General features: G+C 39.3%; 4 protein-coding genes across 4 annotated transcripts; 2 read left to right on the top strand and 2 right to left on the bottom strand.

Annotated features, from left to right (window-relative positions):
• Nucleotides 1–2,126: 2,126 nt before the first annotated feature.
• Nucleotides 2,127–9,735, top strand: CFAP161 (cilia and flagella associated protein 161). The gene is made up of 7 exons (XM_083870859.1): nucleotides 2,127–2,212; nucleotides 2,319–2,408; nucleotides 2,603–2,844; nucleotides 3,595–3,679; nucleotides 4,548–4,706; nucleotides 5,368–5,441; nucleotides 6,389–9,735. Exons 1-7 carry the CDS (start codon nucleotides 2,150–2,152, stop codon nucleotides 6,555–6,557), a joined length of 882 nt encoding a protein of 293 aa, XP_083726985.1. The 5' UTR covers nucleotides 2,127–2,149; the 3' UTR covers nucleotides 6,558–9,735.
• Nucleotides 9,736–28,337: 18,602 nt separating this feature from the next.
• On the top strand, nucleotides 28,338–60,031 carry IL16 (interleukin 16; the record flags this gene model as incomplete). The annotated part of the gene is made up of 21 exons (XM_083870657.1): nucleotides 28,338–28,387; nucleotides 32,405–32,810; nucleotides 40,465–40,601; nucleotides 41,279–41,387; nucleotides 42,390–42,483; nucleotides 43,136–43,269; nucleotides 45,655–45,765; nucleotides 46,048–46,162; nucleotides 46,352–46,425; nucleotides 46,516–46,729; nucleotides 47,775–47,892; nucleotides 49,061–49,193; nucleotides 49,919–50,006; nucleotides 50,771–51,246; nucleotides 52,741–52,876; nucleotides 54,126–55,212; nucleotides 55,734–55,917; nucleotides 56,134–56,235; nucleotides 56,926–57,178; nucleotides 58,068–58,193; nucleotides 58,441–60,031. The coding sequence occupies 21 exons, from the start codon at nucleotides 28,338–28,340 to the stop codon at nucleotides 58,632–58,634; spliced, it is 4,341 nt and encodes a 1,446-aa protein (XP_083726783.1). The 3' UTR covers nucleotides 58,635–60,031.
• A 757-nt stretch (nucleotides 60,032–60,788) lies between these two features.
• Nucleotides 60,789–66,086, bottom strand: STARD5 (StAR related lipid transfer domain containing 5; the record flags this gene model as incomplete). Its single annotated transcript, XM_083871223.1, has 6 exons — nucleotides 60,789–62,267; nucleotides 62,792–62,885; nucleotides 63,891–64,008; nucleotides 65,407–65,539; nucleotides 65,631–65,680; nucleotides 65,997–66,086. 6 exons carry the CDS (start codon nucleotides 66,084–66,086, stop codon nucleotides 62,120–62,122), a joined length of 633 nt encoding a protein of 210 aa, XP_083727349.1. The 3' UTR covers nucleotides 60,789–62,119.
• A 1,108-nt stretch (nucleotides 66,087–67,194) lies between these two features.
• TMC3 (transmembrane channel like 3) lies at nucleotides 67,195–87,830 on the bottom strand (the record flags this gene model as incomplete). Its single annotated transcript, XM_083871201.1, has 22 exons — nucleotides 67,195–68,035; nucleotides 68,748–69,045; nucleotides 69,651–69,693; nucleotides 69,891–69,969; nucleotides 71,249–71,374; nucleotides 71,741–71,851; nucleotides 72,711–72,839; nucleotides 73,086–73,153; nucleotides 73,812–73,940; nucleotides 75,498–75,731; nucleotides 76,233–76,311; nucleotides 76,464–76,573; nucleotides 77,341–77,488; nucleotides 77,644–77,687; nucleotides 78,965–79,112; nucleotides 80,557–80,699; nucleotides 80,792–80,890; nucleotides 81,830–81,936; nucleotides 82,334–82,415; nucleotides 84,978–85,053; nucleotides 86,265–86,408; nucleotides 87,721–87,830. The coding sequence occupies 22 exons, from the start codon at nucleotides 87,828–87,830 to the stop codon at nucleotides 67,195–67,197; spliced, it is 3,348 nt and encodes a 1,115-aa protein (XP_083727327.1).
• Nucleotides 87,831–144,179: the final 56,349 nt, after the last annotated feature.

Raw genomic sequence — 144,179 nt, 5'->3', positions numbered from 1 at the left:
AAACTAATGGCCTAGACAGCTCTGTGTGCTATTTGGAGTCTTCTCAACCACCTAGTTTTCTTCTATTAAAAAAAGACAAAAAAGAGAAGATAAAAAGGGTAAAAGATCTGTAACTCTAGACAGTAGGAGAAGAGTCTCTGAAAGTAGCTGGCTATAATTTTACTTAATAATGACTTAAAAAAAAAAAAGGTAATACTGTTGTTTTCAGTAAATATCACAGATCTTTAATTGTGGTCAATTTCTATTCTGGCATAACTTGACACACAAAACATAGATCAATTTTTTCACAAGCACAGCTTTTCTTCACATCATTTAATAAAGCAAACAACAGTTAGGAGTAAACACAGATTTTATCTGCACAAAAGGAAACTGAGCTAAGTTAAATAGGCTTGTAACCTTTCCTGCAGGGAAGAGGCTCAATTTTCAAACATCTTTATAAGGAGCTTTATTGTTTGTTTGTTTAAAGGAAATACTCTGTATTCAGAAATTAAATCCTTGCAGGTGACAAGGATACTCACAGCATAATCCTGATATGAGATGTTTGGAGATATTTCTGTACACAGTTACATTTTAATACAAATCCTTCTCTCCGCATCAGAATGAATAAGTAATAAGTAACTAAGTATAGACACTGTATAAGGCTACAAAACCATGGAAGCTTGTTGTGAATTCTATATATTAGCTACATGGTGCAAGATAGTGCACATGTTCTTAATGACACAGCTAAGTATAACAGATGATTTTATAACAACGATTCATCACTGAATATTGATTTAGTGGATTAACTCTGAAACAAGAAAGAGGTGTTCGGGTTTTGACATTCGGCTAAGATGAACAAAGTTTCTTCCTTATTTTAATTACACAGTTTAAGCACCGATGACAGCAGAGTTAGGTGCAGGCAAGTGTCACTTACCACAACTGAACACTGAGTGGTGCTATTTGAACAAAAATGGATTGTGTTTGGTCCTTAAAAGTTTTGGGATGTGCTAAATAACTTTTTGAGTAATAACGTTTGGATTAAATAACAAACAGAAAAGAGCCAAGTTTCACGTGAATTACTGTCAAAACTTCCTGATGATGACATGGAGCTCAGCTGTCCATGCAGAAAAATATTTTATTTTAATCTTTGTAAGTTGTCCAGCATTCAAACCTTACGAAAGCAAGCTTGCAAGAGAGCAGTGACAGTTGTAAAGGGATTAAATGTGTTGTGCAAGGATCTACAGCATCTCTGAAGATCATTGGCTCAGCCTGTCTGGAAAATAAACACACGGCAGAGTCACTTAGCTAAACTTGCCATGTCGATTTCAAACGAAGATAATAACAAAGCAAAACATTTACAATCAAAACATTCACCTGATGCATTCACTCACACTAAACATGAGGAAGTTTCTCACAGTGAGGGCGATAAAACACTGGCACAGGTTGGTCAGAGAGGTGGTGGCTGCCCCGTCCCCAGAAATGTCCAAGGCCACCTTGGATGGGGCTTGGAGCAACCTGGTCGGGTGAAGGTGTCCCTGTACAAGGCAGGGGAGGGCTGCAACGAGATTATTTATAAGGGTCTCTTTCAACCCAGACTATTCTATGGTTGGCAGTGTTCACTAATAGTGACAATGGAGTGAACTCATTTGTTCTGTTAAACTGATGCACCTCTTTGTCCAACATGGAGTGTAAAAAGCAAGTGGCCGAGGAGGGGCACTCGATTGACCTGAGCTGTTCTTACTGCTCTGGAGAAGAGACTGAAATGTTAAGCGATAGAACAAGAGCGAACAGCCTCAGACTGCTCTGTGAAGTTCAGACAGGATCCACCGAAAGGACGGCCAAGCACTGGAACAAGATACCCAGGGCGGTGTAGTCACCACCCTGGAGATGCTTAAAAAATGTGTGGACATGGGGACAAGGTTTCGCGCTGGATTTACAGTGGGACGAGATGATCTAAACCCGCTTTTCCCCCCTCCACCACCCCACGACTGCCGGCCCCTCACAGCCCCTCACAGCCCCTCCCCGCCCCGCCCTCAGCGCCGCTCAGGCCCCGCCCCCAGCCCCGCCCTCTCCGCCTCGGGCTGGCCAATCGCGGTCCCGCCCACCCCGCACGGCCAATCGCGGCGCGGCGCGGTCGCTATGGCGACGCAGGACGCGGTGCGGCCCAGCCATGGCCTCCTACAGGGTGGGAGTGCGGATCGGAAACTGGCTGGAGGAGGAGTACGCACAGCAGGTACCTCCACCCCCGCTCCGGCCTGCCCCCGCCGCCCTAAATCCGCTCTAAAGGCCAGATTGTGAGTCTTGGATAACACATCTGCTCCTCTCTCCTTTGCCAACAGGAGCTCCTGAGGGATTTTATCCGGAAGAGAGATCAAGGACAACTTTTAGTACAGAGATTAGCCAGACTTCAAGAGAATATTTTCAAGACGGTAATTTTTAAAGAGGGTTGTGTCCACCTCCCATAATAAGAGTGGCATAACTCTTATTCTTGTTCTGCATGTGCTAAGAATGACACGGAACTTATATACTAAATAAACTATTTATAGTATACTATATGCACTATATATACTTCTGATGTTAGGTTCAGACAATTCCGTAAAATACTATGTAAATTCTAATTTAGGTAGAGCTGTCAATATCTTCTGATGGATTTGTTCACTTTGGAGACACCGTGTTGCTTATGAACCCAGAGAGCAAATCCCCGGGTGTGGAGGAGAGGGACCTCGAGCTGTGCGGGGATGTCACCCTGGCTGTGGACATGGAGGAGGTGTCCCTGTACTCGGACGAGCCCCTGCAGCTCTCACATGGACTCAGTGCAGTCAAGAGGGTGGACCCCATCGGCCGGAATGCTTTCTGTATTGTAAGGTCTGCTGCTTTATTCTCAGTTGTTTTTCAATTATTGTTTTAGTTTTGGGTATCTTGTTTTCAGAAATATGCAACAAAGTTTGCTAATATACATAAGAATATGAGTAAATTTAATTTATTTAAGAAATTTCTTAAATTTAAATTATTTATTTAAATTTAAATAAATAAATGTATTTAAATTTTTAAAATAAAATTATTTATTAAATTTATTTATTTATTTATTTATTTATTTATTTATTTAATCTTCAGTCATGCATTAAGCTTGATTCTATGCTCCATATTACTCTGATTAATTCCAAGGACCTCTAAATCAGCTTAGGTGTGAAGACAGACTCAAGTTCACTGTAGCATTTGGTAAATTCTGCAGCTGTTTTTATTCTAGTTGCAGACAAAAATGTCCAAATATTACTACTATTAATATTCACTCTCCTGTAAGCAGAAATATGTGTCATTGCTTTTGCTTTCCATGAAGTGGACATGGTTCTGTTCTAAAAAAACCAGCATAATCTCTCTTTCAAATATATATTTAATTGCTGCTGTTTGTTGGAGAAAAAATGGAAGAACAGGGTCCTGCTCAATGGTCAAAGTCTCTGCCTTAGGTTAAGATATTTTACACATTTTAAAAGATAAACAATACAAATGGTTGCCACAAAGCAACATCTAACTGTAGACCAAAACAGACAAAACCCCTAAACAATAATAAAATTGATGATTTGAATGTACCTTTTTTCCTTTTTACAATTTTAACAGTGTTGATGGAAGTGCAGTGGGTGAACCACTTCGATATGGGCAAAACTTTGTTCTTGGGACAAAAGGAGGGGTTTCTGACAAACTGGTAAGGCAATAAAGTTGGAAATGGCAGTGGTGGCATATACTGATAATGTCATTGAATCCCTCTCCAAGAATAGACATATAAAGCTGTACACTGGTGCAACATCTTAGTTTTACAGAACAGGCTCAGAATCATGCATAGATCAAGATAAATAATACTTAATTAGAAAGTTTATGCTACTTCCCAAGGTCAGGTGTGCAGACCAAGGGGGGGCTGTTAGCCAGAATGACTGAATAAAAGAAATCTAAAAAAGGAAAGAAAAAGAAATCACAATTAGATTGTGAATCATGAAAGAATTCTTCAAGGAGATTTTAGGGGTTTTTCACTTTGAACAACTCACTTAAGAGTTGGACTTCATGATCCTCATGGGTCCCTTCCAACTCAGAATATTCTGTGAAACTCCAAAATGAGAAGATTTCCTTTCTTATGAAGATAATCCATAGCAGGAATATAAAGTCACGGATTATTCTATCATTCTGAGGAAGCAGATTTCCATTAAATAGTAACATTCTTTCCCTCTGCAAATGAAAAGCAAATAAGGCATTGCACACACATATGCACTCAAAATAAATCACCGCGACTTTGAAAAAGTTTTCCTTCTCAACAATCACTTTGGTGAGATAAAAATATTTGGAAAGTAAATCCAATTTTAAATCAGTATTCACAAATCTGCATACAGAGTAACTACTTAATGAGTTTATCAACAGTATAGAATCTATCCTATGGGGTTTGCCTGCAGAGTTTTAGCTGGGAAGACTGATCTGCCAGGAGCCAAAAGACAAAGTTTTTTTTCTTCAAAAACATATTTTAAAACTACATATCTTGCTTCTTTTACATCAATACTGTCCTTAATATATATTTTCATTTACAGTTTTATCTAGCAAGTGACCACAAGACATTTAAAAATTTTGCTACAAAATCTCGCCTTCAGAAAGTATTTTTGACAGCTGAGCTTTCCTATTTGACCTTCTGGCAAGCCAAGTCCTTGGATCCACAGCTGCGTCTTGAACACGAAGGATTTCCAGTTCCTGTAAGGAATTGAAACTGTAGGACATGTTATCAAAATTTAATTGAAACAGCTGGACTAGTGAGAAAAAAATATTATGTTGATTTTATTTACATATTTCCCTTATGGCAGTTCTGACCTCTACTTTTAGGAAGGGGAAGAGGGAAGGAACAATCCCTTTAATTAGGGAATCTGCTTATACAAGTATTTGTTTCTGTTGTTCATTTTGAGGTTGACTTGTTCAGCTTTTCTCATCAGAAATTTTCAAAGGCCGACATTATCATGTTGTGAGGGTGCATTTACTTACCTGTTTTTCAGGCCTTTGGAGACAGTAAATTCGATTTCCAATATTTGGAGATGTTATTAAATAAGAGGTCCTGTACATTAAATGTCTAGTAAAATTCTCAAGGGATCTGAATGAGTGGGATGATTTTCCAAATGTTTTCAGCCTTTTGTAAACAAGGTATTTTCCTGTAGCAGATAACTGCTAGGCTTCCTGAGGTGCTGGTGTACAACAGAGTATCCCAAATACAACTGTTCCTTTACAGCCTTGAACTAAGACTCATTTACATGAATAAGCTCACTAATAAGCACTGTCAAAATTAAATTGTTAAAGACAATCTTTATTCACAGTATTGATTTAAAAACGTTTGTCAAGTGTCTTCCCTTGTTCTTTTTTTTCCAGTCAGAAACTAAAATTATTATCACACATTGCTACACCAATCGCAACTTAGCCGTTCCCAGGACCTTCTGTGTGTGGTAAGAATAACTTAAACTGGCAGGGTGGTGCAAAGGGATGTGCCAACATCAAGAATTACTGTGAGAAGCAAGAGAGGAGCTTTAGGAATGTACTGAGGAAACGGAAAATAATGCAGAATGAGATTATTTCTCTTTTCCCTTATTTTAATTCTTGGCTGTAATGTGTGCTACTGTAGACAGCTGTATCAGTCTTAGTTGTTTGGATTTTTTTTTTTCATTTTTCATTATCATATAATTCTTTTAGTGTTCTCTAGTTTCTTGGTAGTTCTCCCTTTGAATATTTTGAGTAATGTCAGTTACTTTTGAAGGAAAAGAATTATATACTAGGAAGTGTAAGCAACAAAGGACTAAAACCACGCTGCATAAAACTCTATGCTTATGTCCATCTGAATCAATGTCTCAACAAACTGAACTTAATCCCTCAATTCAGTTAATATACATACATTAAATTAATATTGATTAGGCCCTGCTAAGGAGTATACCAATGTTTCCCATTGACTTCTTAGCAAGACCTGTCTGAGGATTTGTGTAAGGTTTTTGAGGATGAAAGATCTGAAAGTTTGAGGCTGAAGATGTTCTTGAGTAGCCAGAAAGCTCCTCAGTCAGAGAGAAGTGGGGATGAGGGCCTAACCAGCATTTGCAAATCAGGTTGGTATATCAGAGCCTTATTCTGCTGAGGCTGCTTTTAGCTCTGAGGCTAGAAAGGTGGCATTTATTTTGGATTTCAATTTCCTAAACTGTTCATAGGAGACAGAGTGGGTTATGGATTTTTTTGTAACGGTCTGGTATTTGAAAGTGCATGGTGATATTTCTGAGTAAACCAAGAGAAAAATGAGGAAATCTCAAACAATTCACAAGTAATGAAGATTTTGTATTTGTATATATGTTATTTGTATTTGTATATATGTTACTTCTCCCTGCCTATCCCATCTCTTTTGACTTCGCAGGACTCATTTTGGAAGAGAATTTGAAGTCATTTGTCACAATTATCTGAATTCCCGCAGAGTTGAAGAAGATAAGAATTACTGGGAGATAATTACAAGAAATCCTGGTCCCGAAGATGGTACAATGCTTGAAAGACATGAAGCTTTGCCAGAAGGGTATAAGAGTAAATGAGTTTCATGCAAAGACAGAGAATATAAAAGCCCAAGACTCCAGCCAGGAGAGGTTGATGAGACACTGATTTTTGTTTCTTTCTGTTTACATTTTAGAGGTGTTTATTTTTAAAATAGAAATGAAAATTTGCCATTAGTAATATTGCATAATCTCATTAACTCATCAAGGTTATAATGAGCAAAAAAATCTTAAAATTTGATGAACAACACATCAAAAATTGTAAATCAGGAAAGGCTCCTTTTTCCATTTTCATCTTCACCGATGACAAAAGTTATCATACACCAGGAAACATAATAGATTTTCATTAAATTACTGGCTCTCAAAGTGTATTTAACCAATTCTTCCAAAGCCAAACCAGTGTCACAATTTTTAAAAGGGTGAGTGGACAGTTTCCAAAACACTGAAAACCAAACACACGCAAAGTTATCATGGGATGCTTTGACATTTAAAGTTCATCTGAAAGAAAGTTGGTTGTTGAGCTTGTTCCACCCTCCATCTAGCACAACATTGCCAATTATTAAATCACAAGTGAGGGTTTTTATCTTGAAATTATCTTCTAATTCATGGATATAAATTGATTTTTTTATGTTTGTCGGTGTATTCAGAACACTTTAATATCAAGTAATCAAGAGCTTGAGCTCAGTGATACAGACTAGAGACTTAAAAGAGCCTTTTCCATGCATCACCATGTTCCATTTATCTCTCACCCACAGCATTTTCCTATCTTTGTTAGTAATTTCTAACAAGTTTGAGAGTAGAGGTAAAATTGTCAAAGAAAATTGGGTACCCACAAGTTTCATGAAAGTAAATGCCAAAGCAGAAAACAGATGTGACATGCTATAAGTTTATCCAGTAAGAAAAAGATTGTAGTCTATGTTCCTACCTAATTAGACAACAGAGTATCCATATGAAAAAAAAATAAGGCCAGTTTCAGCTGAAACTCACATTTTCTTAAAAACAAATTCAACGAAGTATAAAATGCAAAGACTTAGAAAACAGATGTCATTACTGCATACATTTATCTGTCTTTATATAGAAGCTGAAACAGCATCACAGAAAATCTTCTAGTGCATGGCATTACATTATATCCGTTTTGTTAAATATATATTTATTTCATCTCCTACTCTACCACAAGAATAGGTTCTTTCTGCACAAAGGAAGTGACTACTGAGTAAAATACCACACCAATCTTGACTCATAAGATCTTCAGTGATTATAAAGGTCAATTAAAACTTTCTAAATTCTCCAGAACAAACCCACTGAACTTTCACAAAAGAAGGGATTGGTCCAAACTTATCTTTAAGCTCTATTTCCAAATAACCTGAAGCCCACAGGCAAGGCTTGCAAAATTTTACCTTTATTCAATATAAATTAAGTCAGCAGATTGCAGCATCAGCTAACTAGCATTTGGCATACAGGATCTCAGAGCAGCAGGCAGATCATGCTGCTGTGACATGCAGGTTTGCTTTGGGGGACTGCACTGCAGAGGACAGCTTTAGAATCACACTCCTTATGTGAAAACCTTTACAGACCTATTATAGGTGCGCTATTATAGAGGAAATTATCTTTAGGGACTTCTTTCACATTTTCCTTTCATTTTCTATGTAAGGATAATTAACATGATTGATGTTTTTCTAGAGGGTCTGTTAATAGCCCAACATTCAGAGGTTAAAATTTGCCCATTATAACAACGGATTGACATAAATCTCCTTATATTTTGTAGATATTAAAATTTAGTAGACAAATTTTTGTAGATATTTAATTTTAGTAAGACTTAAACTGCATGAATGCACTGTAGCATTTCTAACTTGGCCATTGTGGACATTTACTGGTATTAGATGCAGCTATTTCAACTCTTAAGTCTCTTAACTCTGGGTCAAATGTAGGAAACAAGAAGAGGCTTTAAATCAAAACCATTTCTAAAACAAAGCTTCGTGTGAACTCATGCAGGAATGAGGACTGTGTGGGCAGGGTGCCTGGGCTGGCTGATGTTTTGGGTAGGAGTGTTTGTGTGTGCGTTTGAGGGGAAGGAAAGCAACACACGCTGTACGAAAACAACTTTTGCAAAGACTTAGAGGAAAAACAATGAGATAAACAGATACAGAGATGAATACAAAAGCAGGTAGTGTTGGAATTGGGTGCTGATTAAAAGTAGCTAGCAGACTTATGTGTTTTGATCACTCTGTGCTCACTGGAACAGGATTTCTTGAGCTGAAAATAAATGGGATTAAATCAATATTTAGTATTGATTAGTAGTGTTAAACCTGCAGATTAGTAGTGTTAAACCTGCAGATTTGTGCACGGCTCTTATATCATGCATATTTATAATTCATCAATTTCACGATAACAAATACAAATATTTAACTGTATTTGCAAATTTTTTAACCTTTTTTTGCACTTCCTAATATTGTCCACACGATGGAAGCACATCTTTCTAAACAGCACAATTCCTGCCATGTCTCTAAAACAGCCTGAGATCTTTAAATCCAAATGAGTCCCAGATACAAAGCCACAGAAGGAAACCAAGTTAAAACAGACATGAATTCTAGGCTAAGTTATGTCATTAATGTTACTTCGTGGTTTTGGAAAATAAAGTTAAGCACAAAGGTAGACAGAGCAACACAGGACATTGTGTATTGCATACAATGAACTTCTTTGTATTAATAAGAACATTAAGTAACTGGTAACCAAAGCATAATTAGAGGAAATTTGGAGCTTTTTCTTTCACTTTCTATGTAAAGATATGAAACTTGATGTGTGACAAGCAATGCTTATTTTTATAGAAGTACTGTTCTTGCTTTTGCCAATTTACAGAAATTAAAATTATGTCCATTTTCACAACAGATTGACATAATTCTGCTTTGGTTCTGCAGGTATCAAACTAGGAAAAAATCAGGCTGTGTAGAGTGCACTGTAGGGTTTGTAATTAATCCATCTATTGATAAACATAGGATTTAATATAAAGAATTATGGGATTGATTATTAATGGATTATTATATGAACAATCCTGCTATTGACACTTAGAGTCACAACATTTCTGATGGATTAGGCAATGGAGACCTGAACCACACCCTAGATCTGGCCATTGTATTGCTTTTTCTTGTCCTAATACTGTGTATCACGAAATATGGGCAGTGATGCTTCCCTCCTTTGCAATGCACTTTGCTTTTTGTTGGTGTATGGCACAGTAATGTATTAAAAAAGCTTTCAATGCTTCTTCCAAATTAGACCCAATATGGATAGCTCCACAAAGTACATTGTGGGAAGATAAAATTCACTTTGCCTCCATTCCAGACAGCTCAAAAGCTGTTAGCATGAGGCTGATCCTGAGCTAGTAGTCCTTGCTGAGGAGCAGGGTGCATTAGTCCAAATTTAGTGCTGTGTTACAATAGCTTTTCCCAGGCCTGAGGCACAGAGAGTGCTCATATCTGCACGTTTTGCTGTGCAGTTGTGTGTTAGCAGCACAATATTGAAGTAAGGAAGAGAATTCAGAGTCAGCAAAGAAAAACTGACTGGTTAACACACCCTTTGGTAACACTGGAAAATGAAAATCCAGTTTAAATATGCATTTTCACTTCCCTCTCTTTCACATTCTTCCCCAACTCATATTTCACATCACTTGACTTCTCTTCTGCCATGTTGCCTAGCGCAGACTTACTGATTTACTGTGGTTATAAAGTGCTCTTCTAGCACTCAGCACAACTTCTTGGCCTCACACCTAATCACATCAGTATCTTCAGAGCTGCTTTTCTGTTCAGTGATTGCCATGAAGTATTGTTTTAGCTCAGAGAGCTGATAGAGGAGGCAGCCATATGAAGGTTTAGTAACTGAATAAAACATCTGAGGGGAAAAAAAGGCAAAAAGAACATTACAATAAAATTCCACACATCAGTGGAAGAAAATATCCAAGCACTGGAAAATTTGGTGGAGTTGGCAGGTAAGAGAGTGATTTTGATAACATCTGTGCCCACTCACCCTAAATTAACATTGCACATCTGTTGTAATTTGAGTGGGGTGGGTATGAAATGATCTTCTAAAACTGTTGCTGTTGTTTTAGAAGCATTTAAGAAGCATTTAGAAGCACTTAAGTCTTCAATGTATGAAAATTAAACTAAGGAGGGCACAAAAAAAATACAGATGTGATATGCAAAATACATTAAACATAGGTGGAAATTATGAAATATCTGTTCCATTTTGTCAGCTATGCTTCTCTTCTAATTTCATTTTCTTTTAGGCTTTGTCCCAGGTCTTGTTTCCATTCTCTGCCTGACCTGCCTCGTTTTTTTGCCCATACACAGCACAGAGGGGCAAGCCTTGCTTTGTCAGCTCCCTGCCCCATCCTGGTTTGACTTAGCCCTCAAAGCTGTGAAAGGGATTCTAATCCTCGACAGTCAATTCTCCTGGCAAAGAGGAGGAGTGGGAAAACCTTGCTGGATGTGTGCTTTTTCAGCAGGGACATGAGCAGCCATAAGGATATCAGCTACAGGATTTGCATAAAAAATTAGCATTACTTATAATAAGAGGGATATCTTGGCATAAAGATACAGGGAGATCCTTCCACTCTGGGGTTTTTTGGGATTTTTTTGGTCAAAACCGTGTTTAGAGGGTCTGTAATGGAACAATTGACACTTCTCTTTTTTTCCCCCACTGCTGGGCTTGTACAAGGCAACATCTTTCACTCAACAGAAGAGAATCATCAGTATTGTGCTAGAAAGTATTGCTACTGCTGAGGCACTTTCTCTTGAGAAGTTTCTGTATTTTCTGCCAAGGAGGACTCAAAGTACAGCAGAATAGGCACAAACATTTTAAAATGCCTGATGACACTAATACCCACATTCAGTGATGAAATTAATTCATACACATGAATCTCTGCTCTAAGTTTATACGAGGAGCTGAGAGAGCTAATTTCCCAACATCTGTTAAATGCTGCTTCATACAATACGTCAAAACAAAACTAAACAGACCATCCAGTTAGAGGCCAGCTAGAATATATGTTTCTATAAGTCTGGTCTTGTTTTAATTATAGCCTCCTTGGGGCAGGGACCATATCTTCATCTTCATAGTTTTTTTCACAAATACAAAGAACTACAGCAGAGAAGCTCAGTAAGTAATAGCATAAAGCTGTTATTAAAAGTGTTGGTAAGATGACAGGAAACTGATTTAAACCTGGTGAAAATAACCAGAGATATGGACATACGAAATCTGCACATAAAGCAATGCCAAGTAGCAAACTCTCAGTGTGGAGTATGAACATTCAACAAGTAATTCTGATGTTAGTAGGAGTTGCTAGGAGAAGACTCCACTAACCACAGTGGGTCTGACAAACCCACAGAGGGGAATAAGAATTATCCATGGTAGTCTTTATTTTTATGCATATATTTAGTTTTTTTAATTATATGGCATACTAGTTAAAAATACCTAACCAACTCTTAGCGCAAGTCCCATTTGGAAAAGAGACACTAGTCCTGGGAAACTGCAGAGCTGTTTCTTCAGTTTGTTCATGTTAAAATTGTCAGGAATTATATTGTACATACCTTTGGAGAGCTTAGTCTAAAAAAAAAAAAAAAAAAAAAAAAAATTCAAAAATCGTGTTTAGATGTTCCTGAAAATATTACAGGTGCAATTTATAAACATATTAAATTCTTCAGCAAAATGAAAGCAAGAAACTAGTGAAAAAGCAGGGCACTCAACTGAAGTTTGAACTACCTTTCCCTTATATTCAAATCTCTTATAACTCCTAAAATGCTAATAACTGTAGATAAATGTTTTAGAGTCTCTAAAAGATCAAACACAGAGGTTTGTGAAATCCATGTCAGACAGAAATTTCTACCCTTCCTCCCTGGTTTCCTACTGCTCCTCCTGCTTGGACTTTCTGCCTCTTCCATATCCTGAAGAACTGAGCAGTTGTTTGGGGAAAAGTTTAATGTTCATCAGCTTTTCCGGTCTTTTTGCTGACAATTTTGGCAGCATCAGTTTAGCCAGAACACCCAAGATGTATTATAGTCTCAAAAATAACCAGTGAATATAACTGTGCCATGAAAATAAACACATATAGAGAAATATAAATGAATCGCTGCTATATACACATACACACTCTGGGAGCAGTATTTAACTTTGTCATCTGTTTTATGCCAACACTGGAACTCAGTTATCATGGTAGAGGTAAAAAACAAAGACCAACCAAACCAAAAATCCCCTCTGCTTGAGCTTTGTATCTCCAGTCACTGTTTCAGAGGAAGACAAACCTCTTTCCATTTCCCTGTCTATCACAGGTAATGGTGCTCTGCTCTGCATTTCCTCATGTGTGTATCATGTATCATGTGCCCTCTCTTCCCTCATCAACTGTATCTGTGCATCACTACCCCTACTGGGCATAGCTCTTTCATGAAGGTAGTGAGAAGTAGATTGTGGATGTTTATTCGGTGCTAATAAGAAAAACAAAAAAATATTGCAAAGAAAAATTTTTCATTGTATGTTGGCGTTCCAAAGTTTTCCACAAAATATGTCTGCATATACTTGCTCTCAACTAGCACCAAATTCCACAGGTTGAATTAATCAAATTGATAATTTTGACTAAGTTATCAATTTATCCAGACATAGATTCCCTGGATCTTGTACATTTTCTTCACATTCCTTCTTCAGAAACAAATTACAATTTGTTAAAAGGAATGCATGTAGCTATCTCAATAATTACATGACCCCTGTATGGCATGACATGCATGACCTTTGATACAACATAGCTTATTGTTCTCATTGCTTGTTGAAAATTTTGGTACTTCCAGAAGTACTTGAAAGTCAACATTTTTATCTGCCCCTTGCTAATTAATATCTAACCATATATTGACTGATGGTGCCGTGTTGGGCGGTGGTGGAATTTTGCCTGTAAGTGCTGACTGATTTTAAACAGTGCCACACTTTGGGGCTATTGAATGGTTCCTTCTGAACACTGGGCTTTATACAGCATTCAGAAACACCAACACAAATTCCTGCTTCCTATGAAATTAGCTTAACAAGGATTTGGGGAGTAACCATTTGCACTCCACGGTTGATGTGTGCAACCTTTTCATCCAAGCAATTATTTCTGAGAACAGAATGTTCATTCATCACAGAAAGAATTGAGGCAAAGTCAATTTATACCACACATTTGGCCTGTTACATGAACACAACCATTTGCTGTTTGGTTTTAGAAGTTAAGCACTACATATAATCCAACAAGTGGTGAAAGTTTTTTGGTGAGCCCATGTAAGCTATTTCAATATTAGGTTTTCTGTAATAATATCAGGTTATTATAACAAAGTATGTCAGAATTAGTATAAATGCCCAATTATAATTTTTCAAATATGTTTGAAAGTATTTTACAAAGGAGAACTTTTTATCATGCCAGGGTAAGTCAGCAATTTTTGCAAATGAGCAGCATAATTAAGTGAGAACAATTCTCCTGTGTAACTGTCATGAAGAGAATATTCATCACCTGGAATTCTATGTGCTTCAACATAACAGCAAGTTTCCTGAGGGTGGGACAATGAAGTTGAAACTGAAATGATTAGCAAAAAAAGAGTTCTTAAAGTGTTCAGAAAACACATCCATGAAACCAAATTTACAGAGAAAGAGAGGAACAGAAATTAAGCTCTTCAAAATATATTTAAACTTGCAGAATTATGTCTCCCTGGGGAGAATCCAATATGATATTAAGCTTCTGAAGGTGAACTCAGGTTATTTTCCCCACAGAAATAAAAAAAAGATCATTACAATTTAGCAGACAAATATAGCCATAGTTATGTTCTTCAATAACAGTCTGCAAAGTTTTGTGTTGATTCTTTTCTGCCTTGTTCATTGAAGCTAAAAGTTTGCTTGAAAAAGGATTTTAGAGATCAGAGGATTCACCTTTGCCACAGCTAAAAACAGTTTGTCTCATACAGTTCATGTTACTCCAAAAAATATACTAGTATGATAAAGCTACTGGTTATGGAATAAAAGTGTATTGGGTTTAAGTCTCACATTTCATTAAGCTATGTAACATTTGCATGTTGAGTACAATCAGGACAACACATAGTAAGTTACAATTAATAGCTTCACTTAAGTAAACAAACCATTAGTGAGGTGAATTCATTTCACCTGATCTTGCCCATTGCTACATTGCATTCTTCCAGTCCAGAACATTAACGCAGAAATATGAATGACTGAGTAGGCTTTTGAGAAAATAGCTAAACAGAAACATAGTTCCCAAAATCGATCATGAGGGTATTAAATGTGGAGATGAGATCGGCCACTTTGCCAAAAACAGCATATCACTGCTGTGATAAATTGCATATAGCAGAATAAACATTCCAGGAAGTTCTAATTACCTTAAAGATAAACTTTTAGGTAACCATATTTCTGATTCAAATGCATTTGCCTTCATATTCCAGCTCTGTGAATTCTGCCTCATGACAATATGTACACAGACTGCAAAGAAATCACATTGCAACAATCTGCTGGAAGAAAATGAAACAAATTCTTTAGTCTCTTACTGCATAACACACTCCTCAGACCTCTTATAATGGTTTTCTGAACTCTTCCCACCTTGTTGCCATCTGTGCTGAAATGAATGGATGCCAGAATTGGACATGGAGTGCTCATTTAATGCTTTATTCAGTAGTAAGGATCCTGTTCTTCCTTGATGCTTTTTGGCACATGTATCCATTTTCAAGGCTGCATTCAAGACCTCAGTGAGGGTGGGTGGCCTGGGAATAGCTGGAGAAATGAGTTACATCCTCAAACCCCACTCCTGTTCTATTTCTCTTTGCTTGAGCAGATCAAGCTGTTCCATGAGGCCAAGGAGTCAGGGAGGGGAAGATGGAGAAGTGACATTTGGTGCAGAGAAGAACAGGCCTGGGCTCAGAAGTTAGACTGAGAACACCTGGGAGCTGCTTTTCTGAATTCAGCTGTGAGAGGATTATTCCACACTGCCCTGGAGGGATTGAAAGAGATTCTTCTTGCAAATTGAGATTTTGATTTCCTATGTCCTGACATTCTGCTCCTCTAGGTAAACTCTAGCTTTGACTTTAGCTACTCTGGCTGTACTTGGCCCTGTAGAGTTTAACAACCAATTGCCATTAAATTCTTTAATAAAGACATTAGAATAATGGATAAAAGTATAATTTTAGGGGTATAATCTAGGTGTTTATTTTATGTCAAAGGGAAAAAATTAGCAGAGGACTAAAAAACATATTAGGACTCAGAAAGTTGTGAAGACTAAATAAAAAATACAAGTCAATGATTATTTAGAGCTGGGAAGGATATTAACAAGAGAAGATCATAAGACCTACACCAAAACTGGGGTTAATTTAATCTATTTGCTCCTCATCTGGAAAGCAAGCATGCTCTAGCAGAGACAACATAACTGGGAATTATGTGATCTTTTAGAAAAGCCACAACTTAAAAAAAACTCAACAGCAAACAAAACAAAATAAAAGCCTAAAAAAGGGACACAAAAAAAGATGGAAGCTGAAATTTAGCGTAGGCAAGCATGAGGTAATGTGCACTAAAAGGAACAATTTGAACTACTCATATACACTTGATGGTTTGCAAAATCACTCAAGAAAAAGATCTAGGCGTTACTGCAGACAGCTTAATGGAAACTTCTACTCAGGGCACAGTAATGGTCAGAAAAAGCAAACAAAATGTCAGGGTATATTAAAGATGGATTGAAGAATAATACTGGAAAGAACAACAAAGCCACCAAATACATCAACAAAATATTCTTCATCTTAAGATCAAGGTATTTTGCTTTTTTAATATGAAAATAAATGAGAATCACCAGAAAAAGGTAATTAAATAACATTTAGGGGCATTGATACACTATAAAGATATTTAAAGGGTGTCAGAATGATGACATCCTTCAAACTAAGGGCTTTTTTCCTGAAACAACTTCTCTGTTTCTCAGTTCTTGAGTTAGCACAAAAGGTTAGCAGGAGCTAACCAAAGGGTATCCATCCCTTTTTTGTATCTACTGAGATGAGTGACATACAGACTGTGGATGAGCTTCTTTGAAGCACGAGGCCTGATTGCAATTTCCGTGTTGCTCTAGAGAAAAATGGAAAGGCTCAGTTCCTCACAGAACCTCTGCTCTTCCAAGCCCAGTCTGCAGAGCCCAGTCCAGTGCTGGGTCTTATCCAGCTTAGGCTCAGCTGATGCCTGTACCCAGAACCCTGTGTTCAGTCTTCACTCACTTGCTCAAATCCAGCCCAACACCCTAACCTGAATTTTTTCCTCCTTTAATCCCCTCAATCCCTGCACTTACATCCCCAAACTACCCTCTGCTGTTTCCACAGTCTCACACCAGTTACCCCCTGCACCCCCTGTGGCTTTTTACCCCACTTTCCCCCTCTGCAGGCACATTCCTTAGTTCCCTCAGTGTGTGCTGTCAGGATTATCAGCACTGTCAGACCCCCGGAATTCTCTCTCCTGCAGGACCAGCAGGAACTTCCCAGGCTTTGCAGATCCCCAACAGAAGCCCATGGTAGAGTTAACATTATGAATTTACTATTCACAGTGAACATGAAAAACTAAAATCAGAGGTTAATTGACAGCAGATGAACACCCCCTTCCACCCCTACACACACCACCCACCTTGGGGCTTTATCATGCTTCAGTGCATGAATTGCTTAGATATTAATTAAGGCAGGAAATTTGTCTCCTAATTACGTGGCATGCCAGGTTGAAAGCTGGGCTGTGAATTAAGGACAATGATATACACCAGCCTCTCTGGTTCTTAGGCTAGAGTGCCTGCTATAAATAGATGTTAGAACTGTAAATTTAACATTGTTTAGTCTGAGGGTAAGTGAGGAAAATGGGAAAGTCGTTTGCTCAGCAGTAGCAGGGTGTGGAGTGTTGTTTTCTGCTGAGGATTATTTTTATTTTTATTACTAAACTCTTGAGAGCCTAGAGATGTCACAAGGTCCTTTTGCTCTTCTGGGATGTGAAACCAGGAGAGGAAAATATGAACTTATGCAGTTTTATATAACTTACAAATGTGTTTAGCATTTTCTGTGACAGTGAAGGCAGTCAGAAAATTTAACTGTTTCCTATGTGAACTTTATTTTGTTTGTCTGGAAGGCTGATCTGTTTCAGAGCAGGGGCAGGACATTTTTCTACATAAGCAAAATAATGTCTAATTACCACAAAAAGGGGAGGAAGAAAGAAAACCTGAAGTTGTGCTGTGAAATGGCATTATTACCTCTCTAACAGGAAGCATATGGAATAGTAGCATGCACACAGGTCTGAGAGCCAGGAATAAATCAGTGCTAGTCTAGTCATGCTGCTTCCAGCTGTGGTCCTGAAACAGGCTGTTGGGGCTAGAACCTGAACAAGTCTAATGTCCATCTGGAGAGGATGATAAATGAAGGCAGAATAACTGATCTATCAGAGCTGTTGGGAGAACAAGGGTTACCCAGTGTAATTCCTTCTGTGACAGTGACTGGATCCACAGGCAGCACCAGAAATTAGGGTGGTGCATCCTATGGAGTAGGATAAGGGTTCCTTATCACAGAGCCCCATTCTTTGCATTATAGAAAAAGAAGCAGAGGAAATGTCTTCATTTAATCCTGTTTTCCACCCCTTAGTATGGCCCTCCTTTATTGTTCTGCTTGTGCTTTCCCCATTGTGGTTATAATTAATGTGGTTAACTAACATTTATAAGCACCCAGAAGATGGAAAGCCTATGTATTATCTATTTAGGATAATTACCTCACTAAGTAAATATTGATACAATTTCAGAGAGCAAGGCACTGCCCTCACAAAAATTACCTCCTCTCTCGTCCTGCCTCCACTCAAGTGACTCTATCTCTATTGATCACATATGAATAAATAACATTTGCACCTCCTTTATTATTATCTTATTTTCTCACAGCAAAAGGATCCTAGTTTGTCTGTTTGCTGTAGCCTGAATTCTGCCATCCTCACACAAAACTCTTCCCTCCACTACACAGACTTTATTCACCAAAGAAAAACCTCCCAAAGCCCTTACAGACCTTATGAAAGACGTTTTCACTCACTTGGGTTAAATGAGCACTGTGTGTTTTCTTTCTTCCTTCTTTTTTTTTTTTCCTGGGGGTGGCGTAAAAAGTAATAAATGAATCATTTCAACTTTGGGCAAGAAGTTTAGGTGTTGTATTTGTACCATGCAACTACATAAACACAGAAGGAGCCAGTTAACCAATGAATTGCAGGAATGAGAAGCAATGAGATGATCTAAAACGTTTTAACACATTTTCCATATATTAGCGCTTGGACTAGTTGTGTTTTGCTTTCTTACAACAGACACAAGTCAGTAAAAGTCCAAAAGGAAAGTCTGAGGTTTTATATTTCTGTTTGTGGTACAGGAAAAGGGTTACGATCTCAGTGGTTGATTCAGTGAAATAACATCTCCTTTATACACATCTGCCTAGCAAGTAGGGCGGTAGTTGGAAATACCCAATCTAAAGCATTAAAGATTTGCTGGCAAATAGCAAGGCATTTTCTGCAGAGGAAAAGTTGTTATACTGAGTAGTCACTTTGAATGCTTAGGAGTTACAGTCAAATATCCAAACACTGTGGACTTACACTGCATTTATTATTTTCTCAAGTATTTACACACTGGGAATGGACTCTGCTGCATATTTCATATCAAGAAGGCATGATAATAGCAGATTTAAATAAGAAGATACTTGGCAATGTCAATGGTAAGTGATATTTTTATAGCAAATTATTTAGGCATCATGCAGCCAGCTCTTTTTACATGTCAGTATGTATTATCTTCAACTGCTTTAATTTCAGAATTTGAAAGAGAAGAGTAAGCAGATAAGAGGTATGTCACAAATTACATTTTGTCTGTCTATTCACTATCATCACTGCTTTGTCTTTAAATTGTCTGAGAAATTTGAAGCAATTTATTATTGTTCAATGATCAGGATTATGAATTAAACAGAGATCCTATTCATGGAAATACCTTAATTTAGGACACTGGTTTGCTGTAAAATATTTCTCCTCTTTGTCTTGAGGTGTATAAAAGCCTGCACAGTGGATCAGAGACTTCTGTGAGTTCACAGCTTCCTTCAGTTCTGTTCTTTATATACCTGCAATATTATAAGAGGCAGAAAAAAACCCAAATCACAGATCTAATGATTCATTACCCAGAAATATTTTAAAACTACAAAATATCTCATTGGCAATTAAATTTCATAAATAAGATTAATTAATTTCAATACCAGACAGAATAGAGAGGATATGGGGGGTTAATTTTTTTTCTTTTTTTAGCTTCTGCTAAGTCCATTTTTTCACAGAATTTTCTCTAACCTTTTTACCAATTTCAACTGTGCTGTGTAACTGAAGGCTATATTCTTTGATTTCATTTTTCTTTAAAGAAGCAATACAGAAAAATGCATTCCTCCATGAGAACTAGATAGGGCCAGTATCTAATAATCTGAAAACAAATTTTCAAACTATTTTCAAATTAAACACTAATATGATTGTCTACTACAGTTCCAGAGCATAGATCCAAGCAAGACACTCAAACACAGTATTTACCCAAATCTCTGTATGAACTAGCCTATACAGGAAATCAGTAAATTGCTCCTGAGTCTGAGTCTCAAAGGGGATACGTATTTGTTTAGTCATGTGTTATAAATAACATCTGTAGACTTGAAACCTTGCCAGCATTATTAATGCAGGGTTCACTTTAATAGCATCCTTTATTTTGTGCCTCATTAGTAACGGATTCAAACAGTGTGAGCCCAGGGAAGGAGGTGCAGGCTGCTGCAGCACACAGGTATTGGTGCTGTGCTGTCCATGCTGCCAGTGCAGCCTGGATGGCTGGAGCTGGGGTGCCCTGATTTGGGCATTCAGCAGAGCCTTGGGACATGCAGTGGCTGCCCCTGTTGCTCCTCTGCAGGGGAATGCTCCCGGGGTGGAGGTGGGGACAAAACATTCCCCTCTCCCCCCAGTGTCCCTGGGAACAGATGACATAAAGCTATGGGGCTGTCAAATTGCCTCCATTTATGCTGAAGGACTGACCTGACAGGCAGTGGCCTCTTTGTCATTTTTACAGTTCCTTGCTTTTAGAGAGCACCAGGGATGTGATCTGCTGCTTTATTTGCCTCCTGCTGTTATAATATTTCTGCTCTCTGTGTTACAGCATGGCACTACTGCACCCTGTGAGACAGCTTGCATGCCTTATCATGTGGAACAAGCTTTGTATGCAATAGATTCTGCTTAATAGGAGATGGGCTGCAGGGATATCATTACTTGAGGATAGCAAATTCTTGTTGTTTTCTAAGAGTAGTCGTTAATTATTTTGTCTGTTGTCTCATTAAAAAAACCCAAACAAACAACAAACATTTAATTGTCTTCCAGTACTTTTCATCAGAGAAATTCTCACCCCACACACCCAGGAGAGAAGGTGACCACAAGGCCATAACCTTCTTTCTTTGATGAGGACAAGGATTCAGAAGTGAGGGAGAGCAAACCTTGGGTCAAACCAGCAGGTCACCATCAGAGCTGGAAGGAGATCTCCAGACTCAATTAGAGCGTTCAGTCAAAAATGAGCCAGGGCAGATTTTTACAGTGCTTTATAGTGCATTAGATGTAGTTGGTAAGAGTCAGTTATGGGTAGTTTATATCTTTGTCCAAGATTAATGCTGAGCCTAAACCGATATTGTCAAAGTCTTAACATTTTTCTGTCTGATACCAATTTTATGTATTTAGGGTCCTTTCTTTAAATCAGAAATAAATAAAAAATGCCTCAACAAAAAATGCAACCCTCAAAAGTCTGGGTATTCTTGAGTTTATTTGAGTCGAGTCTTTAAAAATTCAGTCGATGGATAAAAAACCAAAATTTATAATCAGTTTAAAAGATGTTGAAATAAAAAAGAAAAATCCAGAGAAAGAAAATCTTGGGTAATATTGGAGGTCATATTTTTGTCTTGGAGCACAATTTTGGACAATTACTTGGGAGTTAAATCCCAGAAGAGGCGGCTTCTTTTGTGAAATCCAACTGAGACAAAGAAATACACCATTAGTTCTTATAGAAATCATTAGTAGGTATTCTCTAGATCAAAAAAGAGCATACTTAAAAAAGGACACCAAAATTTGACTTCCCTGAGCACATCTGTTCTGCAAGGTTGGGGTCATTCAGTGGCCAGGTACACCAAGCCTGCTCTAGTGGATGGCACTGTGAGGCAGAAATCCAGTTTCTGGATTGTGTCCCACAATCCAGTTTATAGCTGCTCTCCCATGACACCTCTCACTCCATGGTCCTCCCACTGATATTCATAAAAAATGCTGGGGAAGTGATCACAGGCATTTACTGTGCCATAACAGAAATAGTGAAGCTCTTGGGCCAACACAGAGTAAAGGCAAATGAGGACACAGTGGTGTTTAAAAGAAATGGTAACTAAGCAGCATAACAATCTGTCTGAGTGTATAGCAAGTTCTCATGACTGGTGTAATAATGTCTTTACATTCAGATTTGGTGCTTATTTTAAAAGATAAGCTTTAGCTGGAGTAGGAATTATTTTTATCAGTACAGGAATTGCAGGTTAACATTTTCTCTTCAACAGGTTATACTAGCTAATTAAAACAACTTCTGGGCTTGAAAACTGATTCTGTAGAAAAATCCAAACCCAAGATCAGGAATCCTCAGCTGAATCTCTCAACCACTAGCTCTAAATTACTTAACATCAGATACTGCTCTGGTGGTGCAGGCTGATTTCAAAATGTGGAAGAAAAGTAATCTCCCACAAAGACTAAATCCTAGACTGGCTGGGATGCTGCAGCTGATCCCAGCACCATTTATCACACCTAAGACCAAAGGTATCATCAGATCTCATGAAACACCAGAAGCATTATTTTTGTGCCTTACCAGGGACCTATTTCTGTGTCAGATTATACTGTTTCCCTCATGGGAAACCTGTAAAATAACCTCATTTTTCTGTCAACAGTAATGCTGGTGAGTGACTTACGTGGTGTGCACTGTGACTAAAGCCAGTGTTAAAATCTAGAGTATTGCCAAAACACAAGAGAGCTGCTGTTGAAACTTTATGCTGTTATCTTCAACACCACAAACAAAATCTGTCTGCTCAGCTTCATTCTGATTGTCACAGCCTTAGAGATAAGGTGCAGCAGCAGAAATGTGAAGGGTCCTCCTCAAGACTTTTCCAATCCAGACTTAAGAAGCAGCCTGTGTTAAGTAGCTTTGCCTCTGCCAAGCTCCAGGGATGACAAATACTCAGAAATAGCTACTGCTTAAACCTTGTGCTTGAAATGACTTTACAAATGTGGTAAAATCATTTTATTCAGACACAAATATCCAAAAGAAGAGGTTGAGAAATTCAATCCCTGACAAAGTTAACAGAGAAATGAAGAAACAAACAAACAAAAAAGCCCAAACCAAACCATAACAACACCCCTAAACACTCTGCAATACCTTCTCCCCCTCAAAAAACTCCCACAAGCAACCTAACCCAACCCAACCCAACAAGCCCAGCCACCCAGAGAGGACCATGCATGTTATCTGTGAAATGCTAAAGGATAACAATCCCCTGACTCTGGTGAGCCCGAGATCAGGCTGCTGGAGCAAGTGGTGCCTGGACCAGAGTGTGAAATATGGAGCAAATTCTGCCACGAGGTCTCAAGTATTCACCTAAGAGCACAGTCACCCTTTCAGTACTCCCATTCATTCATGTCTGGCTGTTCAAGGAGTAAAGGAAGCAGCAGCAACAAATATGACAAAATCCATCATGGATTCACAATAACAGGTTAAAATAAAAGGGCAGGTACAAATACACCTTTTAACTGAACTCATGAAAAAATCCAGAGAAAATTTTAGTATCATTTTTGTAGTTAGAGTCAACTCAGTTTTCTTTTGACATTTATGGTTTTTTGCCTTATAAATCATAGTTTGGCTATTGATAATTCTCTTTTCATTCAGCCTAAAAGGCCCTTTATGTCTGCCTACAGTTTAGGGAACTATAAATTAAAGGAAGTACTAAGTCAAATGAAAAAGGAGCATTATGTGGAAAGAAGAGGCAAAGTCATAACTTTTTAAAACATTTGTTTAAATTTGAATGAAACCATACAGGACACCTCACATAATGCTTTTACTACTCTGCTGCTGCATTAAGTTATAAACAGTGTATTGGTAAATGGTTAAAAAAACCCCAGATGGACCTTTCCTTCAGTACCAGATATTTAGCAACTTCATAGCTGACATAAATATTTACTGTTTCTCAAAGCCCAACATAATGTCACATATAGTCTATGTACACACCATAAAAACATTAAAATAACAATACAGCCCACAACACTTGGCTGAAAGGGTACCATTCTTGCCTCATGCACCCCTCCAAGGCTGCAGCAAACAAATTTTACACTCATAGTGCTGTACTTTTTCAACCACACACTCTTAACACAATCACTTATGTAAATCACATGGGCTACTTTGTCTGTAAACAAAGCATTGTATGCATAAAGTAACATATTCTTCATGGAGTTCAAGGATATGTTCTCAAAATGAGATAAAATACTTTTTATGGGTGTGCACTTAGTATCAGACCCTCTTGAATGGAACTATATAAGCTGTATTTTACTGCTCATCTCTAGGGCACTGCAATGAGAGAGGTCAGTGATCATAGAGTGGGAGTGCAAGTCATGAAACACAAATGTTTCTGGCAAGACGAGGTCTAGGAAGTTTTATTAATTCACAGGAAAGCAATTCACTTCAAAATAGTCTAGGAAGTTGCAGAGCTGGATACCATCATAAAATAGTCAGGTAATAAAGTTCACAAAAGGAAATGATTTTTTTTTCAAAAAGGATCTGAAGCAAAAGGAGGAGTTTCAAACATATGAAAACAGTGTGAAGCTGGAAGGAGGGGCAGAAGAAAAAAGATAAAAGTATGCAGAAGATAAAGAATGACATCAGTACAGAGATCAATGAGAAAAGGATTCCATGGAGATGTGAAGATCAGAATATTTTTCCTAGTACAAGAACTGAACAAATCTTAGAGGCAACAAATTTCAAACAATTACAAGGAAGTACATTTATATGTAACACATGAAACTCATTGCCTGTGGATACTCTTGAAATCAAAAGCTTAATGGGAGCCAGAAATGGATAAATTACAGTTCTATTACACAGGATTAATTTCATGTGTAGAAGGGAAAAAATATCTTTGTGCTTCCTGGCAAAAGTTAGGTACTAAGTAATGAAAGGAATTAAAAAGAGATTTACCTAATTTGACATTATGCAATACTTATTCAAGATGAGGCAGCTGTAACTTCTGCTAAAACAAGACTATCATATCAATATAATATAAATATCGATACTATATCATATCATATCATATCATGATATGTCCAAGCATTTTGGAATAATATACAAAACCTGATAGTGCCAGTCTACTCTACCAACAACGTAGTCAGAAACTCTTCCTGCAAGCAAGCTTGATCCTGAATATTTTTTTTTAAAGTTAATCCCTTTAAAACAATTGCTATCAGTTATTGCTGCAGAAGGATACCGGATTAGCTGGGCTAATATGGTGACTCAACTTGCCATGTAGCTTTGTTTTCATGGATGGAAGGGCAGTGTGAAAGTCATGAAAACAATGACAGAGATGACTAATCCAGCCTGGTTTAGCAGCAACGAGGGGATGGATTGTCCTGTGCAACATAACTGTAGTCTGGAATATGGCAAATGAGAAAATTATGGCTGTGTTTAAGGTAGAAGTAAATTATCAGTTTGCTGAACAATGTAAGGACAGGACAAAAATTTGAATATTCCAAATTATTTGCTTTCTTTCATAGTAACACAAGCAGTATTTGGGGTTGAGTGGAGATCAGCACTGAGGCTGTTCCATCACTACTTAGATCTTCTTTGCCCAGTACTAATGTCCTGTTTAAATTTATACATTCCTTTTTGGAAAAGGTTATCACCAATAGCAACAGACTAAATATTTAGTACTGAATAGTCTGCATATTTGTCCTCTAGAATCCCAACCTGTGTATATGGAAAATAATTTGGAGAAAAGAGGGATCAGCTCCTATATCTGCTATAGTTCCAGACACATCCTGATTTTAGTTACACAAAAGAGAAGAATTGGCATAACTATTACTTTTCAGTGGCTCCTCTCTTTCCTTAACATACCACCAATAGACACTAACTCCAGACATCAGAGGAGTTACTCCATTTTATGGTAATTATCCCATGGCAGAGTATCACTCTATCTGTAAACTGCATTGTTTCACTTTCATTCTGGAGTGGGAGTTGCTGCCCCTTCTTCATGCTATTCCCTTTGTCTACAGATACATATTTTCATCAATATTCACCTCTTGGGGTGAAATCTATGTCTGACTGAAATCAAAGATAAAACAGCAAACTTCAAAGTGCTTGTGATTTCTGCTGCCTTCTTGTTCCACACATTCATTATGGTTTAGATTTTAAGTATTCCCTTTTATTTGTTTGAACCCTCTTTGTTTTACCACATTCTTTTCCTGTCCCTCACATGAGAAGGAAGTAAAGAAACCACACTGATTTGCCTTATATTTTCTATTATCTCATAAACTTTTATCAATGCAGTTCTTTTCTACATAGGAGAGTCCACATAATTTCAATCTTTTAATACAAAATTCCAGCCTCTGATTGGTGTTCAGTGCCCTTTTCCTTCTACAATACCTTCGAGCTGAGTAATGAAGATTGACCACAGTATCCAATATCAAAGCCTACCATTAATGCAACAAGGCAGGCACAGTAGAAGTTCTTTCTCTCTCTCCTTTTCCTCATGGTTTCTAAAAACCTGTTTTTCTGTTCACCACTGGGCACTGAACAATTACTGTACAGAGAAGATGGAAAAAATTGCAAAAGGTTAGAGTAAAGCAACATGAAAAAACAGCCCCTCCTTGTGATATTTATGTTTCTGCTGCTGGCCCTGGCAGAAGTCCAGACTTGGAATGAACAAAACTCCCAGTGGCTTAGGGACTACATTATTCAGCCCATAGTCAGGAAATGCAAAAGCATGTGACAATGGGAAGAAATAAAGCAAGCTTTCCAATGCTTTTGAGCTTCCAGCTCAATCAGCTTGGATCTGACTGTTGAGATTTTGTGTGAATGAGTTTTCTATTGCTAAACAAAAACATGTGTGTGTTGTAGTGAAAGACAGTAAAGTGGTAAACAGTCTGTGGGTTTGCTTCCTTGTCGATTTTTTTTTTTTTTTACAGTACTAGCACTACATATAAAACCCCATTTTATGTACAAGGCCACCGTCCTCTCTCTTCAAATACAGTGGCAAACTCTTTCCCAAAATACAAAGTCAGGTCCCTATTTCTCCTCCTTTACAGGAAAGCCACCTCATAATTCATAATTGTTGGTCACTACTCAGTGCCAAGACTTGGTTTTTCTTGAGAAAGAAGAGAAAGAGTTGGGTAATGTCCCATGTCATTTGTTAACCAGTGAGTCAGGTAGAAACCATGTCCTTTAGAGATTTCCTTTGGTAAACTGAGATCCCAAAAACTTAGATGTTGGGAAAAAATGTCAAATTCTCTTGATAAACATTTAAAATACAGAACGCCCACAATTGTATTATCAAGGACAGAGTTTTCCAGGACTCCTGTAGGGACTGTACAGAGCAGAGATTCCATCCTCCCTTTTTCTCTCAGTATGGGACTCATTCTCACGGGACAGATGTTTGTCTTTACAATCCATTTTTACCTAGAAGCCATAGGGTCACCAAAAATGAGCCCATATCCATGCAATATTTTAAACCTCTCCTATAATTCCTCTCCCTCTTTTGCAAGGTTAGTGACAGAGCAGTAAAACCAGAACCTTCAAGACACAGAACACAGAGGGCAGCAGGTGTCTAAGCACTCTCATGTTGACCATTTCCATGACCAGACAGGGCCAGGTTTATGCTTAAATTTTCCTGAAAAGTGTGAGATTTTTGGTTTGTGAGAACACTCTAAAGAGCCCTGACTGTTTCAATAAACTAACATTAACTTTTTCAGATTCAATGTTTTCTTTTATGGATTTTTTTTTCAAATTAACAAATACCCTATGAATCTTATCACACAATTTCATTGAGAGCAAGCAGGTTTCTCCAGGAAGATTATTATCTCTCTGTCTGAGCACAAGTGAGGATCAACAGGTGGGGACTGACATGATCTGTGTGATAAACAATTTTCTGAGTCCTTGATGAGGTGGGATCACAAAGTTGCAGTATAGCCTATAAAGGGGAAAGCATTTAAGAACTGGTAGGTTAAAGAGGTTGTGTTCATGGTGAACAGTACAGGGATTTGGCATTCAAAAGTGGTACCTCTATTACGTTTTGCTCTGGGACCGGAATCTGTCTATGAAACTCTTACTAGCTTAATGTTAAAATATCAGCTGAAAAATACAAGAAACATGATTGCCATCTCAGCCTCCAACGGAAGACCTTCACTGGATTAGCACAGACTCTGCTGATGCCCCAACTCCCCTCAGGTGGCTTTAACATGCCTGAACCCCATCAATCCTTGGACCAGAGAGCGATGGGTGAAAACAAATGACACAAACTCCTTAAATGGTCCTGTCATCTCTGGGTAGCTGGGAGCCTGCTGGAAATGGTTTCCCCAATTCTGCATCCCATTGCTTTTGTTTATCTAGCCTTGCTGACATTTTCTGCAATTAGGAAACAATAGCTCCGTTCCAATGTACTGAGCAGAATTACTGAAACTGAGTCACGTGGCACCAGGAGAGTGTGTTTTCAATTATTCACTCTGTCTTTTTTTGCCAGGCCTATGAAGAGGAACAGCCTTCTGCAGGAGTCAGGTTTTTCTGCCTCGCTGTTGTAAGTTCCTCCTTTTGAATTTTTATTTTACCATTAGGGGTTTTTTAATTATCATTTTTTAATTTGACTCTCTGAGAGTTCCTTACTGTTCATTAGAAAACTTCCAAATCTTTAGCTCTTCCTACTCTGGGGAAACCCTAGACATCTGCAGTAGTTCAGTGCTAATAGTACTGCTCAGTAATGAATCTGAGTAAGATCACAAGATCTAGATTAAATTAGGATGCAAGATCTAGATTAAAAGAGGATGCTGCTAGCACTTGGTAATGTAAAACTCATCTTGTTCTTGCTAGTAAAGCCCTGTCTTTCCTACTGTTTGTTTAACAACAGAGCATTTGCATTCAATCTGGGAGCTACACCAAATTATTTGTATCTTGTAAATGTTCGGTTTAATATCCAACCAAAAATTTGAACCAAATGGCCACAGCTCAGATCCTGTATTTTGTTTGCAGAAGACAGACTGAGTTTGGGCTTTTAGGATTTAAAGCTGGAAAAATAAAGCTTGGGGGAAAAAAAATGAAACAGAGAAGGAACATTTGGTTTGCATTACAAACCACAGACAGCTTCCATCAGGCAAGCTGGAGGTATAAGAAGAATGGCAAAAGAAAATGTCAAGCAGTGAATGCACTGGAGAAAAAGATGAATGGTTTGGAGAACTGACTTTGAAGTAATTGTCCATGCCATCAATATCTCAAATTAAATTTGGTGGAAGATGGCAATGAGTCATAAAGCTTCTTTGGCACTTGTGATATTGTATGCTGTGTAAAATAACATTTCTGGGAATTTTTATTGGAAAACTTATAGACTATGTTTTTGGTACCTCCTATATTTCTGTCACTCATGCAACCCTGAATCAGCAGCTCTGGAAAGAATATTGCCTTAGTTAGGACCTGTGATCTAATATTTGTAGCAAGAGCAAGTATTTTACTGGAAATCTTCAGGTCTAGTGGTTTTATTTTCACGTCAGTCCCTTAGGTAAGTCATTCAGGGTTAAACTTGGTCTTTGAGTGGATGGAGCTCTCATGGGGGCAGGGGAGGAGGAAACAGCTGATGGAGCAGGGCAGAGTTCTCTCTGCATAAAATAAAATTCCTCAGGAGTATTACAGGGAGATGGGAAAGCAGAATGCACTTAGACCCGTGTTTCCTTCACTGTTTCAACAGGTGGTTTGATGCATCCCTGCATCCCAGATGTTTAGTAGAGCCAGAGAGGCACCTCTTTAGCATTGATGGCAGTTCTCCCTTCTTAAGCTCAGCAACTTAAGGCAGAGCAAGAAAGGACTTCATTGTAGCATGCCAGTCTCCAGAGAGCTGCATTCTGACCATTAAGCTATCAAGTCCTCTGCTTATCCAAATGCTTAATAGCTTTTTTAAATTCTTCCTCTTTGAGAAAAGTAAGAGTGTATTTAATGTTTGTACAGAATTGAAATACTTGAATCAAAAGTGTTCTTTCTTTTAATTTCCCTACATAGGCAGGATTGTTTAGGTCTGAATGTGAAGCTTGGGCACATTTGTGATGGTGTTACCAGTGTCTAATAGCCATTGCCAGTATCACAGAAGGAGCACTGACCCTTATGGCAGATTTTCAAGTGATGTACATTCCACTCACCTCCAGCTCTGTTGTTTCCTACCCAGGTGCTGAGAGTAAAGACTTGCAGAAATTCCCTTTGCCCCAGACATCCTTTCTTTTTCAACTCCACATTCTAAAAGGCCAGATTGCATTTTTACATTTATTTAGACATACAGGAAACATAACATCATAAGCTTTAATATGATTAATTTCCTACTACAGTGGAGATACAGGGATTTCCAAGTTCAGAAATTTAGTTCATGTATATGATGGTAGACTAAAGCTTTAGGCTTGTCAAAACACTAAAAAGTGCCTTTTATAAAAGCCACAAACAAGATCTACAAACCATTTATGTGCTCTGTGTCACAGGAAGAGAGAGTGGCTGCTGGGCAGTTCTCATCACACCAAACTCCCCATTCATAAGCGATGCAACTCTGAAAAAAGAAAAAAGTAGAATGTTCTGTGAATTGAAGGGAATATGCAAGTCCAGTGTTGCCTGAAAGCTTCCCTCATGGCAGGGAGGCTGGGAGCCCAGTGACTCCCATTCCCCTGTTCCAATCCAGTGGGAACAGACTCCCCCAGGAGCAGAAAGGATGCCAAAGACACACCAAGAATGGCAGGAAACACACCAGCTTTAGGCAACTTAACATATTCTGTCTACTTTCAAACTTTGCCCTGAAATGTCTTGCTAGGAAATCTCAGGAGTTCCAATAATCAGGACATGAGTTTCTGAAGCATTAGGGATTTTGTTTTGGAAAAAGAGACATAAGGGAGCAGAACAATAATAGGGCTGTTGTGATGGCAAAGTAATGTGATGGAAAGCTGTAGAAGAGTTACTTATCAAAAACACCAGAAAAGACTGCACAAATAAATATCCTTCTCCCTGGGACATGTCTGTTGCACCTGAAAATTGTTTTATTTTTACAAATTCAAGCAAATTCAGATTCATGTTGAACTGTGGATTTCTCCAGCAATGCCATATAATTCCTTTAGGCAGATGCTCAGTGGCATAGTGTTTATCATCTGCTTTTGTTTTTCCTCTTTAATTGTGTAAGAAAAAAAAAACTCAAGAAAAATAATGCTGCAGCTTTATTACAATGCTGACTTGGATTCATTATCCAAATCTGACTTGGTCTGAGTTTGTAGGCCTGTGTTTACTGTAGTGGCTGTAAAGAGCCTGTAGAAAATCTGCCTTCTTCCTTTCTGTACCCCCAGTGAAACTTCAGGTACAAGGTGTATATATATCTACCTAATTCTGCATAAAACAGGGGAAAATAACCCCCCAAACCAAACACAACAACCTGGTTTAGAGCACAATAGAAAAACTTTTTCTCTCAATAGGATACCTGAAAATTGATTTTCAAATTACATTGATTTTCAATTTTGTGTATAACACCTACAACATCTTTGATTTATCCAAATACTTAAGTTTCAACTGGTATTTTCTCTAGAATGGCAATATTGGTATCAGATTCTGTGAGGAGAATAGAAAAGTCTGTGTAGTAAATATGAGGATAGAACTTAGGTGAGACAGTCAAAGTAATTAATTTAGACATCCTCTTGTTGAATTTTCAGCACTGGCACATGCCTACCAAAGCATTTCTAAAAGGCTTTTTCTGAGAGAGTTGTAACGGCTCCCCTTTGTTATCTTAAAATGCTCATTACATTACTCATTTTACAAAAGCTCCAAATTTTGCTATATTTTGATTGTGTAATTTTTTTTCCAATTTATTTTATGTGCTGAATCATGTGCTGAAACAAACCATTTCTATAATGGGACACTTTTTGATTGATGTACTGGAGCTGTATTCCTTTATAGAATTCAATCCCTAATCAGATATTCACATCTTAAGTGCTTCATTGGATCTCTCCGTTACTCTTAAATGCACAGTCTTAAGTGAGTTCTGGTTTGCAAAGGTGGAAGTTTTATGGCAGCCTGACATTCCTTATTCTCTCAAGGCTAAGATCTACTTTTGCTAAACCACTTACAACTCAGATGTGCCAAGCAGAGAACTTAGAGTTGACAATTTGATTAATCTTCTTTGAATTATAGTGGTTTCATGAATCAAACTTCAGAAGGAGCTTCTTCTTTCCAAATAATATTAGGAGGATAGAATAATGCTTTTAAAGTATCTTCCTTTTCAATTTGGGATTTCAACATGCAAATTCAGCAGATGCCCAAAGCAAGCAGACAATGGCAGCATCACAAACACTTATTAAAAGCACTCCACTCTGCTTGGGTAACATGGCAAGAGAATGAAAAGGTGAAGGAGGATCTAGGAGAGCTCTGCACAGAAGCAGAATTAGCAAGTCATGAGCTATCACGTGGCTGTTCTCAGACTGAAAGGCTCTGTTGATTCGATTTATTCATTAGGGCTTTCCAGTAGCGTAGGTTATTAAGTGGGAGAAAGTGGGGTATATTACAACTTACTTTTATATTTCCTTTCCTGGAGGATATTTAGCACCACAGAAGCAGAGAGAATTATTGAAAGTATCATGCCACACAAATGGGAGAATGATAGGAAAAAGAGCAGCAGCTCTCTGAAGATGGACCAAAAGAACAACGCTGGGAACAGGAAGTCAAGAAAGTTTCGCTCCCTTTCGAGATCCCTGATACTCTGCAATGCCAAAATCAGCGATGATGGGTCAAGTCCCGATGAGAAATGCCCTGATTCCTTTGAGATCTCTACCAGCTGGGGTCAAGAGGATTTTGACTGCTGTCCCAGAACACAGCTGCCATACCCATCAGAGGCAGAGGACAGCCCACCTGATCCTCCACGTGTGGTCACCAGCATTCTCCAGTCCAAAGCTGCAGCAAATGAGAACTGCAACAACACAAGAAGAAAGTTCCTCACCAAGGTAAGCAACTCATGCTGTATATTGTAATGTTTCCCACTGCAGTAGTTCCTAAATGGAATAATTAATATTTCTCAGGAACTTAGTGTTCTACTTGGCTTTTTTCAGAGCCTATGAGCCTGCAGTGCTCCTGCTCTGCATAAAAGGCACGAAAATATACTGGTTTCCCTGCTGTGCTGTTGCACTCTGCTGATGCACAATCTGCTGAAATTGGTGCCTCTAGGCCACTGTCAGTGTTCAGACGAGTACAGCTGGTGTGTTCTATCTGCAAGAGACACTTCAGCTCAAAATATAAACCTGTCACAGTAGCAAAGTGCACTTGTAGTGTGATACCATGATATCTCACAAGCCATGCAAGCATGAATTATATTAATACTGTGTCAGACACAGGAAATTCAGTAGGCAGATGCTCTTTCCCTCTGATTCAGGAAGAAGGTAGTGATGGCTCTAAAACCACCAGAGATGTCACATTTCCTAGAAATGTGAAAAGTCTAAGAACCTCATATTACAGTATTTTGTAATGTTCAGCTATGTAAACCCTAACAATCTGAACAATTTTTCAGTCTGAGCAACATATTTTAAATGGCTTTAAAAAGTCCTTTCAGTAGGATAGCCTAATTTTTCACCTTTCTCTCTAGCTGTTGCTGTGACATGTAAAAGGGACCTTATTGCAAGTGTCATCCTGGCACCTCCTTTATTACATGCTTTTTTATCTATGCAAATACGTGCTTATGTGAAAGAACTGATTATTTTATATTCTATTTTATTTTATATAAAGTAAAATATATATTGGCTAAAATTAGACATCTATGTCTAAACACACACTGGTACAAATGCTACTGAAAATCAGAATTGCCCCTTACCCTTGATAATGACAACAGCATGCCAAGCATTGCAAAGACTGCAGCAGGATGGATGCAAGGTGTTTCCAGCCTTGGCAAAGTCCCAGCAGAAAGACAAAAACAAACCAACTTGCTATTGCGTTCTGACAGAAAACACAACCCATGCACCCAAACTCACTCAGTCCCCTGCAAAACCATGCCAATTCCTTTTTGGGAATAGTCCATATGCACCCTGCTGATGTCTCTGTGAGGGAAGAAGGAACTGGTCTCTGTGCACTCCCCCATTTTCTCTTTTCCAAAGTTGAAGCACTTAGGTGTGTGTCAGCTGCCACAGTTTATATCCTTGCACATCTCCTAAGTGTGCAGAGCTCCAATAACTGCTGTCATCCATATCCATATGCAACTACTCAGTATCTTATTGCAGACTGTAAGTTTAGATCGCTTGCTTTTATAGCTGGCAAGCAGCTAAAATAGGGATCTGGGGAACAGAGTAAGTCCCACAATGCCTTTGCACATGTAAAATAGAACTGCTTAAGATATAAATCCACTCTGAGGCTGAAGCATCAGTGTCACTGAAGAACATGTGTCAGATGCTGACATAAATTAGTCAGCAGCTCAGTCCCTCACAGCAGCATTTGGGTTGCTTAGTGCTGCTGTTGACTATGAGTACTATTAAATTCCCACTCCAGAGCTCTCATAGCAATCTAAACCTCTTCAAATGCTACTTGCTAATCTTCCATACCTTTCAGAGTCGTGGATCAATGAGTGACTATAAAGTTTTATCTTGGCTTGCTAAGTAGGATGAACATTAGTAACAGTCATACCAACCCTGTCCTGTGCTGCTGCTGCTGAGCCTTTCCCCCTAGAGTATGGTAGCAGTGATCTCTACCTTCCATAGGGTACAAGCCTGTCAGAACAATTTTCCTGTACCATGGCTTAGAAAGCTTAAGCTTTCTCTCATGAAGAAGTCAAACAAGCATTTTTTTCATGTCCCAGTGTAATTCTCTCTCCATCTAAATGCAACACTTCAGAAATTCATGATGTGTGACTCAGAGCTGAAGAATCCTTGTCTTTGTTCAAGAAAATTGATTCCATTCTTTCTGTGGTGTTCTTGAGGATATTCCACTATTCTTCTGCTCTCCAGCACCTCCAGCTCTAAGCGTGACTCTGAAGGTGTTAATAACTCCCACAGAACTGAACAACTTAATATTGCTGTCACAAGGAATGAGAGAATGCTTAAAATTGCTGCATGATTTAATGCTCCCTGTGCATTTCTTCTCCAGAGTAATGGGGAACCTGTAGCATCAGTATTCAAAATGCAAATTCCTTTTTTTTCTGTTGAAAATCTTTAAGTAACTCTCTGAGCCATACTCTACTGACTGCATGGGATTCACCATAAGCAATAAACCATTAGCAAATCAGTGTTTCAGGACTAAACAACAGAGGGGTTTTTTTTTTCCTTCTCTAATATTATGTCAGCAATGAGAGCAGTTGAACATTCTTTTAATTGATTTGGCTTCTGTGACCCACTATTCACTTGTAGTGTCTATTGCTTGCTGTATCTAAAGGCCCAGGGTTACCCTGGCATCATTTGTTCGGACACTTTCTGAGATGAGGTGTGCTTGGTCTGCTACGGTGGGCTGGTCTATGTAGAAACAAGCAGATCTCCTTTACAGTTTGCTTCACACAAAACCAGCAATTTTCACATGGCCTGAAAGAAAAGAAACCAATGAAATGGTCAGCAGTACCATGAGCACGAACACAGCAAACACTGTGAAAGGTATCTTTGCCTGCTCAGACTGAAATCACTCCTTGGAGTTGTTGGAGACCTGGGCAGGAATAGAGGATATCAACTCCTTCAGAGAACAGCAGCCTCTGTGACAGCTGCTGCAAGAAGCACTTCTACTCATCCAAGAAGCATTCCATTACATCTTCCCAACATCCCCAAAACCCTAGGAAGCACTGGGAGCTACCAGTGGGGCTGGTAGCAGGGTTGAAATACTATCTAGAATAAACTAGAATAGAAAAGGGCTGACTTCTAAGGAAATAAACATGGGAGCTAAGCTGACCTGACTGCATGGCTCTACTTAATTCTAGAAACTTCTGCACCCTTTCTTCCTTTGGCTCCTGACTCTCTGCTTGAAAGAAGGAAAAGGCAAAAGGTAATTTTTCTCCTTTGGTCATCAGCAGGATATAATTTTATTAACTTGCCTTGATGCAAACCCCAGTTAGCTGGCCCTTTGGTACCAGGACAATGCTATGGCAACAGACTGTAATGTCTCAAACACAAACCCACGGGCAGGATGAAAAACCAAAGCCAAGAGAGGAGACTGCATTTATTTAGATATTTATGTGTTCTCCTCAGTTTTCACACTTCTCCCTTTCTGTCTTTCCAGCCTTCTTGTTTTTGCTGCACATCACCCAGGTCATCCTTAGCACAAGCTGGGAAAGGGCCTGTTCCATTAATACAGTGTGTGCTGCAAAATGCAGGCCAGCAAAGGCTCCCAGAAAAACACACCAAAGGGCAGTTGATGGGTGGAAAGGTCCTTCTGTAACACCTGATGTGCTGAATTGTCAGTCTAGGGCAAAGATTGGTCTCATGCCCTGCTCCTTGCATCATCCTTGCTTTCCAGCTTCTGCCATTTTACTGTTTTCAAAGGGAATATGCTGCTGAATTACATCTACTATAAATATTTTTAAAAGACCAAGGCACTGGGCTAGGGTACGTCAGAGCCAGTGGAGTGAGTTTATGCCAGAGACACTCTGGCTCTTTCTCTGTTAGAACTGATGCAGAAAAAAAATTGCTCCTTGAAGAAAATCCCCAAAGACCATATTCTCTCAGAAATCTCAGCCATTTCACAGTCATAAGACCAGAAAAGCTAAATATTTTAATACATTATTGTACTGCTGATAGATCTATTTCTTTTCTTTTTATTTTTTTTCCTTTTTTTTTAAACCAGCAGTCAATTAGCTCATTGTCATGCACTTGGTTAACTGAGTCCAAGACCTTACTTGAACTAGCCTTGTATAACATTTCAATTCAGACAGTCTAACTACTGTGTCTTACTTTAAGAGTGCACAAAAGTTTTTCAGTTTTCTACAGATGCCATGGTTACCCTTATTTCTAAGCAACATCTGGAATTAGATGTTTTGAGATGAGACTCTGGGCTAGAAATGTCTAATGAAAGCACGAAGGAAAAAGGAATCTTTTAAATGGCAGATAAAAAACATCCTCAGAAGCTTTGTGTTTTGAATGACAAAAAATGGGAACAGGAAGAGAGAGTTGGCCTGGAGGTACAAATTACTTTTCCAGAACTAAATACAAGAAAAGTTAATCTATTCTCACCTGTGGAAAATTCAAGAAGGCTCTTAAACTCCTTTATTTTTTATCTTTCAGCCAAGCAGAGTCAGTTTAAATACAAATGTTGCTTTGAGTGGAACTTACAACGCAGCTAGGAATTTCTCCAGAGTCTTGAAGTGCTGGGAGATAAAGCAGAGAGTTTATCCACTGGCAGCAGATATATCTTTAAATAAGTGTTCTAATAATGAAGAGACAAAGTTGACCTGCCCCCACATCAGACCTGACAGCTTTCTTTTAACAAATTTCTTTAGCAAATTTCTTTTAGCAGATTTATAGGTCTGAATACAGTAGTCACTGTATTTAGACCTATGCATCACCTTTCAAAACAAACAGGACACTTTTAAAAGGAGAAGGATGCAAAAATAAATACTGTCTTTACTCTTGGAACCATCAGCAGTATTTCTGTGCATAAAATGATCAGAGAGACATGAAAAAAAAAAAAAAACCAACAAAACTAAAGAACTAAACCCAAAGCAAATAGACTTTGGGCACAAAATTGGTCAAACATTTATTTTTTCTGAAGAACAGCTTTGCTAATTTTCTGTCATGTTGCAATAACTTGGCTATGAATATAATGATCTATAACCAGGACCCAAAAAATACAGATGTTGACAACATACAGATATTGGCCACATGTCCATAGACCAATAAAAACTTTTTTTAAAAAGAAAAAGTAATTCACCTAAATTAATTGCAGCAATGATTGAGACACAGAGCTAACTTGAAATTTATCCCAACTGGGTAAGATGACTACATATCTAAACAAAAACTGTTCCCAAGATTTTTCTGCAGTGTACTGTTGTATTGCACTAAGGGATTTAACCTCTACTTTCCTGGTGACTAAGTGCATGCAACTTACTGTTCTTGGAAAAATCTTCCTACCAGTTTTGATTTGGTGACATTTCACGTGGATGTCCCAATACAACACAGAATTTCCAGCCTGGCATGTGTCCCATTGTACAAAATACAATCCCTTCCCCAAAGGACTTACATGGTGCTGCAATGAAAAACCTCAGAGCCAAACCCACTGCTCTGTGTGATGTCCTGTCAAACTGGGCAGAGACACATCACTTTTGAACAATTAATTATGAAAATATTTACAAACACAGTAGCTATATATTGTGAACAAGCTATAGCAAAGGCGTGACTCAGCTTTTAACAGAGATGAGTTGGGGACAGTCTGAAAAGGCCTCTGAAAATCAATCAGAAAATAAAGTGTGGAGAACAGCTGTGCAAAGCTCTGTGTGTGCGTCTGGCAGGTGTCTGTGAGAAGATACAGAAATCTTCCAAAGGAGCATTTCACAAGAGTAAAGACTCCTAAGAAGAGAAGTTGGCAAATCCAAACTTGAATTCTGATGTCAGGAAAAAGAAAGGAAATTAATTTTTTTAACACTGAGTTTTTAATACCATTATTCTTTCATAACAGCCCCAATCCACAAGCAGTTGACATCTCAGAAACACTGAGCCAAATGGCAGAGTAATTTCCTACCTTTAATATCTATCTTCATTTCTCATGTTTTACAAACACACCACTTTATTGAAAACCCTGTGAGTTTTAATGGAAGCTCCTTGTATACAGAATCTGACCTGAAATGTCATAGCCATACCTGAAATAAATGACAGTGCAAACAAAAAGAAAAAGGAACTCACATTTTTTGCTACTCAAGATCTCAAAGTTTAAGGCATCAGAATGTTAATCTTTATTTTGTTACCATGCCAAAGTCTTCAAAGAGCTGCCATAAGATTAAAAAAAAAAAAAAGAAAAAAAAGGACATAATGTAATCCTGATTTCAAGTAAGTATTTCCCAAGATATTTATCTTGGGTGAACAGTAAATATAAAAGCTCCAAAACTAATATTAGAGTTCAAGGCCAACTGGTTTAAGATACAATTCTGTCCATGCTTATATCCTTACCAACATATTACTCACTAGAAGAATTCTTCACGAACAAAAAAGGCTCCATAAAATTCAGACACTCCTCATTAAAGGCAGACAATCTGGAATTTAAGCAAACCCACAGAGTTAACGAGTCAGTCAATACAAGTATAGCCCTTATCCATTACCTACTGAATTCAGCCTGCAGTGAACCCAGGGCCCCAAGTTAAATATTTCATTCATTCACAGCCTTAGATTTACTCTGGCAGGTTTCAGAATGGGAGCCAGGCTTCGGCAGTCAGCCTGGAAGATAATGACCTTTATTGACATTGCTGTAAATTTGCATTTTGTGTTTGCTGTCAGTCAGGTATGATGTGATCCCTATTGATTTGTGGTAAAGGAGCATAATGATTCTCATCCTCAGGGCTGGATGAACTCTTCCTAGGGCTGAAATGAAGCCCTACTGATGGTGAAAGTGGCTACAGAGCTTTCCTTGTGCTCTCAGAGGACTACAGATTACTGGAAATAGTTTATGCCACTTTGACCAGGGGCCCTGGGAGCAACACAGACAGTTGACCACTGTTATGTTTTGTGGCCTGTCCTAACATATGAAATTTGCCTCCCCTTCAGAAATCTATACCTCAGTCATACAAATCTCTTGGGAACAAGCCTGGATCCAGGATACACTGAGAGCCCTCTTCACTTTGTGGAGTATGGAGAGGCTGGCGAGGGCAGAGGAGGTGGGTTCAGTTGGGGGCAGAGTGAGTGAATACTTGAATCAGGAGAAATACTAAGCAAATGGAAAAGAAGTTGTGTGCTAACTTTCCAGCTTTCCTTGTCTCTTTAGAATTTTTAGGTGTTCACATTTGTGCCACAGGAGTGTATTTCCTAGTCAAATGTGTTGTGCTTCATGTGCTTGGTAGCTCCATTCTTTGCTTTCCATATATGTCTCAAGCCACTACTTCTCCTTCTGAATGGCCCTGTGTTAATGATTCATAACTGCATTAAAGATGTGCTTACAATTAGTCCTCCAGGTGCAATGCAGACTTCAGCAACTTCAACCAGTCTGGAGCGGACAAAGAATTTTCCACTGCTGCAGACCTCTCTGGTCCCCTGCCCCCACTTAACAAGTCAGCCCCAGGGGTGGAGATCCTAGTGTTTTGTATACACTTATTTTACTTATTTTCCATACAGACCTCTTCTGTTTTCCAGAGCACTTAATTTTCTGGCATGTGTTTATTTTCCTCCCTGTCTTTTCTTACGATAGTTAGCAAAATTTACCCAGTTACTATGAAAAGTCTGTTATCTATTCTCTTCCCCTCATGCAAAAGGACACTATATTGTAATTCTTCCCTCTTGTAGCCAGAAGCCACTGAAGTCCCAAGGGAAATAACTTTTGTAAAACACTGACTCTATAATACCATTGTTTTTTCTCAAATGGACAGTGTTAAAGGCTCCTGTTCTCCTGGGTGGAAACCTGGTTCTAAGCCTTTCTTAAAAAGGCTCAGAATAAGTGTAAGTAACTTTTAACAGCTTTTACTGCATTTTTGCTCATGCAACCTTTCATCTCCTGGATTAGGACAGCTGCATCTGCAGGCTGTGCTCAAAATCAGGGAACAGCAGCTCAGGAATGAAACTCTCTAGGAGTCCGAGGTGTGCATCTTTCTGGAAAGGGTTAACAGGCAGCCACGTTCCTGCTGAAGGCCCAGCAAGCAGGTACAGTACACATGGAGTCAGCAAGTTATTACAGAGACATTTGTTTGCATGGATTTTGCACAACCAGCTTTTTGTGACAAGCTATGCCTCGAAGCTCAGTTCCAGAGAAAAGAAGTGATGTCTGGGAATCATTCCTTGCCTTGCTTCCAGATGGAGACACAGGTCAAGATTATAGAAAAATAAAAGTGCAACCACTCAGGGTTCTAATGCTGCTCAATTACACCAAGAAATAAAACCTGGAAAAATGAGAGAGTGTATGTAACACAAAGTTTTCTAGTGGTGATGCCTTGTTGAGGGGAAGTGTAGGGTGGCACCAGTCCCTCAAGGCTACTGGAGAGCAATGTGAGCCAAGGTTCCTGGCAGGGAGTAAATGTAGTCTTTGATCAGTTTTTGACTGCAAGACAGTGAGAAGGGAGAAATATCTTGCCTGAATGATAGCTGTGTGATCACCAGGCAGCCAGTGATCAGCAGGACTAAGCAGAAGAGAGCAGCAATGGGAAAAAATCCTAGCAGGGGATGGGGTGTATCACACATCTGGGCACCTCATGGCAGCCCAGGTCAAGGCAAAGGGAGAATTGCAGCTGACTCCTCAGACAGGGAGACAGGTAGCACATGGAACAGGGCCATATTATTCTGTGTGAAATAATATACAAATGTTTCTCCTTTTTTCCTTTAAGGGATAGCTGCCTGAGCTCAAGGGATGAACTGTTAACACTAAATGTGCAATCACTGAAAGACCTGTCTGGAAAGGAGGCTGAGTCTCTCATTCCCCCAACGACACAGCTGGTGAACATCATGATGGCTCACAAAGTAAGCATCAGCAACTGTGGGGTGATTGGACACTGACTTTAGAGAGGAGGAGAATTTGTTCATCAGACGTTTGAAGAACATGGTTCTGCCTTTCCTGACAAAACCCAAAACCTCTTGTGGTCAGACTCTGGTGACTTTCAGCCTAGCTTTTTCCCAGATAAACAGAGGCTATGGGGAGGCCAAGACCCTGGGAAACTCTAGCAAGGGCTGTTCAAACCCTTCTTTTAGAAACACACAGATTGCCAATGTTAATTTTCCATTTAGAAGTTGAAGAAAGGCAGAAATGGATTTAAGGGAAGATCCATGAATCCCAGAGAAGCTGGAGAGCAGGCCCTGTAACAAAGTAGTTCTGTGGATCTAGGGTCTATGGTTAATAGCAAAGACTTTTCAAACTAGCTAGCTTGGTAAGAGAAACACTGCAAGATAATTATCAAAATTCATCTTTAAGGATCTTCTCTGTATTTCTTATTCTGAAGAGTTTCCTGAGGGAATGGGACTGGAAAGCCCTAGTAGGATTTTGCTACTTGGCAATACCCCCACCTGCTGTCCAAGAGGAAAATCAGCATTCCTTAAGTCTTGTATCTCCAAACAGAACTCCTGAAATCAGGATTCTGAAACAGTGTTTTTCTTGGTTGGCTCCAGTTAGAATAGAACATACAGCTCATGCTCTGACTCTGCTCTTGTGGCTGTCTCAGCTCCTGCAGAATATCACTGAGCAAAAAAATTAGCATTTTGTTTTATTTATATCAGTTTCCATATGGTGTCTGTATTAAGTAATGTTCTTCCTTTAACTGGGATTCCCTCTGGATCAAAATAATTGTGTCATAGAAACGGGATCAGAATCAGGACTTGCAGGAACCATCCAGAAATTATTCCTAACATCAACTGTTATTCAGATGTGAGCGTGTATTTATTTTCCAACAGCACATAGCAATAGGTTTTGTTTGTTGGGTTTTTGTTTGTTTTGCTTTGTTTTAGGAAACACCAACACGTAAGGAAAGGCCTTTGGAAATACAGAATGGTTTTCTGCACGGTAAGGCTGCATGTCAGAGGACTCGCAGTAACTCCACCAGTAAGTTGAAGAGCAATAATCTGTTTTTTTGTAATACTCAGGCACTGCAGATCACAGGCCCCCATTGTGTGATGGTACTATGGTGCTAAAAGAAATGTTGTCCAAATTTATTCTGGGGTCCTTAACTAAGAATTGCTGATGCATAAAATTGTCAGCGTCTGTATTCACAACATCCTGCAGTCAGGTTGGGCGCATAAGGTTTGCATTTTATGGTTTGGGTGAGGGTTTTTTTCCCCTTTTTTAATTTTTTTTTTTTTTTTTTTTTTTTGTGGGTTTGTTTTGTTTTGTTTTGTTTTTTGTTTTGTTTGTTTTTTGGGGGGGTTTGTTTGGTTGGGTGTTTTTTTTGGTTTTGTTTGTTTGGGGGTGTTGGGGGATTTTTGTTGTTGTTGGTTGGTTGGGGTTTTTTGTTTTGGTTTTTTGTTGGCTTTTTTAATGGTGTATTCTAAATAGGCCAACACACTTTTGGTAGGGAACGCTTGCATTTTACTACATTTAACATTAACGACCATCCCCAAAGTGACAACTGAAAACATCAGTCCCTTCACAGAGAGATTTACTAATGGAAAAACATTTCTCAGTAACCTTTACCTCAAACCCCTGCACAGAGGGGTCCAGCCCTTGTGAGGTAACACATTTCTCTCCCGCCCCTCAGGTGCGAGCCCGCCCTGGGCCGGGGCCGGGGCCGGGGAGGGCCCAGCGCCCCTCAGGGACCGCCAGCCGCCCGCCCTCCAGCCCAGCCGAAAATCGCTCTCGCAGCAGCTGGACTGCCCTGCCGGGAGAGCCCCGGTGAGTGCTGCTGCGGTCACCGACACAAACACACTGCGCTGTGCCCAGCAGGGCTCTCTGCATGGCCATGGCAGCCGCTCTCCTGCCAGGACCCGTCTGCCCTGCAGGTCCTGCCCGGGGCCGTGGTCGCTCTGCCTGCTCTGCGTTCTGCCCCCAGCATGTCCCAACATGTGAGGGGTAGCAGACTCCCTGCTAGCAAAGCCTCGTTTCTCCAGGCTCCCCGTCCCATTGCCCAGCAGGTTCTCTGCTGTGTCTGAATTCCCCAGGGTGGTTTACACATCCCACTCTGAGCCCCAGGGCCACCAGTCTCCCCAGGCACCTGCCTGGCCCAGCCGTGTATGGGCTCACCGCGGCCCCCACTGAACCAGACAGGTTTAAACACCCTGTGAAAGGAGGCTGGAGACTGCCTCCTGTGCTCTCCAATGGATGCCAGAGAACATGAGAGGAAGCAGGATATTGATGCTGCAGTAAATTGGTCTTTGATTTGGCCTGATACATCTATTCATTCAGTCCTCAGTGCACAAAAGGGAAATCACGAGAATAGCACCTCCATGCCCTTTAGGATTTAAAGCACGAAACATCAGTAACTTTTATCCTTTTAATCCCTGTGAGTACTTTTAAAATAAACACCTGTTATTTACTTCTTTTGTATAGCTAGCACCAGCTTTAATAATTGTAGAATCATAGAACCATGATCACAGAATTGTGTTGGAAAGGACTTTTAATCTCATCAGTGCCACCCCTGCCATGGGCAGGGACACCTCCCACTGTCCCAGGCTGCTCCAAGCCCCAGTGTCCAGCCTGGCCTTGGACACTGCCAGGGATCCAGGGGCAGCCACAGCTTCTCTGGGCACCCTGTGCCAGGGCCTCCTCATCCTCTGAATAAAGAAATGTTTCTTAATATCTATCTAAACTACCCTGTTTGTTTTGAATCTTACTAGCATTTGTTTAAGGCTGTTGGCAGCAGGTGTGCATGACATATGTGTATATGTTTGCTTGCCAAATATTTTCTCTGAAAGAGGTTTCTGAGAAGGCTGGGAGAAGTTTGGGGTATTTATGGCCAAAGGTCCCCAGGCTCAGACCTGGAGGAGGAGATGGAGGCAAAGCTCCTCACGCTCAGCTCCCACCTCCCTCCCTGCTGCTCCCTGCCTTTTCCGGCCCATCACTCACCTTGAGGGACCCAGGGCTTTAACAGGAAAGGAGGCTGCAAACCAGAGCACAAACCCCAACTGAACACACCACAAACCCCAACCAAACCACACTCAAGCAAACAGATCCTCAGGGGTTCACTGGGTTTCCTTCTCATCAAAGCTCCTGCGTGGCACTTGCTGCTGTTTGAAGAGGCTCCTGGGCAGCAGCCTGGCTTTGCGTATGGCTACCCACCACAAACAGAAATAAAAAATACACCTCCTCACACAGAAGCAAAAGAAATTTGAAACTTTCCCATTTCAGATTCAGAAGACCCATACCAGAATAAACAGTCACCCTGGTCTGGCAGAGGAATGCATTTTGGAGAGTGTGTTTTTGGTGTTGCACACCCGTTTACCTCAATCCCGTTCCCAATAGCTAATCTTGTTTTCATGTCAAAATTGAGACTCTTGCATATGCAGAAGCCAAAATTTTGGCTGATTTTCCACTCTTCAACACCTGTTAGTTTCACATTGCTGCATTAAAACAAAAGAAAAAAACAAACTGTTGAACTCTGTCAGATGTGTAATGAGTGCAATTACACATCTGACCCTACTGAACTTCATACATAGTTAGCTTTGGGAAATGACTTCTGTCAGTGCTTAAATTATCTTGTAATACCCAGTTCCATGTTGAAATAGGAGGTTTTCATTAAACATTTCACTAAATATTTCATTAAAAGTTCATTAAAATGGGGCAAATCTCAGAGGCTGAATTTAGGAAATCCAGCACAAATTCATATTTTGGGGGAAATGCTGAAAACAGGTTTGGTATGTGCCAGGATAAAGTTTTTAGTCACAAGATGAAGGAAAGATTTTGCATGTCTTGATTCTAGTTCAGTTTTTGAAGGCAAAAATGATAATACTTGTTTATGTTCCCTAATGACCACATATGGGGTTTTGGCATGAGGACTCAAGCCAGAGCACAAATATATCTTTCTACATCATTGCACCACTTCAAGGACCAACATTGTAATTTTTCTCCAATTTAGTTCCAGAGGACAAATTCATGAGCAGCAAATTCAGAATAACAAATGGCTTATGAAAATTAGAAAGATTTTTTTTAAAAAAGAATTTTTAATACCATCAGTTATAAGGAAGAAAATTTCAAATAAGCAAATTGCTGCAATGCATATTGAAGAATTTCTGCTTATGCACAAAAGAAAACAGGTTTTGTTGGTTTTTTTAATGTTCACAGGCAATTTCGAGGCCATCTAGATCCCTAAGTACAGCACAGCTAGTGCACACATCCTGTGGCTCACAGGCTTCAGTAATTTCAAACATTGTATTGATGAAAGGACAAGGGAAGGTAAGACTGGCTCTCTTGATTTACTATGAGTTTTACTTCATCTCACAAATGTGATGTGCACAGTACAGAGAAGTGACTGCAGGTATAAACATTGCTACTTTTGGGCTGCCAATTCATATCCAAGCAAAAATTATATTATAGATGTATTGTACTATATGTATGCAATGTATTATATTACTCCACTGACAATACTGCCCATGCAGGGAATGCAGAAGAAACTGCAAATGAACTATTATGAGAACTGAACATGGGTCCTCACACAGTTTTTCTTCCATAAATCAGGGTTTGGGCTTCAGTATCGTTGGTGGTAAAGACAGCATTTATGGACCAATAGGCATCTATGTCAAAACCATCTTTCCTGGTGGAGCTGCTGCTGCTGATGGAAGGCTACAAGAAGGTGGGAAATAGCTCTTCTCTCCCTTTTCCCAAAAAATGACAGATTGAAGCTGAAATGAGCCATAAGTGTCTTTTACACCTGCATCCATTTTTTTGCATTTGCAGGAGTCCTTTTGAGTGCATGCATGTTATCATGTAACTTATTGCACAATACAGTAATACCAATCTAATTTTTTCTCTTTCAAAACAGGTGATGAAATCCTGGAACTGAATGGAGAATCCATGCATGGATTAACACATTATGATGCTTTACAGAAATTTAAGGTTATGTACTCTTCTTCCAGAACCTCTGTTTTTAGACACAATGTGCATGTGAGCTCAACCCATTCACTCATTGTCTGTTCTTCCTAGCAGGCCAAAAAGGGTCTTCTGACACTTACAGTCAGGACAAGCTTCAGCACACCTCATTCTGCTTCCAGCTGTCAGTCCCCCCTCTTGTGTCAGTCCCTGAGCTCCAGTACATGCATAACCAAGGAAAACAGCTCTTTCAGTTCAGAAAATGCAGCATTCCCATTAAACTCTACAAAGCCCAATGACAGGGTCATAATGGAAGTTACTCTAAACAAAGGTGAGTGTTGACATTAACTGAGCATTGCCAACAAAGCACTGACTGACAAACCACTGTTCATTTGCTCTCTGAATGTCTTTCCTCACTAACTTGATTCTTTTCCTGAACTAAGTTTTTTTAATACACTAAATTAGATCTTGGTGCCTGTTAGTGCTAACAAGTATCTATCAACAGCAGGATTTTGAACACCATCTGTCCTCAAGAGCCAATCATTGAGTTTTTTTTCTCTCAAGCATAGAGTCACATTCATATCCTTCACATGAAAAAAGTAAAGCTCTTGTCAACAAATGCCTCTTATTAAGCAGACTGTGCTGCTCTTACCCGTAATTATGCAAGCAGTTAATTTCACTCTTGAAAAGGCTTAAAACCAAATAAAATAAGTATCTAGATCTTATTGTAGTTCTTTCACCTCCTCTCCAACTGTCATCTCCTTCTACTTATAAACAACCACTGGCACAATGAAATAATCTTTAAAATATGGGAACATCAGCACAACAAACAAAGCAAAGGCTCTATGAGGTACCAGTGACTTACCAAACAGACAATATGGGATCTAAATCAGTGACTGTCCAGAGCAAAGAGAGTAAACTCATAGAAGTCTTAAGCTGTATTATATAAAACAGAGGGAAGACTGAAATTATATAGCTAATAGTAGGCATATATCCTTAATTTTAGCTTATTTTTCCTCTTAATTTCAGCGCCTTGATTTTTTTTCTATTCTGTCTCCTTGTAAAGTCATTTGAACTCTTCTGTAATGAGAGATATTTTTCAAAATAAACTTGCATTCCGTTGTGTCTCTTACACTTTAATCATGAGGGAGACAAAAGCCCCCATAACAACCCCACAATAAAAGAATAGAAAGGGATAGAAAAATGCAGTGGAAGCAGCAACAAATACTGAATGTGTAACATTCATGAACATGAGAGTTTGGTTCTGGTTTGTGCAGAAAAAAGAATTAAATTTAATTAATTTTTTTAAAAAGTTCTTCTGTGGTTTGTTTTGACTGTTTCTTGTGTCTTTTTTTAATTATTACTGATTCTTTCAGAGCCAGGTGTTGGCCTTGGAATTGGGTTATGTAGCATCCCTTACTTCCAGTGTATTTCAGGGATCTTTATTCACACCCTCTCGCCAGGCTCAGTGGCACATATGGATGGGAGACTCAGGTAGGATGGGAAAAGCTGGCTGTCTTATGCCACAAGTTACTCACTGATCTTTTTTATGGGTTTATTTTTGACATATTTTGACCTATAGGAAGAAATATTGATTTATGGAAATTTGAGGTTTAAAGCACGTATGCTGTTCTCGAGGTTGGAGCATGTGTCTTCAGGATATGTGGGATTTCCAGAAATACAGCAATCCACTGAAATCATTGCCCAAGCTGGGCTAACTTTAAAGGTCTTAGACAAGCTACAAGCTTGTAGCATTGCTACTGGAGGAGATTTCTAAATGAGAAAGTATTTGAAAAAACCTAGACATATGGTATAACTTGGCTTGTTTGAGCACTACATTCTTTTCTCCTACAAGCTCCTCAAATTCTATCACTTCTTGCCCAATAGAAAAATAGATTTGTTGAAATGGGCTTTAGTGAGAGTGTAGAAATTCACTTTAAGAGATTTTTGACCAACTAGTAGTTTTGAACATATTGAGAATTGAACAGAGCACAGTAGTTTCAGTGGAGTCTTTTTGACTTAAATTTTGGTGTTCTGTAACCCTCCTCTCTAATACTTCCGCTGAAAAAATTGTAGTCTGAATTTACTTGAATATTTGCATGATACAAATCAGTGCCTTCAGTCAGATTCATAATGTGTGTGAGAACTAGAGCAGAGCAAGGCATTCTCAGTTGCCATGTGAGCCAGATTTGGATTTCATCTAGAAAGATCCAGTTTAGCAGATTTTGATAGTTTGTTATTAGAATCTTTCTTTTAATGAGTCATCCACATATTGTAGCAGAACCAAAACATCCTTTCTGACCATAAATAGCTCTAACATCACATAAAGACATGAAAAGTGAAGGGTTAACTGGAAAGGAAGGAAGGAAGGTGTAGGTGGAAGGAGCAGCTGAGCTGCAGACAGCAGAAAGAACACCAAGTGTGCACCGCTGAACATGCAGAAAGCTGAGTTTGCATGTAACATGGCACATCAAAACCCCTTGACATCCAGCTCATTCCCATTCCATTTTCTCTAGCAGGACAGAAGGACAGATTTAATCTGTAAGCAAATTGAAGGTCGACCTTATGAATTTGCTTTTTGTATGTTTTCACATGGGTGAGACAAGATCAGGAGAAAATCTCTTTTGTTTATATCCTCCATCTTTTTTTAATATCTGTCTAGGTGTGGAGATGAGATTCTTGAAATTAACGAAACTTCAGTACAAAACACAACCCTTAATGAAGTTTATGCTGTGCTAAGCCATTGTGATCCTGGTGCAGTACAAATCATTATCAGCAGACACCCTGAACCACAGGTACCCCAGTCCATGTTCTTTCTGACATTCAGTATAGCACATATTGAGAACTAAGGGGGAGCAAGTGCTGATCTAACACAGGTGGAAAAATGTTGACTACAAAGATGCTGATCGCTTTATGATCATCACTGCACACGAAAATATCTGAGATATGCACTCTCTTAAGTAGAATAATTTAAGATTCACTGGTGACAGTCTTGCATGAGGTTCTACACAGTGAATAAGGAAACTACAGAAATAGCATTTAAGGAACAACCCAAAACATAGTTCTTATGTAAGAAAGAATTGACAATAATAAGTAAGTAATTTAAAAGAGGGAACATAACTCCCCAAAAAGAAATAAATATTTATACACTTGTCTTTCAGTAATTAAAATTTAGGTCTTGTTTTGACAATGTTTATAATTAAAATAATATTGAAGTACAATGTTTTATTCTTCCAAGGTTTTTCTATAAAATGCTTCCTAACAGCAAATACTGTATAAATTATTATCAAGTTTAAATTGTTACATAAACTATGCTGTGTTGATTTACCTTATACTGGTAAGGACTCCACTTCTAGTAAAATCTGCAAAAAATGTTTATCTTTGAAAGGTCCCATTCACCTAAACAGCCACTAAAAACAGCACATCCATAGATATACTTTTTATACACTGGGATATGTACAAATATAATGGTGTGCAATTAACTCACCTAATGAGAGTAAAATGGCATAATATTTCCTAGGTGTCTGAGCAACAGCTAAAAGAAGCTGTTGCACAAGCTGTGGAAAGCAACAGATTTGGAAAGGAGAGACACCAATGGAGTACTGAAGGTAAGGGAATAATGCATTCACTGAGACATCGTAATTTTTGATTTAAAAGATGTCAAGGATGAGTACATGCTGTATTAGAATCCTTGAAAACAGTCAAGTAACCCAGAGCAGAAGGAAAGAAATAGGAAGAAACCTCACAGGAAAACCCTCCTAACATGTCTCCGTGGTATGTTACCAGAGTGATGAGAACAGACCAAGTTTGTCTGATTAGCAACCAAAGATTTTGGGCAAACTTCCTCTCACAGTTGCTCATCCTCTCTGATTCACCAGCTCTGCTCAGCGCTTTTCAAACAACTGTTTGTAGGTGATTGGACCATGACCACAGGGAACTGCACAATAAAGGTGATGTCCTAGGGGTAAATCTTGTTAATCCCTTATATATATTTGTTAATCCACAAATCCCTTATTTGTGAGGAAAGGATATGCAGTCATGGCTGGAGCTATTTGCCCAGCTCAAGTATGACATCCTCTCCCAGTAATGTATTGAATGATACTCCTTTGAGTGTCTTCTAAAGGACCAATAGGTAACAGTCATCATCAGTAAAACTATAGTGTTGACATACTTACATATAGGGAAAATGTTATTTGGGTGTTCAGGACCTTGCTGTTGACTCTTGACCCCACAAGCCTTCAATGCATAAATCATACCTTTGCATCCACCAAGGATGATATTTAGGGTTGAGGGTCATCAGATTTCAGCTGACTCTCAGAAGCCAGCACTTTGCATGTACTGAGCAGACATTTTGACCATGTTCCTGACACAGGTGTTAGGAGGCTGGAGGTGAGCTGGCATGGGAGGCACCCCTGTGAGAGGCACATGGACAGGAGCGTGGGGTACTGCAGCCGCAGGGCACAGCGCCTCATGACCCGCTCCAGCAGCGACAGCAGCTACAACCCCCGGGCCTCCTGTGCCCCTGTTGCTGTGCACCAGCTCACGGACCTGAAAGCAAGAGTACACAGTGTGGATGTACCAATCACCCGACAACCTGGGCTGCTCTACTCATTTTCTGCCAGTAATTCAGAGAGAAATTCCCCTCCAACCTGTAGCGAAGGTGGTCGAGCCTTGCAAAACACTAAGAAGTCATCAGAGATCCTCGTTAGAAAACCTAAATCATCAAAGCCCAAACCTCCACCAAGGAAATACTTCAAGCAGGACTGCACGTGTGATGACCAAGGTAATACAGACAGAAAAGAAAAGGTTGTATCAGAAGTGGCTCCATCACCTTCTGCAAGTGTTCAGGTAAAGCAACATTTACAGCATTTTTCTTGTGTCTGCATATTTGTGAGGCAGGGCAAGGAGGAAGGCAAGGTGGTTTTGCATGGCAGCAGGAGGAAGAGTAGGAAAAGAAAGAGAAAATGTATATACATGTGAGAATTGGGAGCAGAAGATGAGGCTCTTCTGTTTTGAAAATAACGTGTCTATCTTAGTGAAGCCAGTTTAGTACAAAATGTGATGTTCAAAGTAAGGTCAGAAGGCAAAGAATTGTCTGAAGAAAATCTTCCACACTAAGGTATCTCAGCTAAAATCCCAGTGAGAGCAGCTGCAAGAATGAATCTGAGTCCCTGCCCCTCCTCACAAGCATGTGCCACTGTTGATATCAAGCACACTCTGATTCCAGGGTCATGCCCCAGGCTGGGATTGGAGAGGCTTACACAGCCTCTGATGCCAGCTTGGTGTGGCTGACCCCAACTACCTGTGCCAAACAGTCATATCATTTATGAAGTAGTCAAGAAACAATAATTTCTTGTTTCAGTAGTGGATTTTTAATGGAAGAAAGCACTAACATTATGTACAGCAGGGAATCTTGGGCTCAGATACATTTCTTGAGACCAGGAGTTATTAAATAAACCCATTTAAATTACGGTGCACATACATATTTGTTGATGAGCTACAGTATTTGAAAACAGTGCACATTTGTGCAGTACTAAATTTCAGTTCCCTCTCTTATCTAAGACAACAGAGAGTGTTTCACTTTTGCATGAGCATGAAGGATTGTGAAATCTGCGTGTTGAAGCAAAATTGTGGTTTGTTTAAAACTGAAACCTCTTTTCCCCAGGTTTAGTAATACGCCAATAGAAATGAACTGTTCTCAATAAAATGCAAAGAAAAAAAACAAACCCCAAACCCACAAAACCTCCCAAACAGTTCCCAAGCTGCAAAGATCAATACAAAATTATATAGAGCAAAGTGAAGCCCACATATAATGTTAATATCTAAGAAAATTTCAGTTAGGCATCTTTTACCATCCCCTAAATAGAAACCACTGTTAGAAAATCAGCTTTCAGAAGTAAAATTGGGAGAAATAAGTACTTGGTGAACTTTTCACTCCCTGCAACCTCTTATTCTTCCTAATTAGTCATTCTAAATGACAGTGAGAAAAAACTAAATCTTAAAATCAATAAAATCCAAGAAAACTCAAGGTCTGTTCAGGAAGACAACTTCCTCCATTAAGACAGTCTGTATATCTGCATATACCCAAGAGAAAAAGTTTCTTGTCAGAATATATTTCAGATAATTAAGAGTTTATTAAGGTTTTATTAATACTTCTAATTTTTTTTAACTTTTATTCCCCACAAATTTTGCCTTAGTCAGTCTGAGGCCTACATACCGCAATTTTATATGGGGTTTCTGTTTTCTTCCAGATTTACGTATCTTTTCAGACTTTTCTTCAGATTCATATATAGTGTGGTTTCATAATTGCATTCTGACTTCCCTTTCCTGTTTGCTGAGCAGGAAGTTGGAGGACCAGTGCTAGAGGGACATCAAACTGATGCAACCCACAGTGTCTTCACCACTTCTCCTGCAGCATATGATAAGGAACACACGACTGCTGCTCCAGAGAGCAGAGATCAAGAGAGAAAAAAATTCGGTAGGTTTGATTCCATGAACTCTTTTTTTCTCCAGCTAAATTTATAGAATTTAGTTTGGATTCCAAAATGGATATTGAGCTGACTTCACTTTCTCTTTAAATGTAGTCTTCAAACCATATCTGTAAGTGTTGGGGTAAACAGATGAAATGTCAAATTATTGATTAATCTCTGTAAAGAAAGGGAAAGTAGATCAAAATCAGCATAAGAAATAATTTCTTGTATTTTTTTAAAAATTATTGATTAATCTTTGTAAAAAAGAGAAACTAGATAAAAAGCAGCATAAGACGTGATTTATTGAAAAAAATTGTTAGTGGACAGGTACAATAATGCTGCATTGCTTCAGATGAAGCTGCTTAGTTATACTGAATTTTTGATATTAAAGCTTAGTTTTCGCATTTCTAAAGGATATTTTTACGCACAATTTCAAAGCTCTAGTGTTGCAATGGTACAAACCACTGACAAGTTACTTTTCTGCTGTGCTAGTTAGAATGAAGGAAACTTAGTGTTAAGAGAACAAGACAACCTCAAGAGGTCTCTTACAACATAAAGGTTTATGTAATTCTGTAAGTTATGGCTCAGATCATTAAAAAAGTAAAAATCTTGCCTTAAAAAAAAACGTTCACAGTGAAGCAGAAAACAGTGCCTGTGCAGCTGCACAAACGGAAGTTTGCTGCCATTCAGCTCCACCATGCCCAATATTAAAATGCATAATTGTTCTGTGAAGTAAAAAAATATTCCCATATTAGAATCAAGTTTTTACTTATCAGAAAAAATCAACTGGAAATGCTGAGGAAATTTGAGGAAACATAAATATTGACGATCTTCCTATGGCAGTCATTTTAGAGTAGGATATACTTATAAATATAGAAAATAAAAAATGTTTTTGAAAAGAATTTACTGTAATACCAGCTTTTTCTCTAGGCTGCAAACAACATTGCAATTTAGCTGTTATAGCCTGTATCAAGATTTCAGCAGCCCGGAATTTCAGTATTTGTAAACCCTTGAAAAAAGCAATCTCATATTTAAGTGCGCAAGAGCCTTGTTTTTTATTTAATTTCAGTGTCTGGATTCAGAACTTATAGATCAAGAATTATGAATTTTTAAAAAGTTTAAACATTTTAGAAACTTCAAAACAAATCTATCAGAGGCTTGAATGAAATTCAAGCTTAATGAATTAATAATGATTCAGCGAGAAGGGAAGGAGAAGTAGATGGATGGTAGTTTATAATCGATGTCTCTTTATTACAGGGACTCCACTTGCATCAATACAAAGGCCTGTACTTAAAAGACAAGCACGGGTGGATTATAGTCTTGATACAACAGAAGACCCCTGGGTTAAAATTTCTGACTGCATAAAAAGCTTATTTAATCCTACCATGAGTGAAAACAACGTCCACTTAGATTTGCGACCTGGCATAGACAAAAAGAAAGAGAATCAAAATCGAAGCAGCTCAGAGACAGTTCTGAAAAAATCAGAATCAGAATTAGTTGGTTCCAAAGTGCTAAAATCAGATGAAAATGACAGTGTGAAAAAGGGTCCTCCTGTGGCACCTAAGCCCACCTGGTTCCGCCAAAGTCTGAAAGGACTGAGGAAAGCAAATTCAGATCTAAAACCAGAGGCAGATCAAAGTCCTCCCAACCATGACGGTACTTCCAGCAAAAAACTACAATCCAGCTTATCACGTGCTTCTCCTGGAGGATCATCGATAAAACAAAGAATAAGCTCATTTGAATCCTTGAGTGCTCCACAGTCGCCTGAAAAGCCCCCCCGAAGGTTGAGCCTAAAACCATCGGTGCAGAAAGAACCTTCTCCCGCTGCAGCGGGGGTAGAGGCAGCTCCAGCCTGTTCAAAACAACCCTTCCTCCAGCACCGTGAAAACAGCCACCAAGAGCCATCTGTGCCCATGGCCACAAAGAGCCTGGATAGATCTTCCTCTCGCAGGGAAGGCACTGCAGCCAGCTCAGAGAAAAGCAGCAATGCCAGCACTGAAAAGTCATCAAGTCTCTTAACTCCAGGAGCCGTTGCAAACTCCCATCTTGTGTCAGTAGCAAAGGCACACAGCCTAAGGTCACGGAGCTTCCCTCTTACTGCTGCCCAGGCTTGTGAGATAATGAAACCGTATGATGAGAAGTGCAGCAAAATCTACTCCATCAGCAACCAGGTGTCATCTGCTTTAATGAAATCATTGCTTTGCCTTCCTCAGTCCCCAGCCTGTTCTGGAAACAGTGCATGGGAAGCTCTGGACACAGTGTCTCAGTCCTCCATGGAGGAGGATGGGGCTTCCACCTCATCTGCGAGTGAGAATCATCACCCGGACACTGGGTTTTCCCTAAAGTAAGATACTATATTTAAATTTAAATACCATATTTAAAACTCAGATTTATAGATCAGCATGGGTGAGCAGCTGTACCAATTTACTGACAGATTAAAGTTCTAAGGTAGCAGCACACAGAAGTAAAGCACAGACTAAGTTAAGAACTTCTTAGAGCACAAAGGTTAAATGATTCATGATTGTTAATTTTGTTTTTAATTTGTATTATATACAAACATGCATATTTCAAACATCTTCTGATTTAAGGAGCACTATTTCTAGTATCTCCATGATGAAGCAGATTTAAGTGTCTTTGCCTGAGGCCATGAGATTATTCTTATTCTTTTGTGCAACGGATTCTACTTCCTTTAACTTAACACAATTAATTTCCATTTGTCTGTGTTTATAATAGTTGTAGGAGTTACCACCTGAATTACATGCTAATAAGATGAAAAGATGACTGCTCCAAAATGGCTTTTTGCTTTAATGGGTATATTCTCTCATAGCTCAATGTTTCTCTTTTGTTCTTGTCACAATGGGACAGCCTCTCGGAGCTGAGAGAATACACAGTGAGCCTGGCAGACAAAGGGAAGGAGGAAGACAAGGAGGAACAGGGCTCACCTCAAGCATCCGGTGTGTTGGGGCAGTCAGTCATATCTCTGCTTTCCCCTGAGGAGCTGGCAAAGCTTATAGAGGAAGTCAAAGCCCTAGATGAAGAAACTTTAAAGGTAAACCTGCCTTTTTTTTTTTTTTTTTTTTTTTTTTTTTTTTTTTTTTGTGTGCATGATTTTCAGAAAGCTGCAGAGTGAATGTGTTTGGTTAATCTTTGCAACTTAATATTACATTTATGCCACTAAGTCTCATTGTAAAATACACAACAGCCTTTCTAATCATTGTCACATATCTTTTGGGAAGTTCTTGACTTTATTCCTTTCTCTGCCTAGGAATTTGATGATATTCATGTTACAGTTTTGCATAAAGAAGAAGATACTGGGCTTGGATTCAGCCTGGCAGGGGGCATTGATCTAGAAAACAAAGTGGTAACAGTAAGTAGCATCTTAAAAAATACTTCCAAATCATTGCTCTATCTAAAAAATACATACCTTACTGGTTTTCTACAACAGTTTTTGGCTTTTAGATAATCAAAGCAGGCAGCAGTATTGATAGGGTTGGAAGGACCATAGTAGGTGAAAACAGGTTCCTTCTGCACAGAGCTGCCTCTCCAGGTGTGTGGCAGCAGTGTCCTGCTTCCTTCCACCCCAACAGCTCTGAAAGCTGAGGCAGAACACACAGCCCTCAGCAGGATATAACCAACATTTTATTCATGTGCTTATAGAAGACCATGCAGGATGGTCTGGAGGAATGGGATGGGTGAAAACACGACAGGGGTCTGGAAGTTAGAGATAAGTCTCACACACCTCCTTCCTCTCATGAGCAGAGCAGCAAGAGGGTCAGGAAGTAGAATATGCAAGTACATAGCAGGCAGCATGGCTTTAGTCTTCTGGTTGGTACCAGGGCCAAACTGCTCCCTCCCCTGGCTGCCTGAGGAGGGATGTGCACAGGAAAACTCCATGCAAATTCATTCAGTCCTCCATCCTGAAATGTGATAGTAGCAACTTGTTCCTGGCAAAGAATGAAAAATGCACATGGCATAAATTGTTAACTAAGGGATTTAATGGCTTGTCCTTTTTTCCTCTTACCTTGTGTGTGTGTGTGGTGACTGGGCTCTTCAACAGGTTCACAAAGTATTTCCCAATGGACTGGCCTGTCAGGAAGGAACTATTCAGAAAGGAGATGAGGTACTCTCCATTAATGGCAAGTCTCTGAAAGGTGTAACCCACAGTGATGCCTCAGCAATCATGCGGCAGGCAAGACAACCCAGACAAGCCGTTGTTGTCACCAGAAAACCCAAAGATGGAGAAAAAAATCCCAATGTTTCAGTCAGCTCTAGTACATCATCAGTAGCAAGCGATGCCTCACAAGAATCTGGTAAGTTTAGTGGCATTATCTTGCAGCCCTCACCTGATAAGAGTTTATTCATCACCTGAAATCCAGGTGTTCATAAAACCAAGTGGCTGCATAAATCTGTGAACCCTGATTAAAGACAGCACAGTTAATAAAACATTCCTGAAATACACATTGAAATATTTGAAATAACTTTATTGAAAAGGGAAAGAATTAATGTATTTCTAAGTAAAAGAACTCCTTAAAAAACCCAAGCAGATGTGATTTTCTGTGTGAATTTCTGTAGATGTACAAAGATGGTTATTGTAGCAACACATCTAATTGAAGGTATAATGACAACTCAGTGAACAGTGATTCTTTATTCTGATATTGTTACAAGACTTGTTTTCCATGAAAGAGAATTTCAGTTTGAACAAACAATGTGCTATTGTTTGATATACCAGGTGGCTACATCTGAAACACAGCTAGGTCAGAGTTTTGCAGAATATTTCATTTTAGAATATTTTTGTGTTTTGATTTGTTTTTTTGGTTTTTTTGTGGTTTTTTTTTTTTCCTAAAGCATGATGTGGAGAGCTGTAGTTTTATTTCCATGCTGCAAATTAGGCAGCCTTATAATCAATAACTAATATGAAGTCAAATATTTCCCTTAGATTTTTTCATTTAACAGATTTTTATAATTCCAGTAAATGTCTTACATTTCCATTCTCCCATTAAATCAAACATAACTTTCTTTCCCCAGCTTCCCAGAGGGCCTTAAAATGACAAAATGAGAAATTAAAAGCTTTAGTTTTCTCTTTTATTTGGCAGTTTAGGGGACCTTTGCAAAGAATCCAAAAGTTAATTTTTTTCTAACAGATGTTTGAGCTTTTTAGACTGTGTGCTGTCCATATGGTAACTTTCCATTTGTTTCCAGCCACTGGAGATACAATCTGCACTGTAACTCTACAAAAAACACCTGCTGGTTTGGGATTCAGTCTGGAAGGAGGGAAAGGCTCTATTCAGGGAGATAAACCCATCATCATCAACAGGATATTTAAAGGTAAACACACTTAACATGTTCCCAGCTCAGGCAGACTTTCGGGGTTCATAACTGACTGCTGATTTATAACTATGGAAATGTTATTTTTCAAATGCAGCATTATATTGTTTGGTGCCAGTGATTTGTTGCCTGCTGGGACCAGGTGGTTTGTTGCAAACAGGCTGGTGATCCATTCACTAGTAAGTGAAAGATCCATTAAAGTTTCCTCCACAGAAAGAATTAATGGAAATTCATTTTCTGTCCCCAGGGACTGCACTGGAACAGAGCAGCCCTGTTCAGCCTGGTGATGAGCTCCTACAAGTGCACACAACTGCCATGCAGGGACTCACTCGTTTTGAGGCATGGAATGTCATCAAGGCATTACCTGATGGGCCCATCACAGCCATCATCAAGAGGAAGAAGAACAGCTCTGATACCAGCAAGTCATCCAAAACTTTGTAAGAGGAGGGATTAGACTACTGCCAATACTCAAACAAAGGATTTTATTACTTCCAGGCACTTGGCTGGCACAGCAGATACTCAGAAAGAACCCATGAGGAGTACACTGGATCTTACTGCCAGTTACAGAGAAAGCTGCCTGGGATTAACTAAAATGATTCTTATTTCAACCTTCAGAAACAGATATTCAAAGCCTATAATTATAAAATAATGACTTTGTTAATAATATACTGGTTGTAATAAAATACATGACAGCTATAGTACTTTCCTCTTTTAAGCTATTAATGAGTATCAAAAGCAGATCCTGTGCAAAATTTTCAGTGCTATTCTCCAAGTCCTGTTCCCTACCTTACCTTCCTAGCAACGAGAGACGTGTCTATGCACCTACAACCAAACACTGCCTTAGAGAATGGGTAGGGCAGAGAAAGGGGTGGCAGTTTTGTGTGTCAAAACAACATTCCCTAGAAAATTCCAGCTTTCCTATTAAAAACACAGAACATTCAGGATAGCCAAAACCTGTAAAAGTGACTTTCTACTAGCAGCTGACAGAACCATCTCAATTGCAGGCAAACACAGGGTGGAAAGTTCTCATGGGGGAGGCAGGAAGCTGAGGGTAATGTAGTGGAAGTTTTCCTAACCTTCCTCTGGCCAGAGGTCTCAAGAGGATGACAGCAGGACAATAACAAGACTGTTCAGAACAAAATCTTACCTTCTAACAACACTTTTTTCTTTTAAATGTCTCTGTTAATTCTGCAAGGGAAAGTACCAGCAGGAGTAATTATGAACCCAAGTACTTATGAACTGAAATGTTTATTCTGGAAAGGTAAAATAATTTGGAGACAAATCTATACTTCAGTACTTCCTATATGTACTGTATGAAATTCAAAAATTCATGTTTGTTTCACGACACTGTGAAACCACTGGTTTTGGTACCAGAGAGGGGAAAAAGGAGTGTGTCTATTTGCCAGCCCAGCAGCACAAGTTCCTATGGCAAGATGGGCTCATGCACCTACTTGGTCTTCTCTGACCTGCTTCATTGAGGGGAGAGAGAAATGCAAGGGCAGGATGGAAGTGTGACACCCCAGCTGAGGGCCAGATGGCTGACCTGGTTCTTGTCCTTGGCTGTTCACCTTCCCAGAAGGGGGAATTTTCTGTACCCTTCTTCGGTTACCTAATTTCACCAGGAAGAAGTTAAGGAGCTCAGGAGCTGTTTTCCATACACTTAACACAATGTCCCAAAAACAACAATTGAGAGAAAGGGAAGAAGGATAGGCAGGAGAAGGTATTAATTAAATCCAGGCATTGAACTTGCTGTGGCCTTTTCTCACAAGACAACTGTAAATTAATCCTTGAAAGAGCATTCTTGACAAGCCATCTGTCCTCACACTTCCAAACACTTAGTTAGCTGAGTTCTCTTTCCCAAAAAATAACCTCTATCTAGAAACAAAAACTTTATTAATTGAGTAGCAACCAAAATAAGATAAAAATGTGAGAGCAAATCTTATACTTTTTTGAACTGGTACCTATATAAAAGTCTTTGTCAAAACATTTTCAACTCCAATTTGGCAGGGCTGAAGGATGAATGTGAAGGGCTCAATTCCTGGATAGAAGGTGTTGAGCACTCAGAAGAGGGGACCTTAAGTTCTTCCAGTGAAGTGTCTCACCATCTTTATTGCTCAAAGCAATAAAAAAACCTTATAAGTAGCTAATAAGAAGCCACATTATCTGCAAAATTAATTTGCATTACTTGCAGAAATAGAGTGGCAACCTCAGCTGTGCTTCTTGAACTTTCTGCTAATTAAATTCATGATAATCCTGGCAAGATTTGTCAAGATATTGTAATTCATGCCTAACAGCTTCAGTACACTTATAAAAATATGTATAAGCCTCTGTAGTATCAAGGCCCACATCTCTTCTCAGTGAACTTGTTATTCCTCCTAAGTATAGAAATCAGCAATTGGAAATAAAGACCAAGGGCAAAAAACCTTGAGGGTGAGTGTTCTCACCAAAACACCTCTTCTCTGGGTAGTGGACATCATCAGGGAAGGCTTTTTCCCTCTCTTTGCCCAAAATTCAGAGAGATTCTGGAGCTCTAAGCAGCTTTTCAGCTTGCCTGATGGTAAAACAGGTGTATGAGGAACCATTTCAAAGGATGATTCAGGTAAAACAGAAAGATGTAGCACAAAAATATTTATTTCACCACACTCACACAGGTTTTTACATCTTGGCATACAAAGGAGACTGGACTAAAAACTGTTTCCTTGGAAAAGCTAGTCCATAGGGTGAGGTTTACAGTGGGAAACTCATTGTGCTAGTCCATGCTCTATATCAAAGATAAAAAAATACAAGGACAGAAAAGCAGAGCATATTAACCTTGCTAAATAATCGAGTCACCACAGTAAAATCACAACCTGCATTTAACTTACTCACTCAGCAATTATTTTTACTTTTGTAATTATATATAATCCATAGTAATGTCTGACATTCCTGCGGCAACCAGCACCATAGATATCTCTTAAAATGGACACACCTTGGCACACAAAATCAGGTGCTGATTTCCCAATGTAGTGTTGGGAGGCAAACCAGTCTTAGACAAAAGTGACGTCCTTACGGCCTGTCAAGGCAAAGCTAATGAAAAGATTATTTACCCGTTAAAACCTCTCACCACAGGAAACCAAAAAACATTCAATTACAGTTCAAAATGGTCATTCCATGTGCCTTTTAAAAACTGGCAAGTAAAGTGCTTAATCCTCTTTATTTATTGCCTCTATGTCAGTTCAGTTTGTTTCAGGACACAATGGTTTTGGTACCAGGGAGGGGAAAGGGAGTGTGTCTATTTGCCAGCCCACACACCTGCGCATTGATCAGCAATGCTGGACCTTGACTTTAAAAAAGCACTTAAGGCATATTTACCATCAAAATTCATGTCTGCAGCAACAAGCAAGTGAAACTCTCTACATAATCGCATTTGTTCTGCTTTCACAATTTGCTGGCTGGACCCACTGAGGCATTTTAGCAGCTCTAGGAGTGCTGGCAGCAGGAGGGACACATCTTCTTTTGGGGGAGAAACATTTTTCCACAGGAATCTACAGGGAGCTTCAGAGACCAAACAGAGCTGACCTGCACCCGGCCGTGGTGCTCAGTGGATTTTAGCAATGCTTTACCTCACTAAGAGTGGGAAAGAACAGATCCAGTCCTTCTTCTCCCTGCAGATAGTCACCATTGCTGCCTCCAGGATTGTTCCAGCCTCTGGTGTGGAATTTTTCTAATCATTGAAGTGAAGAATTTCATATTACATAAGAATGCATTGTTCTGCATTGAGTCAGGTAGAAAATGCTGTTTTAAAAATGTACTGTACTCAGTTCATTGTTTCATGTCATCATTTTTTCTGTCTTGGCAGACAGAAAAGTCCTGAGGCCAACTTTGTATTTTTTACCCACAAGCTGACAGGTTGTTTCCTACCCTCAGCATGTCAGCAACTCATCTTGTCATGCTTTTAATGCCTTAACAGCTTTGGTCAGGTTGCTGTAAAATCCAGATATGCTGGATGGAAAAAAGGAATCCACCACTGTCTGGGGAAGGTAGCCACCAAGATCCGTCTGAAAGAAAGTGAGGAGCTCGGTCCTGTCTGGCTCCCTGCAAAGACAATGAAAGTGATTTTATTGCCTGTGGTTTAAGAGCATTAAGAACTTTTCAGTGACTCTCACTTTTATTAGAATAGATACTTCCAAAAGGTTTTCTTTTTTTAAACAAAAAGACAAATTTCAGGCAATGTAGCTACAAAATTAAAGTTTATCTAGGCCCTAATTAGCTACATGAGTTTGTCTATAAATTATGGCAAACTAACCAGATTTACCAAAAATTAACACCATACTTGTATGTTTTGCTGAATTTCTGAATTTCAAGAGGTCAGGAAGAATTGCACCATGATAACAGTTTCTATAACACTGAAGACTTCCCTCTAGGAAATGAAGATAAACTAATTCATTGCACAAAAATGGGAACAAGAAAGACACTCAGTCATAATGATTACTGGGAAGGCAGAAACATACCATTGCCAAGAGGTTACAGGTCACATGCGGCCACATACACATAAACAGACCACACAATGGATAAGGAGGGCTTTAGAATTTGTAACATTCAAAGAAATTGTTTCTTACCCTGGAACAGGTATGCAGAAACAGCCACAGGGATAATTAAAACCTCTCACAAAATTTGGTTGAGGTAGACACAATGGGTGTTCCACATTGGTGGCTGAAAGAAAAAGCATTGAAGTGTCATTCTTCCAGAAGAGTACTTGGAATGGAAAAGCTCCAGATGGGAAGCAAACTCACTATTCAAAATGTATTTAAAAAGAACTGCAGTACAACCTTTTCAGTGTGGGGCTGACAAGTGGTCAGAAAAGACCATTAAAAGGAACCACTCTGGCCTTAGAATGGGGAAATCAAAGAAGTGTTGAATTTAGAAGCAATTGTCACTGAAGGAGGAAGCATCGACACTTCCAACAGTTTCATCGAGCCCATGTTATGTGAGGGCACTGCTTTTCTTGAGAGGTCATTTGGGTCACTTCTAACAAATCCACATCAGATTCAGCACTTTGCTGCTGAAAAGCTGCACTCTAGCATGCATATGAAATCCTGACAAGGCTTTTCTGAACTGGATGGGAAAATGGGACACCTGAACTGTGGGGCAATGAAAGCTCAGACTTGTAAGAGTTAAACAACAGAATGAAGGTGAAAAAACAAATAAACATCCTTCTATACAGTGGCAGCCTCTTAAAAATCAGCACTATTTGTTTTCATAAAAACAATTATTTTCACATATAGGAGTGGTACATTTATTTAATGGCTTCACTGAAACCTGTGCAGAAATTGTTAAAACAGGATTTAGCATAAATGGGACTCCTTTTAGAAAGTTCTGTAAACTCTTAAAACAACAAAAAACCACACTCAAAATACCCCAGAATTTAAGAGTAAATTAAATACTTATTTAACCTCAAAAGCATAGCAAGGGACCAAACCATAGGCCAGTCTTAACATTATCTGTGTGTTAAGATGATTTATATACTCTGGGAACAACAATGTAGAGAGTTTACTATCTTGTCTTCTGATCAAGATCAGGTCAACAACTTCTGAGCAGCTCGTTACTTAGTTTTATTTTTTTGTTTATTTCTGGTAGCTTTTGTTTTATAGTTATTTCCAGTAGCTGTTGGTTATCTCCAAATGAAACATGAACCTGTTCAGAACACAAATGCCTTACCAGCAGACTGCATTGTCCCATCTTCGTATTGCTTCATTACTACCACATCCACAAACTCCCTTGGTGAAATAATCCTCATGCATGCTGAAGGGGTTGTGGTTCTGCATATAGAGACAGTCTGGAAATCACAGAATAGAGTAACCTCAGTTGATGTTTTCAAAAGTACAGCAGAAAAATCCTTGTACTTTCTGGCACTCTTTTAGTTCTATACTTTCTAAACTCCATCGAGGAGTTGTTCTACATTCTTTGCTGAACAAAATGTAAATCAGCACAGTCAAAAGGCACTACCATGATCAATCAAGGACAGGAAAAACAACCAGAGTGACAAGGCATTGCTTCCATGTTCAGAGGCGACAGATACCACAAGGGATGCTGAAATGCAAATCTGGCACACCTGTGCTCCCAGGACAGTTAAAACCCTTGTCCTCCCCAGGACACTAGCAAAGATAATTTCTTTGTGCAGTATACACAGGATCCAACTTGATAACCCAGTCTGTTACACTGCACACATTAATGCTGCCCTCTGCTTCCCTGATTGGCTCCCAAAACAGAAGTTTCTATCACACTGGTAGTGCTGACACATCTGTGAATTTCAAGTGGCAGGCTGCAGCATTCCTGAAGTTGTCTATAATGAATACTAAACACCTATAAGGACTCCCCCAAGAAAAATAAACTTCCTGGAACTTCCACAAACATTTCTACGACTGGTTGTGTTTGCACCTGGCTGCCTCTAAGCACATACAATCACTTCAGATTGGGGATCTAAATCCAATGCCCTCTTAGTTTTCCGACATGCTTTAAAAAAAAAAAGGAATTAGGCTGTACAAACATGGCAGTAGAAGCTGCTGCTCTCACACAGCCCTGCTCATCTGTCTGCTCAAAGTGTAGCATTTCCATTTTAATGACAGATGCAAACCACTGGGTGCTGAGGCCAGCTAAAGGCAGGATGTGACGTGCAGGGCAGTGTCACTGCTGCCATGGTGAAAGATGGGGACTGAATTACGGCTGATGATGTGAATGCTTCACTGCTTAGCCAAGTCTGTGTACTCTCCAAACCTCCTCCTCCCTCACACTGAGCTTGCTAAAAACAATCATGCTAATCTTGATTTGGACCATTAACAACACTGTTGTGCAGGAATCTTTAATGCTATACATACATAGATGTTATATATTTATATACCTACACATATAACATGCATATGTTATATGCATAAATATGTAATACATTTGCATATTTTAAGTACACAATATTTAGACAAGAATAATTCTCCTTTCAGAAAGAATAAGCTATTATCTATATACATATATATGCTAAATAAAATGTATAAAATTTATGGAAAAGGATAAAGGGAAAAAAAAAATCTAAACCAAAGGAAAAAAGGTTTCTTATCCCCAGCTGATCCAGCCAGAAACACAGCACACTTTAAGACTCGCTACCCCCTGCACGTAACATCGGCTGTCTCGTAAGGCCCAACGCTGCATAAAACTCGCCGGAACAGTTTTTTAAGGAACTTACATCACTGATGGTTTCGATAACCTCGAAGTCCTTCACGTTTTGGTCCCATTTGGTCCTGAGCCCGCCGGCCACCGGCTTTATGCACTCCCAGACCTTCTCCGGGCTGGCGGGCAGGACGCCCTGTCCCCTGTACCTGCGGGGCACGAAACGAAACCGAACCGCGCTGCTCAACAGCCCTGCCCGGCCCCGGCAGGACCCGAGCCCCAGGAACGAGCCGTACTCACAGGTTGCCAGCGAACTCCGACGAGGGTCTCCAGGACACCGCGACCTCACTCTGCGGGATGGGAAGCGTTCAGCCCCCGGGACGGGACGGGGTCTCAGCCCCTGACCCACCGTGCTGCGGCCGCCCCCTGACCCACCGTGCCGCGGCCGCCCCTTGACCCACCGTGCTGCGGCCGCCCCTTGACCCACCGTGCTGCGCAGCCCCGCCAGCCCCTGACCCACCGTGCTGCGGCTTCCCCCTGACCCACCGTGCTGAGGGCGCCCCGCCAGCCCCTGACCCACCGTGCTGCGGCCGCCCCCTGACCCACCGTGCTGAGGGCGCCCCGCCAGTCCCTGACCCACCGTGCTGCGGCTTCCCCCTGACCCACCGTGCTGCGGCAGCCCCGCCAGCCCTCGGGGTCCCGCCGGTAGAGCTGCAGCTGCTCGGCCGCCGACTCAGCGCGCCCCACACAGTCCATGGCGGGCGGGCGGAGCCGCTGCGGAGCCGCTTTGAGCGCCCGCGCCGCGCCGCCCCTGGGCCGATGGCGGCACCGCCCCTCACCTGAGGGTGACGCCGGCCCGGCCGCGCCTGACGGGGCACGAACGCGGGGCCGGGGACGGGCAGAGCCCGGGCAGTGAGGCTGGGGACGGGCAGAGCCCGGGCAGTGGGGCCGGGGACGGGCAGAGCCCGGGCAGTGGGGATGGCACGGCGGGATTGGGATAACGGGTGTGGGGTCGCAGGCGGAGCGGGGCCGCCTCAGAGCTGGGGCCGCCCCGCCCTCGTCACTGGAGTAATCCCAATCCGGGCCACGGAGAAAAACGAACGAAAAACCGACCAACCAACCTTCAGAATCTAAAGGAAGTGCGAAATTGCGGTGGTGTGTGAAATACGGAATTTAGAAACTACGAGTAACTGAGTCTTTTAAAGGCAGCGGATCGAAAGTTTTACCACTGAGAATCTTCCCAGGGCGGCCTGAGGCTCACCAGAAAATTAATAGAGGATCTAGGATTTAATCTAGAAGTCTGATACAAGTTGTCAAATTACTCCCCTGCCCATGTGCTACGCTCTAAAGAGAGTTTCTTTAAACTCACAATTCTCTCTAGTTAACTGTTTTTCCTAATTTGTTTGGGCCACAGCATATTCAAACGAGGCGCATCAAGATCTACTCTTAAATAGCAACTCTGCAGGAAGTGGATTCCCTGCTGAATTTATTCAGGAAGAATCTTCAGCTCTGGCTGTAGCAGATAAAAAAGAGCCTCATCTGATGTGTTTTTGTATTGGTTTAATTGAAGTGCCCCAAATACATGGCTTTTGGTTTTCCAGGAGGCAGAGATTTTGGGTTTTGACAGCATAACAGTAAGGAATAAATTGGAATAACCTTATTTTCTAAAATTTGCGACACATCAGTTGTGATATCAAAGCAAGGTACAATAAAGAGTAAAACACAAGGCTTTTCCCACCTTGAGTGGCTGCATACACAATTCTTACAAAAAGTACATCTCAGTTACTCTGATAGACCTCAAACAGCAAGTAAAGTACAACTGCACGTACACCAGCTCAAAACACAATGAAGTTGGGGCACTTTCTCAGACATTTGAGCACACCAGTTCACTAGGCTCAGACATACTTAGATCAACACTGTTTTTAGATTTCTTTTTGGGGTGTTTTGCCGCAGCTTTTGGATACTTGTCCTTGGTATGGATGACCTGGATGTACTGGTCATTGCTGCTGTTCTGCGGATCACTGCTGGATTCAATGGAAATGGAATCAGACTCTGTTAGAGATTGCTCCAGCTTTTGCTTTGATTTTGGTTTCACACGTGGCTCAGGATAGTTCAGGTGTACTTTCCTGTAAGCATAGGGAGGCCTGTCCAGATCCAGCTCAAAACCATCATCCCAGGATTTGTAATGCACTCTGGCCAGGTCTTTGCCCATGAGAATGTGGCCATCAGCACGATCCCCAATGTAAAACCGCGGTGCTGGGCGAAGGTCAGACAGTGAGCGAGGGCGGTGGGATCTGTTCATGAATTCTCTCTCAAGTTCTTCTTCGTCCTCTTCATCTTCACTGGGATGAGGGGAATACACCTGGTGTGGTGTTCGAACCACGTATCTTCTGACATGGCGTGGATACAACTCAATAATGTCTCCTGATTCCTCCTTTCTGAAATGCCTTTGGAGTCGGGAGGAAGAACGGAGCGATTTTTTGCGGGACTCGTTTTCATTAACCAGAAAATACCTGGTAGCATATGGTCTGCATCCCAAAAATACAGGAGCCCCTGCCCCAAGGGCATCTGAATTGACCTGCCGAATGGCTTTTCTGAAGAGAGGGTCAGAATGAACATCTTCAGTGTGCTTTTTGAAAGTCACTGGTGTGCAGGGCTTTGTTTTGCACAGCTCACTTGCACTCCTATGAACAACACTTGGGTATCTTTAGAAAGGAAGAAAGAAAAAGGAAACATAGATGTACATACTTATCAATTAATGGAATTGAAACATATAATGGAATCACTGCTCTGGTAGTCAAAGACCAAGTTGAAAATGTGGAGATTATCATATCTCCGCTGTTCCAAATTTTTATAACCATTTTTAAAAATATACCCTAGAAATTAGGAGATATATTTATTATTCTCTAAGAAAAGTTGACACAATTGTCTTCTCAAGTTATATTCACTTTCTGTTTTATAATTGTTCTTTATCCACTTGGAAAAAAACCCAAAAGATAGTTTAAAGCATCCATCTATAGATATGCCAGACTGATTGTTGTACAACTAAAGGTGCACAGACATTCTGCAGAGTTCCTTCACTCTGTATTTGTTTTGTTCATGGAGATGGTATTCTTCACAAACTCTTTTAGTGATGTGCCTGAGGGCAAGTCTAGTATTTCCCTTTGCTTGAGCTGTGTGTAAACTCCATCAGCTACATCATTTCAAAGGGTTTATAATCCCATCTCTGTTAAGGGAGGGTTAAGGATGTGGTGTCACCAGCAACATCAATAGTACCCATGAATGAATCTGCTTTTTAAAAATTCCTTTGCTGTCTTAGAGCTCCAGACAGTGTGAAAACCCTGCTCTTTTGTAAATAAACAGGTATGGCATGGAGCTGCTAGGATAAATACCATTTCAAAATCAAAGCAGTCTTACCTGTTTGTGATATGATCATTTCTTGGTTTCTGTACACTTGACACAGAGGGAGCTGGTGTTAAAGAGGTTGAAGTTGTGGGGGTTGCATTTGCAGGTCTCACCACATCAGTTGATGGCACAGCTTGGGGCACAGACTGGGAAATGGTTTGTATTCTGGTGCCTTTGCTCACAGGAGATTCGAAGTTCAAGACACTGCCATTCTTTCGGGGTGTTGAGGACCGAACAGAAGACTCCTGGCTGATTATATCAGTTTCTTGCTCTGGTCTTTTGTCGTTAGCATCCAGATTTTGGATTCTGGCTAGAAAACAGAAATTATTATAGGAATTTTGCAGGTCTCTACATTTAGAAACTGTTGTGTAAATTCAGTGGCTTGAATTCCCCCTTCAGTCAGGGATCCAAGGCCAGCAGAATGCCCTGTGTTCAGAAAAGAGAAACTGGTGTCACACTGGGATACTTGGTGATAAAGGGGTAGGTCTTCACACTACAGTACATAGCAGATGGAGTACAGGGGAGACAGAAAAAACACTGGATGTTGCACTGTAGGATTCCAAAATGGGCAACAAGCCAATTTTTCTTCTGCCTACCAGCCTCTGCATTGCATGCAAAGTCTGAGATGATTTGAATCATCAAAGATGCAACCAGGTTCTTCCTTGTTGGTGATAAAAGCAGGAAAATACCCACTCCAAAGATTCCAAGTGAACTCGCGTTTAAGCTATGAATTATGTCTTTCAGTGTTGCCAAGATTAAGTCAGACTTAGCTCAGAAACCATCCAAAAGGAGGATTCTGCAGGAAATACAATTTTAAAAAATGTAGTTTTACTTCCCTATAAGTATGAAAAATCAAAATGGGTTTAGGTCCAAATGCTTTATTAATAGTGGCATTTCTAAAGGTCACCAACTTACCTACTGCCATCTGAACCACCTTTTTCTTATCTTCAGTTCTTTCCTAAAATACATTCAGAAGAATGAGAATCCGTAAATTATTATGGATTAGAGAGTAAATCCCCTGCTTTGTAAGGATGAAAAATAGAGGATTTGTGTTATGTTATGAAACACTAGAAGTGACTTTAGAGATTTAATTAGGCTCATACTTTACTGAAGATTCCCCAAATTACATGTAAAAGTGCTTTTCACCATACTTACTGTTTGTATCTTCATTCTCAGTTGATTATTGGTGAATTTTAATGATCTTGCAATACTCTGTAGGTAGTAGATTAGCATGCTAGAAGTGAAAGGAGTGATATGAGTCACTTCAGACATTCTTGACAGTTTCTTTTTGAGGGTTTATAGGTCAAAATGATGTACAAGTTCAGCTGCTGCTCTGTATAATTTTCTTATACTGTAATAATGGATTACAGCCTTCTTTCAAGCAAACAGATTAAAGAAAGAAATGACACTGAAAACAGATTTAACAGCAGTTCTAATTTCTCCTGGGGTTTTTTTAGGTCTTTTTATTGTGTGTGTAACCTGGGATGCATTTCTCGTTGGTTTTATTTGTTTTGTCCTGTTTTGGGTTTTTTTTTTAATTTTAGACAAATCATTTTGACAGATACTGTTTTGTCTTTTTTTCACAGCCCAAGGTTTTAGAACAGAGACACCAGAGTTACATCTGAGTTTGCACAATCATTACCAATGTAATTTTGTTGTCTGGCTGAAATAACACCTTGTTTACCCTGGCACAGATGAGATCAGATCCTGGCAGATTGTGGCCTGACATAATGGATTGCACTGGCTTTCAGACAATGTCTCATAGCTAGACTTCATACCACAAATAGTTAAGTATGTGCTTAGCTGTCAGTTTGAAGCAGTCAATAGGAATACTTAAATTTGTAAATATTATATGACTGGGACCTTAAAGGAAAAAAGTTACAAATAGGAAAAGTTGCTTCTGATTTGAAAAGCCACCGGTGGGACACTGCCTTTGTTGGCAGTTTACACAGGGAAAAAAAAAGGTAAAAAGGTACAAGCAAAACAAAATTGAACTTTTCAGAGAAGCAAAATGAATTTCAAGTGGCTCAAAATCAATATTTTTTCCCAACTGTGAACAATTATTTATAACTCAAGTAAGAAAAGACTTCCACAAGAGAGTCTGCAGCAAGTTATATTACATTAACACTTAAGAGCAGACCATAATAATTGATTTATCTTGTCATAAATCAGGATGACTGAATAGTTTCTTTACATGACAGACAGCCCTGTTCACTGTCATAAACTGAACTAATGACCATGAATAAATGGAAAAATTATTTCTGAGGGACTCTTAAGAGGGAAGAAGGTTCTTAAACTTCCTGGAACCATCAGCACTGCAAGCCTTGACACAATACAGCTCCAACAAAGCATCCCAGAACATGAAATTCCTTTTGACAGTCTTTTTAACATACTTTCATTCCTATCTGGTCCATTCAGTGAGGTGTTGGAATTGTTTTTTCAGTTATGCTTGAGAGATAAGGCCAGTATTAATACAGTCAATTTAACCTGCCTACAAAAACCAAAGTACTTACAATAACAGTAGTAGTGCAGGGAGGACAACCACAGGACTGCTGATGTAAGTAATCACTGTGTTGAACCATGTGGGAAAATCATTTTGAATTGTTTCAGAAACAATGTCATATATTTTTTCTTGGCCACTATAGGAGGTGTGGGAGGGAAAAAAGGCAAAATTAAGTTGTAAGGAATCCTGAGTATATTTGTTTAAGCAGTGTTGCACTGAATAAAAAACAAGCTTGGAGGGTTCTTGAATGGAGACACAAGACAGTGATAGTTGCTCAGTGGCACATTACAGTAGGTAGATATAAACTAACTAAATCATGTATATAAAGCAAATCAACTCAGAACTTTGACCTATTCACCTTGTTGAATCATATACTGTAAAATATAGGCATCAGAAAAGCATTGTCCTATCAACTTGTTTTGAATTTACAACTGTAATTTGTGTATGATGAAGCATGAAAAGTTTATTGTAAGAGGGGGAAATAAAATCCATTATACCTCACCTGAAGGGGCCACAGCTTAAGGATGGTTTATATCGGGCAATAGCAAAAATTGTTGGTAACATGCACAAGAACAACATAAACAGCAACATGGCCAAGTAGAAATTATTGGACCTGCAAGAAGGTGTAACATATTTCAGATTATATTATGTAACATTATTATATATGTAACATATTCAGATTATAATCAGAGAGAAAACCAGAGGCAACATAAATGTGCAAGTCTGAATCCACCTATCCAGTTCAAGATCAACATGTCTGAAAGATTAAAATCATTCTGCTATAATTAGAAAGTCTGAACAGAACTGGTTTAAACAGACTCTTAATGATGAAAATTCTATTTGCACTGTTTTCCAGATACCACTGCTGCAGCCAGAGAACTGGTTCCTGCACCCTTTCACAAAGGCTGCCCTTCCTGCCCAGTTGTGTTAGGAGAGAAAAAGAACAGCAGCAGAAGTCAAGTCATCCTAAAAAGAAATTTAGAAATAACTGATTATTAAGAATTAAAGATGCCCAAAATTATTTCCGCTTTAATAAACAGTTAAGATATTTATCATAATGGAAGAAAAATTAAGAAATCTGTTTTACAATTCAACAGACAAAAGCAGATTTTGCACAGCTTTCAAATAGAGAAACATCAAGAAATAGGACTTGCAACAGTTAACACATATAGGTTATTGTGCTCTGTCATATTTGTATGGAAATAAAGCATTTATTTTAGGCCATAATAACTATCTAGGAATATTCCCTGACATTTTTTTACTTCTTGCACATCTTCAACTACCCCACGTCACAAACCCTCCAGTTTCTCAGTAACTATGTCTTTTTTCCTCAGACTTTTGCTATCAGTGTTAGTGTGAAATTTGATTTGTCTAGAGCTAAAATCTCCTGTAATTTTCTTTGTATTGATGAAAGATATTTCCATTACCTGCATTTGATCTTTTCTTTATCTTTGGTTCTCATTTTGACTCACCGAGATGCTCTGAAAACCTGCTGATGTGGCACATTGCATGTCAGCACAGCCCAGCTCCTCAGGTACATGAGGCCAATCAACTTGAGCACATTGAATGCTGGTAAGCAAGGTGAAAAGAAGGCTCCCATCCTGGAAAAATCATATGTCAGTGCTCAGTGTTGCCAGAAGCCATTTTGACAGCAATAGAATGGACTAAAAAAACCCCCCAAACCCCACACCAGGTAAACAGATTAATAGCTCACTATCAACAGATGTTCTCTTAGTATAAAAGACTACATTGTCAATATCCTACTTAAATAGGTTTCATTTAAATAATCAGATTGACCAAGCAATAGCCAACAAAGGACAAGAAAAAAACACATAAGGACTGCATACCAGATCATTCCTTGGTTGTAGACCAAATGCAATACATTCTCTGCAATTTTGAATTCTCCATATTCTGGCTACAAGAAACACAGTGTATGATGAATACCTTTGTCTTAATCTTGTTTCCAGACCATTTATTTGACGCATTTGACTGAATCATTTTGCAGACAGTACATAGCCTGAAACATCCAGATCAAATACCAGCTGCTGGGAGGCAGTGGGAACACAGCAAAACCTACTCTGCAGTCAGGGATTAAATTAATTTATTCCTCTCTAGTTTACTTCACATCTTTGAGGACAAAGAACAGTCTGCAGCCTTTCATGCCAACAGCTAACCAAGTATTACCCACTGTAATTTTCTTAAAGAGCTGTGTTCTGTTGGTTACTGTTTCTTGGAGCACTGTCTACATTAGGTAAAGATGTTACAGCTGCAGGAAAGAGGATGTGGGGAACAACTCCACGCCCTCTGTGTCACGCCAGACTGTGGGAACTGCTCTGATCTTATTTTGTGTAAACCAAAAATTTTTGCACCAGAGCCATGTGAGTAGGCTTGAGAAAAACCATTAATCTCAACATTTATCCTGTACCCTCCAATTTAAACACAGTGTGCCTTTATAGATGTGTGCTACCAAGAAATTATTCATCTGTGAAAAGACTTCAAGGACATTTAGTGCTGAGGGAAGGAGCCTACCCATCTTGAACATCTTAGCTTGATAAAATAAGGATCGTACTTACAAACTTGCTTTCTAGATCCCAGCACCAGCAATCACTCAAATATCGGACACACAGTCCACGGAAAAAATCAATTAGCAAGATGCTTGCAACTGTGAAAATCATGTCGATAATTGAAAGCTTGAGCATCTCCTGAAATACACATTGTTCACACATACTGAGTCATTCTGAAAGCAAATGGGCTGCATATGGCTCTTTTGCATTTTTACTTGCATTTTTGGCTCAAGCTTAGTATTCTGATAAAATATGAATTGAATATATAAATATCCTTTTAAAATTTTCCTGTTTGACTTTTCCCTTACTTGTCTTTGTTCTGTTAAAGAGAATAAATATAATCAAGCTTCCAGTGTGCCTTTTATTCCTTTCAGCAGTAACATACTGGTCATGATGGTATCAAACTGTCTTTTTAATGACTTTCTTTCTAATGTTCTAAAAATGTGTCTAGCTAAACTGAAATGGGTTGGTTTTTTTCTATTGCACCCATTCTTTTATTAATATGACTTTTGTAATGTGTATTTGCAAAGTGTTGCACAATGAGAAAAATCTTATTATTCAGACAAACCCACAACCCAATGGCATATCATCAAGCCATAAAAAATAGTTGTTTAGTTTGTACAAAAGAATGAAGTTATCCTATATTTAATTGAGCTTTATACAATATAATTAAAATAGGAATAATTCAGTTCTATACATCTCGAGGCCATTCTAGGGAAAAAAGCAAACATTCAAAACTCTCTTTTTTCTATGAGATTGTGCAAAAGGGAAGTACAAAAATAGAAGTCAGGCTAATAAACCTTGGAGCAGTCTTTTCCTCCTAATGGTCAAACAATACCTTTAATATTCCTCATTCTGGAACGAAAAGCTCAGAAAATCAGAAGCTCACAAACATGGTTCTTAATCCAGTGTCCTGGATATGAGTGTGACACTGTCAGAAACCACAGCCTCAAATGGATCAGTGATATCTTCTGCATTTTTGTGGTTAAAATTTCTCTCTGAATGTATTAGTGTCCCTGGAAGTCACAAATAATGTATCCTTCACATGTAAGGAACCAAGAGGTGTCATATTAAATCTGCAGATTTTCTGCGCCCTAAATGTGGGAACATGGCACTGCCATCCAGCTGTCCCCATTCCTACAAACTGAAGGGATTTTGAAACCTTTTGTTGTAGTTCTCTCTCCTTCTGAAAAAGTGAAGAGCACTTGATTGTCTAGAGATTTATTGAGGAAGAATGAATAGAGACTTCTGATATTGTACAAATGACCAAGAGCACAATCTCGTGTTTCAGGTCTGCATTTCCATCCCTTGAAAATCTGAGTCTGCACAGAGTACATGGTGCTGCTTATGTGTCTTTATAGTATTGTTTCTCTGTAGGAGTTAGAAGGATGTGCCCTGTTTAAATAGGATCCATGTTACAGATCTGCCTGTGCAGAGCTGAAGACAGAGACCAAAGCCTGGAAAAAGAACATTTGAACAGCATTAAACATACTGTAGATACTGAACAAAACCCAAAGCTTTTATCTATGGCCATAGCAGTTTGCACAGTCTTAACTCTTCCTGCATCATCCGAAGCTAAATTCTGGAATTTATACAAAGAAAGGTTCTAAAAATAAACACAGAGCAACATGATTTTATAATTTTATCAAATGTGGGTGAGTGGAGTAAGCTGATGACAATAAAACAATTACGTACTTGACCAACATATGTCTCCCAGCACTGATCCTGTGGGTTCTGAGTGTTAAAGGAAATTGTTTGATTCACCAGTGAGTCTGAGACTGCCAGGCCTTGGGTGCGAGGCTCTTCCAATGTGACAAAGCCATTTCTCTTAATTTGTACATTAGGAATGGTTACATTGTCATCCTTAGAAAGAGTGTTGGTTGCTAAGGAGGTGGTAGAATTACTTGCATTGTTGTCCACATCAGAGTCCTGAAATAATAAGTATCCCAAAAGCTACTTTTTAACTGTACATGGGTGCAGATGTCTGCACCTTCTACAGCATTCACACACACACAGACATTTCTTCATATATTTCCAAGCAGCAGTGAGGCAACTGTTAAACAGCTGTCAATGGACAGACTCAGATGGAGCACCAAAGGGCAGGACTTCAAGCTAATTTAGGCAGGCAGAAATATTGGACCTACAGTAATGAGGTTTTTCTTTTTTTTTAATAGTTCAACAGTGCACAGAAATCTATTTATCTCTTTACATCAGCAATCAAATGGATCCAGTTATCCTTAAAGACTAATTAAAAAGACCCTATAAGCAGTTGTAAATAAAAATTGCTGTCTAAACTTAGCTCTACAATCCTATCAAGCCATCATATTTTAATCAATTTCAAACAAATTTTCATCTGACTTCACAATAAACAGAATTTTGTCTATGAAGTCTACTAGCTTTATACATCAGAAAACATCAAGTTAAACTTACAGTGACACTCATACTGTCCACTTTATCCAGGAGAGCAATGATTAAACTGTAGAGGTTTCCCAGGTATAGGACAAGAACCCTGAAAAGAGAATAAAATACTGTTACTAGCATTGGTAACCATTGACTTCTCGTATGTTCTCTGGTTTGGCTGCAAGAAAACATGAACCAGAACACACCTCTCCTTTCCTCCTTTTCTCTCCACATATTTTTTACACTGAATAATGCCCATACCTGGCAAGCTGGAATCGAAGAGTGGTCCTTGGATGATACATCTCCAGAGCTGCCACGAGTTCAAAAGCAGAGGGTGCAATCATTGTGATCAGTGACACAACTACGCTGACCTATGGAACAGAAACAAAAATGTGGCATTTTTGTAGTGTTTGATGAAGGACTTCTGTGGAATCCTGAGGGCTGATTGAAATATTGCTGAGGTACATGCTTTGGTGATTGCTTTTCTTGGAGGAGATGCTTTAAAAAGTTATTAATTGACATTAGTAATAACAGTAGTTATGATCAAAAATTATAGATCTGGAATACCACTCGGGAGTCTTTACTCCAGTTATTGCAGCTTCAAAGTTCAACTTCATTAATTGAAATTAAAAGTTAACATGAAGAAAATATGACACTAGCATCTTCCTCTGAAATGGGTAAGTGGCTTCTTCATCCCTGTTCACCTCCTACTCTCACTCATTCCTCTGATTGGAAATAGGTGCAGAACATTCAGTATCCCCTGATACTGGATCTGTTGCTGTTATTAAAGTCAGTTCCTTTCTAGTCCATCAGCCCAGTGTTTGCTCAGCTCAGTCCTGGGTGTAAAAGCAGATTTATAAGTGACAGGAGAGACTAAGCTTTGTGCTAGGGACCTGCTAGAACTGCAGTGTCTGTGAAATAAGGAGATGCACCCCCCTCTGTCCATTTCAGCAGCATTAACACCTGGCTGCAGAGCTGAGAGAGCAAGTGCACCAAGGCAGATCCAGGTCTGCCCATTAATTCCTCCTTTCTCCTGGCTCATCTCTTGCTGTTTACACCTCTGTGCACAATATTGCTACAGAGAACCCCCAGAGAGCAATCCTGCTTCTAACACAGAGTTGGCATAAAGACAGTGTACCTCATTTTTTTCCCAAAGAGTCAATTCCTTTTTGGTGCGCTCTAACCTTTGGGATCGATCCACGACAAAGTAGATGATGTAAATACTTCCCGCAAGGGACAGAAGCACCAGGATGTTTGCAATAATTCTTAAGCTTATGGTCACTGCCCTAGGAAAAAAAGGAAGATACAACCAATACAGCAAGTTGTCTTATGACACCAGGGTCATTTTGAACAAGGTTAAGAAGTACAAGACAAGCAGATTAGCACTGATAACTGCATTGAAACAGGGCTTTGAAAAGTACCTCATATGTTATATACATACAAGTTTTTGCTTTTCTTCTTTTCCTGCTCTTCCAGTATAGCTTCCTTGAAAGAAACACAGCATTACCATTTTAATAACGTTCAGCAAAAATAATGCACATATCTAAAGTATACTAATAAAAAACCATCACATCCTGGAGGTGCAAGCAGATAAATACCACTGTCCTCATTGATTTGTAGCACTGATATGTGATATTAAAAAGTGATGGAGATTTCTGAGAAACAAATACACAATAATCAGATACTCAGACACTTTCAGCCATGCATGTTCAAGGTGATACAACAAGAAGGTTACGCTTTCAGATTTTTTGGCAGGATGTGCCTTTAAAATCTGGGTGTCACTAATATAATACAGTGCTGTCAAAAGTTACCCTTAGTCATTGAAATAACTAAATGTCATAGCTTATTAATTTATCCCTGGCACAATTTGAAGTAAGTTTTGTTTTAATAATGAGAATACACCAAATTTGGGAAATAAATTACTTTTATAAAAGCACAGATACTCTTAGATTCTAGATGCAAAACATCTGTATTTTTAACAGTTTTCTAATATTGAGAGACCTGTAAGATGTCCCTACATTTGTTATGGAGAGATAGATAATCATAGAATATGGAGACAATCTTATAATATCTCAAGTTGGAAAGGACCCATAAAAACCATTGAATCCAACTTCCTGATACTCAGTGGAATACTTAAAACTAAACCATTTGACTTAAAAGCATCATCCAGATGCTCCTGGGACTCCAATAGGCTTGATGCCATGACCATTTCCCTGGGGAGCCTGATTAATAGCTGATAAAATAAAGAAGAAAGAACAATAAATTATGTGCAGGAAGTTATAAACCAAAGAGAGAGAGATAAAACTTATTATGATGTAAAAAAGCATCTTGTAAAATATGAGCTGTTGCACATGGATTCCCTGAGGCATGAAATAATTCCTTTGCATATAAACAATTATACTTTCTATAAATTTGTTTATTTTTCTGCCAAATCAATTGTTAACATAAATTTGGTTCCAACACTCAATGAAATTTCATCACTAGCAAATTTGTTTCTAGTTATCTAACTTCTTGTCACACATACAGACGCATTAAATAAAACTCTCCTGAGGAAGGACACAATGTCCCTTTGCTGGGATGTCAGCAAATATGATGTGCCTGTAATACCACACAGATGTGAACTGGCCCTCCCCTAGGCAAATACATCTGTAAATAAATACAAGAAACCAATAGGAATTGCAAGGGGATGAGAGGAAAAATTTACATGGTTTACAGATTAACAAGTAAATCAACTTGAAATAATTTGAAGGTCAGTTGCTCACCCTGATGCTGTTGACTATGGCAGCAGCTTTGCTCTCTGCAGCCTCAGGGTTTCCTATTAAATAGTCCCAAGCACAGAACAGTCTCCAGCAGAAAGTGTAATTTTCATCAGAGGCACTTGCTAAACTCATTCTTGAGTTCTTTGCCATTCTGTAAAAAAAATAACAGGTATTTAACTGCTTCTGGTGTGTGAAGATGGTAATGAATGGAGTTACTGGTTTGATTCATGATTTTCAGATGTTTATACATTTAGAGCTACCAAAGGTTTGCAGAAATTTTTATCACTGTTGGCAGCTGTCTGAAGAACATAAAACAGGGTGAGGTGCAGCTCATGAACGTGACTTTACATCTAGAGAGAAATAACTCACTGTGGAAGGGCATTTCAATATTTACAGCTTTATAACTGACAAATAAAGCAAATAAATCTCACTAGAACTGTGGGCTTACACCTATTTCAGTTTTACAGCCTTTAGGTAGGATCCAGCTGGAATGGACCATCACTAAGGTCAGTGTTACAGGAATTAAATCTAGGTTAGCATAACTAGCAATTGTCCACAAGATCCGTTTGCTGTGCTGTTGCTTATATCCTCAAAATATTGTTACTCTCAAATAGAAACCCAGTGCCATTTTACAAACCTTGGGGAAAAGAAAGCAAGCCTCTCCTACTCATGTCAGGTGGGCAAGGTGGCAGAAATAGGATATGAAATGAAGGTTAATAGCTTATGAAAGAAAGGGCATCTGAAAGGACAGCGTTAAAGGGGAGCTGTACACAGCAGAGAATCACTGAGCTAAGTCAGAAGGAGAAGAGCTGATCATATCTAGAAATTGCAGATGTGGAGATTGGTGTGAAATGTACCAGTGACCCTTGGCACAAACCAGCAGGTAGATTAAAAATAAATGAAAAGGGAAGATTTGGCCGCAAAACTAAGAGCTATTGCAGACAGCACTGAAAACATGGATTGCACTGTGCCAGGTAAATAGGTATCCAGAAGGAAAGAGAAAGCAAATCAGGAGAGGCTAGAGTAACCTTGCCCCTTCTCCAAGCATTGCACATCCCTGGATTTATGGTCAGCACAGGCAGTCTTGCTCTCTCTGCTAAGTAACTCCTACTGCTGTCCCTTCCAGAGCAAAGAAATTAAGCTTACATTCCAATGGAATGCATTATACCCACTAAAGCAATTCAAATGATATTACACCTAGGATGGTAGTTTTATATTTGAATTTCAATAGAGGGGAATATTAATAATGCTGAAAGCATTACACTTCAAATATAAATTTCTGTCATGGTAATATTTATAGCAGAAGAGAGGGGAAAGGACTTCCACGGGTGTGATGCCTTACACTGCACAGAGACAAAAGCATACAGATGATCTGTGCTGCCCTCCTTTTATAGGCTGGGAAATGGAACAGAGAGTGGAGATTATAACAAGATAAGGGGCAATCTAGAGTGGAACTCAGTCTGTCTCCATGATATTAGCAGAGGTGAGCATGTTAATAGCACTACACAGAATAAATACAGAGGAAGTGGAGTAAATACCATTGCTGATTGCCTGAACACACAAGTTTATGGACAGCAGTAAATGGGCACTATTACTTTTTTAGAAGAATGATGAAGCTGTAAGCAAACACAGCCATTCCAACAAGGAAATAGGCAAGAGGCAGCCGGTATCCAGCTTTCCCAATCTTCCTGTCACGACCGTAATAGCCATAAAACAGAACAGAGTACTGGAGGTAGCCCTGCAAAGACCAGAGCCCGTCAGTAAGAGCAGTAACCAACAATTACAACAAAACAGTGACAGAAAAATAATAATGAGTGGTTTGAGTCTTGCCCCCAGTGACCAGATGGTGTCCAGGTCTTGAGCAGATGCAATGTGCTCCTTGGGAATGGTCTTGCTGACCGTGCTGCCGAATGGGGCTCCGGCCAGGAGCTGTGGGAGAGAGAGGAGGTCTCAGGACATGGGGAAAAAAGAGGAGGTCTCAGAAGATGAGAAAGAGAGAGAAGGTTTCTGAAGATGAGAAAGAGAGAGCAGGTCTCAGGAGCTGCATGAGCCCATCTGAGCCAGGGCTGCCCAGTGGAACCCAGCAAGAGCTGCCCACAAGGGTGGAACTCCCAGGGTAGCAAGTTCTGTGTCAGCACTGCACCATGCTTTCAATGTAAGCATTTTTAAATTAAATGGGGCAGTGGTTGATCTCAAAAGGATAGTTCAGGGTTAAATGTACTTTTTCCTTAAAAATTAAAAAATGAATGTCAATATCTTTTTATTTCCGGTTTAGTTTTCATTTGTTTGAGGAGTATTTACTCTTTTTTTATTTTGTGCAGTGAGAATAAAGTCAGGTATTCCCATATTTTGCAATAACATTATTAAAGCACAGGGTAGGTGATGCAAAATAATGTTTATGAATAATTTAACAAAGTTAAAAAATTGCCTTACTTGTATGCAAGAACTTAAACAAAGTTGTGGCTGTTCAGAATTTGTAGGAAATGATTTTTAATGGGCAATAATTCAGAGTCTGGAGAGGGATGTTCTGTTTTTATCCCTGTAAATGACACTAATAGGACTTGAGTGTACTCAACACCCACTACATCTTCTAAGAATGGGTTCTTTATTTTAGTAATCAGATAAAAACATATTCTCTAAAAGCATTAGTACCATGTTGACAAAATACCATCTCTAACACTAATAGAAAAGAATATGTTATTCTTTGGCAGAGAAAAAAACTCTCAATAGAGGAATTTATTTTAAATAATTCATTTTACAGTGTACATTTCAAACTGATGCATGACTTTAAGTGTGGTGTTTGCTCCATTGAGAAAGGAAAGTGCAACAATAAGCGTTTCTCTGTAAATATTAATAGTGTGTTCTTACCTCTGGTAGGACTACAAATGCTCCTGTCATTATGGTAAGGACAATATTGATTCCAAACAACCACCTCAGGAAGATGAAGTAAGAGGCAACTCCAGACCCAAAATGACCTTAAACCACAAAGAAAAACAGTTACTTGACCTGCAGAGTCTATAAAAGCTTGTATCATTTATCCATGAAGTATTAGAATAACAGGCCAAAAAGAAAAACCTCTCTTATGGATGGCATTCAGCAAACTAGAGAATTTTATCATTTTCAGAATCCCAAAGGGACAAAATTGAATTTTCAAAAGTTACCCCCCAACTAAGACCATCAATGGGAACTGTGCAGTTTCTGAGGCACCAGAAAAAGTTGAAAAAGCAAAGTTTTAAATAAAGAATTCACTGCTGAAAAATATGCATTTAACTCCCTCACGAATATTATTTAATTCAGTACATTAAAAAATACCCCATAAGACTCAGCACTTTAGCAAGTGTTTTACTAATACCATGAAATTTTTATACTTACTCTCAATTTTCTTTATTCTCATTTCCCAAGGAATAAAGATTACCACAAAATTATATGCAAGGCGAATAAACTTCCTCCAAAGCTGGGAAAAAAAGCAGAGAAATGTGACACTTCTCCACATGAAAAAAAAAAAAAAAAATTAAAAATTAAGTGCTGAGTATTTTGCTCATGTCTTATCTTTTATCACAAGAATTGTTACGAACATTGATGACTAAGGTCTTATTAGTAGGATAATGCCTTAGAGGAAATTCTCTTAGAGGAAAAATAAGGGGTTTTATTCAACAGCAGCAAATTTAAGTGCTTTATTCTCAGCTCTATGTATTGCAGCCAAAACCTGCAGAAATCCTGTGGTTATATTTTGTAGTTTATTCAATCTCCATTTTTGCATGGTCAGAGGATCTTCCTGTACGCACTGTACACATGTGGGAGAGAAAGTAAAATCCACCTGTGCAAAAGTGAGAGGAGAGAAGTTTCTGAGTTGTTGAGTTAGAGCTATAACTTTACAGTATTGACAGGAAAAAAAATTGTATTCCATACTTTCATTATGAAGTATTTTTAGTAAAGCTAGATATTAAAATCCCACCTATATTTTAAGCATTTTTAATAGCATTGTCAATATTCTATCATGTAATTTCATCTCCTAAAATTAAAGAGGAGTAAATAAGATTTTAATTACTGAAAATATTATCAGTCTCTTTAGCCAAAGTTAATTAATATTTATTGTGATATGGGCATTTAATTACATGAATGGGAAGTATTTTAATTAAAGAAATTGTAGATGCTGGGAACTGCATGGGAATTTCTGGGATTGCAACTTTCAGTTGAAAACAGGGTTCACAGGGCTGAGAAAGGACTCAAGCACCTTGTGCCAGCTGCACCACGGATTTATAAAGAATACCAATGTGTCCATAGTGGAGTAAAATTTTCTAAAATTGTCATTTAATAGATATAATCTCTTTTTCTTCCTACTGCGTATCTGAATGGATAATTTACACTCTTAGAACCCACAGTATGGGCATCTGGCTTTAACTGGGAAAAAACCCACAAGAAACAACTACAAAGAAGGTGTAAAATAATTGAATTGAAAAAAAATTACTTTCAGTGTCAAGCTAGTAAAAACGTATTTTAACTTCAATTTTCATAAGCAATACCATGAGTGGGTTATCCAATCATGAACACTATATATTTTGCAAATATGAAAAACTTATGCAAATACTTACACAACTAGTAGCTGCATTTTGTTCTTAACACATGTTCAGCCACCGAGTTCTTAATCTTGATGATGTAGTGCTTGTTTTGCTGTGCTACAATTTTTGTCTCCTTGGTCACCATGTTATTTTCCAAGAAAATATATGAGAAAAAAATCTCTTCCACTTAAAAAAACCCCACACTAAAAAAAGGCAGCTCATTCTGTTGCTGTTGCTGAATTTAGCCCTAATGTAAAGGCTATAGCCCCTAATTTGTGCTAGGATAAAAGAATACAGATCTCCTACACATAATGACTGGTACTAATTAACTGCTGAATTACATCCCTGTGCTGAATGTCTTCAAGCAAATACAATAGAGGCAATTAGATTAGACACAAACTTTTACTCCCTGTGAGTTCTAAGATAAAAGCTTTTGGTTTTGTATAGGAAGAATTATATGAACAGGCACTGAGCCCAATCTCTGATTTACTGACATTCTGATTTAGCACTTCTCTTTTTAGCTAAAGTCCTAGCTCTACTCCCATCAAAGGCAAAAAATAATGTTTATTTTAACAGCATTTTGACTTCCACTGCATTTGCCACACATGCAAAGGCAGAACAAGGAAAACTTTCCACGTTGGAAAGTGTACATTGCTCCTGGGGGCCAGAATCTGAGAGCACCAGATACATGGGCAGCTCTTCGCTTGTTCACAGGAATAAAATGCAAGGTCTATTGGCCTAACCCTGCATTTTTGAATGAAGATAAATTAGTAATTAAAAGTCTGCTTGTTATGGTGACAAAAATATTCTTGACTGCTTAGATGACTAGAGAAATCTTTTCTTGGTTGCTTATTAAATACAATTTCCTGCATATTATAAATTTCCAGAAACTCAGGCCAGTGTCTATTTTCAGTGATGTAAATAGATTTGCTAAGATTTTATTCAAATTCTCTGAGCATTTGCAAGCAAAACTCCTTCTTTAATAATGTATTTTACATAAGCTATTGTAGGATTGTCTTCCAAACTAAAAGCTAGACACATTTTTCATACTGAGCTATTGAGCTGTGGCCCCAGTTTGTTGAAATAGCTCTTCAGAGGATACTGCATCGTGTTTGTTGTTATCCCATTCCCATCACCCCCTCTAGCAGGCATCAATACTTGGAGGCTGTCTGAAAAGAAAGCTTATGCTGCATTAACAGAAGGATATTCATCACTCAACACATGAGATTAGTCTGCAAAAATGTAATTACTAAAATTACAATGGAAAAAAAAAAAAAAAAAAAAAAGAAGGAAAAGAAGAATAAAGAAGCTTTTAACTGTTTTTTTCTCCCTCTACAGTCCTGAGCTGAAGTATCAGGAGTGAACAGCAAACATACATTTCTCTGAATCAGAGCTGCAAATGGCTCTTGGCTATTGGGAACAAGAAATTTGAGAGATTTAAGACAAAGTAGCTGTACCTCTGCCCCAGCAGCCTGGTAACCTCTTGTTCTCGTGAGCCTCCCTTCATACTTCAGCACAATCTCCTTTGCCTGCCTGCACAAGAGAGAGGAGGTTCAGTCTCTATATTAATCCCATTGCTCACATCTCTTATTCTGCACCAGCAGCAACTACCAAAGGGGTCAAATGCTCTGAAATACAGCCATGAGCTAACAGAGTTTTTTTCTGAAAGAGTTCAGCATTCAAGAGTTTGACTGCAGGGAGAGTTTTCCGTCCCTCTAAATTCTCTGTCATTTTGTTTCAAAGTCTTTCTTTTAAAATGGTAGAACCCAAATGAGTAAAATAGCAAGATCCCCTTTACAGTCTGGTAATCAATCTCCTGTGGACACCTCTTCTGCAGGAATGGAGTAGCTGTCTTGTGAGATGCAAAGAGGTGCATGTTCATCTGGTGATACACAGTCTTTGACCTCAGCAAAAGGTGGATTGGCACCCCCAAGATCTGATCGAAAGGAATGGAAAAGCAGGAAGTCACAGACTCTGCCTAAGACAGAAAAACCTCTCTTTGCTTCCCAGATTACACAAAGACTCTTGGTAGGGTAGGGATTCCTCGTGGCTGCATTGCCATCTGGGCACCATACAGGGTTTTGAGAGAAAATGCCAAATGAAAAGGGGAAAAAAAACCCCAAGTGTCACACAGATCATGAGGTGAAACACCTGACACAGTTTAGAGAGGTGGCCCAAAGAGTTAGTCATGCTCTTTCATGTGAAATCTAGAATTATAGTAATTGAAATCCTAAACTGTGAAACGTCTTTACTACACTGACCATACATTTGTAAACTTACAAGTGTCCAGTATTTACTGCATTTAGAATATATCGCCTGAAGATGTGACCAGCTTCTGCTCTCATACCATGTAATTACCTTAAAAAGGCAGGCTGGTTCTCCTTTTTGGGACACAGTGAAACAATTTAATTTAAAAACATCTTACGGAGCATTACCAACAGCCTTCCTTTAGACCTCTGAATAGCTGACAGTCTCTTCTAGTAGTTAATAGCCAAAGCATGATTTCTTGCTCTCTTTTGTGCTGTGACTCTCTAAAGGGAGCCACAGACATGCACCAGAGACAGCTTCACTTATAGACTGTCCACCCAGAGGCTGCTGCCTTCAGAGCATCATTGTGGAACACTTTCCCAGCAGCTCTAAATCATTCCTGTGCTCAAACCCTTCCATCTTACACTGAAAAACTCCCGAGGCTGGAAGCAGTGTCACAGTCAGTGAGCCTGAAATCTCTCTGCAGGCACCTTTACCTGAGCGCCCTCAGCTTCTGCCTCATCGGCCACGGGCGGCAGCGGATGTTGGACATGATCTCCTTCTGGTACTGGATGTTCTGAAAGATCTGCTCTGGGTCATGGCTCTCAGCCTTCTCCTCACCAGCATCCTCATCCGAGTTGCTGGCAGCCCAGCATACACCCCATGAGAGGAGAAAGGAGACAAGTTATTCCTGTTCTGATTCCCAGCAAAGCGTTGATTTGCACAGGATCCAACCTATTAGAGCATTGTAAGAACAGGGAGCTGGGGAACTCACATGACCTAATTGTTTAAAGTTGATTAATAGTTTGGATGGTTTCTCCATCTCCAGGACATAACTCTTTCCCTCCCCACCACTTGCTGGTCAGTCATAAATTATCCCCACTCCTGACCATGAGGTCTTTCTTCTCCAAGCATTTTCTGCCACACAGCTTGCACATCATGCTAGCAAGATTCTCTGTATATTCTTCTGGGACAAAGTGCTGTCTAAACATTTCCAGAAAGAACAGACAACATTAATTTATTACTCATACCTATTATTTTTATTTCACTAATGATAAAATATTTTATTGTTAGAATGAGGGGAGCAGGTAATTCAGTTGTGGTCGCTTTACTCCCATTCCCTGCTGAGGGGCACAGGGGTGTAGGACCCCACATATCAAGAATTACTTGTCCCTGTGAAAAGATTCATATGCTTTGATGCAGATTCCTGTAGATGATTATTAAATCATCTCTTCTGATGCTGTCACCACATTTGCTAAGCTACAGCTCTTGCAATTCCCTGTTGGTCTGTGGAAGAGCAGCAATATTCATTCTTACAGAGGCTTAGGTCTAAAAACCTGTGGTGACTGTTTCTCCCTGGATGACGAAGGGATCTGAGGTGCTGCAGCAACCACCAGCCAGGAAGTTTCCCAGTTGTACTGCTATGTGCTTTCTGGGAAAGTTGCCTTCAATTTTGCTGAAAAGACAGCCTTTTAATCACTTAGAAATAACTCATAACCTAAATCATGCCATGGAATAATATTTGGGGGACACACTTCATCAGACCACTAATCCATTGGTTTACAGTCCTCTCCCTTCAGTCTCAGGGGACATTCAAGTGAAATTTATAATTACACAGGAAAAGAATAAGAGACTTCTTACCCTGCATCATTCTATACCCTGAACTCTATGGAGTTACTTTGCTTTATGTACAGTATTTATGTTTCAGTATGAAATGTGACTTTGACAAAATAATAACAATAATTAAAAAAAAAAAGACACCAGAGAGGTTTGAAATACATCTTAAAACAGAGAGAACGCTTTTTCTTATGCTCATTTCCATGCTACCACTCTGTTACTCAAATCAGACTATCTGCTCCAGCCTGACACACACCCTGTCTGCATGACAGTGAAAAGACAAGATCCCACAGCTGTGCTAGATGGAGCAGACTCTCCCTCCAGCAGATCCCTTACCTGTGGGGCGGCTCCTGGTAGGTGTAGATGCCGGTTTGCCTCTTCACCGTGCGCTGCTTCTTGCAGGAGCGGGCAGCCCTGAGCCCGGGGGAGCCCTGCGCTGCTGCCATGGAGCCAGGTGGGACTCTGCCCTGCTGGGAGCAGCCTGGAGCTGCCTGCTCAGGCGTCTCAGCAGCAGCCAAATGTTATTAAGCGGAGAGCAGCGAGTGCTGCGAGCCCTGTGGAGCAGAGGATCTCTGCCCGGTGCTCCAGCCTGGAGGAGCCCCCGGTGCCCGGCAGTGCCTTAAAGCCGCAGCGCAGCCTCTCCACCGCCCTGGGGAGACATATCACGGTGGGGAGAAGAGTTCAGAGGTGGTCCAGCTGCAACCCTCAATCCACAGCTGAGTTTCCCTTGTTGTGGCTGAGGGACATCCCTCTGAGTGCCATCCCAGCACTGGCCCGCTCTGGGTGGTGTTTCCAACAAACACTCTGTAGGTGCTGTTGGTGTTCCCTGTGCTTTCTGTGCTCAAGGCAAGGGTCTTGCTTAGGAAAAGCAAGATGGTTTGTGTTTTGGTCTTTAGTAACTGAGAAACATGCAATGACATTCTCTTCCAATTTTACTGGTGGGGAGTCTCCTAACACCCTTTGTATGGTCAGCACCAACACAAGCTCTCTGTCAGCATCACTCTGAAACTGTCCTTGGGTGCCAGGATAGAATAAACTGCTCCAGGTACTGCTGGGGCCAGGGAAGTGAATTTTCAAAGCTTTTCTCCATCATAGAAGTTACAGATATTCTGGTCACATTCTTAAAATAGACCAAAAATACTAGATACTAATAGTTCCTGCAGCCATTATTTGATGCTCAGAAAGTGGGAATGAAAGGAAGAGTTTGCAGAGAGTTTTTACTTCTTCCTAACTTGGTATTTTCTCTCCTTAATAGCTCTGCACACAGTGCAGCAACAATTCTGATTACATAAATCTATGGTCTGTTGTAGTTAACTTTTGTTTGTAGTGTCTGACAAAAAGAACATTTAGTTCTGTCTTCTAAATTTCCTGTAGAGAATAGCACTGGCTGCTTTTTCTCTCCATCCTGAATTAATCTAAAATCTTGCTGCTTGTGAGAAGTTTTACCTTTTTACTGTCTATTGTCCTGGACTTAATTAGATAAATAACTAAAGGGCTAAATAGTCACAAGCCTTATCTTTTGTTACAATATTGAAAGAGTAAGTTCATTTGGTGTAACTCGCTTAATTTCTGAGATGACAAGTAAGGACCAGATAAATATAATTCTGCATTTCCAAAATGCATCTCACAATAAAGCCCAGAGTTTGCTTGCTGGTCTGGTTTGAAGCTTCCCCAGAAATCTGGGAGTTCCATTAGCACAAAACACAATGGTAGAGTAATGCCCCAATTCAGAGTTCAGCTGAGTTCTGCACCACAGAATGTGCCATATGCATGACTATTAAAGCCTGCTTAAACCCACTTACTCTGTGGGTTTTTCTGTGAACTGAACTCTCTAGTCCCAGCTTCACTCTGAGCATCTCTTGCACCCACAACAGAGACTAAAGCCACTGGACTCCAGTTTTCAGCTGACCATGGATGGATCACAGAAAAAATTACTTTTTTCCGTACTGCATTTTATTATTTTTTTTGTTTGAAGTCTGTAAAATAAAGGCTGTTAGAGCTTTGACATCTCAGTCTTTCTGTACCATTCCTAAATCCTCAAACCTCTGAATGGCTTTCCTCTTTGGCTTCCAGTTGACACGACAAAGGAAACATCCTACTACCCTCTCTGTCAGACCATTCATCAAGTGAAAGCAAACAGCCAAAAGGAATAAATATCAGCCCAGAAGCACATCTCCATTAAAAGTCTTATCACCTCTTCCCAGCTGGAAAAACAAAAGAACTATTCTGGATGCCAGGAACGCCCTTTAGAGCTTTGACAGTCAGAGAACTGCAAACACACCCACATCACCACTTTTTTTTTTTTTTTTGACATGCCACAAGATACATTTTCAATTACATCATTTAAAAGAAGGGATATGTTAGTTCAAGTGTCTTTTCCTGGCTGTAGTGATTTTCCTTTGCATCTTAGCTGGTGGCATAGCACTGGGGGCCAGGTTCTGCTGCCTTAGCTCATGAGGATAAGTTCCCCTCCAGTCAGGCCACTCTACCACAGTCCATTAGCTCTCTGCTTATTCCAGCTATGTGCACAAACATTAATCTCATGTTGCAGATAAGCATTCAATAAGGAAATGCCCCAAAAGGCAGGTTTTGACACAATAAGAGCTTGAATTCCCTGGAAGATATAAGCTAGATCTCCAGAATCTGCAGAAGAGAAACACAGGTATCTCTCCTTCTGCTGCATTCCTGCATCACAGTTTTCCTTGAGATTTTAGATGTCCTACTTTTCATCCTAAGGAACCACAGTGGAGAGATTAAAATCTAACACCATCTATAGTTCCTAGAGATGACTCTATTTCACAAATAAAGCAGCATCCTGTAATGTCATGGTGTTACAGCACTACCAATCCCATTAAAACACTAACATTACTGATTTACATGGATTTAATTGGCCAGTGTATCTTAACATGTCAGCAAGGCAGACAAATCTTGTTCCCCTTTGTTAGAAGAAAGCTGAGAGTCTAAAAAAACATGGGGACAATTTAAGCCTGACATTTATACAGCTCTAATAGTGCCAATGCTTGAGGCACATACATCATGTGAAGTTACTACCAAACACTAAAAGCACAATGAGCAGCAAGAGACTTATGAATTCTGAGCCCATCTGACAGAAGGATGCAGGGAAAACAGAAAGCAGGCTTCAAGAGCTTAGCCCTGAAGCTGGCAACATCCTCTGTTGTCCAGGATCCCTGCAATAACCTCTTTAAAGAATTCAAGTGTTAACACAGATCACAAAGACAGTTTTGGTTTTGCTTTTCAACTCAGCCAGCAGTTCAGCAACCAGAACACCCAGCTGCCCATTTCAATATGCTCTATTGAATCCAGAAACCTACTTGGGTTTGTTTCAGTCGCAGTGAATGCTACAGGGGTTATAGATTTGATTTCAATTGCTATTAACAGGATGTAAAACAGGACATTAGCCTTTTACTGCAAAACTTTCAGCTCTCTGTGTGTAATAGGAAGACTCACATTTGATCCACAGGATCATTTTGCATTTTCAAACACTTACCCAGGAAAGAGCTGGGCTGGTGCATTCTGCTTACTGAAAATTCAAGGAAACAGTAGGCTTTTTTCTTTCCCATATACTCTATTCCCATAGAGGTAGAGTTTAAATTTTATCATCATTCCAGCACTGCAGTTCAACTTGGGACCTTATCAAAATCTCTCTACTTGAGAGATTCAGAATATTGCTGATCTCAATTTCAAGGTAAAAAAATCAAGATAGGGACAGGTTTTCCAGAAAAGAAAAGAGAATATTATCCCTCCAGATCATTAAGTATGTAAACCAAAAGGGGGAAAAAGCATTTGGAAACTCTGACCTAGACAAGCTTGTGTATCTTTAATTGAACTAATTATCAGTAGTGCTGCAAACATTCACAGACCTCAGTGGTAGATAATGATGCTGTAGAACATCCAAGTTTGTGGGAAAACATTGAAGCTCCTCGTAGCTAGAGGACCTTTACTTGTAGGGCTGAAAGAACTAAGATCAAAAGACTCCTCAGTTAGACTTCAAAAACAGACATTTCATTCTCAAATTGCAATCTCAGTTCAGCTGTTTAGTCCCCCGAGGTAACACAGATGTGCAGCTGGACACAAGAGCAGTTATGGGATTTCCAGGGTAGCAGTGCCAAAGCCATCGTTTGCACTTACTGAGAATAAAATTGATCTACTGAGCTCTGGTAAGTCATTCTCTCCCCCTAAGATTGTTTGGACAGTCTAATTTCATACAGGAGGTTCTGCTTTTCAATTTCAGCATGTTCATAATTCTTGCTGACATTTATCACACCTGGATCAAGGGGAATGCTCCCACTGTAGTTCAAGTTTCTTTGTGAATTAGCATCCCACATAAAAAAAATCCATCTTAAAAGCTCCTCTGTGCAGTTAACTGATCTTACACCATCATGAGATGACTATTTTTGTTCTTGGATGAGTTTCATGACTGTTAAAATTTACATTTCTTTGACAGTACAGCTCACAAGAGAATAGATTGAAATCAGGAAATTTTCAGGAGTGTTTTAGAGACCAGTGCTGAGACAGAAGTTAAGGAAAAAACCAAGGGAAGAAGAGGGGCTGAAGACAAACAGAAACAACCCCATGCCAAGCACCCATGGAGGGGCAGAACAGGCAGTTACAGCTTTTACAGCCAGTTCAGCTGATGCCCTGGCTTGCAGCCCTGCCCTGGCCTGCCTGGCTCACTCTCCCTGGGACTTGCAGCTCTCTATCTTCAGGTGGCAAAAAAGTAATTAGGCATCATCAGAAAACTGATTTTTCAAGAATAATACATAAGCTGCAGCTTCTCCTGCCATGAGGAAATCAGTATTTTGTGCAGCTTTGCCTACCCAGCAGTCTGTCGTGCATCCCACAGACGTGGGCATTTCACCAGAGACCTTTTTGAAAGCACTGTAACCAAATTATTTTCCAGACTTACGTGAGTCGTTACAAGCCAGACCTGGGAGTCAGTGAAAATGAGGAAGATCATTTTAGACTATTTAATAAATAAATTATATAAAAAAAAAAAAAGAAAGAATTTTCTCATTTCTCAGTTCCAGGAACTGACAAATGGCAGAAAGTAACTGAATAGCCAGGACTTGCCAGAGTGATGATATTTGGGACAACCTTGCTAGTCAAAAGCCTGGAAGAGTTGGGATGTATCTAGGGCAGACATGCATAAAAATCTATTTCTAGTTTCCTTGGGTTTTGTAACATCCACTCAATTTCCCAGGTTAAAATCACACCCTAATTTTAGAGGGTTTGGCATTGAAATAATAAGATTAGTTAATTTATCTTCACAAAGGAGATATTAATAAAAAATGGGTGAGGAAATTCAGATGAGCTTAATTTACTGCATAACGAATGTTAGTAAATGTATTATAACCCAGGAGGTTGTTTAGGTAGCAAAAAGTTATCATCATTTGTCCAAGGAAAAACCACAAATACAGCTACTCAAATTACTGTCTGAAAGGAGATGAGCTTATTCCTCTTACACTGGCCAATTCCTCTCCAGGATATTGCATCAACACTGGACTTGGGGAAGCTGGGGGTACCAGGCTGTGGTTACATGATCATCTGAATTCAGCACCTAACACAGTTAAAAAATAGAATCTAGAAATAGACCAAAAAACTTTGAAGGAGAAACTCTGAAAGTGTAGCAGAACAAAAAAGGAAAAGCTTTGGAGACTTTAAAACATTACACCCTTGCAGAAAACTATTTTTAATATTCTTCAAAGACAATGTACTAGTGGCTAAATGCTGCAATATCTCAATGAAATAAAACTGGTCATTTTTTCTTACCCTACCCCAAAGACACACCTCTACAGCTAAAAAATGATGCTCAGACTGATGTTTATTAAAAGTAGACAAAATGTTATTAATTTTATACAGTCTCAGAAGCACTGAGCTGCCTGAGCTTACTAAATATCAGATGACCTTGAAAGTGCCTGAGTCACGGGCAGTTCAAGCTGCAACCTCAACAACCATCCTAAATCTTATACATTGTCACGTAGTCATTATCTGGACTTTGTACTTTCCTACCACTGAGGGATTTTCACATAAATTATACAGGAAATGAAGCAAAATGCAATTACAGTCTCCAACAGCTCCCAGGCAGATAGATAGCAAAGGCATACAGCACAGTTCAAGAGTCAGCTTTCAACAAATGTCACCTATTAGGAAGAATCTAAATGAAACATATATCACTAAGCCTCCCACTTCTGATTTGTATCATTATCTCATCACTAGGATAAGCAGTTATAAGGTTACAGCGATTTCAAATAATCAGCTTTCAAACAGATTTCTCAAAGGGACTTTTCATCTTTGCTTTTACACATCACCATTTGGACTTTCACATATACTAGAAAATTCTATTATACTATATTAAATTGAGTTATCCCAATGAAAACATCTCTAGTAAGGTTAACCCAGACACTTAATAATCCATTAGCACCCTCGCTTTTTCAACATAACAAGTTTTCTCATAATAGCTTTTCAGTCTCAAAAGGAAAAGACACAGCCATAGAACTTCTGAGTGTTCTGAATTGATGGGATTCAGCTGAACAGTGGGAACACTGCAATGATGAATAAAATCCTATTTTTTACTCCTGCCTTCAGTGGATGGTAAATCAGCCCCACAGCTTTTGCATTAACTGTTCATAGCCCAGGTCCTGGGAGAACACATGGAACACTCACACCTTCAAGGCAGGATCCTTTCTTAACCTATTCTTTAAAGTGAGAATCTCGGACTTTTTTGTTGGTTGCATTTGGGGGGCTTTTATGTGTGCTACCCTCAGTGCAAAAGGATTATAAAAACACTACAAAAAGCAGTTTACAAACATTAGGTAAACACTAACAAAATCTTGGTACATATATTTCAAATAATTCTTTCTTCTCAGGATCTCGCCATGCAAATACCTTTATCTGCAGCTGAATTAATTACCACTGAGGTTATGGACATCAAGTGTTTGAGGCTAAAAGCTACAAGAAAAACCTCAAATCATAAAGCAGTGAAGAGACTTTCTTAGTTACTGTGGTAATGATCTCCTTCCTGCCAGCACACATTAAACACACGCTGGTTTTTGTAAGTTCATCTATTGTGTTCACTGGTCTCATGGTACGTTTTATTTCCTCTGTAGGTGGAATGTTTTGAGAAAGCTCTTTAATAGCCAGCATGGGCTTTGCTAAATTAACCCATCTAAGATTTGAGATGTGCTATGAAGATGCATATGGGCAGCCTCTAAGGCTCAGCTCAAGCAAAACAGTTTAAATCTTAATAAGAAAATTATGACTCACAACCTATCATTAATATTTAGCTTTTCATTATTATTACACAACAAACTAAGTCTGGTTTCATTTTTTTCACTCCTCTTTCTTGGATTTCCTGCTTATGGTATAATCATTAAGTTCTCATTACAGTATTTAATTTTCACACTTCTAAACAACACCATATATTCTTCTCAAGGTTTTAAGATGTGCTGTTCTTTTCACAATTTAAAAATATTTCTAAGGTGACACCTAAATGCAGAAAATATATCAAGATAATTAAATATTTACCTTTTTTAGGTTTAATTAAGTGAATGCAATCTCTTTGCAACTTGTAAATCATCTTAGCTGTAACTGATACTGATTTCTTTGATTGGGTAACTGGTTTTAATGCTTAAAGAATTAAACTAAACCAGCTCCAAGGTAGGAAGCTATTTAATTCAACCTGTATAGACCTTTATATTGTATATTATAGACCTTTGTATTGTATTTCAAAGCACATAAAGGTGAACAAGAAAACAGAACTACTGAAAATATTTGTTTATGGTTTAATTAGTCCTTTCAGGATGTGTACTTGTTTTTAAATAGATAGCATATCTATTAATAGGAAAGAAAAAGTTATGAAAGTGGTGACATCTGGGAAAAAAAAAAAAAAAACAACAACACAAAAAGGACGTGAGTTAAAGTTCTCATAAAAAGTCTTACTTTTTATGAGTAAAATGATTTTCCTTTGAGGCTGTGTTTCTATTATCACACAATGAATTTTCTGCCATCACAAACACAGATGTTCCCTTAAGTCTGCACAAATGCCAAAAGCTCTCTGTCTTAATATCCACTCTGGAAGGGCTTCTATGTTAATGAGGATATATTAGCAATTTATTTGGTAATGTTCCTGCATCTGCTGCTGGTCCTCAGCCTTTCCTTTCTGTGTGATCCAAGTCAAATATTGCACAAGATGAGCCGGGAGGAGGGCAAAGCACATAATGAGGTTTGTAGGTGAGGACAGCACCCTGCTCCTGTCTGTAACATCAGTGTGTGTGTGTGAGGAATTTGATGCATCCAGGGCTGACCAGTAGGATGAGAACCCCTTCACCTGAGTGTGACAGGAGGCTCAGAGTGTAATCCTAATGCTGATGGCAAACTGGATTTGCTGGCTTGAATTAAACGCCCTGGTAAATAATTTCATCATTAGATTCTGTTTCCAGACCTGGGCGGGGGCAAAAGCCGTTCCCAGCTCTTATTGCACGGATAAACATAAATCACAGAGAAGATCGGTGCTCCCAGGAGAACTCACAGGACTTGCAACATCCCTCTCTGCTGGAGGATCCTGGCAGCTTTTGGGTTTTTCCCTGCAGAGAGAGCCGAACGCTCCACCGCGTGGCCAAGCTGCTCCCTCCTGCAATGATGCTCTCAGAGTTAACTCTGGAAAAAGTGTTTCCCCTGCAGGAAAATTTAGATTAACTCCTGGTAGAGAAGCAAAACACCGGGAAAAAAAAAAAGAAAAAAAAAGAAAAAAAAAAAGAAAAAAAAAAAAGAAAGTGTTTTCAGCTAAAAAAGAACCCCACAAACCTCTCAAATAAATGTTGCAGATAGAGTCACAGGTATCTGTTTTAATTGCAGAGCACAGGATGGCCAAGGGAAGCAGAGAGAAACCCGAGAGCACCAAAGTCATAGGAAATTATGGAAAAGTCTAGAAACAGTTAAATCCCCACTCAGTCCATATCAGAGTTTAAAAATCAAAGACCATTCTTTTCCTTTGTTAATAACCTGTAAGCAATTAATTAGGGAAAAAACCCCAACCCTATATATTATTCAAAATGCTTTTATTATCCTTCTTCTTCTCTGCTATATGAACTGCACCACTTTTTCACTTATAGTTGGGGATTTTTTCCTTTACTTTTTTATATCAGAAGCATTAAGAATGGATTTGTTTTTACTTTTTGCTTAATTCTTCAGTGAACTTTTTAAGCACTACTTCTTCAGTACAGCATAAATATTAAGTGCCACATTAAGTGCCTAATATCTGCAGGTGACTAGAAAAAGAAATATTATTGTTATTAACATTTATCAACAAAAAAAATCAAAAAGAAGAGGTATTTAGGCTCCCATTTAGACAAATAACACCTTCTGCTGAAAGGTGACGTTCTCATAAGTAATTTGATGTTTTTGATACTAAAGAGAGGCATCTGATTCTAGTGCATAATGTTTCCTAGAAATGTGACTCCATTGTCTAATTTTCATAAAACTAATTTCTTTCTTCTCCTAGTGATGAATAATAAAATCAATATATTGCAAGTGTCAGAACATAAAACAAGCTTGGAGTGCAGAAGGTGATTTGTCACATTCATAGTCCTTTTTGAAGCAGGTAAATGAAACAGTTGAAACAGCACTGATATTTCAACTGCCAGAGGATACTTCTGAAAATCTCTTCCTCAGATTATTAGTGTAATCCACTGATTACTTATTGTGAAAAGTATCCTTGAAATAAAATTAAGGGGTGGTGCATTCAGTACTGAATGCTCTGCTCTTCCTGCAAACCCAAGCAGACAAATTCTGTAAAACATAAATTTTTAAGTACCAAGTCCAGACATTTAAGTGTTCTGCTTAACCACAAGAAACTAATCTGATTTTCTTGTAACCTGATTTGAAATTTGTAACATGACCTAAAATGAAGAAACCAGATCAATAAGATTAGGAACCTGTACTTCTCTGAGGGAAAAAAGCCAACAGAATAAATCCACAGACCTGCACAGAGACAAAACAACTGGAATCTGAGCTGAATGTAACTAAACAAGATTCTATCATTTGAGATGACATACGCTGATTTCCTGGAACATTTAACATCACTGTGATTCACTGTAGATTAATTAGAAACTAAGAATAGCTGAAAGGGAAAGGTTCAAGTCACTAGATCCTAAATCTCCAGCACCCATTCCTGATGGTCATATTCCCCCTGTGACCACTGCAGGACCTTGCAGGAAATTCTGTAATGGAAAGAAAAGTCAAGGCATGAAAGCAATGCCTAAAGCATTTGTCTCCTGATTTGGGAAAGTGTCTGCAAAGTATAACTTGATAGAAGTGGGAAATGTAGCAATGCAGCAACCAGACAGCAACTGGAAGGACTGGAGGGGAACAGGTTTCATCAGACATAATGCTGGAACCCAGGGTGCTCTGATTCACACCCTGTCCAAACCAGTCTGAAAGGAATCCTCCTGAGACACTGCTGTGATAAACAGATGTTGTCTAAATGTTGTCTACATATTCTGAGATCTCAGAATATGTAAAAGGTTATTTAGCAATGAGTTTCACTGGTTGTTCATGGGCCGTGTGTGTTTCAGCAGATAACATGAGTGACACATAAAGAGAAATTACCAGGTCAGGAAAATTCTTGAGAGATTCCTAGGAACAGAAGTTAGAGGGAAAACACTGAAGTGTGTAAAGATTTTCTTTTAGTAAAAAACATTTTCAAAAATCTGTAGTAAAACATCAATAATTATTACACCTTTGGTAATTGCACTTCGATTTAGCTTTCATATCTCATCCCACACCTCAGATCTGGTTAACACTGCTTAATCAATTTATGGTGCTTTTTACACAAACATAGGTGGTTTGGCTGTTTAATCCTTTTCGTTCCAAGTTCATCTGTTGGGGATAATAGTCTCTGAGGATCTAAATGAGTGCTACGATAAACTGCAATTCCCTGATCAAACAGCAAGAAAAGTTTTTTGGTTTTATTTAAATCCTTTTCTGTGCACACATTTCTGAAGCACATTTGAAAGAAAATCTTCAGTGGGGGACCAAAGCCAGAGAACTTTAGAAGGCAACAAAGGCTACAGCTTCTGCAGCTACTCAGCTCTGCACAAAGCCTTTTGCCATGACCTCTCATACATTTAGGCACTTGCCCTCACCAAGAAATCATTTCCACTCTGCCCACCAGGCCAAGGAAACAAAGTCATTGAGAACCAAAGCTGAGGACTGGAATCCTCCCATTGTTCAGTGGATGGTTAAACATGGCCAGCTCACCTGGGAATGGTGGTGGTGGGCCAGCTCGCTGGGGATCTGCAGGAACTTCCCCTAAGGAATTCAGAGAAATTGTATTCAGTGTGATGAACTGATTTCTACCTGCCTGGGTGAACAGCCTGTGATACCTTTGTGCCCCAAGCAAGTGTTGAATCACTGGAAGCAGAAAGGGAAGCTTCACCTGGAATATTTAACAGCACCTGCTGGGGCAAAAGGCTGACTGCTGGCTGTGGGATAAACACAGTCAAAAGGCATTAATAGTCCTTTGAGAAGAATCCATGAAGTGAATGGCCTGTACCTCCATCACTTGATCTTGTCAGGACAAATCAGCTGGCTTGGTCTCTGCCTTTCTGTAAGCTGAGTAAACAAAACCCTCAGGAAAACGAGTGCTATTTCCAGTGAAATGAGCAGCCTTTCTTTTTTCACTGATTTGCAGAGCAAAAAAACTGCCAAGAGGACATAGAGAGGAAGACAGTCAAACAGTCATGAAAAAGGAAATACCATCCCCAAGTTGAATTTGGCTGGTTGAGTTGGCAGGATGGGACCAGTAAGGGTATAATCAGAGAGAACAGAATAACAGAAGGCATCTGAGTCGACAGGAAAAGGAAACAGAAATAGATTGTTCAGCCTTGCAGCCTATTGGTGCTGCTGTCAAACACAGCCAACCCTTCCAAGGCTCCTTTGGGAAGTCCTGTGCTCTGCCAGGACACAATAGATGGAACTTCAGCATGACAGGGACCTTCAGCCCCAGGCTCTGCATGCTCACTCCTGTAGTGAGTCTGTGATGGTTAGGGAGGGGGAAAACGCCCAGGATTTGAATGTAAATGAGAAATCGCCTACCAGTATTTGCAGTCCATGTGCTGTAGGACTCTGCCTACTGTGCCCCAGAAAAAATTCACTGTGACAAGGAAAGCAAAGCTTAGAGGTGAGCCTTTCCCAGCCCGGCTGTGCTGCTGCCCAGCTCAGTGTCCCAGCGTGGCTCTCCTGGGTGACCAGGCACAGTGTCCCCACGAGATGGCTGCAGAGGCTGTGGCATGGCAGTGAGCACGCACAGCCCTCAGCTCAAGGGCTCAAAGTACCTCAAAAGCATGTGGCTGCTACAAGTTCCTTCTTTCAAAAATGCAACTCCTTGTGACATTTGTCAAAACATCACTAAAAATGATTTTTTAAAAGGAATTTAATAATTTGCCTGTTTTTTAGATTTTTTTCCCTTCCTGTTTGGCATTTTGTTCTGCTCATTTTTGGTTATATGCTCCTCACAATTTAAATCATCAGCATCAAATTATTTTTTTCTTTCTGCTTTTTTTTGGGAAGTTCTTTTGAAGCCTCTGCATCTCTGTTTTCTGCAATCAGGCCTTTTGTGTTAATCACACTGTTGGTCAAACCTTCCATCTTTCCCATGCTGGGCTGCCATTCACTGCTCACGGTGCCTGTTCACTGCACCATCCATTCCTTTTCATTCTGGATTTTTTGGTAACTGGCCATGCCATTTCCTTGCTTGACACCAGCTGTGGATCTTAAGCTCCAACTCAGCCAAGGAATATATGCATAATTCTAAATACAAGCTTGAGCAGGAAAAGCTTGGCTGGTCACCCAGCCCTGGAAACGTTTCCCTGACATGGAAGATCAACAGCACCTAAACAGGAATCTCAGCTGAGGACTCCCACTCCCTCTGAGTGTGAGCAGCTAAAATCCAAATCCAAGTTCTGTCTCATCTGTCTGAAGCAGTTTTAGCATGGGTAACACAAACACTTTAGTCCAGGGAGATCTACATGTCCTTATGATAATTGTAGTTTTCTGAGGTCCGAAGGACATAGTGTTGATTTTAGCCTGGAAACCTCTTGTGTAACAGATATTAAATGTCAAACAACCCAGAATCCCTTTTTTAGCCTATATCTAATAACAGCCTTGGTTTGGAAAGTCCCACAGAGAAAACTGACATATGATTTCTCCAAAATCCATCTCTATCCCACTCTTGGTTGAACCCTGGCTCATTGTCAGATTTCTCTGCCTTTCAGAATAGCTACACTCCTTCAAATCCATTAATTATGCCATACTGGAGCAAAGTTTGGCTAAACGGTAAACCAAAGGCTACCTATTTCTACCCAGCCCAGTTTCAGCCATGATTTACATCATCTTCTTACCATGAACTCATTTTTCAGACTGATTCTTCTAAAGTTTAAACAAACAATTGATGCCAGCCTCAGCCACAACCTCAGCATAGAAGCCAACAACTTTTGCTCTTGTCAATTTTAATTTTCATCTTGGTCTAACAAAAAATCCTATTTTATCCTTTAAATGTACCCAACTATTAACCAATTAAAAAAAAAAAAAAAAAAAAAAAAAAGAAGAAAATCTACCACTGATACCTTAAGAGGCCACCTAGAACAGAGACTAGACAGTGTTAAAGTAATAAAGCAGGTATTTATTAAAAAGGCCTTCAAAGGATGGACCTCGGGCAGTACAAGAGCTCAGCCAAGGCTACACCAAGATGGACAATGGGTCACAGGTTTTCACTCTTTTACAAGTTTTGGTCCATTTACATATTGGGGTTAATTGTCCAATTACAGCTTCAGGTTATGAAGTCCCATCCTCCCAGGTTGCTCTCCTCAGTTCACTGTTGTTTGCACTTTTTGGGCCTGAAGCTGCAACAGTGTCCTTGGTTCTGGGGCTGGAAAAGGCTTGTTTTGTCAAACTAAACTGTGAGGAGAACCTGCTAACACTTTACATGAAATTCAGAGTTATATACTAATGCAGTACAGAATCAGGAAAATATGAAAGCTAAAACTTAAGGCGTCACCATCACCCATATATTTAGTGCATTTGGGGTTTTTACATCCTTTTTTTTTTCTGCCCCAAGAGGGAACAAAATTATTCAGGGTCAGAATACCAATTTCGACCATGAATAAACCTTCATGGCCTCATCTAAACCCAGTCCCTTAATTTTCATTATTACAGTGTCTGCAATGTGACTCACACAGATACCCCCTTTGGATAAGGCCACAAAGATTTTGTTCTAAGCCCTGAATGTGCACATTTAACCTTCTGAAATCAATTCACATGGCCATTACTAGCTGTTGTTTCATGCTTGTGGATTTGAGGCTTGGCTCTTGTTGTAGAGTTGATTGATTAATTTCAACATTGCAAAAGCCTCATTTTGCCAGGGGGACATTTCTGGAGTTCAATTTTCAAACTGAAAAACAACCATAAGAGTACATTAAAATTATCTAATTTTGAGCCCCTAAATCTTTTCATGAGAACTTGCATAGGGACATCTTTCACATTTATTTTTTAAAAATACTTCGTTATTGTGTCACTGAAATTAGACATGCATATGATTTCCCCCCCTATTTCTTATTATAGAATCAAAAAGGGATTCTCTTGTAGTTTGCTTGCAATTTAAAACCTCTAAGAAGTATGACAATTAAGATGCAGACTTAAGAGACCCCAAAACAAGGTCCAGAACATACCATGTATAGGTTAAGTTCTAGAACTTGGCAGAAATACATGAGACAAATGCTAAAGCAGGGAAAACTGTTTATTTTAGAAAGATCTCATTACTGAAGCAGAAAGGACAGTTAATCACTTTCCTTCTGTTTCCCTGGGAAACTGTTCCATTAATGGCATTTCCCACCAAGAAAAGTTAGCACTTTATTAATATTTTATTTGAAATTAAATCAAATTATGATCATTTGAAGAAAGGATATAATTGCAATTTAATTTCTTTTCCATTTGCCCTTCTAATTTAATTCAATATGTGCTAAAGAGTGTGAAAATCAGAGGGGGTGGATTTTTATAGTTGCGAGAAAAGAGTGGGTAGTTGTAAATATTTGTGGAAACTTTAAATCTCAAAAAACTCACATGAAAACATGGAACACTTTCATGTGCAATTCAAAAATCAGCCTTTGAGGTGAAACAAAGTGTGCTGCAAAGTTCTAAGATTTTTAAAAGTAGTTAGAATTTTTATCTAGGCTTTGGAACAAAGGAAGCTGCAAAAGAAAGATTTCTCATTGAACACACAGATATGAGGAAATCATAACAGCAGATGATGTATGAGAAAAGAGTTACTTCCCCTGCTCCAAAAATTGCTATTTTCTCCCTTCCACTGAAGTTCTGCAATGGTTAACTGTAGAGTTTAAAAAAACCTGCTAAGAAACAATTTTATTATATATACATATACATATGCATATATATATATATAAAATACATAACAAGCCTTTTCAAATCAGTGATGAACCTTAAAATTTTTAGAATATCTTACATTCTGAAGTAGGATTTCTTTTAAAAATTATGACACATGGATTTTAAATATTAGTAGTAAATTATTATTTAAATATATTATGAATATAAACATTACCTTTATATCTGTTTTAAACCATAAACTATCCTGCATGTATTTCATTTTTCTCAGCATGACATTAATATTAATATATCTGAATATTGTATAAAATTATGGAAATAACTGGAATATCAATATCACTATGAAATTGTATGCATTCATTCCACTTACATCTGCTGTCTGAAAGGGCTGTATCAGATATTCTGAGCAGATTAATCAAGTGCTGTAGGCTTTTCTAGTTATCTCTTTTTCCACATATTACTGTAGTCATTACAAGTGACACAACCAACTAAGCACTGAACAAAAGACAACTCTTGGACTGAAAATAAATCTTGTCTAGTTGGAAACAATCATGCATTGAGAGTGATTCCTTCTCAGGACAGAAATGTAAACTGACTTCCAGGCTACAGCAGTCTCAGGAATCTGAGTCTTGGGGGAACCCTGGGAGGGCAGGAGTGCTATGGGTGAGGAGAATGGGATGTCCTCTGCAGCACTTATCTCCTCTTAATGTTGTGTAAGAAAGCAACATCTGTCTCTTCCTCTGCCATGGACAGCAGTGCCCCAGAGGTGGTTAACTCATAGAATAATCTGTACATGAAAAAGAAATGCACTCCATCCCTTATTTGGCTAATTAAGGAGAAAACCAGCTTAGCAGTTTTGAGAAAATCCAAGACAAATTTAAGCATCTGGTATTTTCCACTCATCTCTTCGCTGGGGCTTTCTTGGCATATGAGCTGTATTTTTGGCTGATTTCCACTACAAGCAGAGAAGAGAAGAAGTCAAGAAGTGTCCTCACTTTCCCACCATTCATCCTCACTCTTTTCAAAAAAAACCAGTGATAAGACCAGAGTAATCTCTATGGGCATCCCAGGGACAGGGGGACATCTGACTTTCTTCTAAAAAATTTATACTATATACAGTTGCAATAATTTTGACATATTTTCTCCACACATCAAATTACTGGGAGAGTCTTGACAGCTCTTTTGGCAACTCCTTTTCTTGCTGCCTCCTCAGCTACAAAAGGCTGTTTTTCTTGTCAACCCTAGTTGCATTTGTGAAAAAAAAAAAAAAAAAAAAAAAAAAAAAAAAAAAAAAAAAAAAAAGCCAGGAAGAGATTGCCAACAAATCAGCAAAAGAATAAAAATCTTCCCCCTTTCTCTACAAATATTTTCATGTATCTACATTCTGCACAAGTGACTGTATGTTCCCATGTTTAATCAGGAGTTGCATTCATTACTGAAAAAGAAAAATTTTGTGCTATTCAACTTGAAATTGATGGTGTGTGAGAAGCATTCAGCCTCTTAACGGAGCTTATTTGACTTCACTTTATCAGGAACATAAGTTTACAACAGCTGATGACCAAAATAAACAAAACCTGTTTCTTGCACATGAGGAGTCCAGGTCTTGCACACATTCTCATTAAACAGTTCAGCTTCAGTCAAGCAAGGCTACAGTGAAATGTAGTTTGGGGTCTCACGTTTAACACCAGAAGAAGAAATCACAGCAATATAAATTACAGTTTGATCTTCAACACAGACAGTTTAATAGGCCATGATTTAGCAAAGCATTTAAGCAAATGTTTAAATCCCATTGATTTAAGTGGGATTTAAGTACATATTAAGTACTTAGCTGAATTGAGGCCATACTGTGAAGGGACTCTAAGAACAAGGAAAGCACAGTAGGCTTTAGGGATCTTTATTTACAGCTCAGATGTTTAACTTTGCAAATTTGGCTTAGGAACCTGAATAATGCAAAAAGGAGCCAAGGACAGACTGCAAGAACATTTGGCTGCCCAGGGTCACTTCAGGATAATGCAACATACCAATATGGGATTTAGTTTCCAAAATGCTTTTATCCTGAAATTTACACATATAATTTATAATTAAGCTGACTTGCCTTAATGTGTCATTCAGCACTTCACTGTACATACAGATTTTGGATGCTGCCAAATTTCTTGTGCTCTCATTTATTCTTTTCCCATTTTTCCCTCTCACTTTTAACCTCAACCTTCTGGTTGCAGGGTGAGGAGGAGGCATATGGCATTTGCTGTTTGTCAATCAACTCACACTGCAGAACCAGAAACATAAAAAGCTAAAAGCAACAAGTGTTCCATCCTGGAACATGAAAATGTGCTTCCCTAAGAGGGGATCAAAACAGAAATTTCACTTAAAGGTGCTCTGTTAAAATTATATAATTTCTCTCCCAGGTGGATCAAAACTTTATTGTGTCTATGTGGACTTCACTAAATATTGTAGCTGTAACAAAATATTATATTGACTGTAGGGTAACTTTTAGTTATTTGTCTTTTCTTCTTGACCCCAGATCTTATCTGACTCTGCTCTAACTTATCTAACTCTACTGACACTACTGCAGAAGACTGAACTACTTCTATTTATCTTGCAGAGTAGGAGTTGGCTTTTGGGGACATTAATAACTCTTGTTGTCAGTTTTTCTTTTTGGGAATCAGCTTATTTCCGGAGGGGTCTGGGAAGCTTGGCTTTCTTGGTCTGATTACAACCAACAGGAAACAGAACATTATATCATGTCCAAACACTGCATTTTGTAGGGAAATAAATACTCAAAGTTTTATGGCATCACCTAATAATATATTAAAAACGATTACTTTTGAGAGAAGTTCTTATGTAGCTGTTATGTTATCCTGACACTTATTAGAAATCTTCTTGGTACTGTTTTTATGGCAGGTCCAAATGACAACATTATCAAATTTTAGACATCTAAAAAAAAATCTCTTTAATTTCAGTGCTTGGGCTTGGCTTATTTCTAATAAACATCTAGTTATATAGATAACACTGTAGAAATCAATAATATTTGTAATTCCATAAATAAATAATAGTGAAGAGTATTTTCTGTTAGTTAAGAGGGATGAGCAATGTTTTCAAGGCATTTAATTTGCTGTGGGGAAAGTATCCTAGCAAAACTAATCCCTGATTTATAAATTCAATTTTCAAATTTGTGCTGGACAAGTTTGTGATAATGCCACAAGTAAATCTCACCCTTTCCTGAGTCCGACCAGGTGTGAAATTTTCAGAAAAACATTTTTATTGCAGAGAAAACACAGAGATCTGCTTACAGTACAGCCACTACAAAGTACTTACAAGTACTCATCCAGTTTGAAAACATACAAGTGCAAGGCCAGTTTAACTACATGATAAAATGACTTTTCAGTCAGTGGATGCACTTCTCCTGGTAATTAAACCCTGCTAAGGAAGTTGTATCAACCAGGGATAATCCTGACCTTTGTGGGTGCCTGTGGAGATGAGCACACAAACCATCAGCCCCCCTTGCTCTCACCTGGCTGTGTGCAAAGTGCTCTAATTCCATTACACAGACCTGCTCTGGATTTCTTAGAACTGTGCTAATCCCAGCTTGAAACCCAGGACACAGCAGTCTCTGAGCTGAGGCCAAATGCATTTCTAATGATTAGCAGATAAACTAGGGAAATACTGAGCCTATTAAAATGAACATACTCAGGGATGTAATTGGATCGTGAATTAAATCACTCCTTTCACACTGATTAAACCAATAAAACAGGATGATGGTTCGTGCTCTGAAAGTGTATTACCTGACATTTCATCATACAATCTGTCAGAAAACAAAGGAGAAAGAGTAACTAAGCTTTAGCAACAACACTCAGAACATTATGGCTGTTTAAAAAACAGTTGATGTTTCCACTGTAAATACCTCAAAGTAAATTTTTACACTACCCAACGTGCAAATATTTACAATGGAAAGAAGCTTAATTTTTCTTCATTTTCAATCATGACAAAACACATTGGTCTCATTTACCTCCTCAGCTGAATCAAATCTTTTTGATAGTAGTATAATGTGGCTACAAAAATCTACTTTGGGGAGAGATTTAAGTAAACAACTAAAGAGGATTACTTTTTCAGGAAATACGCTAGAGGTTTCCAATACTTTTTGTTTTCACTTGCAGTGTCTCCAAATAGTCTAAACTCCCAAGCAGTAGGAAGAAAATAACTTATGTAGCACAGTAAAACAGTGGTTCTGTGCTGGAGGGGGGAAAATTAACAATTTTTCAGTTCAATATATTACTACATTGAGCCAGTGTCAGTTTTATTCCAAATTTATGTAGAAAGTTGTTTGTCTTAACAAAATAAATGCGAGAGGGGCTGTTCTCACTCAGAAAATACAAATTAATATCCAGTTTCAATTAACTGAAGTAGGAGTGTCAGGAATTCCAGTAGGTGTGAGAATCTCATGCCTGCAGAGTTAAAATACTCTCAGCAGTCACACCCCAAATGTCTTTGGGTTTTGTTTGTTTGTTTGTTTAAATTACCATGTAAGGGCTTAATGATTTAGCACAACTGTCAGTGTCTCTGTTCTAGAGGGTGAAATGTGGGACTGATGAGCTCTAACCAGGGCAGCTGCACTTGGTTTGAGTCCTGTGAAGAGGCTCAGATAAAATAAAAATATTTCAGGCACTGAGCTGTGCCATGCATCCTGTGCTCTGCTCTCTGCAGAGCTGCCAGGGCTGTGAGTGGAGAACCCAAGCAGCATTTATTTCTAGGATGTGCCTTTTTCCAGAGCACAGGAACCCTGAAGTGCTGGAGCTAATGCTCCACAGGCTGCCCCAGCCTTGGAAGGCGTCCAGCAGTCCCAATGGAGAGATCAGGAGAGATTAATTTCATCTGCTGCTTGAGTCAAGGATTCTGCTGCAGGGTAAAACAGCTCTGTCTGACCTCACCCTGGTAAGATTAGTCTGTTCCTGGAGTTGTTTTAACAGAGAAAGGCTTCACTGCAGGTCTCAGAGCAGGCTGACAGCTCTGTGTTGGTGACTGTCAGGTTGTCACCCCGTTTGCAGCACCCAGGGCTCAGTGTCAGTGCCAGCACAGGGCACAAGGGACAGAGATGTCAGGGCAGTGTCACCACCCCACACTGTCCTGCACTGAGACAAGGGCTGGGACTCACCCAGTGATGAGACTTTCAAAGGAATGTGCTGAAAACCCAACTTGGCCTTGGAAATTGATCAAGGAATCATCCCAGATGAGAAGGGAATTTACTGAAGGAATTACCCAAGTGAGACTGGAAGGCTCTAAGCAATGTAACATGTTGTTTATTTCCAGCATCTAGGGGATATATTATCCCTCAGATAAAAACTAAACCCATAAGAGGAGAAAGTTATTTGGTAAAATCACCGCAATAAACCAGAAAGAGTCACTGTATCTTAAAAAGCGAAGCTATTTTCAGGCCAGCAAAGAGAAGGATTTTGAATTCTCAGCTATAAATATTCAAAATATTCCACGAAGCACTTTGAGAATCCCTTAGACATGGCCAAAAGCCCAGGCCTTACAGCTATTCCTGTTCCTGTGACATTGGCATCAGGTGCTTTTCTAGAATTTTCCTAGGAACCTTTGCCTTGTCCTCCCCAGCTGATGACCTGTGTAACGTTACTGAGAAACAAAGGCACAGACACCAGTTTTCCCTGTAGCTTTCCTCCATTTTTATAGGTTATGCTTTATGGTCTGAATGTACTGAGGTAGACTTAAAAAGCAATTATTTCTTTGTGTCCTACAAGTTTTCTACCAGAGCTATGATCCTATTACAGACATTTCTGCTCATCTCAGTGCCAGTTGTAGTTTACTTGCAGATGACAGACTGTCCATCTGAATTCCTGATAGTTACTTAAGAATGTAAAGCAACTAAATTAAACAAGCATCCTTATAATTAACCCCACAATAATCTCTGTAATTAGCTGGTTTTGTCTTTTTTGTTTTTCCATAATAGAACAGCAAAAGACCAGGACTTCTCAGATAGTAAGAAGAATCAAGAACAGAAAATAAGATCAAATATCTTTGTTTTACCAACAATTTTTAGGCTCAGAGACCAGCAAGTCTGTGGAAAAGTCAATACACAGACTTGTGGGCACCATTATATAATTTCCTGTTGCTTTTCCAAGAATCCCATGATCATTTAATGTGGCACTTGCAGGAAATGTATAAAAAGGAGTATTGAAGACAGAACTGCAGCAGTGTGATGACATCAATACAAATGCAAATACACACCATCCAGAGATTATTCCAAGAATGTTTTTAAAAATAATCAGCTCTGTGCATTCTGGGAGCCCAGGATGGGTGTGCCAAAGTACCTCTTTGGAAGGCCATTGCCAGCAGAATACAGAAGGCACAATCCAATAAATGAGGCCATTCTTTTGAAGACATGCTAAGGTTGATACATTACCAATACCTGAAGAACCGCCCAGATCCTGGGAGGGCAAAGCAAGTAGTGAAATGAGCACAAAACCACATCACCTGAGGTTTGCAGAGGCCTGGGGAGACACTCATGTGTTCAGATGCAGCCAGCACAAAATATTCACAAAGCACACAATTTTCCTTTGCGCCAATTATTCTGTGCCGTAACAGCCTAAAGGCCTGACACCTGTACAATTTTCCTGGCATTTGGGCATTGAGGAATGGCACCTCTGTCTCACCCAGCCCAAGGCAGGGGAGTCTGGGAGCCCTTTGTGCCAGCCTGGCACTGCAGAAACACCCAGGCCAACAAACCAAGAGGGAGGACCAATATTTCCTGCAGCAGCAGAAAGCAGGGTGGAAAATCCAGCTCAGGCTGTTTTCATCATGGTTTAATCTAAACCTGTGCTAGCACAGTTCAAACTGTGTTAGTGTCAGCTGCTACTCTGAGATTTATTAAAAAAGAGTTTTCAGGGCACCTTAAAACAGCATCCTTTGTTTGGAAGAGGAAAGTACTTGGGATTGCTAATATTATGCCCAAATACACTTAAGACTCTAAAATAGGCTATGGACAGTAGATTTTATTAGAGTCTAGTTTTAGCAACTTATTTTTTGTCTATGTCAAGTATTCAGTGGAGGGGATCCCCCACCAAGTATTCAGTTAGTAACAATGATCTCACAATGTGTTCCTGCTGCCTGGGACACTCATTACTCATAAAATTCTGAGCTCTGAATAGTGGCTGAAAACACTACCAAGTGTGAAATAAGGCAGTGGGAGAGGATAGGAAATAATAATAATAATAATTTTAAAAAAGGACTTCTGAAAGTTATAAACAAATTAAAAAGAGTCTGAACATTGCAAGGTAGAAAGCAGGAGGTGTTAGAGAAATGCCCACATAGGAAAGGCCTCAGGCTTCTTTTCATATTATCCCAAAGAACCTGGAAATCCATAGGTTTTCTTTAGGATGTAGTAACCACATACTGAAATATCATAGGATGGATCTACTACTGCAGTTCCCACCTTAGAGATTTTCAGAGGAAGGTGAGAGATTTGTGAAGGACAATTATAGGACAAAGAGGATGGTATCAAAACCTCTGCACAGGAGGAAGAATAGTCCTTTCAGAATTCTACAATCCCCCAGCAAATACACTCTGAACTCTTACTCTGCCAGCCAGAGGTGCCTGCAGGAGTCACATCTCCAAGAATCCCCAGGGGCCCTAAGCTCAGCTGATTTCCAAGAACCTCATTCTGCAACCCCTTAGAACAAATCTGCCCTAACCCCACTCTGCCCTGGCATTTCCCTTCAGCTCTCCCTGTAGGGTGTCACAGGGTGTATAATCTCAGTTAACATAAATAATGTTGTTTTTCTAACACTTCATAACTTTCACCTGATAACTGGAGAGGGCCCTGGTCATCAGGACTGGAAATGTATTTTCCCTTTGTCTCTGTCGGTGTTACGCCCCAATTTGTTATTTCTGCTGGAGGCAGTCAGGGACTCAAGATGGCAATAGAGAGCTGGAAAACGCATTCTTCAGCAAAGTGCTATAAATATCCCTTTTGTTGCTTAATGTGTTGTTAAACCGCTTGCTAGAGAGGCCTTTAGTGTTAATCTGCCCATCAGTCTCTCAAAAATTCCCATCTAAAATTATCAACAAGTAGTTTGGTCAGTAGAGAATGTTTATTTGCAGTTGCACAGCTCTCAGTTTGCAGAATATTATCTGCTTAAAACATAAGCAAACAGCCACAGTCTAGGAAAGCCGGGACTGTGAAAATTAATTCATAACCTTATTTTGCAGTAAATTTAGTATTAAAAGATTTAGCAACATTTAGCATACTTTGGGTATATCCTGTGCCTTATGGGAAAATATTGAATTTTTTTTAAAACGGCTATCAGTAAAAATATGATTTTAGGAAGAAAACGTGTGTTTTTGTAAAGAAGAGGTTTCTAGTTCCCCATGTGTGGAACCACCCTTCAATACAAACTGGATGCAGGGTTTCTGGCTTGGCTTTGAGGCTGCTGTGCAGAGCTGCTGTGTGCTCCCTGCCAGCTGCTGCCTTCCATCCCAGAGGTGGCAGCCTGGAAATGATGAATGAACTAATTCATACAGTCTGCAGCTGAGTGTCAGAGATATACCTAATATACATTACATATGTCTGCATATAAGGACACAAACTAAATTTGGGTTACTAGCACTGAAAAGCCAAGGAATTGTACAATTATCACTTTACTACTATTTCTCACGTTAAATATATCCCAGAAAAGGTAACATTTTCTACAAGATTATCCTTAATTAGTCTTTGTTCCTTGAAGATCTTGTAATAGTTTACTTCTTTCAGCTTAAGTGACTCTGCTGGCCAGAGAACGTGCTGTGTGAAGGGCTGGGCCAGAGCTGATAAGGGTTTATCCCTTCACTTCTGTGGACTTCACATCAAGCCTACAGCTCCTGCCGGGAGACAAAAAAAAGAAAAAGTTTTTTTAAATAGAAAAGGCTAATTTATGCCTAAGCTCCTGTTTCTGATCAGAGTAAATGTTGAAAGCTTTAAAGTTTTAAAGCTGATTACAAATTAAAATATCTGTGTCCCCAAATGCTTACCTAACTTCAAACAATTGGCTGCTGAGTGAGAGCTGCAGGGACAGGTGTGCTGAGAACTGACACCCATTTCAAGATCAGAAGAGGGCACTAGGGCTTAAGTTATATTCAGCATAATCCCAGACAAAGAGAGAGGGGAGGAAAAAAAACCTAGCGAAAAGTGTCAGAAATTTTCTTTTGTTATTCTACTGCTTCTCTCTCATAAAGTGAGAAAACAGGCAGGGCTGGAGGCCCGTGGGACCAGGACCTGTGGCAGCTCCAGCGCAGCTCAAGGGGCAAGTCCTGTCACAAACGTTTACAGCAGAACCACCAAACTGTGTGACCTCCCTCCTCCACCCCACCCTGATCCTCTGCTGGGCTCTGTGCTGGCAGCAAGGCCAAGGCACCAGGATGGCAGCTGCTCACAGGGACAAAGAGCTGCCCATCCACTCTGCTGAGCACCAGGAAGGGGCAGAAGATGCCCCTCGTAGGCTTGAGAGATACAGAGAAATTTTGAGAGATACAGAGAATTTTACACTGCAGCTTGACGGTGATAAAAAAGCCACACAGCCCCCAACAAAAAGCCCCTTTGTGTCTTGTTCTCCTCGTAGCCATGAAAGAGTAATTGCACTATGATTGTTGCTGGCTGGTAAAGCTGATGTGTTTTGAAACAGAACAAAATGAATTTTCATTAGACAGGACTTTGCCACAGACTGTGCATGTGCTGTGTTAAGGGGGTACATTCAGTGGTGGTGTGGAAACCACACGACACTGTGCAGTTTATATCAGCCAGCTCAGCTGTTTTATCTGCTGTCACTGCAGAGAGAATTACCTGGACAAAGAGAATCCAAGGTTTCTCTGAAACCTTCTGCATGAGTATTTCCCCCCCACTTTGACTCTAAAGAGGATTTAGGAAGAACTCCACCACATGGTAGTTAGAATGGACATGTGAATATCCACTATGTATTAATAATTTCATATAAATCTGAATGGCAAGACATACAGACAGCTGTACTAGTTGAAGCCAAATTATCTTGTGTGATCAAAGATAAACACAGAAGACTGCAATAGCAGAGTGATCAACACTTTCTCAGGTGTCCTCTCCCAAGTCCCAGCAATTTCTGGCTCAGGGACTTCAAGTGAGATGTTGTCTTTTTTAAATATCCCTTGGTAGATTTCCATGTGTGGATTTCCTCCGTCTTCCTTCAGAGATGTAAGAAAGTCCCAGAAGGAAATACAATGAATTAATTTTCCCAACATTGGTTTCTGTTGTCACCAAAAAGGCCAGCCCCAGGATTCATCCTTACCCCACACAGAAGTCAGCCCATGCAAAGAAGAGTCTGTTGGCTAAGACTGCCTTAGAGACGTGAGTATTGTGCCCATTTCTTACTGCTGAACATGAAACACGTGTGAACATCCCTCCTGAAAGTTCATATCCACCTAAACCACCCTAATGGGAACATTTACCTTTAAGCTTCCAGGACTTGGAGAAATCAGAGGCCAGAAAGCCCTTTCAGAGACGAGAAAAAAACTTTTAAAAATGAGAACCTTGAACACAAGCACTGTTTAAAAATGTATTTACATCTTATTAAAATGGGAAAGTCAAGTACAGCACCAACGTTGGGATTGTACTGTTTGTGAAAGCAGGAGGACAGATATGGATGTGTAGCACCTTCAGAGCACAGACAACAGCTGTCCTAAAACCAGTGCAATGACATTTCATTTCATCCTTCCTACTGGCCTTAACTGTAGCATATATTGAAATATTGAAGGATTAATTTACTAGGAAATTTGTGTCCTTAAAACTTTTTCTGTCAATTCCATAAAAGAACAATTGTATTCTATACACTAAAATACCTGAATAATGTACATTACTTTTCAATATAGCTTGTATTATGGTTAGCTTGCAATATATGTACATGTAAACAATGCATGTATTAAAGAGGCATCTCACAGTGAACAAAAAATTACGCATTAAGTATTTATTATCTAGTGTAGATTCCCTCTGTAAGCTGGAGGGGAAAAAATTGGCTTATGCCTAGAAAAAAAGATATTCTGAAGCCACCAAGAATAATTCAAATTGCACTTTATAAGAAGAAATTATGGGTACAAGAGACCATCTGTCTTTGGTTTTTTAAATGGTACCTTTCAAAATGCAAGATCCCTAGCTGAGTCTATTTTCTATTTAAAAATTATTATTGTGTTTTGCTAAAAATTGAGTGAGGAAAATATGAATTCCTCATGCTTCTTCTAAGATAGACAGGGACAGAAGGGGACTGGCACATTTGCGTGTAAATCAGGAGCAACTTTATCAAAGGGATAATTAATTTGGGTAGAATGCCAAAAAAAAACCCATTAAAAATCAGAGAATAAAACATTAGGATTTCTGAAGCAGCAGAAATTTCTATTACAGCACCCCCCTAGAGGTTGACTCTGACAAACCTTATCAGTGTGGTTTCCCAATGTGTTTGAGGGTAGCGGGTCACTGTAACTAAAGTCAAATCTTCTGAGATGACTTGATATTGCTCTGGCCTCTCCCTTCAACCAAAACTTTTAAATCTTATTCTGCAGCTTTGATTTCACCTTGCCAACTCAGACAAGCATCTCTCCTGTTCTAGTGAGAAGGTGCTGCCACTTGTCTTCTCAAACCTTAGAACAAGATGCACATCTGTAGCACAAATATCAGCAGGTGAGGAATCCACATGGATTTGAGAGGAAAGGGAGAGAAAGACTGAACTACAGGGAGGTAAAGCTGCTGTGCAAGGGCTTTCCCAGGAGACCTAGGCAGCCTCTGCTCTTCACCTGGTATAAACGTCTGTGGATGCTGAATATCAATTACAAATCAACAGCAGAACATGCAGAATTTCTAAAATATAAATTTGGTTCACATGGAAGACCTTTTCAGAACTTTTTTTAACTCATAATTGAATCATGACACCATTGAGGTATTGTTGACTGCTATCCCTTTTTGGCTCAATCAATTCTCTCCAAAACAATCTCCTTTTGCTTGTCTTTGCTTTTCAAACTCAAACAGTTGAGGGAAGAACCTAAAAATGCAGATTATCAGAGAAACACAAACAATGTTGTCTTTCATATAGTCCATAGCTTACAGCACACTTGCCATATTTATCTAGGGACCAAAACTAGAGCCCATATCTAGCCAGGTTCTCCTTGTTGTCAGTGCTCTCACCTCAGAATTGTTCAGGCCATGTGAACACATCACTGAAATAAATTATCTTACTGGACAGTTGGTTCTTCACATGCACAGTCACAGTCATGACAGCAGAGGAGAGTCTGAAGGTAGGAACTCCCACAGAGATCTAAAAAGGCAGTAACACCTACCAGAAATTTACTACAGTTATGATTCAGGATCCTGCCACCAACGTCTTGGAATGTCTGGATATTTTAGCAGAGACATTCCAGGGGGGATACACTGTCAGAAATATCCAAAGGATTTCCACTAGCCAAGAAAAAGGAAGAAAATGCTTAAGGAGGGTATATTCCTGACTGCAGTCAAAACTACACTGACACAGTTCTTAAAATCTTGAGATTGATCTCCCTACTGCACCAGTGTTAGACTGGCCAGGAGAGAAGGATTCTTGATGGTACTTTAGGAGAAATGGAACTTGAAATGAAGTAGCTAATTTATGGCTAATGGCTGCTAATGATAGCAGCAAAATTGTGTGTTTATTGCAAACATTTAAAACTTCGAGGGCAGACATTTACAAAGGTGAGAGTCAATAGTGCCTTCATAAAGCTGGAAAGTAAAAAGACATAAATGAGTACTAATGTAACGTTTGAAAGGGAAAAAACCAAAGTTATACTAATGCAGATGTAGAATAAGAAACACAGCAATTGAAAAAATAATTAGGATAAAAGTGTGGCAGTTTAGTGGGATTGATTTGCTCTTTGAAAGTCAATAATAAAAAATCACTGCTTTGAAAAGGAAGGACAGGTTCACTAAAAGGCAAATGCTCATTACTTTTATTTTAAAAAGCATGCAAAATAATGAGGAAAAGTTGAAAGCTAGGGGTGTATTTTGGGGGAATATGTCATACCCTAGACATTAAATGGGAATAAAGACCACATGTTTTCAAATTAGGACTTTTAGAGACATGAGATACATATTATATATCTCTTGGAAAAGGGAGAGTGATTTTATAGATCTTCCTTTAAATTTAGACCTTTGGTATTTTCAAGTATTGAATATACCATCAGGAAAGGTTAGGAGCAATGTGCCAGCTTCACTGATATCATCCATTTCTATCTGATCAAGCCAGTAACAGATTGGACACAGATTGATCAGGATAAATTTGTATGGAGTTCAGCTCTCCCTGGAAGAAAGCACTACGTGAAGTTAAACATGGTTTCATGGTATTAGGAAAAAAAATACAAAAACAGAACAGGAAAGCAGAGAAATGCTTTGAGACAGAATTTGTAAATGAAGGAAGTGATAAAAATGGTGCAGGAATTGCCCCAACACCAAGCACTGAACCTTTTGGGCACACTCTGCTCCCGGGGAGGACACTTCTCTATTGATTGCTGCAGGATAGCTGAACATGAACCTATCATTATTCCCCAGGAAATCATCCCAGCCCTTAATAATGTCAGCAAAGGAGACATGAGGACATGACATGCTCCTTTTGGTATGAGTCTCCTCTCAGAGCACAGTGGGGATTTGGACTGAGGGTTTAATTTAGTGCCAGCTTGCACACAGCTCTCCCTAATAACCATCCAAGTGACCAGAGCATCCCAGGGCGGTGCCTCTTTAATTATAAAAGATGCTTTTCCAAAGACAAAAGAACTACCATCATCCACCCATTTTAAAATCCAAAACAGACTAACTAGAACCTTGGAGAATTTACAATAAAATAAAACCATAACTCATTTTTAACAGATCAGTGCTCTATCTTCTCAAGCTTTGTGTAGCAGCACATCATTCACTTCACCTTAATTTCACTATTATATTATAGTTTACACCACTGTAATTGTCTCTCTGAAAAGAGATCCCAAAAAGATTTAGAAAGGCATCTCTTTACCCAGTGTACTGACTCTGCTTATTGATGTGAGTTGTAGAATAATGTGCATGACAGCTATCAAGATATTCTATAGCCAATTTATAATCTTCTGTTTTCATGGAGGAAATAGCAAACATTTTCATGAAAGAAGGCCAGCTTATCTGACTGTGTGGATTTTTAACTTGGGGATGACAACTTTCCTTTTTGAAATGAAGACAAATGCAGACCTCAAAAAAAGAAAGGGAGAGAAAAACCCACACAACTTGTGCTTCTCTGTGGAAGATGCTGAGAACTGTCACATTACACTGCACTCACAAGTGTGCAGACCTGTTCCTCATGCACAGTGTACACAAAGCAGCATTTGAGGTGATTGAATGGAAGAGTGCACAGGCTCACTCAGTATGCTCCTTCCTTTAACCACAGAATTTACTGCTTGTAGCAACAGCTAAGAGAAAAATATAAATTGTGGTTTTTGCTGAAGTGCACCGCTAACCAACAACTCTGCCATAAAAAAAACCTGATTACATAAAGCATTGCAGCACAACAATATACACAATTAAGAAAAGTAGTTAGGAAATCTCACTAAGACCTTGGTGGAATTAAGATAAACTTTTACAAATTGAGGAGCCAGCACTGAGACTGGAACAATTTTCAGAGGGAGGGCAGTGGGTAGGGTTGGGTTTTGTAAGGCAATGCTCATCCATAACTCAGGAAATATTTTTGGTGAGCCTCATGGGGCAGAGACAGCTCCTTCCACCCTCAGGCCACAAGTCTCAAGTTTCACACACTACTCACAATAACCATAAAGAACACAGTTCAAAAGTATATTAAAAAAAAAAAAAAAAAGGAAAAAAGAAGCTCTATTTCCCCACCTCATATATTCCTGCAGTAACTCCCACAGTTCTGAAGGCATGGAATAAATGGTAGTTTCCTACAGGAGAAACCTTATGGGCTAAAACAATGTAACACAGATAATGACAACTCACTTCTTAACTAAATACTAACGTTTCCTTACAGCTCCCTGAGAGACTGGCAACACCTGTGCAAGTTAAATATCAAAACTTGGATAAAACCACCATGTGTTTGGTCCCTAGAAGGAAAAGTCACCTTTTAAGAAAGGCAACTGCTCTTGCTTTACTGTGGTGGGTCTTTTTGATGCTGGTAAACAGAATGAAAAGTACTGAAGCAACACAAATCTCCTGAAGGTGCAAACCACTGCCAGATGAAACTCTGTGTTGTCTGCGTGGCACCTGGGTTGATGTTTGTAAAGAGATACTGTGAAAACACAAGTGAACTTGACCTTGCCCCTTATCTTTGGACTTGCAAAATGATCTCTGCTGGAAACTTCCTCACATTTCCTTTCATGTGCCAGATCAAGACTGAGACCAATCAGATAGAGCAGCGTGCCTTGAAGGCTTGACTCACAGCTGTCCAGACAGTTAACCTTAGCCATGGAAGAAAAAAAACAATCAAACAATCTGTTTTCTTTGCAGCCCTACAACTGCTGCATCACACGGTGTGACACTGATTTCCCTACAGTGTGTACTTTGAAGCTGACAAGTGTTAAGCTGCGATTAAAAATTCCAAATGAATGCAAGTACCTGTCACTCAGATGGGTCCCTCTGTTGTACTGGTGACCACAGGACAACAGCCAGGGATCCACCTGCCCATTCATGTTGGAGGAAGGTGCTGCAGAGACTTAATTAGAGGGTGCAGCAGGCAACTTCCTCAGCAGATACAGACTTGACTCACAGTCAGCCCAAATGAAAAGCAGTTACCTTTAGGATTCGACTGTAGAGAAAAAAAAAAAATCCAAAACAACTAAACCCCCTAAAATCACCATAGGAAATTTTTCCCACCTGTTCCCAAAACTCACAGGTCTATCCTGATCAGTTTTATTACCTGGTTCAGGAAAATTGCTGGTTTATCCACTAGTTTTCATTTCCCCATGAAAAACCTCTACCAAAACATGCAAATTGTAATAACAAACAAGAAGTGTAATTGGATAACTTCAATACCTGCAGGGGAATTGTGACTTTTGAAGTCACCTCATGTCAGACAAAAATGACAGCTCCTTCTAGACAGTATTTCTTTCAAAACTACACTTCAGCTAATTGCAAATGCTTTGAATATGCACTTACAATTAAACAAATATCTTGTGTCTTGTTAGCAGGACACAAGATTGAGCTATTTTAGCTTCTTTGATGAATCACTCATTCCAAAACCTTTTTAGAGTAATGAATGCTTTTTAAGCAAAAAGCAGCTGAACTGCAGAGGTTATTAAAGTGTATTAAACAGACATTCTAAACATTAAATACCAAGTGAACACACTAAGTAGAAACACTACAGATGATTTAAATCAAAAACCAAAAGCTAGAAAGTGAATAGAAAAATTCAAAATATTTTCAATAACCGTTACAGCAAATATTCAAAACAGTTGTTTAGTCTAGATTAAATCCTTATTTGGGACATATTAGACCAAAAATGTCTTCTGATGTTCATGTGCTGGCTCTCTTTCATGGAGGAACAGGAGGAATGTGGGAGAGGAACAATGACATTTTCCTCTCAAACATTTACTTGTATGAGTAATTTTACCACATGAAGACTCCTGTTGAGTTTACCAGGACTATTTGTGTAAGGAGTTCCTTATGGGCATGATTGTTCACAGGTTCTAAGCCATTAGAGGCTATTAACTCTCCTCCATGGTAATAACATTATTTAGATATTTATTCTCAATGAACAGTCCCAGTCATTAAGAGGAAGTAAGGAAAATATTTCACTGGACTATATATTTCTCAAAAGCACAATTATTTAAATTATAGGTTGTCAAAGCTGCTATCAAGCAAGGGGTTGACAAAAAGCAAATCAGAAAGTCACTTCCATTTTTTTTCAAACTGTTTTTTTTTTTTTTTTCCTGAAAACTGACCCAAAAGAAAGAGGGGAAAAAGTCCCTGACACAGAAAACATCTATAAATTGTGAACACCCCTCTGATTATACTGCAAAAGCTTCAAGTGTAAAACACTTCCTTTTCCCTTTCCCAAACTGAAAATGTTACAAAACAGACAACAGACTCCTTTCCCTTGTTTTGACTTAAAAAAATTCACACGGATTTTGATGAAAACAGGAGCTAAATAGTATAGCATTTTACTCTTAAATTTGTATAAAAAACCCAATGCTTTTCTGTGTCCTAGCAATTTTCTTAAGTCATTATAAATACCCACAGTAACGTGGGCACAGGTTTCTCTATAGAGAATCTCTGTGCAGTGTGTGCAGGGTCCTGCTGAATTCCAGGATGCTTTTACAGCAGTGGAGGGACAAAACCCCTTGTAATCACACAGACCTCAGGGCCCTCCAGATCCTGGCTGAGAGATTCTCCCTTCCCTACACCTCTTTTCATTAAATTGGGAGAAGTCAGTGTTGGCATTAGATGCCTCCTTGGATTCCAGTATCCCTGGGCAATCACCATAACTGTTTCCAAAGCAGGAGTAGGGATGACCTGTCTTGGGTTTGGTTTTTCTTTCCCCGAGATTCAGGTGGTGGTTTGAGTGGTTTGAGTCTTTTTTGCCCTCTGAAGGCTTTGAGTCTGAGCTTGGCGCAAGAATGAATTGGATTCTTCAAGGTCTTGGTTTTCTTGGTTTCTCGTGTGTTTATTAGTTCTTATCTTACAATATTCTCTGTGCTGGCCAAGATATTCACAGCTGCTCAGACACAGGATGACTCCCCCCGTGATGGGGCATTGCTTTGCTTTTATTCAGATAACTACATGTCTATTATTTACAATTTCATACCAATGTCTAGTACTTATACTAGAAGGGTCGTTTCTACTTTGACCCAATCCCCTCAAACTACCTTGTGCTCACATCACTGCAGAAAATGGACACTAAGGGAGAACAAGAAGAAGCCAGGGTTCCACCCTAAATTCTCCATCTTGTTCCCCAATTCTAAGAACCCAAAACTACAAAATTTTCCCCCTGGTGATTAACTACACTACTGTCTGTTCCACATTTGTGACTTGTAATTCCTCTCTGTGTTGGAAGTTTTTCTCATGGACTGAAATCAAAGCCTGTGTCTTCCTGGGCTCTGTACCAGGGTCTCAAACCCCCCCTGCACAGACCCCAGACCCTCCTTCCCAGGTCCCAGGCCTCTCTGCCAAGGTCTGTGACCTTCCAGGGCAACCAAAGGAATGCCCTGGACTCCAAAAGATCTGGCACTCCAGTGGAGAGGACAGGATGGATTCAGAGTTTATCCTATTTGCACATCCACCTACTGTAACTCCTCTTGCCTTTGCCCATCTTTTTTTTTTTGCCACTGAAAGTGACAGTTGTCCCACCCAAGAGAAATAGGCTTTAAGACACAGGGTTATACCTATTAAAGACCATGCATGACAAGAAATTAATATCTTGTTAGAAACATGACACTGAAACAAGGGCATTATAATCACTGAAAGATTTAAGGGGACATGATTATAGTAATTTATCTCTTGATGTGATTACAGTAATTTGTATCTATTAAAATTAACACACACTTTAAATCTCTTCCCATGTTAACTTTTTAAAAGAAATTATATGCTTCAATGCAATGATACGAAACTCACCCCAAGCATGCTACTTATTTCTTCTCAATTTTGTTGCACAGCTATAACACAATCACACACACACACACACAAAAAACAAAAACAAAAACAAAAAACAAAACAAAAAAACCCACAAAAACAACAACAACAACAACAACAACAACAACAACAACAACAACAACACCAGATACAGAAGGATTAAGTTACCTCAATGTGATCAGAAGGAAATTGTGGGTATTTCTGGCAGTTTTAGTGAAGATTTTTTTTTCTGTTGAAGGCTCTTCTGCATAAGTGACATAACTGTTCTCTTCCCTTGACTTCACCTGTCATAAACATTGCACTAAAGGGACAAATCAATATACCTTCAGTCCATACCAGCATTTCCCCAGTCAGATTTTGCTTGTATGTCATTCAGATACATCCACATTTCCAAGCTAGTGGGGAGAGAGGATTTCTGATGAAAAAATATATTGAGCAATTAAAATTAATGGCCATGATGGAATCTTGGTAGGATAATAATAGATAAGCAATAACAGATAAGCAATCCTCACACTTTGTGTGTTCAGAGGAATTTCAGACCAAGATTCACCTCAGCATCAGGTAGCAGATGTGCTACTGCTGTTTTACAGCTGAGGAAGGCAAGTGGCAGCAACAGAGGCATTTGGAAGGAGGATAAAATAGTTACAGGGACAAAATAAGAGTAAGCACAGCTTTTCAGACACTGAAGTGAAGCTCTTAAGAGGCTTCTTTTCCTTCTTCTCTCTCCCGTCTTCCTGTGACACGAAGTTGCCACATAACTGTGCTAAAAAACTGGGAAAAGAATATTGACCAACTCTTCAGTCTACTAACTTTTACCCACTAGCTGAGGTTCAGCTGTTAGCACTGTCCAAGCACTTTCTCCTGGATTTGAATTCTTGTTCCTACCTTTGGAGGAGGAGGTGTAAGCAGTGCCAAGCACTTGGGTTAGATGAAGAGGGTAACAAAGGAAAATAACTAACAAACCCCAAAAGCAAGTAAGATGAAAAGGTCACAGAACAAACAGGGCCAAAGTAAGGTGATTTTGTCAGAGGGGAAAGAGAGGAGAAGAAAAATAGTATCAAATTCAAATTATCCTGTGTTAGCACAACCTAGAGCACTCTCTTCCTGCCTAAGTCTCACAATCAGATGCTATTGATCTTCCCTAACTTCCAGCTGATTTCAGGCAGAGGAGAATCAAGTTCCAAGAAAACAAATCAAGTGTCAGAACTGTGATACCTGTTTCTGTCTCCTTTCCCTGTTAGGTCTTCCTGGGCAGGACTGAATTACATCAATTTCCCATTCATCATCATTTTAATGTTTTACATTTGCAGTAGCAAGCCAGAGCTAGCAGCACTTTTCCTTGTATCCCAAACTGGCACAGTTTCAAAACTTTGTGCCATAATTTCACAAAACAGGCTGGGGACACACTAAATTTGTATCTACTGTTGGCAGCAGTTTATACCAATGTGTCAGGATGCTAAAATAGTTTTTAGAAATCCAGGAGAATGTTGTGTGCAGCACACCTTTCAGTAGCTGGTTTCGAGCAACTCATGTGTAGCACTGCTGCACTGCTGTGTCATAAGAGACAAACAACTGAGCTTTGTTATAGGCTGGCTTAACATCAAGAATGTGCATAATTTTTACTTAAATCTAAATCAAAAGGAGTATTTGATTCCAGATCCAGTATTTGAATAACTGTATGTAACTGCTAAAACCAATTACAAAAATTATGTGAAGATATGCAAGGAGGAAAGGCCAAGAGTTAGTTTATATTAAAATTCATGACAAATTTTAATTTAAAAAACCCAAAGTTTTTCATTTGTCAATTTGATAAAATACATGTTTAAAAAAACCCAGTCTTGCCAGATATTGTTTTTTGTGGTTCACTTAGTACAGTTCACACAAAAGACATATGTGGTTTGTATAATTATTTTTGGAAGCTTTCAAGGGTTTCCTAAAATGCCTTAATAAATAGTTAAAAATCAGGTTAGCCCCTTTAGAAGAAAGAGCAGATAACCCAGGTGCTGATGAATTCCCAGGTGTTGGTTCAACACCCAACACCTCCAGCTTTCTTTGCAAAGAATGTCCATGTTATTTTCTGTGTTCCCAGCTGCCCAGCTTCCCCTAATTCATCTTAAAATTTTGTGCTACTCTGTTTAACATTATGTATGAAGGTAATACTTCCTCCAAAGAAGAAAATTTTATTTCTTATGATGTATAAAGTAACAAGAGGAAAGTGGACCTAAACTAATAACAGAGTAATGATAATCACAGTAAATCGAGCAAATATTATGGAACCTGTTTTACAAACAGGTAAATTGAACTGAACTGAGCAAGGTGATGGAACAAAGTAACAGCACACTTGGAAATGAAAGCAAGAAATGCTATTTCATTATTTATTTGAACTCAGGCCACTAGATATAAGCAGCACATATGAGACACTCCCCACTTCATGCAGATGTTTCTGACAGAGGCTTGGACAGCTCTGTGCCCTAATCCCAAATCCCAAAGCAGGTTTTCCTACAGACAGACACTCTGTGCCCTCTCCAGAGTCTGACTTCTTGTGTTGGCATCTGGCATTCAGCAAAGCCACCCCCCTTGCTGGAAATAACACACAAGAAAAAAAAAAAGGACCATACAAACTATAGATAAACCCTGCTCCAACTTTTTGAACGAAGAAAATGTTGTACTACTTTTGAAATTTAGATGATGGGACACGCCTGTATGGTGAGAACTAACCCACCAAAGAAGCTGCTTTGACTGATTTTCTGTTCTGTCAGCGGCTCAGCTATTGAAGGGCAGTCCTGTAGTATGTCACAGAATTTCAGACATCAAAATAAACAAGCACAAGTGGCCTGCAATACTGGGATAAGTATTTTCTTTCCTTTTACTCTTTTAAACAACTGATCAACTGCTATTTCTTGAAACAGCAACATACAGTATAAGACAAGAAATTACCACAAGCTTCATGTTTTTCAAGATGTCTTCCCTTCCCAGATCTCTCAACCCTTCTCTGCTGAATCACAAATTTATTATACTATGACCCTTTTCCACTCCCACCCTGACACCAGCCAATGCCAACAGCCTCACCTTGCCAATGACTGTAAAAGGTTCACTCTGTCTCTGAAAGAATGACTGGCCAAACAATGAAAAAGACAAAAAAAATCTATGAAGTGATACTCACTTTCCCCCAAAAAAGCCACATCAGAAGGAAGGAAGGAAGGAAGACAGCTTGACTTGATACACTAAGGAATGCATTTAAATTTAAATTAAAACCTGATTATTGTCATAATGCATTTGTATTTAAGAAACCAAATGATCCACTGAAGAGAAAGTCAAAAGAAATGAAGCATAGCCCACAATAGAATTGTAGAGGCAGCATTCTTTAGTTGACTAGAAATGCAGATATCTCTGTGTAAAACTCTTGTAGGTTTTGTTTGATTGGATTTTTCTTGGTTGTATTTGTTTTGTGATTTAATTTTCAAATGACTTAACATCATGAATTGTATGTGAAAAGAAATTTCAATGGCAATGATTTTCTGTAGCTTAATAAAAAATATATTCTTAGTAATGCCGGTATCGTGTGTTTAATTTATTTTGAATATATAATGAGGAAAATTCAGATAAAAAAATGGTTGTGCTTCTGCAGGTTGAAGGGAAATCAGCTAATGTCACTGTAACAGAATTTCTTGTTGTAGAGATTTTATCAACATTTCCCATCTATCTGTAACTTCCTGAGCAGGTGGCATGTGTTTGGAATAAGAGCAGTTTTAGCTTTGCAGTGCTATTTCTATAGATGAGAAATTCAGACATTTTCTCTGGTAATTTGCATGTGTCTGTATCATCACCAGTGATGCTACTAACATTTTGACTAAACCAATGATATATTTGTCAGTGTTGTGTTAATATTATCTTTTATTAAAATAGTACCAGCCATTCGTTTATTCGTTCATTTGGGAAATCTTTTTAATGTTCTCTTTTGGTTTTTTTTAAGGAGCCTATGGACATTTATATCATATATAAAAAAAAATCAAATAATAAAGAAACAGCTTGGACATTCCTATAATAAATTTCTCTTCTAGGTGAGGCTGACCAATATTTTTCCCTGTCACTTCAAGTGAGAAATGGGAACTCAAATTGGAACTCAGTCTCTAGAAAGATGAAAGATGACATGATCAAGTAATAAAAATATGGAGGTGAAAAGTAAAGGGCATGACAACTTCTGGGATGACTATAAAATATACTGAAAGGGTTAAATAGCATAGGAATTCCTGGTTTCTGTGATAACAACCAACCATCATGACCTAATTTTTACCCAAAAAATTGACTTGTTTGGTGGAATCATGAGCAGTTGTCATGATTTTCTTACTTCCTACCTTTATATTGTATATTACAATACACCAACATATCTATGTTTTATTACATATTATAAACTCCCTAGATTTTGTTAGAAGAGGCTGAGAAAAATCATGTCACAAGAAAGAGTGAAGAGGACTGGAAACAGATCACATTCTTGTTCTAAGTAGCAGAAATGTTTTGTGATCCAAGGATGTCATTCATCCTTGAGACAGACCATGCTTACCTAAAATATTGCAAAGTTGGTGGTGATTTAGTGCTTCTAGCCTCACCAGAGATAGCCTAGCTCAGCAATGTGCTACCTGAGAAGAAATCCACTGCCCAGGTTAAAGGTATTTTATTGAAGCTTCATGAAACTCACACAGCAGCCAAGACTCCAAAAAAGGCTCTCTTCATTGCAGTCCTTTGGGACTAATATTTGGGTAGGTGAGGACACTGTGCCTTAGCCATTACAATCTGGGAAGCAGGACACAACAGAAAGATTCATGATGTGGAAAAGCAGCAACTCAATGCTGCTCAAACATTGGCACAGAATTCTTGGCATCAAGCGTGAGGATAGTTGTATTGCAGTCAGCAAAAGCACCAAGATAGAGCTATAACAGTGGTCAAACACCATCATTTCATTTGATTGAAGCTGTCAAATGTTCCTCTCTAAAATCACACAATACTGCATCCCTCACCTGTGTGGTTGATTGTCACTGTTAGGGACACGAAAGAACCACACACTCAGTGGTCAGGTTGAAGTGAGGAAAGAAGGGCAGTTTATTATGATTTGGGGTTTCAATAGGATTTGGAATTTGGTCAAGGATTGGTAGATGAGAGGAACCCTTCTCTGACCCCAGTGGTCAATTCAAAAGTCCATCACAGAGAAATATGAAAACAATCGACATTGTTTTGAGAAACTCCAGTTCAAGAATGTGAACAATCAGAAGGCTAAAGAATCAGGGCAACAGCTGATTTGCTTCCTGCCCTACCTGTAAGACTAAAGGCTTACCATATATTTGTATCAAACATTCTTGTGTTTTAAACCAGCAGTCAATGGTCTACAAGATAGAGACTAGAATTTTAACCTAAACACTGTGTGCAGTTTTTCTCCCTGCAATACAAGACATTAGGCTGTTAGAGGGTATCCAAAGGATTGTAAGGAAGGTGGTGAAGAGTCTGGAGGTGAATCCGTGTGAGGAGAAGCTGAGGTCACTTGGTCTGGACAAAAGGAGCCTGAGGGGAGACCTCACTGCAGATACAACTCCCCTGTGAGGGGAAGAGGAGGGACAGGAACTGATCTCTGCTCTCAGGTGACCAGGGACAGGACCCAAGGGAATGGCCTGAAGCTGTGTCAGGGGAGGTTTAGGTTGGATATGAGAAAAATATTCTTCACCCAGAGGGTGGCTGGGCACTGGAAGAGCTCCCAGGGCAGTGATCACAGCATCAGTCTGCCAGAGTTCCAAAAGTGTTTGGACAATTCTCTCAGGCACAGGGTGTGACTCTTGGGGATGGTCCTGTGCAGGCCCAGGAGTTGGGCTGGATGAGCATTGTGGGTCCCTTCCAACTTAGCAAATCCTCTGTGATAAATTAAAAGACCTTGATTTATCAGTATTTGACCAGTAAATAAAAAGGGGCTTCAGGAGGTGTTTTTTTTAAAGAATAAAAATTGGAAAAGTGGAAAAATAAAAATTCATCATCAAGGTGCTTCTGAATTAGGCAAGTCTGACAAAGTTAGTGACCACCCCTTTTCCTATACTTGCTGCTGGGGGTTGCTCCAGACATTTGCCACTGGGTAAAGGCCCCCTTTCAATGGGTCAGTGCTCACCCATGTCCATTTGCTCTTCCAGATCCTCTTTCCACATCTTCATATTTTCTTTCGCTGACTTGGAAAGTGCAGCCTCATTCCAGCCTAAAAGATGAAGAAAACGAAGAGTTGCTGTTCACACATCACATCTCAGCAACTCCCCTGGATACTGTGGTTTGGGCTTCCATGGTGGACCCAGGAACATTGTATGGGCAGAATTTGATTTCCTTGTTTGTATGTTGAAAAAAAATTGCTCTTCTCTGCAACAAAGACAACTGGTATATTTTTAATGTGAACAAACAACCCTAGGAACCTCAGACAACCCAGGAAGCCCAGTAATATCTCTGAAATTCTATGGTTATAAAGATTAAATCCAGCAACCTCTGCAGTGAAGATACAGGGTGGAAACTATGTAATAAAGCCCTAAACTTGTCCTCTTTTTCCTTTATTGTCAATGTCTTTTAGGGCATTTTATCCACCTGCTTGAAAAAAATTCTCCACTATCAATGACTGTGTTACAGTTCAAGAATTGTTCAGTTGAAGTCTCATTCAACTCTTCAGTTGAAGTCTCAATAATGTTATATAATTACAATACAATCCTGTGATTTCCACTGGCCCCAAAAAAGGACAATAAAAAGCACACAGCAAGGTAATGAAAAAAACTTATCTAAAAAAAAAGGTAAGCAGAGATTCACAAGTTTAATAATATTATTTCCTCCTTGGCAATGATTCTCCTCTACCTTTTTAATAAAAAGCAGAAGTGTTGTAGAATATATATGGAAAAAAATCATCAGTGCCAGATGAAAAGGGTTTGGGCTAAGCAGCAATCCCAGTCTAGTAAATTGTAAAGGCCCAGGGTTGTTTGAAGCTGAGACCCCACAGACAACAAGCTGCTTTCAAGTGGCAGCATTAGCCCATCTCCCCCTGTCCTGGCTGCCCTTTCTGGGGCTATTTCTATAAATGTAACAAGATATTAGATTGCCAAGATCACCAGTCAGAACACTTCAGGTCCTGACACTTGCTAAGAGAACCATTTGACCACAAACTTTCATCATTTTAGATGTTTTGACCATGAAGTCATGGGCAGCATCACCCTGGGAGTCCTATTTATAGCTCTTGTGCTCTGCTCTAAGGTCTTGAATTAAAGGTAAAAGATTACTTCAGTTCTTTTATACACAGTAGAAAACTTGTTGAAATAAAGTCAGTTCAGTTGAATTTTTAGAGCAAAAGGAAATCAGGCATTCAGAGTGCTGCCTTTTAACAGTGAAAGGAGCTTTTATTCTTTTTATAAATATCATATTTTATATGAGGTTTATAAATACACTTGGCAAAGAAGTTCCATCCAAATGTTAGCAATTTCATATCTTTCATTTAAAGGCTATTGACCCAGTTGATTTTTAATTAATTGCAGGCTTTTTTCCCATTAGCTTATCGATTGAGGAGTCTGCAGTGCATTCCTGACTGCATTATAAATTACAGCCATGCTTCCAGGGTACATTTGGTTGCAGTTAATTCCAATTGTCTACATTTTTCACATTGTAAGAGCTACCTGGTGCTCTACATCTTGCCAAACTATATCCCTTACAGTAGAGAACTACAGGTCCTTTGTTTTTGTAGATCTGCTTCTATTAGTAATAAATCCAATTTTCTGCTTGTTCAGATTTAAGAATGCAACAGTGAAAAGCAAAAATGCCTTCATTCTCATTCTCACAAAAAAGGCCTCAACCAAAGCTCATGGAACCTTCTGGAGGTTTGCCATTGATTTTAGAGTGTTTTGGATCAGTTCCCCAATTGAGTAGATTGTTGCAAAACTAGGCTTGAAAAATAAAGCCCCACATACTTTAAAAAAAGCCCCACACCTTCAAATCATTATTTAAAAAAAAAAAATCCTTTACTGGAAGCTCAATAAACCTAGCAACTGTATAAAAATTTAAACATGAGATCAAATAAAAGGAAAACGTCTAGGAAAGGGGTAAATTCCAATTGTGTTTGAAAATATGGAGGCATTAGAAAACAGCATTTGTACAAGCTTGTTTTTCAGTAAAGGTAATTTCTCTTATTAAAAACCCCAACCAAACAAAACTTGTGCTTAAATAGTACTTACTCGAATTCACAGTAGTGGAGCTCAGTAATATGCATTGAAGTTCACATTGTAATCCACAACCTGGACCATCTTTAGTGCCTCTACAAAAAAGAAACCAAACCAAAAAACCAAAACCAATAAGAAATTAAATAAAAGGGAAAGTAATTTAGTCTAAATTATGTCTAGATTGTGGCAGGAGAGAACAGTTTCACACCCTAAATTTTGCTGAAGGACCAATCCAGGAGCAGTTCTCATTGCAAAAAGCAAAGCCATTTCTTTTTCTGTTCCAGGAGGTGCAGTTCAGAATGTCAGTTGTAGGCACAGATGTGTGCAGCACCTCTGTCAAGCTCATCCTCAGCAGCCCATAATTCCATTTTAGTCATTTAGAAATAAGAGGCTTTCCCCAAAACACATCTCCTTGGCACTACAAACTCAACATCCTGAAAACGAAAGGAATTCTTAAGTACCTAAATTACTGACATGTTCAAGTCATTACCAAGAGGAAACATCTCTTAGAACAGTGGAATTATGATCCATTCTGGCAAACACTGAAGCATTTCCACCAAAAATGGGAAGGCTTCTGAAGCTAGTCACATTTTAGAGGTCCATCTTCACTCTCTTGATTTTCACAGCAGGATTTCTAGTAAAAACCCAACTATGGGGGACAAGCTGATGCCTTGCTTTTATGGAAATGCTTTCCAACAAATGAGATAGAATTAAACTAGAGAGGATAAACCCATTCCAGCTGAAAAAAGCCTGCCTCAGAGAGGGTTTCTGTGCCAGCACAGGCTAAACCAGTCGCTAGAACAGAACACAGTTCAACACCAGAAAGTTGTTTTACATTTCTTTCAGAGTCTTTGCCAACAGAGCAGTATCAATTTGAAGGCTCAGCTGCTTTGCTTCCTGTGCAGCACAGCTACATCCATGAGCACAGCTCAGCCTGGGCACTACTGCATGAGCAGGGACAGGGTCCCCCATGTGCAAATAAATTCCTTTTGAACTGACAAAGTTGCCCTTGCACCATGAGCAGAGTCAGGCCCATTCACTGCCCACTCCTGCCAAGCAAAGACACTCAGCATAACCAGAAAAATTTCATCTGCTCACACAAATCTGCCTGACAGGGATCAAACTCCCCATCAAACGTGGCTTGACACAGCCCTGCCAGCAAACATCTGTAGCAGAGACATGGCCTGAAAGTCACTGCTTTAAAGGGAAAGGCCACCAGCTGAGCCTTGATTTCTCTTTGATCTTTTTGAATGTTTATATCAAAGCAATCCAAAGGGCCTCAGCTGAAAGGGTTGTTGCTGCACTGAAAAGGCCAAAAACAGAAACACAAGAGGAGGTGAGGGATGAAGTACACACACAGCACCCCAAAATACCCAGAAATAAAGGGAGTTTTGGCAGTATTAACTTTATTGTGGGTGCCTGTAACAGGCTCTCTAAAGAGCAACCACACCACTAATCTAAGACTCAAAATGTCTGAATGCATCTGGCCAGGGATTACATGTCCATATGTGCTACCAAATCATTAATTAAATAACTTTTTTTTCTTCTGCCACTCATCAAATTTCTTTCAGAATGGTATCAGTTAAAATATTTTCACAGATGGTGTCTTCCAACAGCAAAGACTAAACACCACATACTCCAGCACACAATGTAAAAAACTACCATGACACTGCCTCATTTCAATCCATGCACCTACTTGTTTCAAGCCCTTGAAAAATGTTACTGTTTAAACCATAATTTCTGAATGGTCTCAGAGCAATCAATGGCTGCAGCCAGCACCAAGTCATTGTTCAGGGTGGATCCATTCACCCTGTTTGGGCAGAGCCTACCATGCTGTGTGATGAGCTGCTGTGCAGGTTCTCTGCTCCCAAGTGGAAATTCCACACCCGTTCATGTCTGCTCCTTTTCCAATGCACCAGCTGACATCAGACAATGATATGCTGTGTTCTCACGCAGCCTAAAGCAACCTGAAATAAGGATCCTGGATATCTGTGAATGCACACTCATTATCACACAGCAATTTCTGTTTACCTGGAGGCTTTTGGCCCTTTTTCCAAGGCAAGGCAGCCAGCCCCTGCAAGGAATGGTGACCTTGGCACACATTAATTTGACAGAGCTACTGTGCCTGCTGTTATTCCCTGGAGGAAACAGATAGTACTGATCAGAGTTCCTCAGGGGATGGGCTGTGTCTCAGTAGTGTCCTTGGAAAGCAAAACATTACCACCACCAAAACAGTGAAAAAAGGGTCTTTTGGAAAATCAATGACCAGACTGACTGGGTGTTTTCTCTTATTTTCCACAGTACAGAGAGGGATGAGACAAATTCCAACTATCTCCCAAAGGGGGGTAGAAACTCATAATCCTTTAAAGTAAATACTTAGGAAAACAGAAATCCCCAAAGGAGTTCTCTTGTACACATTTATTAGCAAGACTAATCTTGGCTTCTTAACTCCCTGATTATGCTTTCGAAGAATAAGGAAGAGAGTTTTAGTTTTCTTGGCAGTCCCACTGAAAACTGCCAAGATGAAGAATAAGCAAGCAAGGCCATTTCAATATCTGCAAATGGCAGAAGCAGGCTACCAAAAAGTAAGACAGGCATGATCTAAAATGAAATGTGCTGGACAGAAATAATTCCTTCCAGCAAACTAAAAAGGAAGGCTGGTCCATATCCAGCTCACAATCTTTTTGCTGCTGTTACATCCCATGTTGCCTTCTATCTTTGCACCTCAACAATCTAATATTGTCCCTGCTCTTGGCCATTCCCATTCAGCCACACCTCCCTCAGGAGCACAGATACACACATTGACATCTCACACACAAACACCTCGCAGAAAACAGAGCTGAAGGTTTGCTCAGCCAGCCACTCACCTTGCTCTGGTCTATTGCCTCATGTTTGCCCCCAAAACCACTTTCTTCAAAGTGACTTTGTGATGTGGACTCATCATTAGAGAAACTAAACCAGGCTTATAGAGTCCTACACACCTGAGCTTTGATGAACCACTAGAGGCTAACCTAACTCATGCCTGAGAGTGAAATACCCTAGATAGCTCATAAGTGGTTATTTTTGTAATAAACTTTTTTATTTACGGCATCCCTACTGAAATCCTTGATGTTACACTCCTGTGCACAAACAGCAAGTTTTTTTGTTTAAATTTACTGTTTTGACACAGACAAGCTGACTAGCAGTTAGCAGCATTAAGGCAGGCTTCTCAGCTGAGTAACAGGTATTAAGATGAAATCACAGTTGCATGGGTTTTGGTTTACAAATATCCTTCTTTGGGTGAGAGGAAGGACAAATTAGGCTTAGTTTCAACTGACATCAATTGCAAGGATTGTAAACATAGTGTGTTAGGTCAAACACACAATTACTCACTAGAAAGTGCTTTCTGTGTGTTTGAAAAATCAATCTAATGGACTTTCTCAGTGGCAATGGCCTTATTTGTGCATGCAGAGCATGACAAAGGATACAGGTAAAGTGCCTGGTTTTGATGAAAGAGAGCCTCAAAAAAGGCTGGAGGTGCAGACAGTTTAGAGATGGCTTACAGCAACATAGCTTGTGCTGGTCAATCACAAAAACATAAACTCTATTAACTCACTTTAACTGCATGATTCGTCCTAAAATATTTATCAGCTGGTTTTCCTTCATCCACAAAAACAAACATTTAAGCAGATCTCATCAGTTTAACTGAATGGATTTATGCAACATTTTAGTGAAATTCATGCTTCTGGACAAGATGCTTCTGTTTGTAACTGTGACCCAAAGACAGGATAATTCACCATCCCCTTATGAAGTTAATTAATTGGCTTTCATTCTAACTTGTCATTTTATCAGAGACAGACAAAACAACAAGGTGGAAAGAAAGAAAACACAAAGGAGGGGGAAAAAAGGAAATCTCTGCCAGAGAACAAAGCACAATTGGTTTTTATTAACTAAATATGATTAATCTATGTCCAGTAGAGCCAGAAAGTCAATACACAGCATTCATATCACCAGTGATACACGCCCCTCTTCTCCAAAGGATGATTAAATGGGTGTAAAAATCCACTGGGATATTTTCAGTGTGACATTTCTGCCATGAGTTTAGCCAAAACACAGACTATCAGCTCTCAGGAAACGTGCCACTTCCTAACTCAAAGGCTTCAGAAAGACTCAGTGGCAGTCCAGATAGAGCAGGAATTTCAGTGATAGCCTGATCATGTACCTTGCTCCATAGGGTTGTCATTCCCTAGAATGTATCATAAGAGAACAGTATCAGAGTTGCCCAGGCTGTAAATGAAAGAGCAGGTTTGCAAACACAGACTGCTTTGGATCTTCCCTTGCACACCCCTGAACTGCTGACCAAGGGAATGTTCAGTGAGAGGAAAATGTAAGTGACTGAATTGAGTCAGATCCTTCTCACTGCAGAGGAAGGGGAAAAGAGTATTACCAAGGCCAAGGCACCTGAAGCAAGGGGATTTCAGCTCATTATACTTGCATTACTATATTCTTAAATAATTCCCAGGGAAGTGGAAAATCAGGGAAAATTATGAGAGGCAAAGCCTGACTGCTGCTCAGAAATCCAAGAGCCAGTTTAAGCACATCTGACCTCTCTGGTATGGTTTTTGTGGCCACTCACTGGTATCAATAAGTCACCTTAATGCCAAGAGTGTGTATTTTTTCCAGGAGTGGATTAATTACTGGAATCAGATGATGCTTCTTTTAATAAAACCTTTAGTTTAAGATGATTAATTAAAATGACTAATATCAACAAGCTTGAGAGCCTATGTGTCAAAGACAAACCAATCATTCCTTCCTTTGCTCTTTAATGTATTTATGGCCTTGTGCAGAGGAGGAAAACAGTCAGCACAAAGGAGAAAGCTATAAATAGTAATGGGCAAGCAACTATGGCAAATTATTTTTTACCATGGTGAAATAAGAGTGGAAGCAGTTAATACTGGAATTAGCCCATATTTAAAAAAGAAGAAAAAACAAACAATAAACCAAGCAGCAAGAGAGAAAAAAAAAGGCTTTTCAATCCCTTTATCATGAACAAGCTGACCTTTGGGGGAAAAAGCCTGGGTCTCTTGGAATGGGACCAGCCTGGATTCCTACCAAAACACTGGCAGTGGTGGTTTTATTGTGGTAAACCATTGGAATTAAAAAAACAAAGCAAAATTATATTCTCATTTCTTAAAGTCAGGCCCTTGCAAAACTCCTGTAAGAACAGAGGACATGGTTGATTGTGTAGCAGCAACCCTTTAGTGGTGTGAGGCTCTTTTCACAATCCCTGCCACATCACTCTATACATTCCTAAAAAAAACTAACCAGCACAAGAATTTGGAATCCTGGAGGACAAAACATCACAGCAAAACATTCAGACAGTTTAGTCAGGAAGAGCTCAGGACATTTGAATTAGAAGCATGTTGATAGGGTGGTGTCTGCAGCTGAAAACCTTCCCCAAAACTCAGCACAGGAGTGCTTTGTGCACTGCCCAGGGCTAAAACATCATAATGGCATCCACCTCCAGAGCAGAGTTTTTCCACAGAGATCTGAAAATACTCCCCCAAAAGGTGCTCTAATCTGAGCCCTGACATGACAGAAATCTCACCACTACTGGAGAACAATTTATAGTTGGCAGGACAACGCCTTTACAAGAAATTATTAAAATAGATGCTGCTGTATTGGGTTCTGCTGTAAAAGCAAGTGAACTTGATCACCAATTTAAAAGTGTATTCACAATTGCTATTTGATATTTACAGAGAACCTTTAACCAATTCAAAACAAATTAATCCTGCACAGAACAAAGAGCTCCTATATCAGCTTCACAGAGGCATATGACATGTTCTCATCATGCACATGAACAAACAGGAAAGAACGGATTTATTGTGAACTGGGGTTTTTGCTATAAATTAAAAGGCTGTTCCCTTTTATATGTCATGTGTATTTAATTTCACTCCATAGGGTAATCCACTGAGAATTCAGAGAGTGCCAAGATCTACTTTCCCCATTCCTTTTATTTCCTTAGGCAAATATCTAGAATTAGAGACAGAGAAAAGATGAAAAAAAAAAAGGAAGGCCAAGGGAAATACAGAGGTCCAAGAAAGAAAGTAAGACCAGTCTAAACAAGGATTTTTCCTGGTCTATGCAAGCAGCACTGATTATTTATAACAGGCAAAAGCATCTGTCTTTGATTATGATTTTGTGTATACTGAGGATGGTGGTGAGCTCAGTGTGTGCCAGAGAAGACTGTCATCCTGCAGCTTGAAATTCTAGTGAGAAAAACTAATCTCTCTCTCAGGGAGAGCCTTCTACCTTTGACTAACTGAAGGGCAAACGGAAAGAGCTTTTGTGCCAGGAAAAACAAAACTGCAAGCCATTACAGAATGGAAGGAAATCAGATTTAATTTACAATCAAAGATAGAGTCAAAGCACACAAATTTTACAGAAATATCCTTTGAAGTGTAACTGTTCAAAGGTATTTCAACCAGTTCAAATTTAAAACTGAGGAATCCATATGATGGAAAAGATCAGCTTTCCTTTCTACAGACCTTTATTTGGTAGGCTAGAAACAGCCTTTGGTTTGGTGTTATTTGAGAAGCATATGCCCAGTGGCCTCAGGGAATAAAAGCAGCCCAAAAAGGCACTAGATAAGTACAGCATGAGGATACCCACAGGACACACATAAATCTGAGAGAGGCACTCTACCATCTCTTAACTCATGACAAGATGCTCCGGCCTAACAATCTTTTAAACTGGCATGTAAAACATCAAACCTGCTCAATCTGTGTGTTATAGTCCCTTTCAATGAAAACAGAAACAGCTGGACCTCTCCAGCCAAGCCAGTCCACAAGAGGAGGGACAAAAGCAGCAGAAGCTCCTCACAAGCAGAGCCTTTCCTCAGACAGGGACACAAATGCTATTTCAGTGCTGTCCCTCCTGAAAGGGTGGAAATTACAAACTACAGTGACAGCAGTAAAAAACATCAAGACTTGTGACACTTCCCAGCCTGAACAAGTGCTCTGAGCATTTGTTTCATTTTCTAGGGCTGAGAGAAGCAGCTTCCAATTAGTAATTCTTGTCCTTCAGGACACCCCATCCCTACCTGAGATCAAATGAGCAAAATGCCAAAGTCTTCAGGGCTTCCTTCTTCCCATTGCCACATACATCAGCAATAAACATCATTTTTTCCTCTCTAGTCCTTTAGAACTGGATCTTAGGCCTCAGTTACAATCAGAAACTCTTCCCTGCCTTTTAGAGAAGCCACCAGCCACCCTAACTGTGCTCCCAATAGTGCCAAAAAGGACATCTGCTGATTTGATGGACAGGCTACGGTTAAAGAGTCATCTGAAATCTGTACAGCTTGTCGAGAGGCAAGGAGCTGACAGCATTTTGTTGACACATTTCCTCAATGTGCAGTCTTAGAGATTTGATTTTGAAATACTCTGCATTTGAAAGTTGCCAAGTGATAAGATGTCACTTGCACTGAAACTCCATCTTATCAGTTTCTCATCAGCTTGAATAAACTAGAAGGAAGGAGTTGAGATAATTTGTAATTATGGTGGCAGGGTAATTATGGAAGTTTAGCCACTGGAGTAGAATGCTCTCAAAGAAAAGCTGTTTTATTGATTGATTGGCTACATCTGGTAACAGATCTAAAAACTATAAAATCACATTAAATTATTTTTCTTGTAGTAGCTAGTCTTTTAAAGCTTCTCATTTAACACACTCCATTAAAAAACAGAACATAAATCCCAGATAAAATAACAGAACTCCAGTCAGTAATCACCACTGAATTTCTTCAAATAATAGAGCTTCAGGCCTGAGCCTAGAGTGTTGAAGTGACTGGGATTTTTGCCATTTCTGTGCCACTGGAAAGGGATCAGACTTGGGGTTGGTTAGTTACACTAACAATGATAATGAATGATAATTTCTATCAGGCAGCCCGGGTTAGCAGGGAAGGCTGTCACATTCTTTTATGTACCTGACATTGTGCTGAGAAATTACTATCACTGAACAAGCTGACTGAGGGCAAGTATGATAAAAGAAAATGTCAAACTGAATCCAAACTATTTTTTTATTCTCCCACTTCAGCTCCCTCTTTTACAGCATGCTCAACCCCTCAGATTTTATTTGGACAGCATTTCCTAGTCCAAACACCATTGCCATTTCTCACACCACTCCCATAATTTTCAACTCTGAAAATGGAGGAGGAAACTGCTTAGAAGATTCACAAGGGACAGGGCATAAAAACTGAAGTCAGTGTTTATTTATTTATTTATTGTCAGTGATTTTAGTGATGGATGCAACACACCCAGTAACCCAAATTTAGCAAGAAAGGCTATTCAACATTTCAAGATCATTGGGTTTATCTGAGTGCCCCGAATAGAGCACTTTAAGAATAAGGCCACAAAATTCCTAAGGGCATTAAAGTATTTTATAGAATGCCCAGTGGCAGTATGCATTGAGTTTGCTTTGAACATTTTCAAAATTTGACTTCATATTACCTTCTTTATTGATTTCTGTGTGAGAGGAGAAATCAAGTGAAGCATCTGTTTCCTTCCTCAGGACAAAGTCCCAGCAGGAGGAATACAGCATTCATTTGTTGGAAGGCCTTAGCTGAAGGGTTTTTATCCTTTGGGTATATAAAAAGATCATTTCTCAGAGGGCACAGATGAAATTTTAAAACCAGCAGCACTGGCTTCTCTGACAACAATGAATGTCCTCAGATACCCCAGGCATTCAGTGTCTCTTACAGACTTACCTTTGCAAAGCCAGGTACAAATGGAGCTTCCAGGTCTAAAACCTGCAGCTGAACAACTTAGAGGTTAAATGTCAGTGTCTAGAGAAAGCAAAAGGCTTAACAGTGGTAGAGCACCTTACTCAATGGCCAAGTACAGTGACAAGGCTACCAAAAAACCCCCAAAACCCATTAAAAAACCCCAAAGAATACTAACCAATATTATCAGATGCTCTCCCATCTAACAAAGAAGCAGGCAGGGAAAAATTCTCACACTTTTACTCTTACCTTGCTATTTCCTTAATTTATTTTGTCCCTTTGTAATCTCTGATACTCAGAAGTATTTTAGGTTTAATAGTGTGGTGAGGCAAACATCACAAAACCTTGGAAGTTACCAGCTGATATTTGGCAGGATGGGTTAAATGCCCAAACTTTTCAGCCAGGTCAGAGAAGCAGCCCTGGCCTGGGTCTCTAGAGAAAATGTATTTGTGATCTCTGAGGACACAGATGTGTTTCAGAAAACCACACCACATCCAAATACTTGCAGTCCTGGGAAAATAAGAGCTCAGAGAATTAACCACCAACAACATTCTGGGTCAGGATGGCAGAATGGAGATACTCCTTGAGCAAATGTGAAATAAATGTGAATTCTGATTTGAAATTAATATTCATTGTTGCTCATAAGAACTTATAAAAATCCCAGATATTTATATGATCATCTATTTATATATGTTTAAATGAGCAGGGATTTCATCAGACACAAGCAGAATTAACTCACTGATCTGAAGTGATGCTTTTGATCACTGTAGCTTTAAGGAGTGTGTTTGCATTTCTGCTCAACTGAACACTTAAGAAAAACTGAAAAAAATGTTGCTTGCTATGTCAGTCTCACTAGAATGGGATCTAGAGTGATAAAATTTCCATTATGTTCAAAGTCATCAGCAATCAGTCAATGGGACAGAAGAAGCACTTTTAAACAACGTATCTGGGTTATTTCTTTTTGTCTTTAATGCAAATTTGGTGCAAGAGAGGTAAGAAAGGAAGTGTGGTTTCATCATCACAGACAAACCTGGATCTGCAGAAATACAAAATAAACATCTGGTCAATCAATTTTAAACTAAATAACACTATGTCTTTTAAAAATTAATAGCGGCACTAAAATATCATTCCAGTTTGATTATACTGTAACATTCAAAACTAGGTGAATTTTTCTAAAATTGGGGCAATATTTGTGCATGACTCATAAAAGCCCTGCAAATCACAGCCAGCTCCGGAAATGGTGACATGGCTACACCAGCACTTTGCCTCTGCCATAATGAGCTTTAATTATGTAATTATTTCACACTTCAAGTGATTTGCACATGTTGTTCGTGATCATAGAAGCCATAAGTAGTAACATATGAGAAATGGTAAGGCTCTGTCCTCAAAGCTAGATGTCTGCAAGTAACAGGAACAACAGAAAATCCTTAGAAATCTTGTCAGAGCTGAAACATCATTTTCCTGTGAGATTGTAACAGCTCTTACCCAGTTCAATCTTGCACTTTTCGGATATTCTCTTTTAACAGGATGCACCCCTGCTGAGGCCTGAGCTAGATTAGCTCTCCACACTCAGATAGACTGAACTGCTCAGATTTAAATTGGTGTTACTGAAAGCTGGAAGTGTATAGACAGCAGAACATGATTTGAGGTTTAACAATGAATAGAAAACAAGGAGATGCTTTTCATTGCATTAGGCATATTAAAGATTGAAGATTTACTGCACACACAAACTCTCTGGAAATGATCAGTTATCCTACTTGGGTTAAAAAAACCTGCAATTGTCTTTGCAAAACAAATCATTAGATTTGCATACAATCATACTGTGTAGCCACATGAAAATAAATTATATTTTCTGCTTGCATTTCTATTGCAGATTTAATTGATGTAACAGTGCAGAAAACTGAGACAAAATTTTATTTCTTCTGCCTTTTAATTACCATCTGCTAACATAAGATTACATTTCTTAAAGTGACTGGGTCTACCTGCCAGCTGAATTTTTCGCCTGATTTCCTCAAGCTCTGGCAGCTGCCTTCATTATTGGTGAAAATGGCATGGCAAAGCTAGCATGAAAAATGAGGCTAAGCACCTGTCACTTCATTTTTCTGCAAAGAAACAAAGAAAACACATGAAGCTCTCTGCTCTGCACCATCTATACTCAGCAACAATTTGCTGCAAATAGAATAAAGCATCAGTTTGCTCTTGCACAGAGGAAGAAGCATGACATATAAAAGCACCTCCAGCAACCTACATATTTATGATAATCAGAAAAGATAAATCTCTGAATAAACAGTGCAAGGAAATAAAACAAAGAAAGTGTGCTTCTATAAATAGAATCATTCCCTAAATACCAACTGTTTGGTGGTGAGAGCTTTACTATTGAACTTCACCTAACAAGCTGCAGAGTCAAGCCTCTTATTATTTCCTTCTACAGCACAAAGAGCCTCCTATTATAGCATGAATCAGGCAGGTACTAAGCACATTAAGCCCATGAGTAATCTCACTGCAATCACAAGTGTTTGGAGGCTTCAATATTTTCTAGAATTGAGCGCTTGATCCCTATGAAAGATGGCTAAGCCTTGATGGGTTTCAAGCCAATGCCTGCTGGAAAAGGTAAGCATTACATCAGAACCAGCTGTTTGAACATCCTTTGAAACCTGTCAGCTTTTATGAGTGGGAGAACTCACCTGAAAAGAACCCAAGAATGGAAACTATGGAGGAGGGCAAAGAAAAAGGCATTAAAAAGCACAATTATACCAGCTTGTTTCTACTGATTTTTCTGCTTCATCACAAAATAAGTGTGGTTATGCCAGCTGCTCTTTTCCAAAAGCACAATAACCAGTTCAGGATGCCTGGAGCAGTGCTGATGTATTTAAACAGAAACCAGGGCTGGATCCCCTGTTGCCCTCAAGCTCAGAGTGAACATTTTGGCTAATTTGTACCAGGTCTTATCTGCACCCTCCCCAGAGGACAGAGCTACAGCAGGAGCTCTGGGAGGGAAATTAGTGAATCCATGAGATAATTCCTTTAAACAAGTGCAAAAAAAAGGTGAGGGAATATGGGTAGATCCTGCTATGACTATGAGTCACAACCTGGTTTTTCCAACTTGTGGAATATCTAGAATCACTTGCCACCATGAAGACATTTTACCTCCACTAAAATACACCAACTGTGAGCTGTGATGTCTCTTAGGAAATACACAACCGAAAGGAACATGTAACTACAGAACATACTGAAGTAATGGGAATTTTGTGGCCAAGAGTTACCTCTGTGCTCTAACAATACCAGGAACTAAATTGTGACACAAGATGTTGCTGATTTTGCTTGGAGATAATTTTCTGCCAGGCAGGATGCAGAGAACAGCACTGCCTACTTTGCGCGGTGACAGTTAAATCTTGCAAATCAAATAAAAGTTAAATAAAATATATCGATTTGATGTTCCTGCAATTGTGTTTTCTATTGTGTTTTCCCTCCATCCATTTTCTTATTTTATGCCAAATTTTGAGGGAGCATCTGCAGATGATTTTGCTGAAGTGTGGCAGGAACTACAAACAATCTTAATTTTACAAATGGTCCAGAAGCTGCCTAAAGGAAGGGCCTCAAGTTATCAGATATTAAAGTTTGTTTATACAAGGTCACCAACATACTGTGATGCAAATATAAGTTAATCCTTTTATAGAATTCTCAAAGTATTTTTTCCAATCAGAAAGACCCTCATTGCTCCCATTTTAAACTTTATTTCAGTATCTTCTTTTTTTCCTCCCAGCAGAGACATGTGAAACAAAGCTTTATATATTGGAGATACTTGTCTTTGCTCCATGAAGTTACTATAGTCATCCCCTAATCCAAATGATCCATGAGAAGTGAAATCACCAACTTTAAACAAAAGTTTGAAGCTATATCTAAAAGGTGTCCAAAATACTCTGTGAGATTCAGTTTTTGTACAAAACTGAAGTTGTCCTGTTTTCCTTTAGAAATGAATATGCACATGTCCAAAAATGTAATTTCTTTCCTTCTGCTATACCAAAAGAAAGATTTTTAGAAGAAAAAACCATGAAGAGATCTGAAATTTCAGTCATCTTGGAATGAATAGAAGATTTTATGGGGTAAATATATTTTATACACTTTATTTCATCCATATTTATGGAATGATAATTGAATTTTTTTCCGTGACAATCTTTGATGAAATTCATTTGAGCATCCAGTGGGAAGTGTGAGGAGTCTTATTGGTTTATTTCTTTTTAAAGACACTTCTAAATTTTGTGAGACTGGGACTGAAATATCACACCAATTAATGGTGAATTTGCAAAGAAATCCTCAGCAGAACGTTTTAGCACTTACAGTGAAGGTTTTAGATCAGGGTCAGATAATAGCAATGCTGTGTGGGCTGTTGTTATCTTCACTTTTATTGCCATCTCTTATAATTAGTGTGTTAAAATACACGTTTCTAATGCTTGCAACAAAAAGAAAAATCACATCTGTTAGCAAGTGCCAGGCTGCAGTAACCTCATGTCATGCAGGGAGCTTGGCCATCACACTTTCCTTACAATAAAAGGTGGGATTTGATCACTGGTCGGGGTGAGAAATCGGGGAATACAGATGTTGCAGGCAACAAAATCGAGAGTTCAGTAGGTGGCAGCCTTCCCTTGGAGTTGGTCTGGGACCAAGGCACCAAGTGCTGTTAAACCCACAGAAGTTCTGGGGGGACGCAGATGCCAAAGGGAGAATTTTACCACCACCAAAATCTCTTTCCCAGAATATCGGTGGCAATCGAGCTCCCTGTTCAAGCTGCATTTCTGGGGGTGGCAGCCCATCAGATTTCCTCTTGTCACTCCAGCAGGGTCAGGAATTGTGTGGTTTGTGCTGCCCAAAAGGCTGAGTTTCCTGAGGCACCTGCAGCTCAGGTGGCTCAAACCAGGACAACATCAGCCCATTGCTCCCAGAGCATGTCACCACTTCCAAAGCTCCAAGGCTCATTGGATTAAGGCTTTAAGGAAAAGAAATATTTGTCAAGCCATTCCTCATGACAAAATATCTCCCTGGGTGTATTCTTTAACTTTTCCCTTTTGGCCATATTCATATTAGTTTTAATAATGAGAGGAAAATAAAATCAATATTTTTTAAAAACGCTACCCCAGCCTCTGAAAAAACCAGTCTACATTATTTTAAAGATGTGGTAAATAAAGAACATGCTTTTAAGAAAGAAATACAAAAACATTTGAACTTGTGGCACCAAGACTGAAATATGCAATTAGAAATGCAGATAGATTTGTAAAGTGCTCTTACACATTAAATAAGTTATGCATCATGGGCTAAGTAATGATCTATAGGCTTCTGCCAATTCTTTTAACAATTTCAATAGGGCAGCTTTTATCTGTAGACTGATTCAGAAACCCTCAGTCTTCATGTATAAAGCAATAAATTTAGTGAATAGTTGTTTAAGCCTCGATTCGTAAAGAAAAGTTAGTAGAAGAAAAACAATATGTATATATATATGTGTGTACTTAATTTGAAGGAAAAAACATTCACACTTTCTTTGCTACCTTACTTGAAGGTAAGCAAGTGCCTTTCTATGGCATTAAGAGTGTTTAAGAACTTGATGTCAGAAGACTCTGAGTGTTGTTACCTTTAAGACAAAGAAAAAAAAATCACCAGAGTGATCTGCCTCGTCTTATGAGGCAGATCCTTTGAAAAATAAAGTCATATTTCTGAAGCCATAAAAGACAATTCCTATCATCTAGCCTGACTACCACATACCACAAGCCAAATATCCTCTCTCAATTATTTC

Source organism: Zosterops lateralis (genome assembly GCF_965231275.1).
Source record: "Zosterops lateralis genome assembly, chromosome: 13".
In the NCBI taxonomy this organism is placed as follows: domain Eukaryota; kingdom Metazoa; phylum Chordata; class Aves; order Passeriformes; family Zosteropidae; genus Zosterops; species Zosterops lateralis.
Note: the sequence above shows the minus strand (reverse complement) of the source record. Positions and strands in the feature narration are given on the sequence as shown.

What these genes read in the sequence shown, in the direction of transcription:
- CFAP161 (XM_083870859.1), top strand. Translation starts at nt 2,150, where the DNA reads ATGGCCTCCTACAGGGTGGGAGTGCGGATCGGAAACTGGCTGGAGGAG. An exon ending in GAGGGGTTTCTGACAAACTG is followed by an intron (nt 3,680 to 4,547) that starts GTAAGGCAATAA and finishes TTTCATTTACAG; the next exon opens with TTTTATCTAGCAAGTGACCA. An exon ending in ACGAAGGATTTCCAGTTCCT is followed by an intron (nt 4,707 to 5,367) that starts GTAAGGAATTGA and finishes TTTTTTTTCCAG; the next exon opens with TCAGAAACTAAAATTATTAT.